The 119,595-nt window shown below is 34.5% G+C and overlaps 5 protein-coding genes across 5 annotated transcripts; 1 reads left to right on the forward strand and 4 right to left on the reverse strand.

Moving 5' to 3' along the window:
* Positions 1-4,464: 4,464 nt before the first annotated feature.
* Positions 4,465-18,442, reverse strand: LOC128998245 (SIFamide-related peptide). Its single transcript, XM_054424296.1, has 4 exons — positions 18,438-18,442; positions 8,440-8,593; positions 5,032-5,173; positions 4,465-4,568 (listed from the first exon to the last, which is right to left on the reverse strand). The coding sequence occupies exons 2-3, from the start codon at positions 8,558-8,560 to the stop codon at positions 5,064-5,066; spliced, it is 231 nt and encodes a 76-aa protein (XP_054280271.1). The 5' UTR covers positions 8,561-8,593; positions 18,438-18,442; the 3' UTR covers positions 4,465-4,568; positions 5,032-5,063.
* Positions 18,443-24,519: 6,077 nt separating this feature from the next.
* On the reverse strand, positions 24,520-36,564 carry LOC128998459 (probable small nuclear ribonucleoprotein Sm D2). Its single transcript, XM_054424590.1, has 4 exons — positions 36,416-36,564; positions 35,283-35,403; positions 32,555-32,689; positions 24,520-24,672 (listed from the first exon to the last, which is right to left on the reverse strand). Coding segments are annotated over exons 1-4 (363 nt in total). The 5' UTR covers positions 36,418-36,564; the 3' UTR covers positions 24,520-24,567.
* Positions 36,565-38,747: 2,183 nt separating this feature from the next.
* Positions 38,748-64,786, reverse strand: LOC128998335 (tryptase-like). The gene is made up of 9 exons (XM_054424438.1): positions 64,696-64,786; positions 55,056-55,636; positions 53,270-53,452; positions 45,432-45,508; positions 43,869-43,969; positions 43,232-43,331; positions 42,244-42,412; positions 40,763-40,920; positions 38,748-40,046 (listed from the first exon to the last, which is right to left on the reverse strand). Exons 2-9 carry the CDS (start codon positions 55,579-55,581, stop codon positions 39,891-39,893), a joined length of 1,470 nt encoding a protein of 489 aa, XP_054280413.1. The 5' UTR covers positions 55,582-55,636; positions 64,696-64,786; the 3' UTR covers positions 38,748-39,890.
* A 15,270-nt stretch (positions 64,787-80,056) lies between these two features.
* On the reverse strand, positions 80,057-96,096 carry LOC128998462 (oxysterol-binding protein-related protein 11-like). The gene is made up of 6 exons (XM_054424593.1): positions 95,924-96,096; positions 95,458-95,646; positions 91,189-91,324; positions 89,871-90,080; positions 85,870-86,023; positions 80,057-80,692 (listed from the first exon to the last, which is right to left on the reverse strand). Exons 2-6 carry the CDS (start codon positions 95,565-95,567, stop codon positions 80,490-80,492), a joined length of 813 nt encoding a protein of 270 aa, XP_054280568.1. The 5' UTR covers positions 95,568-95,646; positions 95,924-96,096; the 3' UTR covers positions 80,057-80,489.
* Positions 96,097-98,269: 2,173 nt separating this feature from the next.
* On the forward strand, positions 98,270-110,466 carry LOC128998432 (ras-related protein Rab-31-like). Its single transcript, XM_054424556.1, has 5 exons — positions 98,270-98,455; positions 99,448-99,575; positions 100,520-100,652; positions 103,449-103,604; positions 104,860-110,466. The coding sequence occupies exons 1-5, from the start codon at positions 98,413-98,415 to the stop codon at positions 105,054-105,056; spliced, it is 657 nt and encodes a 218-aa protein (XP_054280531.1). The 5' UTR covers positions 98,270-98,412; the 3' UTR covers positions 105,057-110,466.
* The last annotated feature ends 9,129 nt before the right edge of the window (positions 110,467-119,595 follow it).

The following is a 119,595-nucleotide window of genomic DNA, read 5'->3' on the forward strand; positions in this document are numbered from 1 at the left end:
GTCCTAGGACGCTAGGGACGAGCCCAGGATTGTTTTTCACATTAGGCTAGATCTAGGGGTTGTGGCATTATCACTTAGATAAAATCCATTGGTGATTTGGCTGGATTTGAACCTGGATAATGCAAACTGTCATTACTACAGGTCTAGACCCGCCGCCGTGTAGTAATGCCTGTTTGCATTGACATGCATTTTATCGTTATTTATTTATTTTTGTGACTACGCGCTTTTTAAGACTTCTGACGACCTCCTTCGAGTGATAGGTTCTATGTCTAGCTTGACAATGATACCATAGGCATCAAAACCGGTCGCCTTACAGACAACTTTAGGATTACTCTGCCGGAAATAAGGTAATCTAACCTCTTGTAATATTATTTTTCCGTGTTAAAAATATGACGCTCTCCATATGAAGAAAGAACACGTGCTTTACCGCCTCATGATGGCTCCATGTAGGACCTGAAACTAGTTGCGTTTGCAATTTTGAATGGATTGCCTCGTCATTGTACAGTATGTTTTATATTGGGAGGTGTAAAATGTAGTTACACACACTCGGTCCTTGAGGGTAGTAGTGTGGGATTTACCACACACAGCCATCCAATCCAACTAGACATACCCTCTAAAAGCACCTCCCCCTCCACTCGGCGGAAATCCACACTGTATCTGCTGAAATGTAACAACATGGCTGCTAGTATGACTCTGCAAGCCACATCGTGCGGTTGGAATGATGACTGATTGGCGAATTGAAGGCCTACTGAGCAATGAGCATGCTATGAGGGCAGGTGATTGTTCCTACTGAGCAATGAGCATGCTATGAGGGCAGGTGATTGTTCCTACTGAGCAATGAGCATGCTATGAGGGCAGGTGATTGTTCCTACTGAGCAATGAGCATGCTATGAGGGCAGGTGATTGTTCCTACTGAGCAATGAGCATGCTATGAGGGCAGGTGATTGTTCCTACTGAGCAATGAGCATGCTATGAGGGCAGGTGATTGTTCCTACTGACTGAGCTTCTTCACCTAGTTGAGGTCCAAGTCAATCAATGGTCTGACCAGACTATAGTGGATCGTCCAGGACTTGGCTCCAGTCCCGGGTACTGTACTGTTACTGTACAGAATGCCCATTGGCACTACATGTAAAGTATCAAATACCCTGTTGTATAAAATGTCATCTTTTTAGACATTAGTTTCCTTGTTCAGCTTTAATTAATCTAATCCAAAAACTATCATAACCTAGACATACAAAATGTTTCAATATATTCTGAATGACATTTTTATACTACTTTTGATTTCTTTTTTTAATGATCTAATATAGTTTCAAATAAAATAAACTTAACTAAAACCTAACATAACCATTCACAAATTATTTCAAAATGTAAAGTATAGTTTGTTTTGCACAAATATCTTTATTGTAGCCTGACACACCAGTGGGCAATTGTCTATATGCTTTATACATAATGCCTACTCAAAGTGTATGCAAACCTATTAGTAATACTAAAATTCTTACTTTCCCTAAAAGCTTCATAGGCAAAGCATACAAATCTCTGTATTATATAGTTTTCCGGCAACTCAAGAGTTTTCGATCTCGCCTTCAAATGGCAGAGGCTTGTGTTCAGTGTGGGATTTTAGGACCTGGGAAAGTCGTGGAGTCCAACAGCCCTAAAGATTTATATCGGTATTTGGAGTCTAAAATGCATTCAAATAATAATTAGATTTCAACCTATTTTATATTTAACTTTGTTGATTATTTACTAATGCCGGTAAAGTCAACCCCCTCCAGAATTTAAAATATAGGATTTCCCCAGTATATCGATTCTCTGATGAAATATCCACTCCAAAACAATCATAAACTTGTTTATGGACTAGAATTTTGTTAGAAATGAGGACTAGATTCGTGCAATCAATGTTTTATGATCACGGATGTCGACGTCGATATCGATGCAAATCTCTAAATCTAAATTGGTTGTTTTATGACGTGTCAGAGATAGGGAACGCCGCCATTTATATATGCCACACTTAAAACTACTTATGTGCTTAATGCAACTTACAACTATTATTAAGCGTCTTCTTGATTAGTGTCGTTCGTGTTATTAAATCCCCTGAAAGTACAATAGTAGTTTACAATGATTGCGTAAAGATAGTGTTAACGACACGAGTAGAAAATTTAAGGTACGAGCCTTGGCGAGTGCTTTAAAAACTTCTACGAGTGTCGTTAACACTATCGATCACTATTTACGCGAGTTGCGTACCTACACTACTTCACCTACGACGGTGTTTTAATTACTAAAAATCAATACTCATAACTTCTAAGAGAGGTTATGTTTTTGTTTATAACCTCTCATTGCCACTGACAGTGAAGCAAGGAATATCGAACACTAATTCACTAATTGCACCAACCAACAATTAAATTGGCCTGAACAGCTGATTAGTTGAATTTCGAATCATTACAATGTTGCTTCTCCTCTCTCAATCTTTGAACCTCATTGGTCCGTTACCCGTGTTGTTATGAGTAAAACTATGCTGTTATGAAAGTAAAACAATGCTGTTATAAAATACTTATCAATTCTAAGAACTGTAACTGTACTGAAACGGCTACTTTAAAAACGGTCGTAGGTAAAAATACAAAACCATTTGAATACAAAAAATAACACTTGTAAATATGATTAAGGTATTATTTAAGTATAAAACGGATTACATAATATTATTATTAAACATATGTTAGTTTTTTACAAGCGTGGAACCAGTAGTGTGCCTTTTAATTAGTTATTTGCTTGCAAATAGATAAATCAATCTTTGTTCATTTCATTCATTCATTACACCGTAACTATACAGGCTGTCCAGTAAGTAAGCACAAAAACGTCAGTATACATTATAATACGTTTTAAATTGTTCAAAAATGAAACATTTTGTATTTTATGATTGGTAATGTATATATTTTAAACGGTTATAGATATCTTATTATCTCTTCAACATAGGTATATGCAATCTAGGTAAGGTAGCAATAAGTTTATTGAAAAAAATAATTATTAAACCATTTTTATTCCAAAATGGTGGCAGTTCAAATTTCATAACTAAAATTTTAAAAAGTTGGCTGATTTTCTGAAATAAAGTCAGCGAATAATTTCATCAGCATTTAACATTTAAATCAATTTATATAACATTCAGAAATATCATAAATGAATAGCTGAACAATCGGGAGTTGTACGGGACTTGTAATTACCTAATTACAAACCCTAAAGTGGTTTAAGTGCTCGTTCAGGTCCATCGAATAGTGGCGGAGATGTCCGAAGGTGGGTTGGACACCTCCGGCCAGTACACGACCGGACACTTTTCATATTTTTGCAAGGATTTATCCATTTACTAATTTATGTGTCAAAATAAGTTAAAGAAATCGACACATGTCCTGAATTGTATACCTTTACTTTCAGGAGATTCTGATGTTTGTTTTTGTAAAGTTGCTATATAACACAAACAAATAACAATAAGCAATGTTGTTGTTCGGTTGAGTTACACAATTTGTTCTGACATTTTAGCGAATTTCCAAGGTAAATGTCGTCTCATGGCACAGGATTATCATGACATCTCCTCAATGTGCATGGCCTGAGCAACCGCCATATTTTATTGATTTTCCCACAAATAGTCCATTGCTATTCGAAAGCCTGTACCAAGTTTCGTTAAGAGTCGGTTTTATAGTTATATGGTAAGTTTTAAATACAAAAGCACAAAATAGTAGATATCTTGGTAACAAAGTGGTTTTGAAAAATGTAGTCTCAATCATCTTTTTATTTTGAACTGCAAAACTTGTTTCTTAAGTTTTTTGTTTCGGTTTACGGGAGACCATGTCTATAACACGACTTTGGGGTCTTCGGCTCTACAATCGACCTAAACTGATCAACGTTCCACTATCATCAAATAAGTGGAAAGGCAATTTTTGTGATAAACACTTCTAAAAGTAATTTATACTTTGAATTTATTTTATAAAAATAAATTCATTATTATAAATATAATATTGTTAAATTAAATACATCAATGTTTTGGTAATGAACATTTAGTTTATTCTTAGAGTGTTCGTTTTACTGTAAAAATTATTTACCATTCTTCAGCACAAAACTATGAAGAAATCATCAACAAAAGAGCTACCCTTTATATACAATATCTACTCGTAGGACGTAGAAGTCCTCAATTTAAACACTTAAACGCACGTTATCCAATGGAATGCATGTTTGGTTTAGATGTTAAAGTGTCGCACACTTAAGGTTTCATTAGAGTTTGATATTTCAGTTCCATTTTTATTGGTCTTTAATTAGTCATTCGTATTCTGGAATCAAATAATTCTACAGTTTTGGTATACAGAATAATATTCAGTTTAGCCATGGAAAATGAAGACCATGCGTATAAATAATTCCTATTTATTTAAAAATATTGTTATAGAGTGGAGAGCTTGGGTGGAAATCAATTGAATCGTTTAAAAATTGTGTATCTGCAGTTTATTATGAAGAGTACCGGTACATTACATTGTAAACAGCTGATTCATCTAGCCTAAATACTAAACACTTTCAGCTCCAGGTCTTAAAATCTGAAACAGAAATATCGATTTATTAGATTGATCAAGAGCTGAACTTTGGAGGCAACGGTTAATTGGTACCTCAACATGGTGCTATTTTGAAAACAAGTCCAGAGATCATAAAATTACAATATTACGGTGTGCAACATTCAATGTTTATACAAGTCAACTATACTCCTTACTTTTAGAAATCAAATTCTTTCCATGTCATTTTGGACCCACAAATTATGTTCGTTTATATTTGAGAAAGTTGTTGTCTCTAATTGCATGAGTAGGCTAACAATGTTGTTGTTGATGAGTTTTCAAAATGTTGATAGTGAAAAGTTCACCGATTTAGTTAATGAACAGTCAACAGTAGAAGATACGTTGACGATTTTAATTGATAAGGGTATGTCAAGATAAAGAGAATCGGTTAAATTTTGCAGGTTTAACAGTTTTTGTTAACATTTTTTCTGACTATGTCACTGCAACTTACCTACAGTTCTAGATAAATGTAGTTGAAGAAGACTAAACGCTACTTTCAGAGTTGGGGAACCAAGCGGAGCAAGACTCAGCGACGACTTCGCAAAGAGAGGACAGAGCCTTCCGGGCACCAGCGGCTTCTTCGAACTCTGAAACTGATAAGAACAGATTACACGTCAAGACGGCCAAAGTCCACAGATACACATTTAGGTCCCCGCACCTTGGGGCCTCCTGCTTTAAAAGCAAAAGCCAACTCAGAAAGTAACCGATCTATGTTCAAACTCAAAACTAAAATGTAGCCTTATTACTTTCATCAAAATATACGTAAATAGTACAAAATATATCACAAAAATAACCATTAATGCATAGGCCTACACGTGTAATTTCTCCATTCTTACAATTCCCTATTTTTAGATGATAATATACTTCAAGACTGCTGATTTTAACCAAGCTGTAGACACACTAACATTAATTTCCTGAAAACGTAATGTCTTCAAAAAAGTTGGAATACATTGTACTAAACAGTACTAAATGCGCTTTTAGTGTAAACGTTGTACAACTAAACTTAGGCCTACATAGGTACCGTATGTAATTATTAATTATAGACCCTTTAAAGTTATTTTATTTAAGACACTTCAAGTCATAGTTGGAATATTGTAATAAAAAGTAGGCCTGCCCTTGCATAGTACAACACGATAAAACACATAGTACAAAACCTATGTTTCGAGTCCATATCTGGGTGAAAGACATTTTCTCTTGTTCTTGAAGAAGAATGAGAAGCTAAAAACACACCAAGTAGAAATATAATGTAAACTATACTATATAAGAGTTATAAGAGTTACATTTCGTAAACAGAGCCCAGGTAGCATCCATACATTTCTTGTTTATCGTGGAAGCAATGAGGATGATTGAAATTGATTTTTTGTTTAATATTGAAGATAATTTTCTTATTAAAGTATTGAAAATTAATATTTGTATTTTTTATGTGATGCTCTCATCGTCATTATGCTATCAAAATTAAACACCATTTAAAGATTACTTTTCGACACTGGTCCTACAAAGTGATGCTAGTTTGCACACTACTCGTGTTTTTAGAAGGAGAGCCATTCCCACTATTTTCAGGATTAGTAAGTTATAGAATAAAATAACTATAATTATATAAACTTGTTACACTTTACCTTTTAGTAAAATAATAAGAATAAACAATTGTTTTTGAAAAACAATATTATTTAGCAGATTTAAGTTTTTAATTTATAAATTCGACTTTGAATACTACACGAGGTAAAGTTTTTTTTAAGATTCAGTACAATAAATTCCAAAGTAATATTAATGATTCAAATTAAAAAAATTCATTTGGACATTGCTCGAAGTCAACTCTTGCTTTGACGAAGTTTTCTGGAGTAGCACAAAACACAGAATAGTCTGCAATGTTTCCGTTAAACTATGTTAACCTTTTCCCACTCAAGTATAAGGTTTTACTCAAAAATGTTAAATGACTGCAGTGATGGCATAGTTCACACATGTTTTCGACACAAACGGTTTACCAGGATAAGTTGTACTTTGTATTTTCTTTTGGCTTTCTTTAACAAAAAAGAAAATTTGTCCACCCTGTGGTCAATAGTCGTAAGATTGTATTTTTTATTTATTTGTTTTCGACGATTTTGTTTTGTAAGTGTATTTAGACACACTATGGTAGTAAATGCGTTTTGCCAAATTATGTGTTTTGAAAGTTGTGCTGCTCTAAAGAATCCCTTATGCGTTTCAAGTTACAGATTAGTAACAAAGTTAAAAAAATATTATCCTCAAATAAAGTTTCCATTTTTACTTTAAATATAATTAGGCCTATGTCTGCAACCCATAATAAGTGGTATTTGTTTGTAGAGTAGTCGTTTAACTCTAGCTACTGTGATATTTGTTTAAAGGTGTACTTTTGTGTACTTGATTCTAAGAAGTAAAATTACAAAATATTTCGTGTTCTACTGATTTTTGGAAAATGTGTTAAACAATTTTAACATTATTGGTTGTAACATAATTCAGATTAAATGTAAAACGAACTAGGTTTTTTAACCAATTAAATGTTCTTATTATGTTTTGTATATTTTCATTCCTTGTAACAGCCAAGTAATATACCAAATAAATTATTTGGAAATAACCAGAACACCTAGTTTGCTTGGCTGAAAACTTAGTAGTTCAGTTAAGTTCCCGATATAACCTAAGTGACTACACTAGTACAGGAAGGAAGGGATGCGAATGCCTCGCAAGGCCAGAATCTGATTATCTTATATTTGACCCACAAGCCTATCTTAGACGAGCTGCCTACACCCCTCTATACACCTATAACTCTGATAATACAATTATAAGCAGAAAATTTATAGTTTTTTTGTTTTAATAATAACCGGTTAAAAATCAATCAAATATCGGATTTTTCCCGATCGAAATGGTGACAGTTAAGTATAATATAGAGGTTTGGTATGAGAATATGCCACAAGGTACTCAAAACATAAAAATTACTCTTACAGCACAAATATTTATTTTATATTACAGTGGCTGTGAAAAGGTTCGTTTGGATTATTATTTTCCATTAATATTTACGTGGTAAAAACTGAACAATTCCTAGGTGAATAACAACGAAATTAAGTGTTACAATTAACTTTGGTTACAACTTGTAACTGATTTGTTGCAATAAATGCATCCGTACAACAGAACTGTTATATTTATTTATTAAGAGTCGAATGAGGCTGATGAGCAACGATTGCTTATTTGAGAAAAGCTATCAGCTCCAATTAAAATCGCATATCTATTTAAGCTAATCAAGTCCAGTTTAGTTTGTAATTAACAAATGTTCAGGTCGTTTAATATTTTTGTTATCAACATTTTGCGTAATGTGATGAACAAATAAAGTGTTATAGCTAGGCTAATGATTGTAGTATTTATATCACAAAACTATGTTTTATTTCAACATTTATCTTTGTTTCAGTCTTATGTTGAACCATCTATAATCTCTTGTTGAAAACACTATACTTGTCCGTCAGAAGAATTAGAATTCGCCACATTTCTGTGTTCGTGTGTTTTAAGTAGGACTGCTTGGGGGAAATAAAACTCTCCTTTTTTAAACGTGAATAGTTTTCTCAATGTGTAAAATAATAAGCTTTTTGAGAGAGGGAAGTGTAATAAAATTCAAAAGTTACGATCAAATGAGTAAGTTATTTGGGAAATATCGTACACCGAAGTAACACTACCTAGACTCGATGTGTGCTGAGTTAAGTTGGAGGGTGGTTAAACACAGTTAGCCTACTGTTGAAATAAATTGACTATCAAATAACCATAACGGCGTAGTTAATGGCTTGACAGCTATGATAAATTATCCTGGCTTGGCGTATGGCGTATGGTGTAACTAGAGTATGGTGTATGGTGTATTTACCGGCTTGGTTGGCTCGTTTCCCGAAGATGCTGCCGTTGAAGGGAGGTTTGCGGTAGGTGGCCTCGGCAAGGGCGAGGACCAGGAGAGCGACCATGACGAACACGAGGCTTCGGGAGACCATCTTGTCAGAGATAAGAGTGTGCAGATCTGAAAATTATCGAGACAAACAATGAGGAGGCAGTCGACCCAGTAAACAGCCAAACTCCGGGATAAGATTTAATGGGTAAAAATAAAGAGGAAATCAAGATTTTTTCAAAAAACATTTCGTTAACTAGATACTGTATCTACCCTTTGTATGTTTTACATTACGATTTTTATCTTTTAAGTCTTCCAACGGATATATAAAACCAGATATGGGGTTTTAGGTGGACTTGTGTTAAGAAAATACTAACTCGGTCCAATTCATAATTTAAAATTAGCGACCAATTAGTTTCATACTAACTTACACAAAAATGGCTCATTTAATGAAAAATATTAAAAACACATTTGTTTAGCATTTAATTGCCATATAAAAGGTCAAAACGACCGAATAACAAAAGAGGTGAAGTATCACGATTTGTAGTTGTAAAATAGGACAAAATGAGGCGCACCCTGCCTATCTTAACCTTTAAACCCTTATAAGAGATAGCCTTTGATATGTCTTACTATCATATACAATCTGTAAAGAGGTAGGTTTTCTTACATTAATTGACCAAAGCCTCGTTTGTAACCCTGTAGAATAAACCAATTTGACATTTACAAAATAATGAAAATGCACAAAACATTGTTCTATAGCATCTTGCAAGAACAATACTTTATTGTTCTTATTAATTATTTCTTGAAATTAGTTTCTTATTTGTCTAAAACACAGTGTTTTAGCCGGTTAACAGTTTTCCAACAATCGCCGAAGTTAATAATATCGAGGTTAGCTCAAGGCATTGACTTTATAACACTATAGTCAATGCTCAAGGTCACCTGAGTGTTAAAAGAAGGGTCGCCGGAATGGTCGCCCCCGGAAACATCACCCCCCAGGCTAAACGTGACGTCACGAAACCAGACAACCAGCTGGTATAAAATCTATGTCCGCGACCGGAATCGCACCCCCCCAAGGGCTTGACAAGTAATTTATCAAAGTCTAGTTGATACGAACTAATTATGTTATTAATTTTAATTCAAACAAGTAGAAACGGGAAGGTCTCTCCCGGCAAGGCATCCCCTGTGTACACCCCGGAATCGTCCCCCCCTGAAACGCTACCCCTAGTAGGGCTGGGCTGCTCGGCAGCCTACCTGCTGCCCGTCCTCCCCAGTCCATTGTTCTGAGGGTTGGCCGCTCGTTCATTATTATTGTCGCTTGGACAACAGCTTTTCCACAGAAGAAAGTTGCAGACGCTGTGGTGGAATATCAATCAGTAGATTTAGATATGTATGAACTTCTAAGACAACTAAATAATACGAGCAAAGATTGACTTTAAAAATGATTCTTTTATACTTAATTCATAACCAACGATAATGCGTAGAGTATACATTTTTTCTGTTGCATTAAATAGTAGTTATAATTATCAACATCAGTAAACTTACCTTACACCCTATGGTAATTGTTAAGCAACACATTTGTTAAAAATAGAATAATTTCTAAATGTATTAAAAATGAATCGCATTGCTTTAGGTTTGGCCCCGATTTAATTCATAATTTGAAAATTATAAACAGATTATTAAATAAGAATAAACATAAAAATATCTTTTAGGGGATTAATCCCTTAAATTTAACTAAATAATTAATTGTTAGTAATTACAAATATGTAAATGATACTATTCTAAAGGTTATGCCAAAAAGTACCTTAATTCAGAAACAGCCTAGGCTTGATTCATATCACTGGAATAGAGTCAAAATATAATTAAAGTATAATCAAAATATCAGAATAACTTAAAATCGAGAAGAGGACTTGCAATCAGTGTTGATATACCAATAAATTAGTTTTGTTATAAGATGTATATGTTTAGAAAACCTTTTTGCCACTGAAGTTTGCAAAATTATGTTTCATAATTACTAAGGGGAAAATATACGTGAGTTCAAATTTTTAATATGTAATCAAAATTTGAAATGTTGAGCTGTAAACTTGTATTACATCGCTTAAACGATAGTAACATTCGTATATACTCCAATTAATGTATCACAAAGTGCCAATTTTAATCAAAAATACCCCCGCCACAGCAAACCTGCAGACTAAGCGAATTTCCATTTGCCTGATTGGATTTACGCTAAAATGTCTCTGTAAAAATATCACATTTATTCCCTATTTAAATAACATTATTTCAATACATATCAATATCAATTGATATGGGGACGCCACCTAGGTGCGTATTTTGACCCAAATATGAGTGTAGAATGGTGTGAGATGATCTGTGTAGCTTTGTTACTGACTAAGATCAGCTGTTTCATTAGCCAGGATCATTTATTTAAAGCCCAATGATCAGGAACAGCTGGGTCCAGTTTTGAACCATCAAAGTTTAACGAGTACTTAGGTTTGCTACAACAGGGAGGGGTAAAAAGGTGTTTTTTTTTTTTGTAAAATGATAATAGTTTAGTATGAAATGAATGCATTTTCCAAATTTGATTAAAATATGTATATAAACAAGCCAACTACAACAGTTTACCTACTTATTCTAAGTATAACATGGAAATTTTAAATTTACAGATTTTTGGAATTTTCTCCGTAACCATTAGGCGCATAATTAATGCTTCAATATACTAAATTATTTGTTTTTTTTAAGCTCTACAAAATGGTTTATAAAGAAATTGCTAAATTTTAAGTTTTTACTGTCAAAAATGGGAAAAACCAATTTTTACCCCATAAACCCCGTTCCCTTGGTTCGATCATGATGGTTCGCGAACTCGTTCGAATAAACGTAGGTTTACACGCTTGTACTTACCAAATTTCGTCAAATTTATAAATTTGAACGGATGGTGTTTTTGGCATCTAGGGACTTCAAAACGAAAAAGTAAATCGGTCCCGGATCCAGGTCTTACCATGAGTACTACGGTAATAGCTTATTCCCTATAGGGGAAATTCGCTAAAACAAATTTAGGATTTTGTAACAATGTTTAGAAGACAGGTTCTTAAATTGAGAAATAAATACACACAATGAGTACTAAATCGTCTTTTAGGCCTATACATATAAGAAAATACAAAAATATAACTGAATAAAAATTTAATATTCTACAAAGTGTCAAGGAATTTATACAGTACAAACTTCATTTACAATATAATTTAAAACAATAAAATATATTTAAAAATCAAAAACAAGAGCACAAAAAGAAGAAAAATGCATAAAGATAAATAGCGAAGGTTTTTTTTGTTACGCACTTTAAATTTGTGTGTTTCGTATTCTTATTTTTATTTCTTTTTATAAATACACATTTTGCTACTGTAGTACCTTTACCTATTTGGTAGTGTTTGGACGCCTTCTTATATGGGAAAAGGTTGAAAAATATGCTGATAATATTTCAAATTATCAAATCAAATAATTCATTTTAACTACGTAAAAAATAATGTAAGTAAATAATTAAATATATTTTCTTAAATTGTTTTTGGTAACAAATAAATCATTAAAAACCTGGTAAACATTAAAGACCAAGAGCACAACAAATAAAGAAAGCAAAAAGAAAAATCATTTGTGCCCTAAATGAAAAATGAAATACAAAAAATAACGTTTTACTAAGTTGTAGAATATGCCTACGGTTATCTGTAAATATCAACTTATGCTCTTATTTAAGATTTCCTACTGACTCCTTGCGGGATGTCCCCATTATATGACAGAAAACTGACAGTCTTTAAAACGTTGTTTTTAGGTGTGGTGTTTATGTACCAAATCTTATTGATTTATCTATTGCCGTTTTGAAAATATTAAGCCCATGCGGGACTTTATAAGTAGGTACTCTGTATATGTGACCGTGAGCGCGGTAACTCGGGCAACAACGCTGCGAGTTTGATGAGATTTGTTACAAATGTGTAAGCCTAAGTTTATTAGAACGAGTTCGTGAACCAGCATAATCTGACTATGGGAACGGGTGTGTCTGAATTGCGAACACCTCCAAAATGCTGGAGACTGAACATAAGTCGCCAAGATTGCGCACAAATATTCGGAATCGGGGGAAATGAATGAGTCACTGTTTCTTGTAATTTATGGAAGATTTAATACAATTGTTTTAAATGTAATGTTTTAAGACTTGAATTGGCATGTACAAAAACGCAAAGAGTGGAAAAGTAAACGGATAAGCAAGAATTCACATGAGTGGGTTTCATCGATTTCCACTAGAGCGTGCAATTGATTGTGATATATTATATTTTTAAACGTGACAGAGTTTTTTTTAATTTCAAAATTATGAATCAACCACTTTCGCGATTTTCGTGATTTTTGTGTTGAAATAAAATATAATTTTCAAAGGAAGGGAATGTCAATGCCATGATTTCATTTTTTTAAGTTTAATTTTTTTAGTCTAGCAGCCGTCGCTAATAATTTAAAATCGTTTCAGTGCTGTTTTAACTAACAGCTGGTTTCAAACTGTCATTGACGTTTTTATGTTACAAGTAGTTACTTAAATATTGATCGTCGGTGTTTGCCCCCATACTGTTTTCAGTTTTAAATGTAGTTTTTTCCTACCGTAACGGATCTTCGTATTCAGGAAATCTGTAGATTTGAACTATACATCTCTAATACTTCTACCATTGGGTAAAATCAAGATTTGTCTGAAATCAAATCTGTGTAAGTAGGCCTATAAGTTTATGCCATGAAAGTTATGTCATGTTTGTAGAATGTGTGTAGTCTATATCGATATACCAAAATTTTGAGGGTTATAAAAATGTGAAACGTTGTAGCAGGTTTCTGGAAAACACTGGGGAAAATCCCCTACCGTATTTTGAGCTGATTATATTGTTAGTGCAACTACACAGTATACTTTATACAAATTACATTAACATTTTCAAAATCTGTTTAAAACTCTATGAGGCGTTCTGTTCACAAATCAACCCCTTCCAAATTAATTAAGTACATAGGCTAGATAAGACTGATAATTATGAATTATGGTAATGTAAGAATTATGGTAAAAAGTTGAAACTGACTTTAGAAAATAACTAACTAAACTTTTCCTTAACTATGTTAAACAAACGTATTTGGCTCAGGTATTTTTGGGAGGGACACCTGAAGTGGGGAAGTCTAGCTATTTTACAAAAAAATACTTCCCGCTATAAATACAGTTGTACTCTACGAATTAATAGTCTGCAAATTACAGACGAATTCCATAAATCAATACTTTGAGAATAGTGGATACTATACTTAGGATTATGTTCTCTTGCAAACTTTTAAGTTGTACGTATTAATATTCTGCGAACTACAGGTAGATATAAATGTGTAATTTTCAAAACAATGGGCGACCGTTCATGGAATAACTGTACTACTTCAATGTCAATTTACTTATTTAATATCAGCAGTGTGAAATCATGAAATAAAGTGAATGTGACACGGTTGCTTACTTCTCTATCAACGCAAACTTAAACATTGTGAGCTTTTTCCTGTTTATTGCCGAAGAAACTAACCAATATTTACTTTCTAAATTCTTTTTACGGGAAAGAGTCCTTCACCAATATCAAGTCAGGAATGTTCTCAATGCATTTATTTTAGTATAAAATCCAGACAATTATTTAAATGTATATCATATACATCATTTATTGCTCAATGTTTACAATTTAAGAATTAGGAAATGTGAAAATATGTTTGTCAAGTGTGTACTGTATTATGATGTTGAGTGGTTGAAGCATGCTCATATTAATACGAGTTGATTCCTTACTTAATTTTTACTATTACTATAAACATTTTATTTCATTTCCACGTGTTTCAAATACATTTCATACGTTGACGGAAAAAAAACTATATGTAGTTTATACATAATTTGATGTATAAAATTAAGGGGAAATGTCTAGAGAAATCACAATATCAAAGTGTTAATTTGTATTTATCTTAATATCCACAACATTTGCGTAATAATGCCAAATCCTTCCCATTCTTGCGAGTTCAGTCGAGCGGTGGTAATATGGGACAGTCTCTACCCTTGTGAACAATAGCTGGCTCGAGCCACGAGCCCAAGGGTGTCCTACTATTTGCCACCAGTGTCGTTTGCCACCAGTGTCGTTTGCCACCAGTGTCGTTTGCCACCAGTGTCATTTGCCACCAGTAGGGTCAGTTCCTGGAATTCCCGCCGTGGCCGTTCCTATGAGTCATAACCATGTAGATGTACTTATATATTTTTTTGACATTAAATAAATGTTTATAACTCCAGTTACAACTGTGAATAATACAAAAATAACATTTGGCACAGTATACAGCACATCAATGATATTAAATCCCATTAAAATACTTGAAAAGACGCAGTTTCGGTGTTTAGTATTCTGCGAATATACAGGGTGAAGAACTTAAATGTACCACACCTTTGCAATCTCAGAAACTATTCGATTTAGAGAAAACATTATATGGGAAATTTCAACTACTATTTTATGACATTTAAAAACATGAATTCTCTTCCTTTAAAGCCTGATATTTTCAATATTTAACTTAAAAATTTCTTATCGGACACCTTGTATTTTATGACGATTTTAGACTAATTTTAAAAAATCTGTTGAATTTTTTCTATAAAGCTACGTAAAGGAGTTACAGCGTGTAAAATTTAGATTAAAGTAGCTTTTGATTACATTCAGCATGATATAGCTCCTAAACGAGTAAGTTTGGAGAAAAAGTGCAAAGAATAAATTATAAATGTTTTAAAATTACATCTACATTCCAAAAAGATCATAAAATATATTGACATTATTCCTTTGAGACGTTAGGTTCATGTAACAGTTATGGGATAAACAACATATCTAAAAACTGCGTTTTGTTATCATAAGTTATCTTGAAGTTTTTTGGAAAGAATCTTTCATATGTCGGTATTATGTTGTGTAAAATTCTGCCTGATAACTTCTTAAAAATAAGCAACTAAAACCATGTATGTTGACCAAGTCCGTCTATCGTCTAAATGTATTTGTTGATTGAAGTGATTGAATGTGGTTTTATTGAGTACGTAGTTATATAGTTTACATTATTATTTAGCCGCTTTAGATATATAGTTTGTCTTCAAGATTCATTTAACTGTGGTGTCATTCTTGTGCAATATGCATCTACTTATATATAATTCAACTTTAAAAATCTTTGTACAACTAAATCTAGAGTTCTACTGGACCGATTAATTAATTAGTGGGTCATTGGAAACCTTAATTTATATTAATTTATATAGTTTTAATTTATATTAATTTATATAGATTTGCAAATAATTATGAACGTTTTTAGCGAATTAATAAATAAATAAATTAGACTAACACTTTGTAAAACTTGATGAGAACAGCACTAACTATGTCGTAACACTACAAAACCACAGATAGGAATGAGCGTTTCCGTCGTTTATTTCCCTACTCCTAGAGAGAGTGTTGGAATTTTTACCATACAAATGTTGCAAGAGAGGGTGATAGTGTGAATTATAGGTATTCCTTGGTCCATCGGCCGGTGCCTAGAGGGGTGATGACCCACGGACTAGGGTTGGGGCTGATGACTCACCGAGCCAGGTATAAAGTGGTGGCAAATGACACAAATCCTAGAGTGGTGGCAAATGACACTGGTGGCAAATAACACATATTCGAGCCCAAGCCCTACAGCAGGTATACCGGGGGTGATCATGGCAGGGGGGGACCTTTCCGGGGTGTGCATTTTGAAAACGATCGGGGTTAAAGTATCCGGTTAACATAAATTGTGATTAGAAAATCTGGTAATTGTATATGATAAGTGAATATAATTATCTAATTAATACTCAAACTCAAAAATAACTCGGCATATCGACGAGTGCATGCTGCAACTGAAATTGAGTGTCCGCGGCCGGAAACATCACCCCCCAGTCTCTGACGTCATTATGACGTAGGGGGGTGATGTTTCCGGGGGCGACCTTTCCGCGTCCCCTAAAAGAACTTTTAAAACAGATTTTAGCTCACTTATTACCACACTAACATGTGATAACATACTAAAAAATATAATAATGACAATACATTTATCATTATTATTATATTAGGTACCGTATATAAAATATTGTTATATCAAATTATTATAATATTGTATTATGTGATATAGTAGGCTGAGGATTTAATTTGGACTGAATGTTTGATACAATTCATGAAACAATATAATCAGTTTGATAATATAGAAAATACCTGCAGACAGTTAAACAAATAATAAGTTTTTAACCGAAAAAAATACTGACAATCTTTCAAAACAAGAATCGCACGTAAGATCACTTCCGAAACAAGAATGGCACGTTAAATCACTTTCAAAACTAGAAAACATTAGATCACTTTCAAAACAAGGAAACTTTATATCCCTTTCAGAACAAGAATTGCACGTTAGTTCACTTTCAGAACAAGAATGACACTTTAGTTCACTCTCAGGACAAGAATAATCATCTAAACTGTGACTTTAGAGCTTGAATCCACCAATAAAAATTTAATGTTACATGCAAACGCCTCTTCAATTAAGCTATGCGTAGTTTGGTCGTCTAAATCGCGAGTGAATACACATAGCCCGTAGCTCTTACTGGACATTATATCGCTCGAGACTAGGCCTATTGGATATAGTCAGTATTATAAATCATACAGATATTTTACTAACATTATTTACTTATCTCCTGTCAAACTGTATAGTTTTAGTATAAGCCGAGGAATTTTGACTTTTAATTACTAATATATAAAAACATTCTTTTAATAATTAAATTTTCATTTCCATAAGATGAGAGGAATACAGTGTCATTCAACATAAAAAAAACCCACAGTTGTTTTTGTATAAACAATTATTGATTCAGATAAACTAGTTTAATAAATAATTTAATCAACGTATTTAAAAGTTAATTTAAATCCTGAAAATGGCAGCCATTAATTATTGAATTAGAAAAATGCCCTAGGCTCTTTGAACCTAGTAGGCCTACTTGGAAAAACACGCCTTAATTTGTATGTACAATCTATTATGATATTTTATTATAATGTTTATCTCGGCTTACAAATTTAAAATGTGCACAAAAAATTCAAACGAAAACATAACAATTGGAATTCGACATGCGAATTAATTGTAATATGAGAGCATGGATTATCAGTTGAACTGGTCGATTGTAATTTTAAACTTGGTCGAAATTAGATTCTGTTAATTGGACATTGTGGGTTGTGTTGTGTCTAGTGGAATATAAACGAGACCGAACATTTTATTCTAACGATTTAATAACTTCTTTGTCCGATTGAAAAAGTAATGTAGGACTATAACAGCTAGTTGGAGACGATTACGACCATTTCTTTACCATACGCACAGCAAAAATCTTCAATGTATTCCCTATATTTTTAATAAGCGGAAAAATTGAGTTGGGACTACGTATACTATCTGATACCTCCGCAAACTAACATGCATGGTTTGGAGTTAATACACCAATATATTATCAAAATCCGGATGAAGTAAATTCGTTTTAAGTTGAGCTAGAGATATTTTAACATTTACAATTTTGTAGCTAATGTTAACTAGATCAACCAAATTGTTTGACACTAAAATGTATATAATCACTATAATGCTGCTAAATAAGATAACACTTTCACATTTTCACGACTAATCTTAGCTTAGTTTTCAAATAGTCATATTTTACTGTTTATATTATTATTACTCGGAATATTAAGGTTATTATCGAATGAATTACTACTTCAACATGATAAACTATAGAAACAAGATATATTTAGAAAATACAATTTACGTCAGATATAGATGAAAAAATGAAAGTGAATCAACATAAAATATATGTTAAAAGTGTATTCGAACAGTTGGAGTATTGTTCGGAACTTATTGTAAACTAGAGATAGCAAGTGTGGTGTGTGGCGTGTGTGCTAGATGGTATATAGTGTACACAGCCTACTCACCTGGACTAGGGGTGCACCTGTTATGTTCTACTGGTGGCGCGTACCCCTTATATACCACGGTGCCCCACCCGCCACCACCCCTTCGCAACTCCCTTGAGGACTGACTTCATTTACCCACCTGTTGATATGATCTACTGCCTCCTTCGGTTCTATCTTCAGTTAATTTCATCACAGCCTGTAAACAGTGTTCCTTGGCAGGGGAGAATAAAGTGTATTACAGTAATTTAATTTTTGATACCCAATAATTTATTTGACAAATGAATTAGAAAGTATACTAAATGCCGATGGGTATGTTAGTTTACTGGTAGAAAACTACGGGTTCTAAATTACCAGATTTTTTGTCTCGTGCTGTATTTACGTGGTTCCTTAATATGTTTTTTAGAATATGTCAAATTAAAATTAGTTATTTCGGAAAAAAGCATGTTTATACGGATATTTAGATATGTACATTTATCAGGAAATGATTTTAGATTTCCGAGAAAAAACGTAATACTCACTTTAGTTGTGCAAAATGTGAAAATAATTAAACAACAATTGTTATTATAACAAGATTTAGCTGATTTGGGACTATCTTAAAGAGATGACTCACAAATATAACTGATTCAATTTAAACGTTTTGTCTGCTTCTACAAAAGGTCGACTATAAAGATCTCGCAATAAAACCGATTTATTACACAATTCTGCCTAAGTAAGTCTTTAGACAAATTTATTTTCTATTTATTTTTTTTTTCGAAAGTTAAATGATGTTATTGTAGGAATTAAAATAGAATCCCTATTATTGGTTTTGGGTTGTTAAATTCAACCATAGTTTGAAACTAGGATATTATGAACAAGAAGCAAATACAACGCCCACTATTTCATCAGAAGAAGACGTGCACACACATTACCTAATTGAACAAGCTTATTTTAATAGTAACAATGAAGAACGGTGGATCCTATCACTAAATATTATCAGTATTATTTTTATAAGTATAGTTCACCTTTGTACTGTACCGGCTCACCCCATACTATGCTGGATATGTTTCACACACGGGGACTTATAATAGTCTATGTGGACGGGTAAATACAAGAATAAAGGAAGAGGTCATCAACCTCTTAAAAAACGACTACCCATTACTATACAACTATAGCTATGTAACTCCATGAAACTTAAGCTCGAAAACTCAACTACTACGATTAGATAACTCCACAACTTCAGACACAAACCTTCACCACTAAAGCTATGCACAGCCATGTAAATAGTCCTATAGCTCAACAACTGCACCTGGACCTCAACAACTACAGCTCAATAACTCCACAACTACACTCGATACCTCCACAACTGCGCTCGATACCTCCACAACTACGAATCGATACATCCACAACTGCAGCTCGATACCTCCACAATTACAGCTCGATACATCCACAACTACAGCTCGATAACACCACAACTACAGCTTGATACATCCACAACTACAGCTCGATAACACCACAACTGCAGCTTGATACATCCACAACTGCAGCTCGATTCCTCCACAACTGTAGCTCAATACCTCCACAACTGCAGCTCGATGTATCTACAACTACAGTTTGATACCTCTACAACTGCAGCTCGATGCATCCACAACTACAGATCGATATCTCCACAACTACAACTAGATCAATTACACAACTCCATAACTGTAGCTCGGTACCTGAACAATTACAGCTAGATACCTCTACAAGTACAATTTGATACCTCCAAAACTGCAGATCAATACCTAGATAACAACAGCTCGAAACCTCCATAACTACAGCTATGTACCTCCACAACTGCAGATTGATACCTCCACACCTACAGCTCGATACATCCATTACAGTACTACATTTAAATAATATAGTTTTGAAGGTTTGTAGCTAGTTTTGGACCTAAACTGGATGTAGTTGTGGTCCAGCTGGACCTCCACAACTACAGCTTTGTACCTCCACAACCATAGTTCGATACTTCCACAATTACAGCTCAAAACCTAGACAACTACGGCTCAAAACCTATACAACTACAGCTCGAAACATTTACATCTGCAGCATCTATACCTCGACAACTACAGCTTGATCCCTCCTCAACTACACCTTGAATCATCCGAAGCTTCAGCTGGACTTATACAACTACAGCTGGAAACCTCCACAACTGCAGCCTGATATCTCCACAATTACAGCTTCAAAAATCTACAACTATACCTCAATGTACCTCCAAAACTATATCGCCGTACCTTCAAAACTACAGCTCGGTACCTACCTCCACACCACAACTAAAATTCGATACATCCTCAATCATAGCTTGTTAAGTCCATAACTACAGCTCGGCGCCTCAGCCCTCAACAAATACAATTTCATTCCTCCATAACTACAATTACCTTTACAGTTACAGTTTGTTTACACAACAACTACTACTTGATACCTCCACAAATACAATTCAATAACTCTAATATAACAGCTTCAAAAATAAAAAAATAAACAGTTTGATACCTCCACAGATGAAGCTCAAAAACTCCACAACTATATAGCTCTGTACCTCCACAGCTACAATTTGATACATCTGCAACTACAGTTCGATAACTCTACAACTTCAACTCGATTCATGCACAATTACAGCGTCAAAAATCTACAACTATACCTACAAGTACAGTTCAGTACTTCAACAACTACATATTGATACCTTTAAAACTACAGATCTATAACTAAAAAACTACAGCTTAGCTTGATACTTCCTAAACTACAGCTTGGTGCATCCACAACTACAATTTGATACCTTCACAGCTAGAGCTTGACACCTTTACAACTACAGCTTGGTATCTCCTCATCCACAATTCGATACCTCCACCACTATGGTACAGTTTGTTAACTCCACAACTACAATTTGATTCCTCCACAACTACAATTTTATTCCTCCACAACTACTGTTTGATACCATCCAAAACTGCACATTTCTATAACTCCACAACAACAGCTCGGTACCTCTACTATCTCTGTGGTCGTCATCGTCACATCACTTCGTATGTCCAGTTGGCTTATGTCAGTCTCTAGCATATGTTCATTGTAAATTCAAATCTATGCCAGTAGTGGTAGAGGAGGCTTAGACCATTTGTGTCGGTTTACAAGTTGAGTAATTACATGTTACCCTTGAGTTCCTACTGTGCAAGTAGACGTCTCATCCTATTTGTTAATGTTCGGTTACATTTGAGAACGCAACACGTTTTAGTTTTATTATATTTTGAAATGTACAATGTGAGCATGTATTTGGTATCATATTTGGTTATAATACCAAATCAATAGTTTGTAGGTAAATACTTTTATTTTGTTAAAATAATTTTTAATTAGGTGATAGACAACACCGAAACGAACTTTGCATATAATGGTTGGGAAAAGATCTCGTAATTGTCTTTTCCTGTACTTGAAGGATGAAAAATTTAAGTCTCGAGTAGTTGCTGTAACAGCACAAGTTACAATTGTTATCACAATCTGTTAGTGACTGGCTGGGTAGCTGAGTGGTTATAATGCTCGCCTAACAATCAAAATGTTCCTGGTTCGATCCTGAGAAAAGTCAGTAGCTTTTCAAAACTGGGCCCAGCTGTCCCTGATCATTAGACTTTAAATTAATCCTGGCTAATTAAACAGCTGATCTTAGTCAGTAACAAAGCTACACAGATCATCTCACACCATTCTACACTCATCCTTCACTCATATTTGGGTTAAAATTTAAAATACCCACCTAGGTGGCGTCCCCATCTCAATTAGTTGATGATTGATTGACAATTGAGTTAGCTTGCTGACTGTATACCGCTTCATCACAAGACTCAGTACAGCTTAGCTATAGTTACCATACCTTTATGGATGTTTATTGCATGTTATTACTCTTAGCTACCCATAGTAAATTATTAAACACCCAAACCTTAGGAAGTTTACAAAGTTTTGCTTAAACAAATTTACAATGTTTATAGAAGACAACAATATTTTTGGGGTTGAGCCCAAGGGCAGCATAGTGCTGAAATAGGTCTACATATCAACCTTTGCTTACCTTCAAGATTTTTAAATTACTATAGGCCAACCAATATAAGTGACATCCACTCACCATGGATACAAAAAAGTAGCCAACTATTACCAGTAATGATATGCCAGATTTAGTTGTGATATCTTTTTTCGTTTTGAAGTTATAAAGTCGTCCCAAGACTTGTCACCCTGTATATTAATAAAGTGATCTCCCATCCAGATATCTCTGCGAAAATTGTTTTCAGAACATCTTAAGAGTTGTGTATTTGTTTTATGACGTTTATTTGACAATATTAAAAGGATAAAACTTAAAACATGTGTCAGAAATAGTTGTCCCGACAAAGAATATGTTCAAACAAAATTAGATAGTAGTAGTAGATAGTTGAGTTAGTTAAAATTGTGTTGTCTTACCTAAGTTTTCCAATAGAGGTCATTGAATGCATTTTCGCTGTCTCCAAGAGTGACATTGGGTTGTATTTCTTAGCAATTCCAGCAGATGTATTGTCCTGCGATTGTTGGAGGTTTGGGGTCCAAAATAACCCAGTGATTAGCAATATAATTGCAACCACTTCAGTGCGGGGCTCAAAATCACTACACCGGTTGAAAGGGTTGACCATGTACTTTGTGAATTAATAATGAAGCAATTTGCTTCAAAACAACTATGGTAATATGTTGCCAATTACCCTAGAGCCACTTGGCAATGGACAATGTAGCTTAACCTATTTACTGAAAAAATACTACGGTTTTCTATTACTTTCCTGGGAGAAATTAGATCCATTTTATTATAATAAGAGATTGTGACATGACTAATGCAGTAAATGAACTAAAAAATTACATAGGCGCTATTTTTTGTACCAACAACTATATACCAGGAAAAATTACTAAAAGATACACAATAGAAGAAAAAAGAAAATGAAAGTTATTGTGTAACTTAATACACCCAAAGTTCTACTATTATACAAAAAATACCTTGTTCTTTATTTAGTTTTCATTCCAACAAATTTTTTTTGATGGATCATAAGTACACAGAAACAGTACCTAGAACCTCACGAATTCGACAGACAACAGCTGACAGGGGCAAGTAAAAAAACAAATTTTCAGAACACTTAGTTTTAATTGTTGAATATTGTTTACTAAATATGTAAAAATACTCACTTAAGTAACAAACTAATATGTAAAAATTAGTCTGTGATGTATTCGTTTATTAAAACCCGTTAAAAAATTTCAATGTTCTGGAAAACTCAACAAACTTAAGATCCATATAATATTGTCGAGTTAGTGAGGTTTTGCTGTAAACCTTCATATAATTGCTTAAAAAACAATGGGAAAAATGTTTAGATGTAGAAGTCTTATTGTTAGTTAGTTTGGTTACCATTTCATTAATACTAACATGTTTGTTTGAGTTAATCTCCTTTGATTATTTTACATTGGAACTAGTTATGCACTGAATATGCAGTTCTGTACTGCACAAGGCAAGAAAAGGTTTTCTCAAAATAATAAAAGTGAAACAGTTAATAATATTATGTAATATATTTTAATGTTAACAGATGGACCATCTGAACTAAAATGACTGAATAAAATAATCTATGGCAAGGCAATGGATATACCAGAAACCCTTGGTAAATGTGCTACATGCAAAAATTAATTTACTCTATGGTACAAAGTACATTTGATAAAACTAAATTTTTTCTTGTTTGTCACATTTAATGCCAATGCAAAACTCATATAAATTTAGCTCTGCATACCTACCAAAGATAACCTCTACAACTACTACTACTGGTGAATTTACTATTCTGGTGATTTCCTATATAGGGAAGTGCCTTTTTTAGTGTTCTGTGCACAACAAGTTCGAGGTTTGTAATTAGTTTGGGTGAAATTTTAAAAATGAACACTTTTACAGTGCACTTGAAAAGGTTCACCCGAATGTGTCAGGGGAACAGTCTGGATTAAATAATTAGATTTTCGGATAAATTCTTGGTTGAGAGTGACGGTGCAAAATCCAACCAGCTACAAAGGTTTTCTATGAATTAGTTGACCACTCTGATACAATCACTTAAAAAGAAAAGGACAATAAAACTAGAATTGCAAAAATAGTTTATATTTTCAAGAATTCACAGGTTTGAGATTATTTGCCAGCTGCAGTGGCGAGAGGATTCCTAAGCACTAAAATGACTGAATCGCCTCGGAGAAACATCTTGGAGATAAATCTGTCCTTGTTGACTGGCTTGGACTGGAAAAATTAGAATAATTAGGTTAAAAATCCACTTATTAATAGGCAAGCATGTTTCCTTAAAACATTTTTTCTCAGCTTGTGTGCATCGCAGGGGCATACTGTTGGAAATATATTTCCATAGATGTGTAGAATCCCTTCATAAATTAAATAGACTAAAAAATAAGCACAAAAAAAGAATTATAAATAAAAAAAATTACATGGACCTTGTGGGTTGCCATGCTGGAGACGAAATAACAACGCAATATAAACAGATAATCAAAACAAATGGAAGAAATAACAATCACATGTTTTATTTACAGCGTAGGGTGAAAATAGAGAAGTTTGAAGATACTTTTGGTCGAGTTTTCAACCACTGGAAGACCTCTTCTAGTAATAATAAATGTACAGAAAACCCAGTCTATATTGAAACATTACTATGGCTTACACTATATTTTAGAGATTGTATTATTGGTTGAGATGAGGCAGATTATATTCCGTATAAAAGGAGACCCCTGATTACCAATGAAGGTATGGACAAAGAAGCCACAGACATGAGAATGTAGATGAGCTGATGAAGAATATGGGCCAGATCAGAGGGAGTGGGGGAAGTAAGTTGGTGTGGTCAAATTAATTCTCAAGAATAAATGGTCATGGGAGTAAGTAATTGATAAATAAAAGTAACTAAATTAAACACAAGACTGAATACATCAATAGGCTACCTTAATATTGCTGTATATAAGTCATAAATAATAAACTCATATAATAAACCTAGACATATTTTGTAGGAATGGAAACAGCCTGGCACAAGTGCCTGTGCGACTTTTGTGCTCGTCAACTGCGCGATAAAACATGTGTCCAGTTTGGAATGGAAACAGTCGGCACACGCCCACTGCGCAGGTCTGTCGAACAACTACTATTACCACATACATTAAAATTTTAACAGCCAAAGGACTAAGGCATTTTAGAAATATCACTCAAACCTACAAAAACGCACATCTAATATAAGACCTTTAATTTTATACTGTACCAAATATGTCTAGAAAAATATTTAGGAGTTGATAATTATGGTCAATAAAATATCAAGAAAATTATTTCATCTATAGTAGGTATATATATATATAGATGGATAGATCATAGATTTATTCAAGGTTGTATAGATATTAGGGATGGTCAAGTCTCGAAATCTCGGGAAATTTTAATTCTCGTTACACGAGACGAGATTTTTTTGGCCGAGATTTTTATCGAGACGAGAATTAAAAAAAAAAAATTAAAAACGCCTGCAGAAAGTCCATGCAATACCCGCAATACAGGAGCGTGTTGCAGTTGCGTTTCCTTTGCGAAGGCGTTTTTATTTAAAAAATTCTTTTAATGTAAATATTACTTTAATTATTTTAATAATATTACTTTAATAACATTTGAGAAGTTTTGTTAAGTGTAAGCAGTGTGAGGAATGTTTTATTACTATAAAAAGTCAAAACAAGTAACTATTTTATAAAAATTAATATTGCTTTTATTTTATGATTTATTTAATTTTAGGATAAGTTTAACTCTATCCTTACTGATATCACTATGTTTCCTAATCGTAGGCATTTTTAATAAGTTAGGCGTGATTAATAAAAAAATGTTATGCTGATGTTTTTTAATAATATATTGTAAATATTCTTGCCTATTATCATTATTTTTGTATTTGAACAGTCATCTAACAATGTTACAAAATCAGGTAAAAATTTTGAACGTGCATTTCCCGTTGTGTATGAGAAGGGAAATCCCGTCTCAATCTCGTCTTGAAATTTTATGAGAAATAAAAAATCTCGTCTCGAACTAAAAATCCAATCTCGTCCATCCCTAATAGATATTTGTCGGGTCGATTCTTATCTGAATGTAGCTCTTACAACAATGGCTGTGCATGCACACTACAGGTATGAATCTTGATCTCGTTGATTTTCATCTCATGTGATTGTGAAGATACATCAATGAACTGTAGCTATTGCCCGTAGCTAAAAATTTTAGTGGTAGCTTCTCAGGAGGAATAGGTTTTCGACAATCACTGTTTTTCTCAATTGCCTGTAGGCCTACATTCAGTTCTTATAAACATTCAAAATCATGGAAAGTCATAAGAAGAAAATTTTCGTAGCCACTTTATTATAGCCATAAAAACTACTTATCATATTGAACATCCGGGCAGTTTTTGTATTTTTCTTCTAAATTCATTATAACATGCACCAGCCATAATTAAAGAAGCAGTGGCTGATATGTCATCCATAGTGATTTGTAGAACACAATATAATCTTAATTAAATACCAAAACTCATCACAATAAGAGAATTGACATCCTATGTCAGTCGTAGTCGCGGAACTTATGGCCCATGTGCGCGACATATACCTGCGACTTAGAGTAATGGAAACTTGGCTCTAGGGACTCACAAGGACTGTATTCCTCTTAATTCAAAAAGATGAGCACTGTCTAAAAATATTTATCTAACTGTATTTATAAAATGTTGCCTAAAAGCAAAAACCATGTCGTTTAAAAATAAACACCTTTAGCTGAAACAACCTCAACATTTGAGGTATTCCAGCTGAATCATGCACGTGGTTATTATTTCAAAGTTTGGAATATATCAAACAATTTTTTAGATTAACTCCTGTAAGTGAATCACTCGTAAAGGAGATGTAGGAATTGGCTAACTCAGGAACTCGCAAACCCGGTCGTGTGTCGGAACTGGCTAACTCTGGAAATTGGCTAACCGTCTCAATCAGGAATTGGCTAACTCCGGAACCCGCTAACTCGATTTTGTCTCGCGGCGGAATTCGCTAACTCTGGAAGTCACTATCCCGGTCACGCCCACTGCACGGAGGTTGCCAACCTTGTATGACGAAATAATCGTACACTGCCTTATTTCAAAATGTCATTGTCAATGAACATACAGTAAATTTTATTGTTTTTTGTTATCAATTCCACTTTTAACAGATAACTAGCCCAAAGTAATTCAAAGACATTTAAAAAATCATGAAAATGCGTTTTTTTATTTAACTGTACAAAGGCCAATTAAATTTTTATGATTTCGATCTTAAAAATAAATGCCATCAGTAGGCCTATAAAAGAAAATAATAGAATATGAAAATATTGAAAATTCCATTTAATTGGTACCGTACTAGATAATTAAACCTTTACAAAATGAAGCTAAAATACACGCAAGTTCTCAAACACGGAAAACAAATTTAATTGTAATATCGTAATAAACCAAAACCATTAATTAATACAGTCATCAACCATCGTAACTTTCATAATAGTACAGGTAAAACTCACCTAAGAAAACATAAAAATTAGTCCATTCATGAAACTTGCAGGAAACGTAGTAATTACCATTAGGTATTGGAATCTAAAGAGTCCCTAGTGATTGTGGGGGTGGAAGTACCATTTTATGGGGTTTTAAGTTTATGGGGGTAGTGATTTTGAGAAAATTTTTATTTATGGGATCCAAGCAAGTGGGGTGTCGTTTTCTATGTTTCTTAGGATGCAGAATCGAAAAAGAACGTAATAAAAGCAATAAAACCGACAGTTTATCAGAAAAAGACTAATTTATTAATGAAAAACTAAATATGACAAATTAATTAAGGTAAAATAATCCAGTTAATTAATATCAATCACCTATTACAAAATTGATCATGAGTCTGTGTCACATGTTAAAGTTGTGAGGAAAATTAACCAAGAAACTGGTAGTTGCGACTCTTTAACCACCACGTGTCATATTGTTCATCAGCTACTGATGCATCATCACCTTCCATGGAATCGTCAGGGTCTCTAACTCGTTCTTCTCCATCATCGTTTTGACTTAACACTGACAGCTTAGTAGTGGGGATGGGTAGCAGAAACATATTTCAGTTCTGGCGATGATCCTGCAACTTAGGGTGAAGATAATATATAAGACCAAGTATGTAAAACCGCCCAGACCCGAATTTTTAAGGACCTTGGTCGCCCGTAATGACGTCATCAATATGGCGCTCGTAAGAGGATGCTGGGTCGCTATGAATTGGTTACTATACCAAAATGCCTAAACCGATTTTAATTAAATTTGGCATACAAGTGCTTGAATACTATATCTAATCCCAGTTTGTCAATGGTCGAGTTTGGTTAGGTAATTTCAAAATGGCGGCCGTTAATAATTAAAATAATTACAAATTGTTTAATGTTTTGTTTTTACAACTCTCTCCAGAAATCTGCAGCGATCTTTCATTATCCTTGCAATCACAGGTTGTGATGCCATCCCTGCATTTCATGGAATAGGCAAAATACCCCTACCGCAGCAAACCTGCAGATTAAGTGAGTTTCCAATTGCCTGATTTGATTTTCAATTAAATCTATTTCAATAACATTAAGTTTAATTAGTACCTAGGTTTGCTGCTACGGAGAGGATAATAAAGTGTGTGTTTTTGTTTTTTTTATTAAAACATTATAGCTTAGGTCAAAATAAATAAATTTGCCAAGTTTTATCAAAATATATCCATAAATGAGTAAACTACAACAGTTTACTTATTCTCCATAAGAATAAAATGTGAATGATAAATTTAAAATTTTTGAATTTTCTCGGTAGGTAACCAATATCCGTACAAAAACACTTCAATAAACAACATTATTTGGTTTTTAAGGTATTCAAATTCATCATGGTATCCAAAATGGTTTAGAGAGAAATTGTAAAATGTTATAGAGGGTTATAAACATGACAAAACCCAATTTTGACCCCATAAATTCCCCCCAAAAACCCCGTTCCCATGGTCTGATCATGCTGGATTGCGAACTCGTTAGAATCAATCCAAAGATTTGTTGTACTTTTCTATATGATATGACATCAAACTTTAACAGCGTTAATGGCTGTAGACGTGTACTTTTGAAAGGACGTTAGTTGCCAGAGATGGCATCACAACCTGTGATTGCAAGGAAAATGAAATATCGCTGCAGATTTCTGGAGAGAGTTGAAAAAACAAAACATTAAACAATTTTTAATTATTTCAATTATTAACGGCCGCCATTTTGAAATTACCTAACCAAACTCGACCATTGACAAACTGGGATTAGATATATTATTCAAGCACTTGTATGCCAAATTTAATTAAAATCTGTTCAGGCATTTTGGTATAATAACCAATTCATGGCGACCCAGCATCGTCTTACGAGCGCCATATTGATGTCGTCATTACGGGCGACCAAGGTCCTTAAAAATTCGGGTCTGGGCGGTTTTACATACTTGGTCTTATATATTATCTTCACCCTAAGTTGCAGGATCATCGCCAGAACTGAAATATGTTTCTGCTACCCATCCCCACTACTAAGCTGTCAGTGTTAAGTCAAAACGATGATGGAGAAGAACGAGTTAGAGACCCTGACGATTCCATGGAAGGTGATGATGCATCAGTAGCTGATGAACAATATGACACGTGGTGGTTAAAGAGTCGTAACTTCCAGTTTCTGGTTAATTTTCCTCACAACTTTAACATGTGACACAGACTCATGATCAATTTTGTAATAGGTGATTGATATTAATTAACTGGATTATTTTACCTTAATTAATTTGTCATATTTAGTTTTTCATTAATAAATTAGTCTTTTTCTGATAAACTGTCGGTTTTATTGCTTTTATCATGTTCTTTTTCGGTTCTGCATCCTAAGAAACATAGAAAACGACACCCCACTTGCTTGGATCCCATAAATAAAAATTTTCTCAAAATCACTACCCCCATAAACTTAAAACCCCATAAAATGGTACTTCCACCCCCACAATCACTAGGGACTCTTTAGATTCCAATACCTAATGGTAATTACTACGTTTCCTGAAAGTTTCATGAATGGACTAATTTTTATGTTTTCTACTGGTTTTTTAGTATAATTTTACCTGTACTATAACTAATTCATAGATTTAAAATTAAAGGTTCGTCGTTGAATCATCAAACTTCATTTTCATCCAACTAATATCAATTCATAGAATAGCTCTGTAGGCCTAAATCTAGGCATAATGGTTTAAAGCAAAGTGTTGTAGGCCTACTAGTAAATAGTTGCCTAATTCTAAAATGTGTTGAATTTTTTAGTAATAATGTTACATGTTTTAAAACAGTTTTTAGATTGTAGACCTAAGCACTACCTACTAGTAAATAATAGGAGAAGATATTATATTCATATAATAAAATTTGTGCGTGTGTTGGCATCGGTTTACTGAGGGAAATGCTTACCTTCGACATTTGTCCTATTCCATCCTGAAAGAACTCCTACTCTATCCTGAACTCCTGCATCAATCTTTGCATGTTTCCAAACTTTCTATTTATTGCATTGTTATTTATTTTTGTTAATATAGCCTATCCTGTTGTTACTGTTGTTATCTTGTTCTTCATGATGGTGTGGCCTCTGGATCGTCAACTACTGTTACTTAATTCTACTGTTTAAACTGAATTCATTAATAGTTCATAAATATGGTAACAAAAAAGAACGCCTGGGTCCATTTAGAACCATAAAAACTCCAGACTTTTAAAAAGTAGGCCAACTGAAAGACGTAAAATTAATATTAATTGAACAAAATTAAGAGGATGACCCGGGTTTTACACTAATAGCCTACGATAACAGAAATTTACAAGTTTTATTTATGCATAGACCAATTTTTAATGCAATCCATGAATACATTAGGCCTACCACTTTATAATGTATTGATAAATATTTATTTAAATTCAATAGCTCTATTTAAAAATACATTACCACTACAATGTATTTCTGTAATGACGTTTAATGTGCAAATTGTATCTTAATTTATGATTCAAGATGACAAGCCCAGTAGGCTATATAAAATATGAACTTAATCATTTTATTTGCAGATGTTCACAAAATGGTATTTATTCGAATAAAAGAAACGATTGGGGGACTACGAAAATAGACATTTCATAACATGTAAAAGATCCAAATTAAATGTACAGTATTATCTTTTTGTATCCCAATAAACTACTATTTAAGTAAGAAAACCACATATAAAACACACTCCCTTATATTAGTACATTTCTCATCCTTATGGATCAGCTGAAGACAGTTGTATTGTTAGTTCTGACTGGTGCACTGTCTTTAGAGGTTGTGTTTTGTTTACAATAATTGTTTTTTGTTTTCAGTCATTTAAAACCTCTTTTAACCAAATAAAAATTTTCTAATCACAACTAATAACACGTCCCCTAGTTATATAACCAAACAGTAAAGAACAAATCATGAAGTTAACTATAAAATAATAGAAACAAAATTTCGTCGACACTAGCGATCGATCAGTGTCACCGGACATGAACTAGACACAAAAAACGAGCTACAAAGTTTACATTGAGATGTAAAGTTTACTTGTGTTCTGTGTTGGTTAGTCTATGGTAAGACTATAATGCATTTTCCACCCTAATAATCATAAGAATAATAATAAACATACTTCTAAATATATTTATTTTATCGACTACGTTGCTCTTACTCCTAATTATTTGTAGAATACGACATTATAGTGCGGAAACGATATAGGTACTAAACTTTCGGCAACACTGGCCAAAAATTTTCGTGCTTGGCTCCCATTGGACGGCCCGCGAGGCTTCTGATTGGGAGTTAGCGAGTTCCGCCGATGGACCAAGTTAGCGACTTCCGTACGAGGACGGGATTCGCTATCCCGGTTCTAGAGCGGGTTCCGGAGTTAGCCAATTCCGAAACCGAACAAGTTAGTGAGTTCCTCTCATCGACCAAATTTGAAGAGAGGGTGTTTAAAATGGGGTTAGCGAGTTCCAGAGTTAGCCAACTCCGCGGACCCCTCGTAAAGCACATTTCAATGAGCTTTGGAATCCTTACTAGGTTTAATAAAGTGCAGACATGTTGGAACAAGAAGTTCAAGCCAATCTATATTCACCTTCTTTTTTCCTTTTCCTGTCGCAGGTTGTTCAGTCCACATTTCCTTGACATTCTCCAGAACCATGTTGCAATGCCGATCAAATGCCTTTACGCGAGCCAGCAGCTTCTTGTTATTTCTACAGTTGATTAAAACCTGAAAAAATATACACATTTTATAAAACAAAGATAGGTAGTTTGTAATTTACTGTAGGTGTTTTATGTATGCCTAAAAAACTTTTCACATCATAGACGCCACTAACATAGCACTTAATGCTATTTAAATGAGCATGTTCATACCACTGAATTAACCCTTAGGAGACCAACTTACGATTTTTTGGAAGTTAGTATTTTTTTGCTAAAAAGACAAAATTCCGATGTATCAACAGTTTAAATAAACAATAAGTTTTAATATAAAAAAAAATCAACAGCATGCAAGAAATGTTAATGAGGGCTGCTATTCAAAAGTTAGCCTATAGCATTTTGTCTAACATTGCAGAAACTGTTAAAAGTACCTTGGTCCTAGCAGCGTGTCATATAGAGTCGGTCTCTAAAGGGTTAATACGCAGACAATGTTGCTGCCATTATGCCAACTAGCTATGTGCGAATAGGCGAATGCACATTAGCAAACTAGGCTTTTACCCTCCCTCACCATTCATTAGGTCATGCGTTATATGGTGAAATCGGCCGAATTGGTTTCTTCTTCGAATAATTGGTTGGATCCATTTAGTTCTTTGGGATGCTGAACATAATAGCAACAGTTTGTCGTCACTATCCAGAAACTATTACCGCTAACACTATCTATCCATGGCAGAGTGAATGCAGGACCGCACAGGAAACCATTCCAGGATCTATTGTGGGTGTGAGATAATTGACTATTGATATAGGCTAATATACAGGTATGATCTTGAACTGTGAGCAGTTGGGGTGTGGCACTGGTGGGGTGGCAGAGGGGGTGACTTATTATTACACTGTAAGTCGTCTGGCGATGCGGGTGTGATTGTCATAGAGTTTTAATTAATTAATAAACTGGTGAGCAAAGAAAACTAATGTGAATATTCTTCAGTTTTGATACCGCAAGTTATTAACAGTAATTTTAAATTTGTATTCTAAACATGAGAATTTTGTGGTTTACTTGTTTGTCTAACAAATTCTGTGTCAGAAAGCCTGTAAAACTAGACATGTTTCAGAATTTTTATATGGCTCTTTTATAGCATATATACATTTGAACATGATGTTCACATATAGGCCTAACCAAAATAATGCAAAAAGAAAAATGTAAAATCTGTGTTCACCTCTATGCGAAATGTAAAGAGAAGACAAACAGATGTTGTGTGGGGATCGCCCCGTCAACTTCATCCCAAGCCAGACTTTGTTTATTGTGATAGCCCACCCAACGGCTAAGCCACATTAGTAAGATTAATATTCAATGCACAGGTATTAGAATCACCTTCTAATTTAACCTTTTAACCCTAGAGCTGGCAGTAGTGTAACGCTGTACTGGCATAGGGATTTTATTAACTATGTAATATCATTTTTAAACCATCATAAAAATTAGAAATAGCAACATAACTATGGATTATTATATATCATTTTGTTCAGAATAAAACAAAGAACAATAATATAGGTGGTTTACATGGTTACCACAAAAAAATTTTTTTTTAGTTTTTCCGAATTTTAGGCATTATTAATTTTTTTATAAAATGTTTTATATTCCGTCGTGTAGCTAAGTGCAGGTTAGACTTATCATCATAAGCTAAATTGTAAAGTTGTAGTAAATTTTGTGCTGATTCCAAAAATATATAGTTTATATAGCTTACTTTGTGTATTTTGTTTGATAGCCCTATTATTATGTTGATCGTACCCCCGCGCTAGTACCAAATAATCATCCAACCCAGGTCATGTACAAAACCGTACAACTTACATAATATATAATTCCAGGGTACTCTGGTTTGAATTATTTAACTTATTTATTACAAAAGTTGCCCTAAAAAGCAAAAAAAACTATTAAAAAAAAAAAAGTTATATAGGCCTACCGTAACACCTGCATTGGCGCCGTATATCCGGCGTTGCCATTTCGGCCGCGGCCGTTCGCGCCGTATATCCGGCGTTTGCCAGCGCTAGGGTTAATTTCTTAGGTGAGTCGGTGGCTCAGTTGGTAGCGTCATGGACTTCGGGCCCAAGGCAGTGATGTCGAAGTTTTGGATCCTGGTCACTGCCACAAACATTTTATCAGTACAGTACAGTTCACCTTTTGTACTGTACCGGCTCACCACTTACTTTGCTGGATACGTTCCACACACAGACCTGTAGGCTAGTCTATGTGGACGGGCAAATGCAAGTTTTAAGAGGCCGCCAACCTCTTTTTGTTTTAAAAAAAGAATCAAAATCTTGAATGCAGAAAGACCTCAGAGCTCAAATCGTCAGGGTAACATGTAAGTCAACTCAGTTACCATGTCCCCATTGGCCAGCCGTGGCGATTGGACAAGACTGTGCCACAAAATGCAATAACGAAGCTACACTTGTAACACTGTCTTGAAGAGTTTATGACCTTTTTTCCATACTTTTGGTTAAAGCAAAGCTTAAAAACAGCTGATCTTACTCGGTAACAAAGCCCCCAAGGTAACCTTACGTGAGACCAGTCTTAAATGAATTAACTGAACATAACTTAGGTCTTAGCTCTTTAGCCTTAGTTAACTCTTTTAATGAATCAGATTGAGTCTATATTCACTCCAGCTTAACATACATACCTGTGTATTGTTTTTCACAGACTGTGTTAAAACTGACAACGGTCCCGTGTTGAATTCCTCTTCTTCCCTCCTAGCTAATTCTTCCTGGCTCATTTCTGACTTGGGTTTTGTAGCTGCAGACCTATTCAAATAAAATAAAATTGTTTATTTGCACATTAGATTTTTATACAATAACATGCAACAAATATCATGCATTGTCAAGACAACAATACCTATTGCCTATTACAACAAAATACAATCAACTTTAATAGAGATCAAAATTGGGCTAGAGAGCCTAATCAAAGACCCTAAAAATTAGACTAGCCTAATCAAAATTCCATTTTAATATCTTTGGAGTTTAAGTTAGGTGCCAGGCCTAGGCCTAACTTACTCTAATAAGAATCGCTTTGAGAGCGAGCTGGTCTAGTGGTAAAGTGCGGGACTTCAGTCCCTTGAGGTCCCGGGTTAAAATCCCGCCAAATCACCAATGAATTTTATCTAGGCTATGTTAAGTGATAAGTTAATGCCGCAACCCCTAGGTTTAGCCTGAACTAATGTAAAAAAATCCCAGACTCGTGCCTAGCGCCCTAGGAAAAAAATAGCTTATTGCTAGGTTATACTTATAATATAAATAAATATAAGGTACTTATTATTTAATAACCTAGCCTAAGTAAAATTATTCTAAAATTGGAAGAAGGTAGGTAACACTTTGATATCTGGGGAATGAGATAGGCTCTAATAGAATGTTGAGGGTCATGTACTAACTTAAAAGCTTCCAAAAATCAATTAATTTTAATAAATTTCAGCGGCAGCACGTCTGCTCTAGCATGTCAAACATTTATCCCATCACGGCACCAATTATCAAATGGGCCTAAGACCAATCTTCTAGCTAATATCTAAGTTAATTAGCTAAGGCAGAAAGCAAACGATTAAGTTATAGTAAAATATATCAATGTTTTTGCAACGATCTTGTTGGTAGCCTAAATAGTAAATAGATGGTTTGATGGTACCAATGTTAGGCCTACCACTACAACTAGGATACCAATACAGTAGCGAGATAGGACCTAGGCCTAGTTGGAGTTGGTTAAATATTTTGCTGCTAGCCTACATCATTGTTTCAATGAAATGATAAGCCATAAGCCTAAGTTACTTACATTTTTAAGGGATTCTTTATTCAATCCACTTAAATTATTCCTAGCGTCGTGTATTGAACGATTTTTTGTGCTATGAAACTTAAAAGCTTAACCTCTTCCCTCTTCTGTCTTAACCTCACCAACCAGCTCCTCCAATCGCTCCAATCCAATCCAAACTCGTTCCGTTCGTTTCGTAGTCGTCTTGTCGTCACTCACTTCACTTCACTCACTTCGCTAGTCAAGTCAGTTCAGTCGCCATCGCCACAATGTGCGCTTTCGCTTTGACGTTCGCAACAGTTCGTCTAAACTGCCGCTAGGTGTCTCCCGAGTTGAATTTCCAATTTTAACCCACTGTCGTTTAATATATTTATCTATATTATTAATTCTATTAGGTGCAATAAAAAACTGAACCTTTCCGAAACAAAGAAACCTAACATAGATTTAAAAAAATCACGTTTTTTCTATTTAAACCAGTGTTAGTATGCTGAAAACGCGGTTTTTACTTGCAGACTCTCGCAGTGACTTTGTAGTAGCTGGTATATGACCTCCCCAATTTTCTTTCCTAATTACATGCATATCCTGGATTCTTCAAATAATCATATTTCTAATATTTAAAAAGCCGAGAGTCGAGTCTCTTACTTGAGACCGATGATTGGCTTATAACCCTCAATTCAATCCTCTATTAGTGATGCCGCCTCCAGCAGACTAAGCGAATTTCAATTTCTCTTATTACATTATTTATACTATTAAATAATTAATTTATACCATTAAAATAAACCGGTTGAGTTGCATATCACAGGTTTGCCATGATATTATGTAATGTATGTTTTTCCCAAATTTTTAAGTTTTTTTCATGTTCCTAATTAAATTTCTGCTGTTATGCTAACTTTTAATTTTACCCTAAAATAACCCTGAATCTACCATTACCCTCATATATGCGACTCACCGGTTTAAATCGATTGCTATGATTTTCATAATCATTGATCTTATCGTTATCAATACTGTAGGCTATTTGTGAATTATCTGTTTTAGATTGTATTGTATTTGATTCCATAACACGTTATTATAAAATATGAATATTATTTATTACTTTTTGCTATTTAATTATGTGATTGAGTTGAATTACACTATAGGATTATTTTACCGATTGTGTCTAAAAATTACTCAAGATTCAAGAGATTTATTATATTATTCAGTAATAAAATACAATAGAATGTCAAAACTATGCTAAACATAAAACAAACCAATTCATATAAATAAAAGAAACGTTCATCATTACAAACCATGCTGAAATTAGTTAATCTCACACAGCAAACAAATCAGCAAACCATGCAGTTATGGCAAAAAAAAACTAAAGAAAATGAAATTGTGACACATACCTATGAGTATATAAATAAAATTACCTTTAAAACAATGTCCAGCCTTCAGAGCATCATAAAATTTAACAGATTCATAAACACCCCCGCTGCAGCAAACCTGCCGACGAAGCAAATTTCCATTCGCCTAAATTGTATTTAATTAACATTAGGTTTAATGAGTACAAACAACAGCTTCATCAATTGGTACTCTGTGTAGACGTAAAGAAGGTCTCGGTTATACATGGAAAACCTATCTGTTAATCAACTTAAACGAACAATAAATAAAGCAATTATTGTTAATTTTCACTCCGTGGAAAGAAAAGGTAGGTAAAGCCTTACATATATAATTATCATCAGTATATTGTTTTTATTGTATTAATAATCGTTATCTGTGATTGATGACTGTGAGAACTATTTGAATCTTGGGATCAAATAAAACTTTAATAATAATAAAGATAAATAAAACTTGAAGCTCATTAACACATTCATTGGTCCGATACATGAAGCTGTGTCATATAGAATTTATGTTCTTCTGTTCTGTCCAAGTTGTTAATCAGGACAGCAAAATCAAAGATGGTTCCCCAAAATTAAAATCACTAATTAGTTATAAGAAAGTTTAATGAAAAATGTTAGCTAATTTAGTAGCTTTTTCAGCTTTATAGTTGAACGCCCTTTGGATTAATGTGTTTAATTAATGTGTTTGTTACTAGGGCTAAAAGTATCTAGTTTCAAGTTTAACAGCTGAGGTTAGAAAAATAATCAGGGTTGGAAAGACACTTACATTTTTACCAGCAGTTAAACAATTTTTGGTGATAAAGTAGAGTCCCGCAAACTTGGCATAATGTGGACTGGAAGGTGCCGAGTTTATGAAATGCCAGGTTATCGGGAACTAGGGTTAAAAATAAGAACAATACAATTTTTAAGCCTTTTAACCGCCTTTTTTATTTATATTTATATTACAAGCCAGTTTTAAGTAATCAGATATAGTACAACAAATCCTTGGTACGAGTTGCGAATGATTTGACTTGAGCTGGCTTGAGTCCATGTTTAACTCGGACTCAAAAATCACTAATTTTCTGAGGCAGGTGATGGCCGAGTTATCCAGACTGCCGGGTTAACGAGTGCCGAGTTTGCGGGACTCTGCTGTATTGCAACATTCTTAAAGCTACATTTCATAAAACGTAAATTTTGTGCATTGTTTACCTTTATCAATATAAGTACTCAAAATGGACATCTTGTTTTGTAATTATATGCGATCAGCTGTTACCATTATTTCGAAGCAATATGTACAATGTTGGATACCGGTAGTTCAAGGTATAAATAAACACTGAGACTATCGAGTATTTTATTTTTAAACACTAAGTATGACAGTATAAATGTATAATACAGTTTAATTCTTTTGTAGATTTTTATTTGCCACAATAAATAAAAGTTGTGACACAGTAAAATGATCATTATTTACAGTTGACAGCTTAAGTGTATAAACAGCATGAGACATTTGTTTGATAGTCAGTTTTTTAAAAGTATACTACACAACTACAAGTTAAATGGTCATTTCAATGGTTTTACTTTGTATGGTCGCCATTTGATTGAAAAGTATTAAGTATTAAAAAAAAGTTTTTATTTTTCAATTAAAATTCATTTTAACATCTTTAATGGTTTTTACAAATGTTGTAAATCGATCTCTAGATCATCAATTGGTAGATTGTTAACGTATAAGACTTGACATATACAGAAATCAGTCGCCTAGAGTGTTCAGTGCTGTGCTTTCATTGACACATACCTGATTTTGACATTGAATCAATGTCAATCAACCAAATAGAATCAAAGATATCTCATGTTCACTTATACTTATATGCTTAATGATTTCTTATTAAAATAAAAATCCACCATGACTTCAAGTCACAGAGTTGAGATCTGGAAAACTGTATCACAAGGTCCTATTGTTAAAATAAATAACGTAATTTATAAATTAATTTTTAGACTTCACGCTTAAAATTTAATTTTTCAATCGAATAAAGAGGCTACACGATTAGTTCGATATAAATACGAGCAATACATAATGTATGTACTTTGAGTTCCTTCCGTGGAAAAAACATTAATAAATAACTCAAAGAGAGCTTATGTACAGGATACGTTCAAACCATCGCTTTATCTATCCAAGGAACAAATTTCTGTATGTTTGTATAGACGCCTGGGAGATGTTCTCTTCCGCAGCCGATGCCCCAGGACACCAGACCAATCAGAACCTTGCGTCCGTCGATGGTTGTGGTCAGCGGACCTCCCGAGTCCCCCTGAGACAAACATTGAGAATTTTGAAATTTATAAAACATTATTGCATTGTGTACCTGGAGGGACCCTAACCCACCCTTTTTTCAAGAGTAATTATTATTTCTTTCACTAGACAATCCAGCTTAAAATAGGTTCGTAGTTCATAGTTGAAATAAAAAATACATGATGTACTCAGGGCCATCCGAAGGAGGGGGGGCAACCAGGGCTATTTGTATTAACATAGTATTAAAATATGCGAATGCGACTGACTATTACTGGGGGGAGAGGGGGCGCCACCACCACGTTTGCTCCGGGCACCGCCAACCCTAGGGACGGCCCTGGATGTACTGTAATTTCTGTATGATAATTTATGATATTTTTATTAGTTTTAAAATAAATATAGCTGCTTAAAAAAAGCTTGCTCAATCTGTAGCCATAGTGACTGACCAACAAAACTTCCATCCGCAAGGTGGTACCGATGCAGTTATGCCGAGAAGAATCTTTTCGGATTTTTTCCAGAAGTTTCCTAAACAGTCATAAGGACTCCAGTTCCAGCACAGCTAATTAAGCAGCCAATAAAAAACTATAACCGTATAAAAACAAATTATAAACATGGTCTTTCCATTGTTGGCATTGACAGCTGTTTCAATAAAGGAAACCAGAAAATCGCTGTTTAATTTTGCACCATTATTTTTATATCATCCTGTACTTAAGCAAACATTTCAAGGTAGGTTCTCACCTGGCAGCTATCTCTTCCCCCCTCTTTGAAGCCTGCGCAGAGGAACACGTCATGGATCGTCTCACGTCTTCCCGCAGCTCTGAACCAACGTTGACATCGATCATTCGGAATCACTTCAACATCGACCTCCTGCAGTACTGTTGGAACTGTAGACACTCCTACCAACACAACAGAGAAAAAGGGATGGGTGTTTGGTGAATTGTGGAGCTTAGTACTCTAAGTAGTTTATTTTTTGTGAGGCCGTGAGGATTACCTTAAATTACCTTATTAATTACCTTCTCAGCCAAAATATTTTTACCAGACGTTACAACAAACAAAACAAAATATTCACTTTTAACATCATTTTATTTTATTTAAGTCATAAAAAATTAACCAATATTACACAAGAATAAATTTTCTACCGGTTAAAAAAAAAATTTTATATTTGTAGTAAGCAATTTTTATACTTAATTTTGTAGAATAATTTTTTTCTAAAATAAAACTTATAGTGAAAAATCAAAGCTAAACACTAATTGAGTAAAATGAAAAATGTTACTGAGGAATATTCTGCGATTTCTGTAGCCGTTGTGGCAGAAAAAAGCTACAGTTGTTTTATGAACAAAACAAATAATTACTAAAAATTTATATTTAACTAGAAAATATTTTATCTTGTGAATTTTACAAGGCCGCAAAGTATTAATGGATTTATTTATCTATTTAATACAATAATGTAAACAAAATGCATACCTAACTTCTGTTTTTGATTTAGAGATCAATAACCACCAAGAATGCAAAAATTGGTTTTAGTATTCCTAACTCTCACAGAGCATTGCAGCTCACCTGACTGTGACTGTGTATGGGACCACAATTCAATGACTCTGTCACACTCCACCACCTTCAGAATGTCTTGCTTCCTACTTATTTCTTTCCAAGTGGTATAGCTTGAGTTAAAAGCTGTGGTTTGATAATTGTATTTATTAAATAATCTTACGTCGCTCCTCAGTTAAGTATTGAGAGCGAAATCACCTTTTTCTCAAAGATACTTGACATTTCAATTACTATCTCTTACAACAGTCAACTACATTAATGAACCTCAAATATAAGTCCGTTTCTTTGATAGTCTTGGAAGTGCATTACTGTGCATTTATATTATATAGTTAGCCAGTTGTCTTACCGATTAAAATGGGATACGAATAGCATTGACTTTTAGAATTGAAGCATCTATATGGACTAGGTGTTTCCAGTTTATATTTAAAAAGAACAACTGACATAAAGTGTAGAGTCAAAAATTCAATTTTCTGCTTTAATTTGTGTCACTGAAATGGTTTGCATGACATAAAAGATGCGAGAGCTTACAATAAGTTTCACTTGGTTGAAAATTTAAGGTATTTGACAGAAATCAATACTTTATATCAACACACTGTTGATGGATCAGTTAAACATGGCGACAACTTTACCATGCCTAGTTCTAGGGATTTAGCGTTTGAGTGTGTGTGACTGACCGTGTCTTGTCCTGCCCCAGCCAGCCACAGTCGCAGTCTTGCCTACAAGTTTGGCCGTAGTATCAGGCAGGCACACGGGAATGATATGCTGTTTGAACAACACCGGGCGATCCAACTTGACAAGGGCAACGTCGTTCCTGAAGTCTGTCGGACTGTACTGGGGATGCACCTAAAAATACAGCAAACTTACAGACTTTTGATAAAATATCTTTAATTCAATTAAATTACTAAGCTGATTTATCCAAAATATTTCATTTATTCTTAAGATTAAACGGAAATATGCATGAAGTCCTGTAATCATACAACATGTAGTCGATGTAACCTGTTCAACACATCCAGCGCCTTCATAGCCTAAGCTGACGATGCTGAATTGAAAAATATATATATATATGTTTTTTTAAGAATATACTTCAGTCTTTACATCAGTGGCGGATCTAGAACAGTCACAAGGGGGGGGGGGGGCGAGCCAGGGGGTCTGGGGCGGTTCAGGGGTGCCCCTCCGAAAAATGTGTGTAAACTAAGTCTCCAAAATGGCAATTCCATACCATTTCTTTGTCCAAAATTAGTGTGACAAATTATTTTACGCAATTTGTATGCAGTTCTGGATTACATGAAGTAAAAAATATATGTATATGTATGCCCGAGGGGGGGGGCCGACAACCCCTCCCTCTATGGATCCGTCACTGTCTTACAAAGAACAGGAATGATTATATAAATATTTCCGATGCATCATTTGTTGCTGCCGAAATGAATATTTCAGTTTTGTTGATCAAAATAAAAAAAAAAGTTCAATGCCTTAAAAGTGAAATTCAATCTTGTGATAAATAGATAACAATATATCATCCCTTACACTTTGAAAACAATCACTAGTCAATCATTAAAAATGAGATGATAGGTTTCAATGTACTCTATGATTAACTTGCAACAATCATGAAACATTTACCAAAACTCAAATAAAACATTTTTGAAAACTAATATATTTATGTACCTCTTTCCTCTCGACATTGAATTCCTCGTGATGGAGCTTCTCTGATTGGTCACGAACATCCCACTCTCCCAGCCGAACCTTCAGGTTTGAGTTTGTAGTTCTACAAACAATTTTAACATTAAGTCCCAAATATTAATTTTGTATATCAAGATATTTGATCAAGTCTGAGACCTAATCACAATTTGTTTTTAATGACCATCAAAACAGAATATCATGCCTAGCTTGTCTCAGTGCTTCAATATAAGCCAAATTCCATTGCTATGTGACAAAATGTACCTTTTTTTTTTAATGGTTTGTCAATCTAAAATCCTCCCTTAGGAAAAGTCTTCCAACATTATTATATATTGTAATTGAAAGATACTGTTGTGTCCACAAATATTTAATATACACACTTGAAACTAATGTCTACATTTTAAGACTCCTTCAACACATTTGCTAAACTGTTGTGTCCGCTTATAAACTTAACCTAGGTGTCATCATGGATAAGGAACACTTGCAATCTTTAACTGTATGGGAATTGCAAACTTGTAGCATAAATGAGTGGGAAAAAACAACAAGTCATCAAGTGTTATAGTGTTACATAGCCTAAATTGAACACAAATAAACACGTTAAGATTTAAAATTCTGCAGTACTTACGTAGCAACACAGTGAGCTGCTGTCACGACCCAGCGATTGTTGAGAAGAGCTCCTCCACACGATAACTTCTTGGTCAGGAAACCTGTCTTGATAATGGCCGCCTAAAACATTCATATTGTTGAACACACTCTAGATCGTCACACACTAGAACACAGTTATCTTTCATAACTGTAAATCCAAATACCCCCGCCGCAGCAAACCTGCAGACTAAGCGAATTTCCATTAACCTGATTGGATTTACACTAAAATGCCTCCATAAAAGTAGCACATTTATTTCCTATTTAAATATAATTAGTTAAACGAGTACTTAGGTTTGCTGCAACAGGGAGGGTAAAAAAGATTTTTTTTAATAAAATGATAATAGTTTAGTAAGAAATAAAAGTATTTTCCAAAATCGATCAAAATATGTTCATAAACAAGCAAACTACAACAGTTGACTTATTCTCCATAAGAATAACATGGGAATTTCAAAATTACAATTTTTTAAAATTTTCTCCGTAACAATTAGGCGCATAATAACGCTTCAATATACTAAATTATTTGTTTTTTTAAGCTCTACATAATGGTTTAAAAAGAAATTGTGAAATTTCGTGTTTTTAGGGTCAAAAATGGGAAAAACCTATTTTTACCCCATAAAGACCCCCATAAACCCCCGTTCCCATAGTCCGATCATGCTGGTTCGCGAACTCATTCAAGTTTATCCCGCCTTACACCTTCAAACCAAATTTTATCAAAATCGGACAAAAATTACTCAAGTTATCGTGCGGATGGACACACATATATATATATATATACTGTATATATATATCTATATATAGATATATAAAAATTTGAATGAATGGTGTTTTTGGCCTCTGGGGACATCAAAATGAAAAAGTAAATCGGTCCCGGGCTTAGGTCTTACCATGAGACCTACAGTAATAGCTACTTCCCTATAGGGAAATTCGCTAAAACCATGTATTTAAAATAAGAGTTTATTGAAATTAAGACACTGAACTTTTAAATAGATAGAAGTACACTGCCATCAACACAGTGATTATAGAATACATGAACAGCTGTTAATTCATTTTCTGCTATTATGAGCTTCTGAACCTCCGTTTCGAGATTACAGTTTTAAAAACCGAAATTTGTCATCCAGTATATATACTGAACACTTGAGATTCCCGGTTGATTTCCAAATCTATTTTATTCATCATTGCCTCAACAATTGATTTTATTCAGTATAATTAGGTTTATATACCTCATGATGTCAATCCTAATTTTGGTTTCCGACAACTAGTTCCAAAAACACAGTTTAATTATATATACAATATTCTAATGATTTTACGAAGCAAGTGGCTTGTAAATTGTTGTCCCTAAACTAGTCACGCCTGAGAGTAAATTAGGATTGAAGACGTAATGTATGTAAACTTATTTATATTATTAAATCCAAACATTGAATATAATCTAATGCTTTATTGATCTTCTTTAAATCAGTTCTGGAAACAAAAAAGAAATAAAAAAAATGCTCACACAAAAAATAAAAAGAGTAAAATCTATTGTGATGGAGGAAAGGTACAGCACCTGCCAAGGGTGAGTGCCAAAGTTTGAGTTGTGACCTCCAACAATCCTGTGACTTCTGGTGTAAAGTTCCCCACAACCTGGAGACAAAGAAAATGTTGCTAGTCAGCTGGCTTGTTAGCTAAACATCATCAGCTGATAGATAAACAACAGCTGTTAGCCAAACAACTTGCTTTCTAAGTGGATTTTTTATAACGAAGCAGCATAGTATATTTTACTCCAAGGGTTGAAAATAATTTTTGTAGGCTTGAGATTGTGTTTAAGGCTTAACATAAACTTGGAAATGTTTGAACTGCTTTTGCCCGAGGTGCAAACATAATTTTTCATTGCAGCATATAAGCAATACTGTGTGTAGTAAAATTTAAACAAAATTAGCTTTTAAGAACAAAAAGATCCTGGTTTGTCAAACACAAATATAAAAAACATCAACTGTACAGTCATTTGAATTTAATGGTTGGTAAGCAACAGCAATGTGATAGTGAAGGAAAAAGTTGAATTTCTATAACTTAATGGCTGATCCATAGGAAGAAGGTAGTAATTTTGAACCTATACTACAGTAGAACCTAGATAACAAGACTCTCATGGGGATTTTAACATTAGTCTGGTTGACTTCTTATTGAGGTTTGCAATAACATGTGTTTAGAGGTAAAATAAATTCAAGGGGATTTGAAAAATACACTTGTTATCAAGAGTGACTTGTTATTGAGGGGCTTCTTATCAAGGTTCCACTACTTTCTTCTTCTTAACGAGTTCTCCACTACGTTTGAGTGAAAAACACCAAAGGAGTGGACAACATTGTTTAACACACCAAGGGAGTCGACAACATGTTTAACACACCAAGGGAGTCGACAACATGTTTAACACACCAAGGGAGTCGACAACATGTTTAACACACCAAGGGAGTCGACAACATGTTTAACACACCAAGGGAGTCGACAACATGTTTAACACACCAAGGGAGTCGACAACATGTTTAACACACCAGGGGAGTGGACAGACAGGCTAGAAAAGTTTTTTCTTCTCAGATTGTAAAATTAAAAAACACTTATCTCCAAAATATTGATTTACAATTCACTTACCTAATTGTTTATAATTTTTAACATGTGGAAGAATATTGTGAATGTGGAATAAATGGGTCATCGTCTGTTTGAAAAGTTAGCTACTTCCCTTAAAGGGTTGTATGTTAAATATGCATGTTTATAAATTTAATCAATAAGTGTAAATACCAGTAAACCCATTTATGACCAGTTAGATCAGTTTATTGTAGAGGCATTTTAGAACTATTTAAGAGCAGAGTTAGTTTTTTTATTAATTAATTTTATTAATTGGGTAATATGGGTTAAGAGGGGGGCTCAGCCATAACCATACAAGTACAGTAGAGTCCCGCAAACTCGGCAGTCTGGATAACTCGGCCATCTGGCTCAGAAAATTAGTGATATGGACTCAAGCCAGCTCAAGTAAAATCATTCACAACTCGTACCAAGGATTTTTTGTACTATATCTTATGATTTAATACTGACTTGTAATATAAAAAATGAGATTAAAAAAGCTTAAAAATTGTATTGTCCTTATTTTTAACCCTAGTTCCCGATAACCTGGCATTTCACAAACTCGGCACCCTTCCAGTCCACATTATGCCGAGTTTGCAGGACTGTACTGTATTTGACTTTAAACATTTTAAACATTTTTAAAAGCTCAGTAATCTAAAACCACAAAAAATAGAAATTAAAATTTCAGTTCTATTTAATAAACCTTCAGAAACATCACACAAGTATTATTACATTTTAATAAGAGAAACATAGAACAAATAGTTCTGACTGAACCCTCTTCATAACGTAATATAAAAACTCCATTACATTGATATATAAGACGGTGTAAGTGATGAAATCGTGATGGCGGTGAGGTGCAGACAACCAAGAACAGTGCTGAGGCTTACCCAGGAAAGGGGTCGGGGAAATACCAAAATTTTAAAACTAGCAAAATTCAATTAATTTAAAAATAATATTATAATTTATTCATTGAGTTAACTGAGTTTCAAAAGAGAAACCATCCTCCATTCCCCTACCCCTGGAGAGTGCAGCCATGTGCTAGGTGATCGGGGCGGCAAAGAGAGCAGTTGAGACTTTCAAACTTCAAATTTACTTGTCAGTTTTCACCTTAAAAGTTATAATTGTTATAGAAAAAACAAATAAAAATTTATTTGTTTTTATCCAGAATGTGCTTTTTTATAACAAACATTTTGTCAATAAGTAAGAGATATAACCTACGGGGGTACATATGCCACCAGATATCCCACTTAACTACAAACAGAGACAAGATTTACTTTGTTTTGGTCTCTTCTTGACTGTTTAGTGTCAAAACTCATCACCACTGTCAAACTAACATATTGTACCTAGATTTAACTTTAAAAACAAAGGAGAAGTAAGTTAGGTCTATAATCATTTACTAAAAAATTACCCTTTTTTCTTCAGTTCTTAGTGCATGTATAAATATAATGTATGCATAAATGTATTTTAATGAAAAAAAACTTCTACTAGTACAATGATATATTTTTAGGAACATGTATTAACTTTTAGTCTAGATTTTTTTCTTGGGGAGGTGGTGTCCTCAGTAAAATCAAACAAATTGGGTTATGTTAATTTGTGAGCCAGCAATTTTTCAAAGTTTTATTCCCTTTATTTAAACAGTTAGGGGCAGACTTTTTATTTGCTTTATTCATAATTTAGACTAAAGTGGTTTTTATAGTTGTAAAAAATGTACTTTAAAAAAGAAACACAAAAAATATGTATTTTAACCACTAAAACAATTCCACAACCCATTACAGTTAAGTATGAGGTGTGGCTGGTGAGGAATCCCAGTTTGTGGTTATTTCTTTGTAAAATAAAGCATTGTTTTAATTTAATTTTCATTTCACTCATGGTCATAAATTGATTATATTATCTCATATAATTGAATTCCATTATTACAATAATTCATTATGAGAATAACTATTATTGACTGATCTAAAATTCAATACAGTATTAAGTAATTTTATATTTTTACTTTCAAACTCGTTTATGGTAGTGTTTAGTTAATTATCTAAATAGAGTACTGATAATTTTATTTAGCTTATTAAGGTATGTTTATGATGTTTTTGGTTGTGAAATTTCCTCAACCTCAAATCTAAGGAGTAGTTTTCATTTCCTTATGTTATAGGTTAGAATGTATTATTTTAAAGCAATCTGAAATCCCCTGAAGACGAGGACATCATATCCCCGGGTGAAAAAATCTTACCCGAATGAAAAATACTCATCACCTATAGAATCTGCCGCCCCTGCAAGTGCTGTTAATATTGAATTAGTGGATTAGTTACCCCGAAATCCAGGATCATGTATTTGGGTGGGCCGAGAGGGAGCCACCCAGAAGGAGGGAGCTGGGGGTCTAAAGGGAGGAATTGGTGGAGAGTAGTAAGTGAACGGAGGACGGGTGGGAATATTGGGAATACTGTTGAGGTAATATTGGAGGTTCTGGGATTCAGCACCCTGACTCTGATGAACACCTCCAAGTTCTTGCTGATGCTGCATCAGGAAATTGAGAGCTGTGAAGCAACGGTTAGGTCAATAAAGTATACTTACAATCCTTGCTCTCGTTAACTCATGTGCCGCAACTTATCTCTCAAGGGTGAGTGGATTTTGTGAATGCTTCTTGTCTTTCTTGGAGTATGTAACCACATTTACAATTATAAATATGGGAAATCCCTGTTAGTTTTGTTAATGATATGAAACACTGAAATTAACCATCAGCCATCAGACAGCTAGCTTGTCAATAAAGAGTCTGTGTAAGCCATAAAAAGTCTAGGACTCGATCAGTTTTTTCCCCTATAACCTTCTGCAAAAGAGGAATCAGTGGGTAAAAATTCTAATATAGAACATTGGTGATGGGTTTTCTTGTGTGACATATTACCCATCATCTATGCGTCTGAGGGGGAGGGGGGCGAGCTGGTTTAGTGGTAAAGAACGAGACTTCGGTGCCCGTAGTAAGTTTAAATTCCGCCAATCACCAATGGATTTTATCTAAGTGAAAATGCCACAACCTCTAGGCCTAGCCTGAAGTAATGTGAAAAACAATCCTGGGCTAGAGCCCATAGTAAGAAAAAATATGCATCTATGTATAAAAAGGCATGTTTTGTTTTTAGTTTTTTGGGCAAGTAGTTAACAGGTTTTTATCATTTCACTTAGGCCCAATTCACACAGAACGGACGTCGGGCGGAGATGTGGCACAGACGAGGCAAAGACATATGTATCTTTCTCGCCTCTCCATGTAAACAAATTGGTCAACGCAGTGATGTGGCGCGGGTGGCCGCCCTCCCGCCACTGCCACGTCGCTTCTGCGTCCCTCGTGGCATATCAAAAGTGGCAAGTCCGTAGCGCGCCCATTGTTCGGACTGCAAATATTGTACTTACCAACCTTGTTTGTTGTTTTGTGTTTAGAGTAATTGTGAGTTGTCTCTTGTTCTTTTCACTATGCGAGAAGACATTGAATTCAATCACAGATTTTGTGAGGAAGTTGAAAATTTACTTGTTGTTTGTAGGATCACAGTCGTACAAACTAACTATAATCGACTCAGTCGACAGAAATAACTAATTCGGTTGACATAAATAACTAACAGAAATAGTCAAAAACTAAAGCGTCTAGTCTACATACAAGTTTTCTCGCCACTGTACCGTCCCTTCTGTGTGCATTGTACACGCCACGTCTCTGCCTCACGTCCGTTCTGTGTGAATTGGGCCTTACATGGCTAGAGTCTATGATCTATGATGGGTAGGCTACACTGGTTTTTAAACTGTTCACTAGTGTAAGTATATAGTTGAAGTACAAGTTTGAAACTTGCGAGAAACAAGGCTGCGGCACGAAAAGAATTAAGAGGTTTGAAATTATTCATAGCTTACATAATTCAGTGTTTCATAATATATAGTAATTAGTTAGTCTTTCTTAAACATGTTATTATTGTAACTAAGTTTGTTTTGCTTCTCTAAACTACGTGATCGATCATATAGATTTTTGAATATAAAATAGTTGAATCATTTAACATTTTTACGACAGAGGTGCGTATATTCTATTAGTGGTTTATCAGTTGAAGCTATTTTTACCAACACTTTAATTTAAATTTATATTTTAAACAACACAACAACATCTCATACATAGTTTGTCTTTAACTTTATTAAATATTGATGGGAAAATTAAAAGACACACAGTGTATTTTGAAGTGAAATTTCCTTTAGTAATTGCAACTGTTGTACAGTATTATTAAATAAACACTATTTGAAAGAGTGGATGAAAAAAAATTACTAATTTTTGTTTGATCACTTCCAAAAGGTCAACAATAAATTGTTAAATACTTGTTAATGTTAATACAAAAAAAAACACATTTGAACTTATTATATTTACACCACCACCTTATGTTATCAAACAAAATGATAGGGATCAATACTATGTAGTAGAATGAAAGTATGTTTAGTTATAAGCGTGTTATTATTGTAACTAGGTTTGTTTTGCTTCTCTAAAGTACGTGATCGATCATATAGATTTTTGAATATAAAATAGTTGAATCATTTAACATTTTAAACTACTACTACTACATGTGTTTAAAAATTCAATTTCTAAGGAGAATTTACATAAATAGAAAATTATGATAACACTGAGGATAGCTTTCTACTGGTGATTTTTGGAAATACTTGAGAAACATCTCCAAATCTCTTATATTTGGGTAATGAGCACTTTTCTTATGAATGCACAATGAAAGAAGAAATGGATCCACACTAACTTAACCCGTTAAAATAGTTTCAGTTTTGTGTGTGTTTTCATCGCCTGGAACTCATTTCAAAATAAGTTAGTTGTGAAAACATTTCTTCTTTGTTGATGTATTCTATTAGAATAAACTGTTTACCAAAATTAATATTAAGCTCCTATTATAGTAAAAGGCGGTTCTTTCTGTATTTGTTTAGGAAGAGGTGGGAACCTTTTACAGATGGATTGTGGAACTCATACTCACCGAAGCCCTACCCTATACAAACCACAAATCTTAGATTGATGTTACTTCTCATATGTACTGTAGTTAATGTGACAATTAAATTAAATTAATCTTACATCTGTACTGGATAACAGTTTAGTTAGCTGTAAAATGTTTCCCTTCACTGCTGGTTCAGGCATGTTATAACTATTTTTGTATCTGTTTATAAATAAATAACAAAACTATAACTTATTTGGGCTAAAAACGTTGCAAAGTTCAATAAATCAACAACCACAGTACATACTTATATAACTAGACAAAATTTATGATCCTTAGAGTATCATTCCCTTAGAACTTATATTCCCATAAAACTACCTATCTAAAAGAGATCTCTGAAGATACCTACACAGGACCAGTGTTTAATTTCATAGCTCTATCCTTTGATGAAGGATTGCACCACTTAATGAAATTAAATAAGGGACTTTGGTTTATATACTGATGAGACATACATTCATTTTGACATTGTCTACATAAATATAAAATATACTCTGTGGAGGAGTTTTTTCTTCAAGATCTAATATTGTTACTTTCTTTTGGTAATTGTATGGCCGGAAGGAACTGAGCTAAATATATAGATGGCATGTACAGTATGACAATGAGTATTGCGCCAACAGCTGTTCTGTGTTTCCAGTCTGTGGTTGCCAGAGAAAGTGTAAAGTGCCGTGTCGTTCAATGGAACAACTTATCACGCATCTGCCATTGTGAAACTAGCTGTTACTTAGATGTCATCTGCCAAAAATGGCAAAAGTACCTTATCTTGATGTGGAAAATGTCTCAAATCGTATATTATTTGAGGGATATAAATATATATGCTAACAAATCACATGAAAAAAATACAAATTTAACAATGAATAGCAAATTTAAAACACAGTTCTTCTCTGGTTTGATGACTTCCTGGATAACACATTCAGTGCTTAGATGTATTGGGGGAAATACATCGGCTTTATAAAAAAAACATAAAAAAGTCGATTAACATTTTGAGGCTTTTGCAGGATGACTTTTACTTGATGTGACAGTATGTTCAATAAACTGTATATTGGGACTGAGTTGCTAGAAAAGTCCTAAAATCTCTCGCTTTTTGATACTGTAGTTAGAAACCTCGTCAAGCTATCTAATCAAAGATTATGGCTAAGAGTAAGCTGGTTCTAGTCTGTATCAAGGTCATCTCAAGGTGTACAAGTCATCTCATCCACATCCTTTCATCTGAGTTTAAATTTAGCCAATTAATAACCCTTGAGGATAGAATAAGCCCTTTAATTCATAACTCTTATATTCCAAAACTACACATTTACTTATCACATACATTAAATATAAACTGAATATACATTTTTTACTATGGTTGAGAGTATTTTCAAAATGTTTACTTTCTGGATAAAATACACTCAAAATGTTAACTTTCTGGATAAAATACACTGATGAACTGATGAAAAAACTTACTATCACACTTGAAACCCAGGAGGACTAGAACGTCTAGTGCCTTCATCAGTTTTATAGAGATTTGAAGTATCACATGATGTTTCGTTTATATGTGTCAACCAGGGATGTGATACTTTAATAATGGTAACACAAACTGTTACGTACAGTACGACTGTTTAGAATCATATTCACAATCCCCACATATTAGGATTAGCACATTGAAACTATGGTGACAAATTATGCTTGTATTTCAAGTGTGTTTTTAATCTGTTCATCGCTATACTGTATTTTATCGACTATTTATAGGCTTACAATAGACTAGAGCTATATTTACCCCTAAGACTTGCTTTTTGTTTAGTACGTGTGTTATACTTACTAGCATTTTCGATGACTCCCATGTTGGGGTCGTTGTGAACCTGTAACTTATCTCTGGATACGCAGCAACTCCAGATCATCCCCCCACTGCAGAGGTCCAACGGCTTACCTCCCTCCAGAACACAGGAGATGCTCAGTCCGCAGTCAAACTTGTTCTGGTTGTACCAACAGGTCTGCGGGATCACTGCGGAACATAACCTCTCATCAACAAATCACTAAAGAAAAATTTCAACACACAGATGTTGAGGACAAATAAAGGTCCTGAAGAAAAACTTATAAAATGAATGGTAAAAAACGATTGTGTGTAATGTGCAAATGTAGAACTCGCTGAGACAAGAGAAAGTAAATTAGAGCAAGGGAGAATTAGATGATTAGCTCTAAATTAGAGCTTGGGAAATAATAATTATCACTATCCCAGTAGGCCTGGTCAACTAAATTTGCGTGGCTACTGTCGCATCACGTGACCATCGGTAACAGCTGGCTTATGTGACCCAGTCAATGTACTAACATCTGAGTTAGTACTATGACATATGAGAATTAACTGTTGGGGTACCTCTCTATCATGTAGCTTCTATATGTTATATGAAGTACTATATATGAAGCATCTATAACTTCTGAAGCTTCTATTGAGTAGGTAATCAGCCATTATACTCAATAGAAGATTATATGTCAAGAACACTGACCCCACTGGACCTTAATTAATGTTATGTTATGACTAATTTGACGTGCCAATGTATTTTTATTGAATATTAACTGGCAAATAAAATCTCATTCTCATTCTCGTTCACACTTCACTCGCACAACCAAACACAAGGTAGATAATTGTATTATTAATTATTATTGATGCAAATTTGTATTAACATTGTAAATTAAAAAAAAGTATTTCTGATTCAGATTCTACTTTACATCAATGCTACCCACACACTGATTAATAAATACCTAGACTTTTAAAATAAAATACAACAGCGCTAAACTAAAATACACTGAAAAAGATTATTTGAAAATGACTGTTTACATTAGTTATAATCAAATGGCTTAGGTACGTATATATACTGATTAGCTTGCACGAAGTTTATATTTTTATGGAGTATTAGAAAAGGTTGAAGGTATAATAAGTAAATTGCAAATGTTGGGGAAGGGGGGAGTTTATGGTAACAAAATTTTTAGTTTACAGCTTCTAATTAGGTAATTATCTGTATAAAATACCTCATTATTATAACAGAAAAAGGTGTTCCCAGATATTATAAGTACACTTCTTCTGTCAAAAAAAATTATTAGTTGTTTTGTTAGTTGAAGATCAAGCAGAGAACTCTAAAATATATTCTCTACCTTAAGTAAACAAGTTAGTATCATTGTTGAATTCTCTGTACAAATTTAAGAGTTTTTTTTATATTGAAACCAAAAATTGATTGAAATGTGATAAAAGAAGGAAGAGAACAACTACTTGTGATAAGCTTGTACGAAATTAAACTAACACAGGTATTTTGATAAACTTTATTATAAAAACATATTTAAAACTTAGAAGGTATATGTGCACAATTTGAAGGTATATAGGTAACTTTTTTTGAAAGTTTTAATAGTTTAGGCAACTGATTAGACAAATTGATAGGAACAATCTGTTATGGTGCAAACCTGAACGTGAAATATGAAAATGTGTGCTTTGTTATTTCATATAAATTTGGAATGAACATAATGATTGTTAAATTCATAACCATATCTGACATTAGCCGAACTTACAGGTTTATCAACAGTGATCTTCTTGAAGAGTATTGAAGGTGTCTACTCACTTTTGCCGAGCATCTCCATCAGGTTGTTATGGAATCCCCTGTGATCGTCCATGGTCTTGTTGGCTCTAACTTTCTCCTGCAGAACTTCCATCAGCATCATCTCTTGCTGCAGACTGTTGCTCAGCATGTTCACAGGATATCGCTCGTTCCAAGGAGATGTTCCGTAGTCCGAGTAGTACCTCGCTTCGGGCTCCTGGCTGTCCAGATCGGTATTTATCTCTTGAGATTCTTTGGTTTCATCGTCAGTCTTTCCCAGTTCTTTATGGTTTGAAAAGTTATTTAACATCTTAGAAGTATTCTTTTGATTACGAGTTTTCTCTTTCTTCGCTTCCGAGGATTCTATCGTTTTTACTCTCTCGAAACGTATGTGGTTTCTGTGGTCTTGGGAGAGGTCATCGTCGTACCTCGGGTATTTTACTGACGGCTTGGTGTCGTAAATCCTCGAACCCTCAGCATCTCCGGTGAACCGCACAGCTAACGTCAGGCTCGCGCAGCACACTAGAGGTACGAGGGTGATCAGCCGCATGCTTCTAAGAGAGGTCACCGCGTTGTCATCTTATCCTCCAAAGGAATATCTTGGACTGAAAAATAAACAAAATCTTTAATATTTAGGCATTTATTTGTTTTTCTCCGCGCTAAAAAAGGTGACAAAATGGTAGGTAAATACGCAACCAACTGATTTAGCTGGTGTCTGCGTGTTAGATTGTGCAATATAGCTCCACCTAACGCCAGAAGCAAAACGTCAGACTTAAGTGAACACAGATCATATCCACTTCTTAGCTTACTTATTATTATTCTCCTCAATTATAGAGTCATTTAAAGTCCTCAAAACTATTGTCACATCATGAACAACCTCCTGTCTTGAGAAGACTGATGATTGGTCTTCACCCCTGGAGTATGTTTAATGTGTTTGATGAATTGAATTGAATTGTCAGGGTCAACACAACTTCTATAAAACCGACCTGTCATTTTATTTGGTGGAAATGACCTTTCACCCAAACAGTGGGCACAAGTAGGTAGATGCAAAAAAAAATTATTGAGCCAGGGGTTTTTAAGCTACTAAAATATAAATTAAGGAAATACAAGTAAAACATGAAGTGCATAATCATGCAGTAGGCCCTATGCTTCTGGTTGCACTGTGGAGTTAAATAATACAAGGGTTGCCCATAAATGTTGGCCTCCATCGGCCGTTGCAGCCAAGCGAGCTGGTTCAAATTTGAGACCAACTGATTATATGACCAGCTGATTCCACCACTATGAGATGATTAGTCTTGTCATAGTATTCAAAAACATTGTGAAAGAAAATTGAAAATCCTGCCAAGAATGAAACGTGTTATGTGATTGGATTTACACAGGATGGAGGTAAATCTAGCTAACTGACATCCTTGATGGTCTTAAAGAGACTATCCCTGTTAGCTCAACAATCTCTCTTGCTCAGTCACTCTTGATCTGCATACTAAATTTCCCCAACTTTGGCCAATGCTTCAAACAAGACTTATGAATAATAGAAGTCTGCCTATCCTATGAATAACATCATACAGATGTTTAAGACCTCCTCAAAACTCCCTCTAGTCTTTGTGCACGTTTTCTTACACTTTACTCTATTCATTCTCGCCGACTGCAGTTGTGTATTGCGGCAGAAACACTTGGAAACGGTGTTCCCCTTCTGTTTTTTCTAAAGAACCTATATACTTTATTGGAAAGCGACCTGTAGTTTTCCGCAACCTAGGGAAGCGTTCCGACACTAGAAAATCTATGACTACACCACTGGTCAACTGGTGATAGACTTTGTGGCGGTCTATTTTCTAGATTGAGGTAGGTAGATTTTGAGTTGACCTGTGATCCTGTCCGATTGTTACATTCTTAAAACTGAAACGTGCTACTGTATAATAACTATCTACATTTTGGATGTCAGTTATGGATAAGTGGCTCCCACAAACTGAGTGGACCCAGCTCTCATCTTGAAAATAATGTTTAGTCTCAAGAAATAGGACATTTGCAGACATATGCCACTGGAATAAAGCTTGTTACTCAAATCCATCCCAGTTTTAACCCAAAGTCAAGCTTTGTTTTTTATGAAAATATGTAAAAAATGACTGATTTCTGGGGACTTTGTTATCAAATTTATAAACATTTTTGGAGAAACCCCAATATGAAATTGTTTTATTGTTAGTTGTTATATTAAAGATAATTTCTTTATTGGACTAATCCCCATAAGTGTGAGTCACTGAACTTGTAAACAATAACTGGCTCAGGGCAGGAGCCTCCACTTAGCTGTTCAAGTTCAAGGTCTACTATGACCTTCTGGGGAAGGACTAAAATAAATCATGCTCAAGTATTGTATGAGAATTGCTTGATCAGAACTTCCCCTTATGTAGGAACTTTCTGAATATAAATTGTATTTTAATTTTGATATTGACTGTAAACTTACAAGAGATATATTTTCAATATTATAATCTGTGCACAATCTCTAAAATTTGTCCTAGTCCCTCATAACTGCAGGGTATACTTGTCGTATCTCATTTTCGTATGTGAATTAGTGAACTATTTCCTTGGTAATTTATGAGTAACTATTCGTTTTCAATACATAATTTTTATTTATGCCAACCAAGCCAAACATTCTCGTTGCTTATGTCATTGACTGTGCAGGGTCATACCGTATACCTCTTGCCACAGTTGCCTACAATCCTGTAACTTTGATCATTCAAATACTACTGGAGGTCGAGAGGCGCGCCGACGAAAGCCTGCTCTGCTCTGAGGATAGAAAAGGAAAGTGTGTAAAGAAGAGTTTAGGAGTGTGATTATACAGAGCCCTGGAGCGGAACCTGACTGAGTGCTTCACAAGGCTTACACTGTTGACAGTTAACTGTTCTGATTTGAATATTACAACCCTATAGTTTTATATGAAATCGCTGTTATATCAACACTATAAAAAAAGTAATAGGTTATAAAAATATGTTTAAATACAATCATCCAGGAATAAACACTAGCCGTTCGTTGGAAACAAACGCAAAACATCCAACCAACAAACAACACGTCTATGGCAATGTGTTGGTTGTTGAGGTTATAGCTAGGCAACGGCAACAATGCAAATGATGTAGTCACAGCTTATTAAGCTTATTTGTGTGGAAACCTGTGGAGTATAATTTTAATAAACGTCAGGTCCGAAAGGAAGTGATTTACGGCCCAGCTTATAAACACGATTTTCGTCGATTTAACTTAACGAAAACAGGTAACCTAACCTATCCACGTGTGGTAAAAAGCATTTCGAAAATTTTTAAAATTTTATTAGTCTCCAACAAGTTTGTTGGCTACAACTGCTTTCTCTTGAAACCCCTTCTCTTGATCAGGAATGTTCATGATCAAATATATGTTGATTTATAGGCTAAGTTTAAGAGTAATTTTCTCAACAGATACCACTGATGATTAGTAATTTTACTTTTGGAGACACCCAAACGTTGCCTACGATTATTACAAATAACGCTGGCTACATATAGCTACGTATATAAGTTACAAGCTAAACACTGTTAAACAAATTGAGATATAATTTTTTTCGAATAGGAGTTATTTTAAGATAGATAAAACTGTCTTAATTGTGCGGGAGTCAATTCTATACAAACAAACTTCTATGTAAGCACACCTTGCTCATAATGCAGTAAAAACAATTCAATAGAGTGTTGGGGTTTATTAGTAGTTTAAGTGGCTACTAGGCCTATACTGTACTGCTCTACTACGTTTAGAATTTCATTAGGTCATATTAATTTCCCTCCCCACGATAACAAACTATGGATGTGAAAGTCTTCTTTGTTGTGGTTCTGGTCTGGTCTTGGGCACTCGGCCGTCACAACTATATGGTACACCGGATGTATGTGATGTCGTGTGTGTGTGTGTGTGTGTGTCAGCAAAACCAAACTCAGGCCTACACGGAGAATGCAGGGCCGAGTTCCGTCCGCCTAAACACTTTGACGAGGATTATTTTACACCTTGGCTTGGCGGTGCGAGTGCCGGCCAGCTACAATTGTATCAGTGACCGGTTCCACGGTGCAGCGGGTATGGGGTTGTAAATATCGATCAGGGAGGGGTGAGCAAAATTTGTTTTGGGGATGAAATGAAACGGTTATAACCTAACCTAAGCAAACTGGCTGATAGTGAAAAAATTGAATGAAGGTGTACTAATCGAATCGATATTAATTTTCAGTCGATTAGAGTAGCCCAGTTAAGAAACTGTACCCGGTCTCCGTTACATCCTGCCCACTACACCCCCTTCCACTAATACCCCTCCTCCGAATCACTCTTAAACGCCTCTGTGGAGTCAAACGGCAGACGGTTTTGACAGTTTATAATCCCCTCAGCAAAGAATAGAGCGGCACTCACCCCCCACCATGGATGAATCTAATTGGCCAAAGACACGGATTTAGATTTGATAAATAAAACTACGAAAATTTTGTTGTACTTTATCATAAATTATAATTAGAGAATAAAGTGCAATCAAATTTCCGAAGATGACAAACTCAAAACCGATTAAGCTATCACGACAATATCTTGATGCGTCGTCGTTATTTTGAAATAGGGGTTTTATGTAAAATAACAATTTAAATATTTTTAGAAACCCATAATAAATTTACCTTACTTAAAAAGGACATTCGATCGCAGATCTACGTCACCTTTATACTGTTGAAGGTGCAGTCACAGCTGTAGGGATTTTGATACTGTAATGATTACAAACCAAACTGTATAGAGTAAAGCGACGGTTGCTAAAGAATAAGAACGGTGTTATAGCACTTTCTTTGGACAGTATATAAAATATCTTCACAGTACATGGAATTCTAATTGAATATCCTTATATGTAGCAAATCGAAGCTCGATTTATTATAACCCTTCCACTTACAGTCTAAAATCAGGATGGAATATTTTGTACTAATAATACTCACAAGTATAACATAATGTATGGATAGTGCACAAGCAGTGGCGTGGTTAATTTATTTTGTAGTGGTGAATAGTACCTATAACAAAATATATCTATTAAATCTAAAAAATTTAAAACTTACGAAAAACTCATCTGTTCTTTGGCTGAGTGATTTCAAGGTAGGATAAAACAGTTTTTATCAGTAGTATGCAGTTTGTGATATGAAATATGCGATTGAATATAATTTTAGATAAATAATTCTGGAGATTTTGCACTGTTTTCACTTTTCAGTGTTTATTTTTTCGTGGGGTAGTAATATGCCTTTAGATACCCGGATAATAAAATTATTAATTTAGATAACCTGTTATTATGTAGTAGTCCTAAGGCTCTATTTCAGACCCGGGAACCCATAACCCGTTTGGCCTTAGGAAAACTTGAGATTTGATCCTCCCAACGCATTTATACATAAGAATAATACTATTGCAGCTTAACACGTTCCCTACCGACCGTACATTCCTCTGTAACTGAGGGATGAGTATAGTTGGTAGCTAATGTGTTAATAAATAGCCATTAGATAACCATTTTGTGAAGAAAACTCATCAATACTAAGCTTACTTCTCTCGACGCTTTGACGGGATTTGATCATTTTTGTCTCCTCCAAACCACTCAACAATAGATATGTAAATGTACAGTTCTGACGAAGGTTATCTATAGGTTTGAGATGTGAACTATCCTTTTTCAAAACTTATTTCTAGCTTGCGTAAAATAACATTAGACACTTCATTGGGAAATCAAAATTCCGTTCTCATTTCTAAGTCACTTAAAAAAAACCTCATAGTTGAAGGTCCCAGTTTTTTTTATCTAGCCACGATCTAGATTAAAATCTAGATATACATCTAGAAAAAAAATCGATCTAGATTTGAATGAGTTGCATAAAAATACCAATGAAAAGGTAAAGCATACCTGTTGTACTGTCAAATTATCCGTTGACGAAAAACGTTTGTTATGCACCTACCCTGTAATCTTGGAAAACAGAAAATGCAACTAAATGTGAACTATAGCTGAATATTGGATGATTCCATCCACCATTATTGTATAAAAAAGTAATAGATATAAAATATATTAGTTTCGTAGTAGTCTAAGAAAGCCCATTCATTTTTTATCCTGAATGAAAACAGGCGACAGCTGGTCTGAATATAGTGGGAAACTTGTTCAATATCAAAATCATACTATGATACTAACCCGGCAACACATAGCGGCAATGAATTAACGGAAAAGGCCCAACGATTGCAACTATTGAATTAACACACACACTATCAGTCCTATCCGACCGCGACCATTATAGCAAGGATAGAGGACATGGCAAATATGGAAATTGCCATGTAAAACTGCATCTTGGATCCAAAACGAACTAAATGTTAACACAAGAAAAAATATTGGCGTGTTTGTAAATTAGGCTGCTGCGATGTATTCTTGTGACGTTTTTGCACTCCGTACGTCAGTATAAATCCAACACTTTCCTGATCCGTCTGTTGTTGAGCTACTTAGCAAACGATGAAGATGATGATCAACGATGACGACGCTGGAATAACGCGTAACCTTAATACTAATAGTATTCATCCTTCAAAGATATTTAACCACCTAAATGGCCAAATTTAAGTAGAACGAAAACATGATAGGTACGTAAAAATATCTGCAGTTTCAAACTGTTGAATTGTTGTTATATTTGTTGGCAAGTATGCCATTATCAAGAAACTTTCGTCAGGAACGTAACCATCCGCTGTAGCTTCGTCGATGACACACGAAAACAAATTACACACACGATAACGAATCCCCTACATCGGATGCTTACGTTCCAGAGGAAAGGTGTTTGATAATGGCATTCTAGCCAACAAATATAACAACAATTAAACAGTTTGAACTGCACACATGAAAAGTATTTAGGCAAGGGCTGTTTTACACGCAACCGAAGTTACAAAGATGCAACTGAACAAAGATAATAAACAAAGATGACAAATGCACAAAGATTCACTGTTAGAGACAAAACAAGTAACAAGCACGTTTTAATTAAATCCCTGCTCGCTTTACTTAACTGCCGATCAGCTGTTTTTCATTTTAGTATTGTTGTCAACACGGTTTAGTGGTATTTAATTTATTGTGAATGAGATTCAGCTAGTTTTTGTTCTAAAACGCAACCCTTATATTGATAGTTCATATACATAAAAATATATGTAAAAATAAGTACTGTATTATTGATCTTTACAGTTTATACAACATGTAGTTAATTTGTTAGGTACTGGAGTGGAGTCTCAACTAAAACTTAGCAGCATAAAGACTCTTGGTAAAAAGGAATACTTTGCTTCTGCTCTTTGACCTTGTGAAACACACATTGAGTCTTGTCCACAATCAATTCCAAATAACACTAATCAATAAAGACAACAATGCTAAAATGCATATCAGCTGATCGGCAACGAAATAAAGGTAGGATTGTAATTATATATGAACTCGTTTGGTCCCTGAAAAATCTCTGTACTTTTAATGTGGGTCGAGTTTTAAAAAAATACCATGTATTTACCTGTATAGTATCAAAAACTTTGGGGACTATAAATATGGAATTACAAATATGATGATGTTTTATGGTGGGATGCCAAATTGAAATATAAAATGTTAATTGTTTTCAGAAGAAACATTACATTATTCTTAACCATTTTCGTGCTTTAAATAGTTTAGACAGATGGACGTATATTTTACATTTTAAACATATTATAGCTGAAGTTCTAGTAACTTAATAAAATCAAAATCATATTTGGTTACTATGAAAACAATATTTAGCTAATCTATGTAAATCCAATTTAGGTGAGACGTTTTACGATTTGTGATACTACACACTCATTTTAGCCAGCTTGCTAACTCGAGAATAATAAAATACCCCTGCCGCCGCAGCAAACCTGCAGACTAAGCGAATTTCCATTTACCAGTATTGGGTTTAAAATTAAATCTAAATAAATAAAATTAGATTTAACAAGTATACCTAGGTTTGCAGCAACAGGGAGGGTAATATAAAGGTTTTTTTTAGTAAAATATTAACAGCTTAGTATAAAATAAATAAACTTGCTAAGTTTTGATCAAAACATATCCATAAGCAAGTGAACTAAAAAAGTTTACGTATTCTCTCCATAATAATAACATAGGAATTTTAAATTTACAATTTATTCAATTTTCTCCGTAACAAATAACCGCACAAAAACACTCCAACGTACTTATTTGTTTTTTAGCTCTTTGAAATGGTGTGAAGGGAAATTGGGAAATGTTGTGTTTTGAGGGTCGAAAATGATTAAAACCAATTTTTACCCAATAAAACCCCGTCCCATAGCCCGAACATTCTGGTTCGCGAACTCATTTAAGTTTATAGGTACCGCCCTACACCTGCAAGCCAAATTTCATAAAAATCGGACAAAAATTAGTCAAGTTATCGCGATCACGGACGTGCATAGCCTATATACATATATAAATTTGAACGAATAGTGTTTTTGGCCTCTAGGGTCATCAAAATGACAAAGTATATTGGTCCCGGGCCTAGGTCTTACCGTGCCACCTACGGTAATAGCTACTTCCCTATAGGGAAATTCGCTAAAACACAACAATTATTACATCAATTTTAAAGTCTTATAGTATTTTGATCAATGTTATAAAACATTAACTAGCTTGTGAGAATGACGTACTATTTTTTAATACATTTTATTTATTAATAATTATTTTGAATCTTAATTGATGTTACCTTCCGATAGTACAACAACACAACTAATAGCCCTACTGTATATGGTTTTGAGTAATGATTGTGAACATATCCAATATTCTTGTATATTTATCTTCACTCAAATCGATTGTGAGATATCCGGAAACCCTCAATTTTAATGAACATTAGTTAAATTACGTTTATATTAAAGAAATGCTAGATAATTCGATTAAATACTTAGGAAGTATCTTTCAATTGACACCTTAGGTTCCTAAATAAAAAAATCTCCTAGGGATCTGCAGCATTGGTACAAATGCATCACTTAGCGAAAAATATAGTAGGCTAATTGAATATCAATAATATTTAGTTTGTACTTTATTAGAAAAATTTAAATTTTTACCTAAAAAACTGTTCTAACAATCAGTATTCTCTGAAACAAAGTTTGGCCCTTTTTGCGTTTTTGTATGGTTTATTATATTAGCTTTAAAACAGCATATTTTAACTGAAACCATTCTAAGTGGGGGTTCCTCCGGTAAGGGCTATTTCTAAATAAAAAAAACTTCTAGGCCTAGCTATGTTTTGGCTAATATTTCCTGTATTTGTCAAACATCGGGCGGCTGGGAGGTTAAAAATCTACCTCTATCAAATATTAGAGACATCGGGACATCGATATATTCGACGAAGCATTTTAAACCAGTACAAAAGCACTAATAGATATCGCCCGGCGATCTAACCCAGTCTACCCACAGTGAAGTCTAGCCGATTTCGGAAGAAAGTGAAAGAGAAAACGCTCTCCAACTGATAGAAAATGGTAACCGTTCAATCTAGAAATTGACTCTTAAGCCGTCTTTGATAAATGTACATTCAAAATAATTATACGGTAATTAGTTTCAGTAGGTATCTGTTTATCTTATATTTAGACATTTTCACAAACTTTATGAAGTTGTCGACGAAAGTTTTTTAGTGATGAATTAGATTGTAATCAACTGTAGACTTACGGTGGAGGCGATGGGGGTGATGGGGGCGGTGGAGGCGGCGGAGGCGGTGGAGGCGGCGGTGCAGTTCAGGGGTAAGGACAGTCACACACCGTCACAACAGAACACACGCTACTGACGAAGGCCAAGACACAAACCTTCATCAACTTTCTCTGCCCTGGGAGGGGGCTCCTCTCATCCTATCACTTCCAAAATTGAGGTCAATGTGTCTTTACTCTCTCCGTTCGTTTTCACTGCCACGCATCTCTCAGATAACCGGCGTAACCGTAGCCGTCCTTCACGAACTCTAGCAATACTGTAGTTTCTCAAGTCAATTTTTGTTTACAGAGCTTCCATCACGGATGAAATAACGTAAATTCACTACTTGTGTATTAGTCCATCTATGCTTCCACTGTAGTTTTTCGGATATAAGTGTATTTAGCAATCCCATAGTTCTTTGAATGTATGTGTATTTTGTATACTCCTACAGTAGCTTCCGGAGGGTGCTCCTTAAGTAGCTCTTATATGGTTTGTATTGTAGGTGCCCTGGAGTAGTTATTGGGATGTATGTGTATGTTGGGTGCTCATAAAGTAGCTCTTATATGGGTTGTATTGTAGGTGCCCTGGAGTAGTTATTGGGATGTGTGTGTATGCTGGGTGCTCCTAAAGTAGCTCTTATATGGTTTGTATTGTAGGTGCCCTGGAGTAGTTATTGGGATGTATGTGTATGTTGGGTGCTCCTAAAGTAGCTCTTATATGGTTTGTATTGTAGGTGCCCTGGAGTAGTTATTGGGATGTATGTGTATGTTGGGTGCTCATAAAGTAGCTCTTATATGGGTTGTATTGTAGGTGCCCTGGAGTAGTTATTGGGATGTGTGTGTATGCTGGGTGCTCCTAAAGTAGCTCTTATATGGTTTGTATTGTAGGTGCCCTGGAGTAGTTATTGGGATGTATGTGTATGTTGGGTGCTCCTAAAGTAGCTCTTATATGGTTTGTATTGTAGGTGCCCTGGAGTAGTTATTGGGATGTGTGTGTATGTTGGGTGCTCCTAAAGTAGCTCTTATTTGGTTTGTATTGTAGGTGCCCTGGAGTAGTTATTGGGATGTATGTGTATGCTGGGTGCTCCTAAAGTAGCTCTTATATGGTTTGTATTGTAGGTGCCCTGGAGTAGTTATTGGGATGTGTGTGTATGTTGGGTGCTCCTAAAGTAGCTCTTATTTGGTTTGTATTGTAGGTGCCCTGGAGTAGTTATTGGGATGTATGTGTATGCTGGGTGCTCCTAAAGTAGCTCTTATATGGTTTGTATTGTAGGTGCCCTGGAGTAGTTATTGGGATGTATGTGTATGTTGGGTGCTCATAAAGTAGCTCTTATATGGTTTGTATTGTAGGTGCCCTGGAGTAGTTATTGGGATGTGTGTGTATTTTACCACTCAGAGAATAGTTATTTGAAACTCCCATATTCCTTTATACCTAACTCGATACTCCCCCATTAGTTAACAAGATCCAAGATGTGTGACTATTTGTGAGGCTCGCACAGTATATCTTTGGATGTGTGTGTATTTTAGAATATTCCGGTAGTAATTAGTTTTATGTGTGTTAATTTTGAACCCTAAAACAATATTTCCGTAAATTAACACGTATTTTGCTGACTACTGAATATTTTCTGAATTGAAAGTGTTTTTCGGCACCTTTTACCATAAATACTTGCATAAGTTTGTGTTAGTTTGATTTAAAAGTAAAATAATGAGTTGTGATCCAGCTACGGGGTAAATTTATATTTTGAAACCTCCAACAAAATACATCCAATACATACAAAATCCAATTCAGATACATGTTTTAATTAATTATGTCATGTAAGAGTTTAGTTTTACAGTTAACGTCAGTCAATCAAGATTTCAATAGGAAAGGAAAATTGTGAATGGTTCTAATTAACTGACCAAATTCACTGATACACTGAGATGGGGTTTAAGAGTTTATCTTTGGTTTTATCCATGTATATTGGAACAGAAGGCGGTATAGTTCATACACATAAACAAAAGACGTCACTGGACCGAATCTATATTAACATCTGGTTTGGACGTTTGTTGCCAGTTCCATTCAAATATTAATGAAATAGTTATTTTCAGGTAACAGGTTTAATAAAACATGTTTTCAGTTTCTGCTATTTCCGGTCTAACATTTTATTCACACAAGGCCAGTCCTAGACATATATTTTTTTTGGGGGGGGGGGTCACCGGGGGGTCTGGGGGTATGGAATTTTACTTTTCATAACGTACAAAAAATAGTCAGACGTGAACGATCCCGAGGTTTGGGTTAGAGTTTGTTAGTCCATTCGTTCGCCACAAGTGTAAAGACTACAATGAATTCAATTTGGTAGAACGATTTGCAATAAAAATTATTAAAGTTCCCCTGGTATAATAGTTTATCTATATATAAAATATTTGGGGAGGGGGGTCATAACCCCCCCTGGGACCGCCCTTGTATTCACAATCACTTTCACCCTGTTCATTATTTTTAAACATGTTAGGCCCACTTATAATTCATCTTTCAAATACTACACTTCAGGTTATGTTCAAACCAAGCGTTGAACGAAAATATAAACTATAAACACGAAATTACAGGTTAAATCGTAGTTATAATAGTCAATCAGCTGCTCATAGTATTATTATCTTTAAGTATTGTCAACGCCAACCTATTTCCTAGCGTACACGGATTACGTGCATAATAAAACCACGCTTTTTTGTTTGGTTGGAATCCTGATGTACGCCAAAGTATAAACCGTACGACAAAGTATAAACCGTGCGACAAAGTAAGTAAATACAGCAATTAGCAGATTTCTGTATTATAAACAGTGCAAGGAATCCAACTATTTTAGGCCAGTGACGTTATTTGTTTATGTTTATGAGACATGCAGCTTTGCCGATGCATTTTTGAATGAGGTAGGCCTACGCTAGTTGCCAGGAGGTCCAGTTAAATACAGGGCACTGACGGGTGGCGAGGGACCACGAACCAAGTCATTGGAGAAAGGTGAGGATTTTGGTATTTAAAAGTCATGAGGAGGCTCGGCAGTGGAACATTTCGTTCACCGTCTCCTCTCTGGTTCACGCTCCAAACCGTTGCCTTGACAACTGGACCGTTGTACAAGAAATGTTGCTTCTGAAATACAACAAAACAGACTGTGGCAGAGACCACTTCAGTAATGTCTGTATATCAGTTGAAAATGTCACATTTGGATTAAATGCCTTTATTAGGGAAGATATGATGAACAGTCGGCCATAAAATGATTCATTTCAGTTTTATTTCAACCCAGGCTTTACCCTCAAGGGGATCCACCGGTAGTCTGGTCTGTAGCTAGACGGGATGCGAGACAAGGGACAAGGCGGTAGTCCCACTGGCTAACCACACGTTTTCCTTTTCTCCAATGGTACCATGAAGTGGTAAATAATAAAGGAGATATTCCACCAGTTTTGACAAAATGTTACTGATGCGATGCTTTGTGAAGTCACAGCAAACTTGCTTCCAAACTGATACACATTTGTATATTTGATCCTTAAACATACAATTTTAAGATACTCTGTTTTGTAGCATTACCAAAAACACGGTTTCATATACAATTCTTTTTTCGTAAATACGTAGTTGGAAGATGCTTACTAATTTCGTAACTTAATTCTTTTTGGAGCCATATAACTTTCAAAATTCCCAATATCGAGGGGGAAATAGACTTGATGATTTTGCAACTGCTTGAAAATAGTCGTTACACAACATGTCAAAACCCAACTTCGCAATAGAAAGCCAAAATCCGATAGAAAGTGAAGTGCCTTTCACTCGCGATCGTGTCCCGTCGGCTTCGATGACATTAGCCAAACTGTCCGACAAAGCATGTTCAAATTGTGAGCGCGATTTACAAATAAAATATTCCTGTTAACAAAACGTACATTTTCAAAAGTAAACTTAAGAAAATATTTGTTGCAATTGATCTAAAAAATAATAAGAAATGCGTGATCAAATATCAGAGGAAAATCTGTTTCAACACTCAATATTCTTGGTAATATAAAAACGAGTTATAATATATTTTACAATATTTGTTTACCTTTTTTTGCCGTTTAAGAGATAACTCGATTTTCGTGGCAGTAGGATTTTGAATAAAATTTGGATCTGAACATAATTACAATTAAATCTAATCAATTTAAATCAATTAAATTATAATCTGAGCAATTACAAACCCGAGTTAGGTTAGAATTACTGTTTGAGTCAGCTAAGAATAAAAAAAAAGTGAAGGTTAGTTTCTGTGGCGGCACCACACGCCAACAGCTGATCTTGTCACCTTTCTCTCTTCACCTCCACCTCACCTTGACCCTGTGTTACGTATCAATTAGCAAGGTCACGGGGGGCAAAGGTCACCTTTGTGAACTCAGAACTTCTCTCTCCACCATGACCTTACTATACAGGGTGATTAAAAAGTATGGGTACGGCTTAATATTTAAAAAAAATAATGTAGATAGAGCTACAATACTTGGTACAAAGTTACAGGGCATAAAACTCTATTTTAACACATATTCAGTAATTCAATAACTCTTCAGGGGGACGTCCCACAAGGAGTCAGAAGAAAATCTTAAAAGGAAGCATAGGTCGATATGCACATCAAATTAAAGGTCTTTTTTAGTAGAATACAATGCCGCAAACCGTACTTCAAAAGGTTGATCCTGCGAAAAATGGCAGATGTTCAAAGATTTCTTGAATCCGCCATTTTGAATCTTTGAACGGCTGCCATTTTTTACTCAGGCATTCTTTTGAGCTTGAATTTACGGCATCGTAATCTAAAAGTGAGACCTTTAATTTGATGTGCATATCGACCTATTCTTACGTTAACAATTTTCTTCCGATTCCTAGGGCTGTGCCCCCTGAGGAGAAAGCGTATAATAGCAATGTAAATTAAATGAATCTTTGAACAACTGTCATTTTGCGCAGGATCAACCTTTTGAAGTGCGATTTGCGGCATTGTATTCTACTAAAAAAGACCTTTAATTCGATGTGCATATTGACCTATGCTTCCATTTAAGATTTTCTTCTGACTCCTGGTGGGCTATCCCCCTGAGGAGGTAGCGGATCACTGGATATGTGTTAAGATAGATTTATATGCCTTATAACTTGATTCCAAGTTTTGTAGGTCTACGTTTATTATTTTTCAAAATATTAAGCCGTACCCAGACTTTTCAATCACCCTGTATAAAGGGCGATTCAAAATAAAAGGTAATATTTTACATGTTTATTACTTGGGACTAAGTATGATGTATGTAAGATAGGACAGAGAAAATTATAAAGATTCTCTGCCGTACTACAGTATCTGACTCTGTTATTACTTCTTAACACATCATTTTGAATATTTTTATTACTGTCTTGTAATTAAAAAAAAAAACGAATCCTAAAGAAAAATCATCTTGTGTTTAGGAGTTTGAGAGATGTGAATCGATAGTTAAAGTACAATGGAAGTTTTGACAAATATCTAAATAGCAACCACCTTAGAAGTAAGCCTAGACTAATTTATGCATGATACAGGTCGCTAGTGTAAACTGTTTGCGTGCAAAAACGTATCAGAGATCTTTAGACATCTATTAACAGACTGAAAAGACTATTTTTAAAATAAAAGGTGATGTGTTAGAATAACAGATCAACACCCGACACGAGAATTTACTTCATTTTCTCCTCTATGTAATGCCATAAATAAATAGATTGTCGGTTAATATGTTTAAAGTAATAAACATTTATCGAATCTGCTCTTTTATGAGCGTGGCCCGTTGTGAGTTTCTACGCCTCAATCAGTTTCGTTAATATTTGCCTTCATTGATGTTTCGTATATACAAAACGTACTTCGTATATATATTCGATACTTGTAACACCAAGTTTTGTAAAGTACTGTTCTATTCATTAGTTTGATCGCAAACGCAAAACACTCGCTTGTATCACGAACCTACCTACTAAACTAGCTCAATTCTTCGCAGTGTAAATTTGAAATTGATTTGTTCATTTTATGTTTTTGGAAGCTTCAATTGTTTTATGAAGAACAGATGTTTTTATTTCAAGTCTTAGATTTAACCCTTGACAATATGACATGTCATTTATATGGTGTACTTACAAGCAATTAAATAAATAAAATTGATGGTTTATTGTAGTAGTCGGGGCAAAAAAATCTTTTCTATTGATAACTGCAAACGTCACTGGTGGAACTTAATCATATAGTCTACAGTTGTAGTAAAATTGAAACGCTTTGCTTGTGAAGACGGGAATTTTAATAAATATAGAGAAAGATCTCACCACCTAAAATCAAACTATGACTATTATTTTATAGACAGATGGATTGAGATCCACCGGGGCTGGGTGTTACCACAGAGCTAGTCAGGTTAGTTGTACAAGAGGGATGAAAGTTATTAACACTTGACATTGTCTGTTACTTTCCCTTTCCATTATATTGGGAAACCACTTTCAGTACTCAATGGTGTTCATTCTCTGGGGATTGAAGAACATCGACAATGGACAAGGGGAGAATGTCTCGGCACACATCGTTATACTGAGGGAATATTCCCAAAACATTAGGTATAGGACTTTTGGGCATAGAACCCCCTCTCAGTCCTTACACGTAACGTCTATCTTCAAGAGATCAAAATATTATCTGATTACTATCTTATACATTGATATTTACAGATATAGTCTTTATTCAAAGGGTAAACTTCTCTTTCAAGAAAACGTTTAATCCAATTAATTTATTTCAATATTGCATGTACATACACATTTAACAACCCCATACACACACTCCAATCATTTTAAGTCATCATGGTTAAAATGTTACCTCAGGTTTGCATATGGTTTGTTTCTACGTTTCTGATTTGATACTAAAATGCGGTTTTTGGAATTCTACGTTAAAAGTCTCTAATTAATTGAGTGGTATGATTAAAACGTTAGTTGTATTGGTCTGAAAACATCGACTTAAAAATACGTGATGGCCACGTTATTACAATACTCTTTTGGGCGTTTTTTTACTGAATTTACTACTTAAATAAACTTCTAAAACTAAATTGCAAGATTGTAAGAAAACTATTGTTTTCGCTTGGTTAATCGCTAGAAAAATGTTGGAATGTTTTCCATATTTGAGAGAAACGTAGTTCATCTCTGATACAAAAACCGCGATTAAAAACACATTTAAACATTGTAAAACATGCGGTACAGCGATAAAACGTCGCTGAGATCAGTTTAACACTGAAAATGTTGACAATTCACGTATATTTTAGTTCCCGTAAATACGTTGACTTGCTCTTAGCAGCCAGGTGCGTCCAATGTGTTTATTACTTTACATCTATTAATCGACCATGTATTATTTATATGGCATTAGATAGAGCAAAGAATGAAGTGCAACTCCCGTATCAGATGGACCAAATATTTCGTTGGTGTTGTGGAGCAATTTTACCACGGATTTTGTTTATAAAAATAGCACAATTGAAACAAATTCCCACCATTAAAAGTGCAGTGGGGCATGACGTTCCGAAATTCGCAATATCTGGGATATACAGGTTGTAAAAAAAAACTGAACAACTTTTTGCAGTGTAAATATTTTAAAAACATGGTTATCAAAATTGTATTTGCTGAAGGCTGTACAGTATTGATTATGAATCTCAATTCTCCAACATTGGAGACTTTCGACTTATAAACTTGGTCATTCACAAAACCCCAGACGGAAAAATCACATCGTGTTAGATTTTGTTTCAACATTCAAGACACTGAGCTTTCTCTTGCACGTTCATGTTTGACTTATTGCAGGTTATGTTTTGAAGTTTCAAGCAAGCGACAACAATGTATCAGCTGATAAATTGCAAATCATGTTGAAAAAACTTGAGTTCCTCTATTATATGGTAATTTATATTATTATATGGGTTTATTTACAATTGTCTGGTAATATTTTTCTAAGATAAACTGTTGACTCCGATTTTAGATTTTCAATGTTTACATTACGATAAAGTTATTAGTTTTAGTATTGCCACCTAACTGATTGCAACTACATAAACCAAAGATATCTTCATCAAAATAAGCAACAAATACTGTACGATTGAGTTTGGCCTATATGATCCATGATGACTTCTTAAAAGTAAATTTATATGACAATGCATGTACATTGTATAGTAACGCCTTGCCCTCGAAAACGTGATTGTTCCTACTGTCAGCCCCACGAGGGTTAGAATGTTTCGCCATTATGCCGATGCGGGCAATTATCGTATTACCTAAATATCAGTCGCCCTGCTTTTCTGAAACTATTTAACACTTTCACGTCCTACAGGTACATTCTCGACGCTCGCTGTTCCAAACTACTTAAAATGTAGTTCCAATTTTAGTATTTACTGCCGAAGCTGCTCCTCTTGCAGTCAACAATCCTGACACACCTTTACTTACGGTCGACTCTTTTATGTAATCAATGTTTCTGAGGAGAATAAGTATCGGGTTTAATATTTTCAGATTTCAGTGAGTAAATTATGTTGTCATGAGGACAGAGGAGGTTGTTCACAAGATTATCTCCCGTCCTGGAAAGCGGCAGGACTTTCTTCAACTTGAGCTTGAGAAGAGTCAGACAACACTTCTACATTTAAACTGAGTTGTACAAGATATCCTTTCTTGTCTAATGGGTTATACCAAGGCCCCACTAGAAAAACTTTTTCTAGTGGGGCCTTGGTTATACACGACTACGGACAACAAACTGTTAGTATAGTACGTTTTACGTTATTGTTACAGTAATTTGTAATACTATCACAGTATGGTCCATTCTATGGAATTTTCTTGAGCGATTTCTTGTAAAATAAAGCTCCGTAATGAAAAAGAAACGCTTGGTAAACAATGTTTTACTTAGAAGACCGACCTTATGTCTAATAAAACTTAACATTTGCAACGCAAAATAATTTTGCTATAATTTCTTTTCCATGTCTCAGCGTCAATCTGAAGGGAAATTTGTAGCATTCATAAATCTACAACATAAAAACACATAGGCTACATATTTAATTCTTACATTGGTTTAGAAAATCACAAAAATACCAAATTAAACCATCTTGTTTAAGTAGTCATCTGCATCAGCAAAAACACCAAAACCCAATACGAAGCAAATACAAAAACCCATATATTTTCCATCGTACAGATGCAGATTAATAACATAGATTTGAAAACTTCATACAGTTCCTACGCATCACACTGTTTGCACAAACTCGAACGTTTCTCATGTGAAACTGCAAGTGTAAAAAATAGAACCGGACGTCGAGGTGAGGGTGACCAAGTGAGCGAAGCGTCAGGACATCGTTAGTTCCACCACACTGCCAGAGCCACCGTTATCACATCATCTGTCCAGCCCCGGCCACGGTGACCTTGAGATACCAACAATGCTGTGTAGGTTGAGGTGGATATCATACATTTAGGACGTTCACCACAGCCACCATTATCACATAATCTCTCCAGCCACAGCCACAGTGACCTTGAGATACCAACAATGCTGCGTAGGTTGAGGTGGATATCAGACATTTAGGACGTTCACCACAGCCACCGTTATCACATCATCTGTCCAGCCCCGGCCACGGTGACCTTGAGATACCAACAATGCTGTGTAGGTTGAGGTGGATATCAGACATTTAGGACGTTCACCACAGCCACCGTTATCACATCATCTGTCCAGCCCCGGCCACGGTGACCTTGAGATACCAACAATGCTGTGTAGGTTGAGGTGGATATCAGACATTTAGGACGTTCACCACAGCCACCGTTATCACATCATCTGTCCAGCCCCGGCCACGGTGACCTTGAGATACCACAATGCTGTGTAGGTTGAGGTGGATATCAGACATTTAGGACGTTCACCACAGCCACCGTTATCACATCATCTGTCCAGCCCCGGCCACGGTGACCTTGAGATACCAACAATGCTGTGTAGGTTGAGGTGGATATCAGACATTTAGGACGTTCACCACAGCCACCGTTATCACATCATCTCTCCAGCCACAGCCACAGTGACCTTGAGATACCAACAATGCTGTGTAGGTTGAGGTGGATATCAGACATTTAGGATGTTCACCACAGCCACCGTTATCACATAATCTCTCCAGCCACAGCCACGGTGACCTTGAGATACCAACAATGCTGTGTAGGTTGAGGTGGATATCAGACATTTAGGACGTTCACCACAGCCACCATTATCACATAATCTCTCCAGCCACAGCCACAGTGACCTTGAGATACCACAATGCTGCGTAGGTTGAGGTGGATATCAGACATTTAGGACGTTCACCACAGCCACCGTTATCACATCATCTCTCCAGCCACAGCCACAGTGACCTTGAGATACCACAATGCTGTGTAGGTTGAGGTGGATATCAGACATTTAGGACGTTCACCACAGCCACCATTATCACATAATCTCTCCAGCCACAGCCACAGTGACCTTGAGATACCAACAATGCTGCGTAGGTTGAGGTGGATATCAGACATTTAGGACGTTCACCACAGCCACCGTTATCACATAATCTCTCCAGCCACAGCCACGGTGACCTTGAGATACCAACAATGCTGTGTAGGTTGAGGTGGATATCAGACATTTAGGACGTTCACCACAGCCACCATTATCATATAATCTCTCCAGCCACAGCCACAGTGACCTTGAGATACCAACAATGTTGTGAATGGTGGATCTCAAAGATATAAGAATATCTACAATATATTTTCTCTTTGGTCCTTTCACCTTTTTTCTGTTTAATTGGAAGGGTGGATAAGAGATCTCTTTTCAATGGATAATGAAAATATAAATCATGCAAGTAGGTATTAATATGATGTCCTATTTCCAATTACGTTTATAAACAAGCCTGTGATAATTTTCATAATAAACAGTTTCCATTCTGTGATTAGGAGAAACTTGTGTCTGAAATGTATTGTAATCCTTTTAAAGGATATATCAGTTTAGGGTTGTAATAATAATTTCAAAAGAGGCTCCTGATAAAGTATTGTTAGTTATCAAGAAGAGGACTTAATATTCAATTGTTCCTAAATGTTCCACGTGTGTAATCACGGAAGGATATATCATTTTCCTAATATACTCTTCTTTTTCGCGAATTTCCCCTATAGGGAATAAGCTATTACCGTAGTACTCATGGTAAGACCTGGACCCAGGACCGATTTACTTTTTCGTTTTGAGGTCCCTAGAGACCAAAAACACCATCTGTTCAAATTCATATATATATTTATATATGTGTCCGTTAGCGCGATAACTCGAGCAAAAATCATCGGATTTTGATAAAATTTGGTACAAACGTGTAAATAACTAACGTTTATTCGAACGAGTTCGCGAACCAGCATGATCGGACTATTGGAACAGGGGTTTATGGGGGTTTTATGGGGTAAAAGTTTGTTTTTCCCATTTTTTTACCCTAAAAACTTAAAATTTAGCAATTTCTTTCCAAACCATTTTGTAGAGCTTAAAAAAACAAATAATTTAGTATATTGAAGCGTTAATATGCGCCTAATGGTTATGGAGAAAATTCCAAAAATCTGTAAATTTAAAATCCCCATGTTATTCTTATGGAGAATAAGTAAACTAAACTGTTGTAGTTTGTTTGAGAACATATTTTGATAAAATTTGGAAAATGCATTAATTTCATACTAAACTATTAAATTTTACCAAAAAACCACCTTTTTACCCTCCCTGTTGCAGCAAACCTAAATACTTGTTAAACTAATGTTATTTAAATAGGGAATAAATGTGATATTTTTAAGGAGACATTTTAGTGTAAATCCAATTAGGCAAATGGAAATTCGCTTAGTCTGCAGGTCTGCTGCGGCAGGGGTATTTCAATAATAATGTTGGCATTAAGAATGATGGTGTAGATAATCTTTTGATTAAAACTTATTTCTCTTTTATTTTCAAACTTCGAGGAACAATACATATGAATGACTTTCAACAATATTATGTCTATTGAGTATGATATAAAATATTGACTCGAAGATTAATAACCATGAATTATGACTCTAGTAACTAAATAATTTATTGATTTAAGGTGTAAGTCATTAAATATTTAAATATTATGGAAATGCAATGTTTAAATTATCGTAAAATCAACATTAACATTTTGCAATAAAAAATAGGATATTGTAAATTTATTGGGAACTTATCTACTATTGCTACTATTATCTATTATTCTAGGTTCACAAGTTTAATTATCTGAAGAACAATTAATTCTTTTTGTAGTTTTGGGTTCTTAAGAATATATATGGTATTAAAGTTCATTTAAACAAAGAACTATAGATGCCAAGTATCTATATTTTTGTAAACATCCCATATAGGACTGAATCGATGGTAAGCTACCGTTTGTAACTATTGTATTTAACAAAAGCTTAGTTCTGGCCTAAACCTAACTTTGTATTCCTAGAAAAGAAACTGCAATTATTGCATGTTAAGCTACATCAGTTATGTGGCAAATTAATTATCAAATCTAAACACAGTCCTACAATAGATGATTAAGAGGGCTCCTAACACTAATGACACTAACAAACTAATGTGTACTTCAACTTCATCAAGTCCTTTTAAAATTTTTAACCAAGCCATCAACACTTTACAAAATATTGTGATGTTTTAAGGATGGTTTTCTGTGTTTTTTACATGAGGACAAAATCAGATTCAAGATCCCGAAACATAATAATAAATTTTACTTATTGTGATGGAAAAAGCTCACAATAATTCTTTAAATAACATACTTATACTGGCTGAACTTACTTTGCTAAGCTAATTCAATATTTAGACCATCTGTATGAATGCCAATCATTCCAAACCTATACTTTGTTGTGACAATAGACCTTGTTACTAATTTTAAGTAGGCTAATGGTAATTGAAAAAAAGTCTCATGAAAACTAAACATTCAGGAATGTTTAGGAAAATTAAATAAAGAAATATGTGTTACAATTGTACAAGATATTTAATGTAAGATATTACAATTACAATACAGAACCATTAAAAATGTTCAGAAATTTTTAAGATTTTCAATTAAAGCATCTCAGAATATATATTTAAATACTAACAATAAATTATATAATTTAAAACAACCAAATAATAGATTAAATGTAATAAAATATTTCACAAATACACAACTAACAACTAAGGAAACATAATTCACCCACATCAAATAGCATTTGATACTTCAGCAATATTTTCTAATTGGTAAAAATCTATTTCTCGACATTAAATTTATTCTGGTAGATATACCAGGATCATTAAAATACTTAAAGTCTTAAGAAAAAACTACTTACAGATTTTCACCGTAAACAAAATCACTGGAATTACACTATACAAATGACAAAGACAATTTCAATTTCCCCTTATACTATTAAATAGTAGACTTAAGAATGATTCCTAGATCTAAATTTTAAGAACCATGCAAGTTGTATTTTATACTCTTAGAACCCTTTTACAAGCAAATTTTACTATCAGTAAGGAGAGAACAAGCTTTTATAGCTATACTTATTTCCGAAGCTTGTGGACTAGCTAGCTAGTTTGTAACTGGAACATTTACAAGTTTTAAAACAACTGGAATTCAATAATTATTAATTTTATAACGTATTCTTACGAGTATCTAAATTAATAAGTTATGGGGTTTGATGCGATGCATCTGGAGTTCAACTTGGAGTACTAGTAGGGCTACGCTTCTATAATAAATTGCAAGATATTATTTAAATCTAGAATGTATTTTAATTTAATATATCGATTCATAATAAGTTTGGAATACAAAAACAAATAAGTATAATTTAAATATCTTTTTGTTTACCCCGGTTTCAAGAACTAGAATATAGACTATAGTGTATGTGATAAGAAGATGAATTCAAGAAGACCCCTGAAGATGCCACACAAGTTGGAGAAACGCATAGGGCGACACAAACATCTTACATAGAAGAACTCAGGCAACAATAACAAGTATAATTTAGTCTTAGGGCATAAAAAATATAAATGGTGAAGTATAATGATTGTTTCATAAGTAGTGTCAACTATACATAACAAAGTAAATTGGTAATATGAATGATCAATACAAACATTTCTTTATCATACGGATTATTGATCAAATAACATTGTTTTACAATTTCTTCTACCACATATGGATATACATAACTTACAAAAAGATTTCATTAGATGAAATAAATACAACTTGCATTTACTAATGATTTAATCAGTTTATACGATCACAACTAATATTTAGCTATCCCTAAGGGTAATGCTCACTAAACTAACAAACTAGCCTATAAGACACTGGAACGAGCACTGCATTTTATAAAGTTAGTTTGACAGCTACAATCTTTGGATTTTCAAACTTATGCCTCTTTCCCACAGCAGTACTTTTCGTGGTTTAAAACTATTTGAACTAAGCAAAATTTAAGAATGAGAAGTGCTTAAACAGTCTTAAAAGTTACATGTACTAGAATATAAAAAATATCTAGCCAATTGGGGAATTTGAAATGTACAGTTTTTAAAGATTTTCTCTGTAACCATTAGGCATACAATAACGCTTATACAGAAGTCTCCCTCTTATCCAGATTCCTAAAAACTCCTTGAGACTTAGGCCAGCCTGGATAACGAGGTTTCTGGTTTAACCAACGTCCCCTAAAACTTGTCCTCTAAAATTGGAATCTCTCATAAACTAAACCAAATATTTTACTTAAATTTGGGAGAGCATTGTATTTAGACACGTGATCACTGGTCTCAAATCTTTCCCACGAGAAAGTCGTTTCAGTACTGCCCACTTCCTGCAAACCAGTCCAGTTAAAGAGATGTCACTTCTGCCACAGAAAACATAACTATAACCCAGAATGCCAACCGCGTGGTAAAAAGCATTAAGTGTTTTGAGAGAGCTTTGCCTGTCAATCGTAGGCAGCGCCACCAGCGTTGCCATGCACTCAGCATAGCAACGCTGGTGGCGCTGCCTACGATTGACAGGCAAAGCTCTCTCAAAACACTTAATGTTTTTTACCATGCGGTTGGCATTCTGGGTTATAGTAGTATGTTTTCTGTGCTTCTGCTGAGTGTAGTCCAGTTAAACTGATGTTTGGTTAAAAGGTGTCGGCGTAAGAGGGAGATTCCTGTTTGTATTAATTTTTGTCGAAGCTCTACAAACAGGTATTCAACAAAATTACAAAACATGATGTTTTGAGGGCGAAAAAAAGGAAAACCTAATTTTATCCCATATACCCCAAGTTCATTCCAACAAACATAGGTTTACACATTTGTACAAAATGTTATAAAACTTGGGGTAATTTCTATAAGTTATCTTGCTTGTGTTGTGTCTCACAGACACAAACACACATGTATGAATTTGAACGAATAGTGTTTTTGGCCTCTGGGGTAATGAAACTAAAAAATTATCATTCCACCAACAGTGATAGTTTCCTCCCTATTGGGGAAGTTTGATAAAAAAATTAACAACATATTTTACCAATAAACAAGAAAAAAAAATGTGTTGCAAGGCGTGTTTTTGTATAGAAAACTTGGCAAAGCAAAGACATTTACAAATGGTAGATGTGAATTAAATTATTGAGAGGTTAACTCTGAGAGCTCGGTCCAGTGTTCACTATAGATCGTTGTACTAGACACATTCATTGGAGTGATTTTCAAAACTACAGAACATGAATTAGAGATGCAATTGATTTAACAACAATAACTATACAAAGAGTACAAAAATATAAACATATTTATAACATTGTTAAGTAACAAAATAAAACGCCCAATCTGGGAAACTGGAAAGTGAGATGCGTACAGTGAAAGTCTAAGGTTAGAGGACGAATTTCTTCTTGGAATGGGAGGAGGAGCAGTTGGCGTGGTCAGAGTTACCCTTTGAGTTTTTAAAGTTGCTGATCCCTTCACTGGTGGACTGTTGGTGTTGAAGTATATAAAGACATTGGCTGAGACTGAGCAGCATGGCATGGGAGGCTGCCTTCAGCAACAACAGGTCTTGGTCCACATGGCGTACATCACCTGAAATTATAACATTCATAGCATTCACTGAGACTGAGCAGCAGTGTTTTGGAGGCTGCCTTCAGCAACAACAGGTCTTAATATAACAGATTTTTCCGGTTTTTATTATTACTTTATCATTTATAGTCTTTATAGTTTCAAACAAGATAACATTAGTTGCATGTGCCCAGGAAACAGTGGCGGATTTACCATAAGGCACACTAGGCACGTGCCTAGGGGCGCCAGCCGTTGAGCCAGGGCGCCCGCCGTTGAAGGGCGACTGGCGGTGGCAGGCAGCGGGTAACGTGACGGGCGGTGTGACTACGGGCGGCGGGCGCCAGGTGATTATCGATCGGTGAAGATGTGTCACGTTCATGTCCCGACGTGCAGATGCAGACATAATATAGACTCAGGACTGCGAGTAGCAGTAGCGAGCACAATACAAGTCAAGCGGGTGAAGCCCATGGGTAACTGCTATTTATTTTAACTCTGCAAAGCAGATTGGGTCCTCTAGTTAATTTAAATGCATAAAGTATAATAGTAGGCCCATAACAAATAACTGAATGGATTCGTGGAATCTAATCAGTTAAAATCGTGAAAAGGTCAGTTAAAATTATTTTTGTTTTGGCAGAACAATATATAATCTAAATAATTTAATCGAATTAATGTAATATAGTTTAATCTAAAATGTAAAATTTATTAATAAAAGGCCCTACCGGTATTTATTCAATTTAAAAGAAAAAACTAATTTTGTGTGTAACCGCTTTTGATTTTTTTACTTTTTTAGTAATTTAAATTTCGTAAATATGCATGAAGAAAATAACAATAATGAGTGTAAAACGAAAAAAGTTAAGTGGAGCAGCATTCCGCAAACAGTCAAAGGAAAAGCGTGAGAGAGACTTCCCTTTTAAAATCTGTGGAAAAAGTGGACAGTTATTTTTGTAAAAAAGAACAAGTAAATGAAAATAGTCAACAAGAAAATTAAAGCAAACATGACGAGTTCTCTGTTAACCCAAGTACGAGTGCGATAACTAATACGACAGACAATGATAGTGTTAAAGTTCAAACTGTCAATACAGTTGAAATCTCTGATACCGACAAATACAAAGATTCGTATTGATTGTTAAAAGATTGTTTGATCGTATTGGTTGTTGTTGTTGTGTAAGATTGTTGAATGGTTCGAATGTTGCTATTGAAATTAAAAGTAATGATAATTGTGAAACAGACGTGCAAGTGGTAGATTTAAAAGCTTCAGATTACAATTTGTGTCTTCTGTTGTGCCGTAAACGTCATACTAGCGAAGCGACTGGCGTATGGGTCATAATATTGGCCTACCACCGTGCACCTGTTTTGCGCATGTCAAGGTCAAAATTTCCTCCCTTGCTACAGGAGAAACAAAACTTAGCTATTTTAGTTTCAATATTACGTATAAAACGTTTAGTTGCCTTGAATATTACCCAAGCAATTATCATTTAAAATCCCGGCATTCTTTTAAAAAGACCCTGTATATAATATATATAACTAACTAGAATATATATATCTACTAGAAATATAATTTTTAGGGTTCTCTGTTGTACTTTTACTACTGTAATTTAATATAATCAGCAGCCCTATTACGTGAACACCTAAATTCAAATATATATATGTATTAATAATTTCATAGAAATTATAAGAAAAACCAAAACAAAACCAATTTAAGCCGAATACATTTTAATTGAATTTAGTCAAGAACGGCAATGCGTTCGGCGATTAATTTAGGCTATTCATATTCATATTTATTCTTGTCTCAACAACAAAATATATGTTTTTCTTAAAACCTGTTAATACAACTTTAATATAAAGTAGGCCCTACTGATATAGTGACTATGTTTTTCCTGGAAAATGTATTAATAAGCATGCCAACAACGGGAAGTTTAATATTGCTTTTACGCTGAAACCTTTCCTCAATCGCGGAACACAAAGGGGCGGCCGGCCGAACGGGCCTAGGGGCGGCGCCGTAGGTAAATCCACCACTGCCAGGAAAAAAAGAAAAGAAAAATCAAATCAAATCAAAAATGCCTTTATTTAGCAAGCGTTCCTCAGTACATACTGCTTTACAGGATAACTTTTGTCAATTTACTGATACTAAATAAAACTAATAACAGAAAGTATAATCTAATCAGGAAGTATACATACAAGCACAAAATTCTATTTTAATCTATTTACAAAATTTGAGGTTTTTCATTCACAGTTATATACATTTCTTTTATTTTATTTCTGAAAGCTGGAACACCCAGCAACTTATGATCACAGGGGAGGAAAGAAAAATAAAGTCTAATGAAGTACTAAAAGTGGTCACTTGTTCTCCCGACAAAGAGAAATGCATGATGGGAGCATGCAAAGAATGTAAAGCCAAAGAGGTTATTTTTTAATATTGAGGAGGACTTCAAAATTTAGTATTACAAGCGGAAAAATGTCCAAGAAGAGAAAGTGATGAGAAAGATAAATGTAAAGAAAACAATTAAAAGAACATTGAAAGTAAAAGAAGTTATAAAGATTTCTTAAATTAAAGTTGAATAAAAAAGAGAATTAGAAGATTGCAAAATATATGTTTACTACGCCGAACACCAAACCACGGAAATTGAAAAAAATAAGTAGCTTGATTCCAGATGAGGTAGTTTATAGAATCAATTTTACGCAAAATTATGTGGCAAAACTTTCTCAGGAAGTACAGTCGTACCATTTTGGTACCTCAAAGCGACATCTGTCCCTACAAACAGGAGTTAGGTATAACAACCTTGATGGGGAAATCAAGGTTGGCTAGCTTCGCAAGATCACCAATCGCACGCTAGTTTGGCTCATATGATCCCGATCATTGAAAGATCATCCCTTCAATAAGCTAACACTAAGGCAGTACATTTTGTGCCGGACGGCCCCAGTAGTCAATACAGGAATATGATGAACCTTCACTTATTTAAAACAATAGTTCCCAAACACTTTAAAAAGGTTGAGTATTTGACATGGAAACTATACTGAGGCCGGCCATAGCAAATGTGCCAGGGACGAGGTAGGGGGACACTTAAAAGACTGGCTGATCGCAAAGTGGCATTTGGAAATGATATAGCTTCAGCTAAGGACTTTGTTGATGCACTTAAAGACTGTAAAATATACTTGTATTAGGTGTCCTCTACCGTTTTATAAAAAGAAAACCGAGGTGTCTCTTTTAACTGTTTAGCGCATAATGAAAGTTAACGCAACAACAGCAACATAATGATAGTTAAAGTTAATGGAAGTTAGTAATGAGGTTGTACACTCAGATGGCACTATGACTGCTAATAAGCTTCCATATTTTCAATGTCCTCCGAAGCGTTGTGAACATTATATACTAAAGGACGTAGTTTTTTAAGAAACAAAAAGAGATGAAGCTCCTCCACGTAAGAAGAGAAAACCAAAAAGTCAGATGGTTGAGAAAAAGCAGAAAAGGGTTCTGAATGTTGAATATGTATTTACTTTGTCGGAGGAAGACGTCCCAAACACATTCTTTGAGGAGATCCCGGGATCATCTGAGAAACAGCCAATTCATAATTGTCTGGTGAAAAAGGCAAGATGTTTTTCTAGAAACATTGCAATCCGCAAAGTATGTTGTAGTTGAGTTTGAAAATGAAAAGAAAAAATGTCAGCAGTTCAATGGCATATATCAGAGCGAAGTTGTAAACAATGAAATAGAGGTTATATTTATGAAACCCCTTGCTAAAAATGCAAAGTTGTATGCTGCTTATGAAAGTGATGTTTCTTCAGTACATGTGGACCAGATAAAATTAGTGTTGGATACACCAGAAGTTATTTGAAAGGAAATAGATGGTGAGGTCTCACATTAGTTTTGCTTTATAATTGAACAAAAAACAACAAACTCATTTTCTTATGCTTATCGTGTATCCTATAACTTATAGAATAATGGTGATTTGAACATTGATGAGCATTAATTCATTTTGTCAACATTAATATTCTGTCCTTTACAAGGTCATTTAATTAATAACACATTTTTTCACTTTGACTATGTGTTTTTGACGTTATGTTTTTGTAAAGAAATAAGTAAATGTCTTACTTTATGTAAAAGTTACTTTCAGTTTTCATGGAGGTTTCCGTTTGGTGTTTATTTATATATATTGGCCTAATGATGTATGGCGGAATAATACTGTACTTGAGATTTAGATTCAAGGATAGGTTTTTTCTGAGTGTCAAAGATTACCATAATTTTTTCCTCATATTTCATAATAAAAGCAAAATAATTATTCATCATTATGTATTCCCTGTTTTACATAACCTAGCAATGCACATTTTGGATTTTGTTTATAAATAAGACCTATGATGAAAAATAACGTTACAACAGTTTTTTTAAATCGGCCATGCCGTTGTCTAGTCACGTAAGGGACCAAGTTGGTCACGCATATGAAAAGTGTAATAACTATAATTATTTTGTATTCAAATATATTATACGCTATGTGTTATCAACTACTGCACTCATTTGCCATTGTCAAAATCAGGTTAGAATTTATTCACTTTCCTTTTTTTTATTGCCAGTTTTATAGTTTTAGAAGTTAGTTAGTCTTTAAAACAAAGGGAAAATGTCAATATTTTTTTAATATTAGCAAATGGGTAGCAAAATGAGAATGAATTTCATATTTTTAAGTAGTTAAAATAACTGTTCAACATATCCTACACATTTTAGGTGTATTTTTACAAAATAATATTTTTTTACAATTGGAATAGTAGACTTGAACTAGAACTTGACTATAACTAGACTTGAACTCTCGAGATGTACTTTATAGACTTTTCTTTTATTTTTAATAGTTAACATTGAAAATTAAGCTTGGTGCTTTTTATTTAATTTCCTAAATACATATAAATGAAGGAAGTAAAAATAAAAGTCTTTTAGATTAATTTTTTTTCAGCTGTGAAATTGTAGCATTTTGTGAGAATGATCCTTATTGACTGTTGTAAATTGAAGTTACGTATGTATTTAAAATGATTTCTTGGTTAATATTGGGTGCAGAAAACTGAATAGTTTGCTCAATTTTGGGGATAATCATGTGATTCAGAGTATCCTGCGCCATTGTCCTGGTCGTAAAGAGAAAGGATTTATTCTTCATACATGTTTAATCAAAACATTTAAAAAATACTAATCTAATATCAAACTTGTAACATAAAAAATCTCTTACCACAGTTGGGAAGGTCATCAATGGCACGTGCTAACAAGAAGTTGCTCTGTTCCGCCCGAAATAGATGGTCTTTGACTGCCGAGAATGCGTCCCAGACGGAACTGCCGCCGTTGCCAGGAGTCACATGCTCTCGAGGCTGGATCGGCGGATTATTCTGTAGTCAATAAATAACACATTATTGGTCAAACTGTGTAACTTGTCAAACTACAAAGGACACTTGCAGTCAAATTAGTAAAGCTTCAGATTAAAAACATTAACAAATCGGCTTCCTCAAAATAATAAATGCAATCATGTTGAGTCTACAATATTTTGAAAACTTAAATTGTAAATACCATTGAGATTCTTGCCATTAGCCTATCGGTTCTGATGATGATCAGAATGGCCATTCGTAATCAATCACTACTTACCATCTTTTATATATCGTCTTGCGAGTTAACAGTATAAGTGTAAATATATGTTTAAAGTATTACAGTAGAGTCCCGCAAACTCGGCACTCGATAACCCGGCAGTCTGGATAACTTGGCCATCACCTGGCTCAGAAAATTAGTGATTTTTTGAGTCCGAGTTAAGCTGGATTCTAGTCAGCTTTAGTCAAATTATTCGCAACTGGTACTAAGGATTTGTTGTACTATATCTGATGACTTAATACTGACTTGTAATATAAATATAAATAAAAAAGGTGGTTAAAAAGCTAAATTGTTCTGATTTTTAACCCTAGTTCCCGATAACCCGGCATTTCACAAACTCGGCACCCTTCCAGTCCACATTACGCCGAGTTTGCGGGACTCTACTGTATTAGAAGTATTTTTATTTACTTTCTGTAAATTTAGTAACACGTACAATGCAGATCATTAGATAAAAAAAACTACACAGAAACCAGCCAATAAGCCCATGGCTTTGTTGTGTAGGCTACTATTAGGCTAGTCAAAATTTGGTCCAACATCAAACTTAAGGTAGTAGAAATTCAAAATATATGGAAGGGGGGTGCCGCGGCTTAGAAATCGGGTTCACAAGTACGAGGTTATCCGCGCTCGGGCGTAGACAGTTAAACTTCACCCAATTATGACAAACAAATATAAACATGTTGGGTTCATGAGTCATGGACTAGCGCAAATAGAATAATCTCGGGCGAAAATAACAATGGTTTTGGACTTAAACTTAAACATGCTGGGGGGCAGGTTTAAGTTGACATCATGTCGGGATTATCTCATTTGCTCGTTTATTTTTATTTTTTTGTTAGCAAAAAGAATGTTATATTTGAATTCGCCATTAAATTCCGAACAATTTCATTACCCTCAACATAGTATTTTTTTTTTATTTTTTACTACTGATTGTCGAAAACATGCAAAACATCGTAAAAAATTGCTGTTGACACATTTTAATTAATTACAAACAAAAAATATAATTAATAGCTTAACATATTTATATAAATTTAAATTGACATTCAATTTTATTAAGTAACTATATTATATTTATTTTAGCACTTTTGTCCCCTTTTATTTCAGGCGAATAATTGCAAAATAAAAATGGTTCGAACAAACACTGTTGTTAGGTTTGTCTATGAATTTTTATTGTATAATTAATATAGGTCAATTTATTTAAGTATCCACATTTGATTTTGTCAGTTTTAAATTATATGTTTATATTATTATGTTTATATTATACTATTATATGTTTATGATTTAACAGTTGTTAAAGACCTTTTCATCTGATAATTTCTTAATATTTGTCATATTGGACTTTACAATAAATTGCTTCAATTTCCTGAGGTAAAAGATAAATTCTATAGTTAAATATCCAAAACGTTGTATTACAACAAAATATTTGTTTTTATTATAACCTGTTTTCTTCCACCTAAGATCTCTCATGCTTAACAGTCTGACTAAACCCAGTCAAATAAGGTGTCTACATGCTGAGGTATTGAAATGAGTGTGAACTATTAACACTAACTAGGGTGTCTACATAATGCCATCTGATTTTGAAATTCCACTCCTCTACACAGTAAGTACAGTAATGAAATATTCTAATATCAATTAGCCTATTACTAATGTTCAATATTTATTTGTTTCTCAATAAAAAATAATCTACGGCACCTATATTACAATCACTTTCAAACAAAAACATTTACGTTTTATATCATTATTTTTTACATATGAGGGCATCTCCTATAATAGCCAGTTGTTCCTCCAACTTTTGTTTTTTTATATTACTGATACATAAAAGATAATCATAAATATTTGAAAAGAACAGTCATTTTATGAAATAATTTGAATGTTTGGATAAAACTGCAAACCTGATAAAGTATGGCTTATATTTGAAAACAATTGGTGATATAATTTTAGTTTGCAATCATTACCAAGATTTATTTAAACAAATTTTATTAAAGTACTGGCATAATTGTATTTTCCCGATTCAATGAAATGTATTCAGTAGAAGTGTATTATTCATAATTCAAGGATAAATCCAGTAACTTTAAACTTTAGTTTATAATGAATTTAAGTGCAAGTCCACAACCTTTTATACAATATCAGTAAACACCCTGTATAATTACAATAATTTATGAACCAATCATAATAATTTATGACGCAACGTCATCCTATTGTTTTGGGGCTCGTAGACCGTGAGCAGCGGCCCGGCAGGTAGCCCATGTGGCTGTTGCCAACTTTCCAATGAAAATCCCCCGTAAATCCCTGCTGTTGAGCGACGGCCAGCATTGGTCTCGGCTAATCTTGATCTCGGCTAACGCTCTATGTCGTGAACCCATTTTAGGCCGTCGATCAACAATAACCCCGGGCCACGAATCCCCGTACTCTAAAAGTACTTAATATAGTATTTATATAGTAAATACTATACAAAGTTATACAAGTAGTATAACTTTACTAATTCTACTACCTGTGCTGGGACCGTTCGCGTCGTGTGATAGGCCTATCTAAATGTTCGTTTTGTGCTATTTATTTATTAAGCTGTGTGCATGTGACAGTAATTTCTTTTATGTTATTTGTACCCTGATGATGCCGTATTAACGGTGAAACATGTAGGTTTTTAACGTCACATCAGCAACATTTGGATTATTTGATGAGGTAATTATACCATAATATTATAGTCATAGCATTGCAAATTCAATGAATCTTTGGACAGCTGTAATTTTTGAGTTGGTTGTTCATTTAAGGTCCGGTCTGCGGCATTTTTTTTATTTTTTAGCTCAACAAGACCTTTAATTTGATGTACATATGAACCTATGCTTACCTTTAAGAATTTTAACTTACTCCCTATGGGCCCATAGGTGGCATACAATCACCATGTTCACAAAAATGTAGCTTACTATTACCAGTAATGATATGCCAAATTTGATATCTCTTTTCGTTTTCAAGTTATAAAGTCGTCCTAAGACTTAATTGTCAATATTGTCTGTGCATATTAATCTAAGCATTAAGTTAAACATAAACTTATGAAAACACATCTAATTTCTTACTAAAATATCGAGTGATCAAGTAAGTATGTATATACATTTTAGATAGACACTGACACTTGTTTGAGAAAGAAACTAAAAAAAAATTTACATAATTTAATTACATTAAGATTAAAAGTATCAGTGGGCCTCGGCATAATTCAAACTACAGTATTACTTTTTGCAACAAAACTGTAAACCCTGATATTAAAATAAAAAGTGAGTACCCGTAAACTTAACTGTCAGTTACCAAACCAAACAGCCTACTCAAGATGGTGTGGCATTTGTAGGTGTGATAATATAGTAAAAATGTTTGATTTATTCATTATCAAAGTAATCAAATAACTTAGTAACACTTATTTTGTTTAATGGGATCTACACATATGACATAATACATATTGAAATTTATAAAGATCATATTTGTTAATAGGTACTTAAAAACACACATGATTTCACTAAAAAAGAGAACTGATCCAAGAACAATTATTTCCAGTTCACCAATCAATAACCAGTGCATTACTGTGTTTACAGCTACGTGTAGTTGTCTACGTACATGAGCTACAGCTGCAGCATGAAGTTGTGCTACTGCACGTAGACGATTGACCCACTCCTGTCTCGCGCGAGCGTCCTGCGCACGCAGCTTGAACTGCTCCCCTGTAGACGAGTTGACAGTGAAAGTGTTGGAGTCTTCATCACTAGGAGAGATCACGGCAGATTCCAGATGAATCCATCCTCTTGGGGCTTGCCGGCTCTCTCCCTCACTCTGACAAATCAAAACAAATAATTTCTATAAAGATTTGATTAGGAAAACACAATCATTACAATGTGTTTTTATCAAGGCAAAGACGAGTGCTCTATAAATGATGAATTATATGAGAGCCTTGTTACCGATTAAGTCTAGCCTGTTCTCTAGCCAGAATCACGATATTTGCAGACCTGTCTGGTATTGGTATCGGAACTGACTTTTGACGACCGATTCTCAATACCGATAGGGCGTTTTCACATTACACAGCACGCCAACAGCACGTCGCCAGCACTGCAACAGCAACAGCACGGCAACCGGCAGAGGTCCTTACACACTTGACAGCAACGACACGTTAAGAGCACAACATTTTTACTGCAGTCAGTGCAGCTAGCTTTTAGATTTGGTGGAAGCAACATGGCTGACTTAAATCGAAGATTATATTTGTTGTACTTAAGACGTAAGCGTCGGTCAGAAAGAAAGTGGTGGGTTTACCCTGTTTTGAAAGTACGGTATGTTGATGGTGCTTATTAGTACAAGTAAACCAACCTTTGATTATTTACTGACAAACATGACTTAAAACTTGAACTTGTACTCAGGCCAGGGTTGTGCTGTACTGACACTGACTGAGACTACTGACAGACGGTAATTGCACGGCAACAGCGACGTCGGGGGGCCAGCAGCTCGCCAGCATGTCCCGTCACGTCGCCAGCACGTCACCGTCACAGCACCAGTGTGTAAACTCTCATATGATAACATTACCGACGTCGACGGGCCAGCGATGTGCTGGCGACGTGCTGTTGACATGCTGTGTAGTGTGAAAACGCCCATACCTATGTCCAAGTATCGCTGATCGCTGGTATTGAGAATCGACACATCCCACTTATCATAATTGTAAAACGATAAAACATGTCTTGTTTTGTGTATTTTAAGTGTTTTTATTGATGAAATTCCAGTAATCCAGCATTTTCACTAATCCGGCAGTACCACGGTCCCATATCTGCCAGATTACTGAGAGTCTACTGTATTTCCATTTTGAATCCTTCTAACACTAAACATTAATACAACCATACAAATACTGCAGCCTATCTAGGATTTATAGTCAACAGTATTTGATCAAGTTACTTACCAGGTAATAGTTTAGGATGCCAGTTTTAGGGTCTAAGATAAACCATCTGAATTGCCACCCCTTCATAACGTTAGTGTACTTGTACAACTGGCCCTCATATAGCTGACACATCATTTCAGCTGACATGCTATCAGACCTAAAACATAAAGCAAAAGCATAATACAATGACAATACATTTACTTTTAGAATATACCTAATCGTTTATTAATGTTTTAAAAGATTATTTTTTACTTTTGCCAGATAAGAAATTCAAATACATTTTTTGTACACTGATGCTTGGACGTAACATATCCTGGATTATTTAATTAAGCAAATTTGTTGGTTATGTGGTGCAAGGTTGTATCAAGCACAACGTTTGTATGAATAGGTAGTAAATATAACTTTGTCTAACTACAATGCTCTTCAGTGTTACTAAATTGCAGATTTTTAGTTACTTTTGGTTTAGCAAATTTGGTAAATTACATCAAGCTGATGCCTCCAAAAGTAAAGATCTAGCCATCAAGCATTTCATCATGTTATTGTGTAGCTAGTAGCCTTCCCAACACAGGTTTTGTGCATTCATATAAATTCAGTGGAGGACCTGACAACTTAAAAACATTTGAACCCAAAAAACACACACAAACAAACCTCAATAGACCTACGAAGACCTCTACACGACAAACAATATCTGACCTTATTATAACAGAGTCAAACGTAAATAGTTTAATAAAAGCGTTGGTGTCTCAAGCTAATGTTTATCTCGGTACCATTGTTGAGACAAATTTGTTTACGTAAGTTACTTAACCTAGTAAAGAAAAAATGTTACAGCATTTTAAAGCAGGGTGGCTTAAATTTAGTTAGGTACCGGTACAGTTGTCTTTAGGAAGTAGCGTAGGTAATTTAGGTATTAGTCATTTCTATAAAACTTGAGAGTGAAATATTATGTGCTGATATGACCACAATTTCTTGAACCAAAATATTTGAAGAAAATGTTTAATACCTACATACAAGAAATGTATGGTTCAGTTTTTTAAGATTAATTTTATCTAGGTTTGATGGTTACCCCAAAGCAGAACCACGGGCAACAGTGCGACCTTGTCGTAGAAAGACGCGAGTGCAGCAGAAAGCTCAGCCCCCAAAAAAAATTTGAAATGAAAAAATTAGGCTAGGCCTACTTATTTTCACAGGCAATGTTAGGGCTGCATGGTACATTCTTAGACTTAACCTCTACCGTATCAGTTTCTGCAGAAAATTCTTCATAACAAGTTTGTAAAATTGTTTTTGTTTGTTTTTTTTCTAGGAAATATTTCTGAAGAATGTCTACAACTACAACTTTATTTTCTGCAGAAAAATTATACGTGACAAAAAGTCATGCATTACATAAACGAATGCTGCGATGTCAATTTCGTTGCATAGATCGTGAGTAAGAACGCATAGAATAACCGAATGACTAGAGTGATTCAATGTACAGTAGACTAATAACAGTACCTTTGAAAACTGATTTATTTCCAAATATTCATTAAAGCTACCTATCACACACATGGTTCATTTCTTATACACAACTTGGACTGTGGAAGCACAAAGAAAATTTTTTGATTTTTCTAAGTACGTTGCAGAAAGATTAAAAACATTCTGCTTTGGGGATGGTTAAGTAAAGCTAACATATAGGCGTATATGTTACATGAAGGGTTTGCCAAAATCAGCCAACATTATCTTCCAAGTAGGCCTAACTTATTATTTATTTATATAGGCTACCTATTCTAAATCTTGAATAGGTAGAGTGTTTCTGATTCTGAAAGGCTAATAAGATGTTTCTATGACTCATTTTGAGAAAGAGGACATCACATGTGTTGATATGAATAACAAATAATTAAAGCCTATTTCATAACTCAACTGGTGGCTACAAATAGCCTTAACCATCATTGATTATTAATCAACATTCATGTTTCTGGCCCCTGAACTAACTTAGCCTATATTGTTACAACAATAATAGGTTTTTTACATACCTCCGTCAAATAGTTCAACGATTAATTGCTCATCAGCTTACATGTTTTGTTGCGAAGACAACATTTTCAAAGCTTGCAACTCGTCAAAAACACCATATCAGTATCATGATAGCGCTACTGTATCTAAATGTTTATTGTGTATTTCTTTCCATTTTAATGTTTTTATAGTGGTCGTGTCGTCTGTGTTATAAATGTGTTTTTGACGAGTTGCAAGCTTTGAAAATGTTGTCTTGAAACATGTAAGGTGATGAGCAATTAATTTTGGACTATTTGATGGAGGTATGTAAAAAACCTATTATTGTCATCATTATTAAGGTTGCTTGTGATACCATCGAGCAAAGTTGTTTAGAACAGTATGGTTCGGTTCATAGAGGACATGGTGCAAATTTATACCACAGCCCCTGTCAATAGCTTAGCTTAGTGAATTTTAGGAAAATAACACTTTTGATACCAATGATTTCGTCGCTACTTAGGGGGGGATAAATGTAATTAGTGTCCCCTGTGGCTATCTTACTCCGGTTTCAGCAATTTATCAAATATTTAAATAACTTCTTGATCAGCATTGTACATGTTATTAAATTTACGGAAAGTAAGTAAAAGAAACGTCTTATAACACTTAAAACATAGGCTATATTTACGCTTATACAGTTACTCACAAGACAGTAAATATATAAAAAAGATGGTAAGTGGTTATCGATTTCGATTGGACACTCCAATCATTATCAGACCCAATAGGCGAATGACAAGAATCTTGAATGGCGTCCCTACTTATACCCTATTGGCTACCGGAAGAAATCTTCTTAATTAACTTGAGGGATCTTCTTAGGTGTCCAGTTCTTTTCCTATTGGCTTGGCTAAGCCAAGCTATGTTGTCAGATATAGTGGTATCTTATAGGCTCGGTATAGCATGGATCTAAAGGCTGCGATCTTGTGGATTGTCGGATGGATAGACTTGCTGTTGATTGTAGTGTCCGTTTGCGTAGGTTTTCTGTAGATTTCGAACTCGATCTTGCTGTCTTTTCTCCCTAATGTGAGGTCCAGGAAGTTTGTTTTCTTCAAATTCGTTGGTAAAGGTGAGGTTCGAATGGTGGCTGTTTAGTGTCTGCATCATCGTTTCGTGCTCTTGCCCCTGGGCTTGTCTGAAGATAACAAGAATGTTGTCTACATATCTAACATAGCCTACAGTTTTACATCATGATTCTTTCTTAAAATCTTAAACATTTCTTTTTCCTGATGCTGTAAAAATATTTCTGACAAAATTGCCGAAAGTGGACTTCCCATAGCTAAACCATCTGTTTGTTCGTAAAATCTATTGTTAAATCTAAAATAATTTTGTTTCAAAACAGTCACAAGCAATTTTACAATCTGATTGACATATTCAAATTGTCTAAGCTATTCTGTAAAAGCCTACATTTAACAAGATCTACAGTGTCAGATACAGGTATGTTGGTGTACAGATTTGCGATAGACTATCAAATGAGACAAGCCTACTATCCAAATCTATATCTATGTTCATTACACGTTCAACAAATGCATGACTATTCTTTACATTGTTGGCTATATGTATTCTAATTCTAAATCATTGCTTAGCTTACTTGCTAATAATTTTGAAACATTGTAGGTAGGAGCACATTTAAAGTTAACTACCTAAGGGTCTGATGAGTACATTCTTCTTGTGTATTTTCGGGATCCCTTTCATCACGGGCGCTTTGGAATTTAGGATGTTCATCTTCTTCGTTAACCGCTTCAAAAACCACATGTCTGCGTGGAGAACAACAAACCGGAAAGATCAAATGTCGCACAACATCCGTTACAAAATGGCCACTCACTAGGAAAAATGGAGGATAGTCTAGATATTTTAAAGAATTGTAACAAAGATTATGTAATGAATGCTTGGGAAGAATTGTATATTTATAAGGAAAAATTTAAAAATAGAGATAAGTTGATTAATGAACAAGTAAATTTCGATTCCAGTTGTACTTATAAAAAATTATTGGCCAGTGTTTCCGGTAGCCAATAGGGTATAAGTAGGGACGCCATTCAAGATTCTTGTCATTCGCCTATTGGGTCTGATGATGATTGGAGTGTCCAATCAAAATCGATCACCACTTAACCATCTTTTTAATATATTAACCGTCATGTGAGTAACAGTATAAGCGTAAATATATGTTTAAAGTGTTATAAACGTTTCTTTTATTTACTTTCCATCAAATATTTTAAAGGGATTATAAGACATAAGTGTGTCCATAGTGTAAACCTACTGTTGATGTGATGAAAAACTTACATATTTAAAGATGATGACCTGGATTGAGAAACTTGACTAAGGTTACAGGTTTCCAAACCACATTGCTTCTTCTTTGCCTTCTTTTTTCTCCGACGTATCATATTCTTCATACTTTTTACTCCCTTTAGGACTCAACATCATCTAGAGTTTATTGGTTCTTGGTTGATCCACAAATGTATCAGGCCATGCCTATTTCCAAAACATATTGATTGATATTAGCATAGCCCAGAACTGTACAGAAACTGTACTCGAAGAAACTTCCAAACCACACTCTTATAATGTAAAATATCTAATAAACATGACTGCAATAGCTTTAGCTTAGAAGTCAAAATATAGTATTTATACCCAAATAAAATTGCTAATCTGTAAGTAAACCTCAGCCAGAGCTGATAACCTAGATTTAAATATTATAGACAATTACAGTATTACACTGCTTATTGCAAATCACTTTATAAGCAGATTGTACCTCTTTTACTACATTGCAGCTCCATTTAACTGGCGTTAAAAAAACTCAAACTATAAATTAATTTCAAAATTTACAATAGTAATATTAACTTGGATCTGTAACTTCAATGACATAGCAAAACGAATATTAGGTTATCATCATCAAATACCACCCATACCATACCAACCAAACGCCACCCCAATCATCACGTAAAAAAAGGTTAGTTAAATCCATAAATCAAATCACGCAACATAGCCAACTGATTGTCTGTAAAACAAAAACTAACTCGCTGAAGTTGGCCCCATCATAATGAGCACAAATGATAAAAAATATTTTTAGTAAAAAAATATTTTAGTTTACTGTATGATGTATTGTTTACAAAATCCTGATGGTGGCACAGTTAAATAAAACACCCTGAATACTGTATAAATTTAATCTAAAAGCGACTATTTTCAACCGATTTTCTCAATGTGGTGGGGCGGATGACGTCATCACCGGGGGCAGTTTTTCCGCATTTACTCAGGTGGTTTTACATCACAAATTATAAAGACTATATATTGTTGTAGCACAAAATGAGCACTAAATCGTGACACCATTTTCAACCGATTTGCTCAATGTGGCGGGGCAGATAACGTCGATCACCAGCGGCAGTTTTTCCTCATTTACTCGTTTGTTTTTAGAGCACAAAATATAAAAACTATATATTGTTGTAGCACAAAATGAGCACAAAATTTTTATGTATAATACATTGTTAAACCCTTTGGTGGCGGGCTGAACGTGAAGTTAGCCCCGCCAACAGTTTTTAAAATATTTTGGTGTGTTATTGTTGAGCACAAATTTTTTTATATATACTTTTGAGAAGCACAAATTCAACACTAAATTATGGATATGTTTTTATAATTTGTGCTCATTATGGTGGGGCCAACTTCACGCGAGTCAAAAACTATAATGATGATTGTCTTAAATCGTGGGGCCTGTCTCATAATAAACTTAACATCCTTATCCCACAGTAACTAACGAATTTTGTGTCATAAAGCATACCTGTTAGGTATACCCTAAGGGACGATTTTGCAAAATGATAGGCAATATTATATGACACCTTCACGTAAATGGAATGTCTACTTGCAGTATCCAAAGTCACTTGTATATTTTGATAAATTAAACGGAATGGATATTTGGAGAGGCCTATCTGAAGTCAATGGTGCATTAGCCTAAATCCCTCGACCTATCTGTTATTACTTATTCATTTTGTAGATTATCGTCAACGATCGGTAGTAATCCGATTGTTCTTCCCTTTTGTTCTGTACTGTATTTTGCTAGTTTAGACGATTCGTTGACTTACTTATGTTGAATCTTTCGTTTACGATTAATTGTTATCTAAACTTGCAAATATAATGTCATGGCACAACCAATAAACTACAAGGCTCATGTTAAATTTCCAAATTTAAATTCAAGTGGAGAAGTGCCCTATCTTCCGATTTGTACCATTTCAGATTTATACCTTCCCGTAGTTGGTTACTATGAGTGTGCTGAACTTTATGCGGATCGCTTCAACATTTCAGGAGGATTATTTGTAAAACAAAACTAGGAGTGTAGTATAAGAGCTTAGCTCGCTTCGCTCACTCCGTCCATTAAAATAATGAATTTAAATAACCTGAAAATTATCTCTTTCCTTCCTAGAAAGACACTTTCAACTATTAGGTAGGGGAATAAACGTTTAATAATTAAGTCATGTTAAGATGGAGGTGGAGGAAGTGGGTACTGTCACGGCCGCCTTTAAATCCAGGCCGTGGCCTTCGAAGTGGCAACATCGCAAGTGGCGTTGTAACAGCTGTTTTGTTTGGAAGCAGCTAATGGTATTTCAGTATTTACGAAAGATTGGTTACTGGGCTATGACAATATTGATTGTACAGATATAGATTTTTAATTCATATTGTTTCGGTTTTCAATTCTGTATGTTCTATTTTCAATATTTTGATAAATTTATGTTCATAAATTTAAATCAATTAAGTGCGAATTAATGAGCTGATGTCACCTGTCTGCCATGTTATCTTATGGGACGTCTGTCACTAAACAACACCACTTGTGACGTTGTCAATTCTACCAGGCCGCGGCCTGTAGTTAAAGGTGGCCGTGGTACTATTGTACTCGTTGCGATGGTTCTACAATAAACCATTGGTAGCTGCGATGGTTACATCAAGTGTTTCATGGTAAAAATTTAAGACAACCTACTACAGTAGAAAGTAAGTACAACAGCTGTCAGCTGTGATGTTATTGCATCAAAAATCTACCCAAATTGTAATTGTTTTGTTTTATTTGTTTGTTGTCCCTACTTTATCTATCTATGTCTTGTTGGTTGGTTGAGTATCTGTCAACAACGCTTAGGTTAAGTTTGTTATGTAAATTCATTTCAATATAAATACAATTATTGTTTGCAATATAACAAATTTCAAACCAGTGATGTATGGATTTTAATTTAAATCTTTATTGAAGTAATTGAGGAAGAAGCAATGAAGACAATAGAAGGAAAAGTCGTGGTTTTGGGATCTCAAGGTACTTAATTGTTTAGGGTTATGTAACTTAAAACAATGGAGTTATGCTAACAATTTGAGAGTTATTTTACAGATTATACGACTCTTAATTTATGTAAAAATGTTTGCTTGTATTACATGCTATTTCGCTGAATAGTTCATTATAAGACTACAATTTTAGATGATAAGTAGGAATCATACTTGATGTTTAAACCTCGGTTTTATTTATGTTATAAACTCTTCAAATTTTTAAGCTGTAAAAACAACAAACAATAATTCAGGCCTTGAATATGCCTTTGATTAGTGAAAGCCCACTGGTTCTACATGTTTACCAAAAGCAACATTTCTGTTTAGGGGCCTACAGCATAAGTTTAATTGAAAATAGCCTAACCTAGGCTAATTAAAATGTTCAAACTAAATGTTAAAAACCAAATCAAAGTTCACGAGTCATTGCAGGGTTGCCACCTTAGGTAAGGGAAAGATTGGGACCAAGGCAGCGATGTCGTGGGTTCGGGTCCTGGTTGCTGCTGCTACTTTTAATAAGTACAGTTCCCCTTTGCACTGTACCGGCTCGCCCCTTGCTTTGCTGAGTTACGTTACACACATTGGTCCATAGCCTATGTGGACGAGCAAATGCTAGGTTTAAAGAGGCCGCTAACCTCTTTGTTTTATATGAAATTGATGGTTAATCATTGCTGGCTAGGGTGTAGGTGCTGTATTCCGAGTAGTAATTAGTTGTCCCTGTCCCATACAGTATTTTTTGTAAAAATGTTTGTGTTAGTTTTTTGTCTGTAGGCTAGGCCTATATATTTTAAAGACTTTATGAAAACCTCCTAGGAGCAACAATTTCTTGTCTTTGGGCTTGACAAATAGGCCTACACCTCAAGAGTGTCGAAAACGGATGTCAATAAGGTGACTTACTTAGTTACTTGACTTATTTCCAAGGCTTATTACTTAAAAATTACATATTTCCTATAGCTTATATTTCCAACCAATTCATTTACATTTTTTTAGGTGTTGGCAAAACTAGCATGGTTGTTCGGTACATTGGGAAGATGTTCAGCCATCATATAAGTCCTACTATTGGGGCATCGTTCTTCACTTGTAAGATAAATATTGAAGACACAAGGATAAAATTACAGGTAAACAATCAATTAACCAAAAAATATTCCCCAAATTTATGGTCATAAGAAAATTAGTGTACAAATAAGCTAGTAGTGTACACTTGGATCTACTTAAACTAATATTGTGATAGATTTACATTTGGATAATAGTGGAGCTTAGTGTAATGTTTGGGACATTTAAACTTAAAAATATTTTATTCTGAATAAGTTAACATAAGAATAAGAATATTTTACTTCCATTGATCTGTTTAGTAATACTGTGCAAGTAAAATAATTTAACAATTTTCCAAGATTCAAGATTTATCGAGCTGTTCAGTGTTGTTTACAATAGTTAGTCACTAATACTAACAAAAAAGAGTTGCCATTCCTCTTGACTCACAAGCTTAAGTCCATCATAAAGCACACCATGCAAAATAAATAGGCCTAGATAAATAAAAAAACTGTAAAACATGCGGAGGAAAAATGTAAAAATTTACAAAACAGGAAAAAAGCACAAAACTCAAAAACCACACTCATACCTGTAGGCAGGGATATATTTTATTAATCTCTTCTTTAAATTAATTTTTTTACTTTATTGAGTTATGATTTGTTATGAAAAACTCCTGCAAGGAATAAAATGGGTTTGCAACCAGCCTGGGTCTTAATACTAGGCTTAAACTACATAATGAAATGAAATACCAGGCTGATATGTACCAGGACAGGATATAGTATTGTCCTGTATATAAATTGACTACAGCAAAAATTAATTAAGGGCTCTTTCTTAAACAGTGGCACAATCTAGCCTGGTCAAATGCAGGATTAGTAGTTAATGTTTAGGCCTACTGTGTTGTAAAACTTATTGTACCTACTTTTAATTATTGTAGGCTACCTACTTCTAATTATTATACCTACTTTGTCACTGAAGCGTACAGGCTGTTATTGACAGTGTCAATGATTTGTCATGTTGATTTTTGTTTTTACAGGTTTGGGACACAGCCGGGCAAGAAAGGTTCCGATCCATGGCTCCAATGTATTATCGTAATGCCAATGCAGCCATTTTAGTTTTTGACATTACACATTACTACACGTTTACATCAATCAAATCCTGGGTCAAAGGTAAGCAGATTATAAAATGTGTGATGTAGGCTTAATTCTGTAATATGAAGTAGTCTAGGCCTAATAATTTTTTATTGTAAGTTTCACCTAATAAACAAATTAAAAATAGCCTAGTTTGAACGTTAATCCATTTTTGAGCAAATGTATTCACAACGTGAGTAAGTAGGTAGTTATTTTTAACATCTTGAAGCATCGACCAACTGTTAAACAATGCCAATCTACAAAATAATCGGCCCAACAAATATAAATTATTACAGACAAATTTCTCTACCATCGGCAATATAATAATTTAAAGAACATTTTTTGCAATCAATTAACTTCCTTCTTAGAAGTAAAAATACTATTCTAGAGGAGGACAAGGAAAGTCTGCTATTAATGCTGTTCTAAGATTTTTACCCGCATTTAAAGGGTGAGTATTTTGTAAGTGTTACTGGATTTAACAAAAGCATTTGACAGCGTAAATCATGAATTTCTACTTTTAGAACCACATAAAATTGGAATCAGGAACTATGATCTTAAATGCTTTAAAAACAGTTTATTAGGCATTTAAATTGCATACACAATTTGTTTCACCTCCTATATGGAGCAATCATCAGGCAGCACATGGAAGATTTGTCTAACCTACTCACAGTCAATTTTTAGGGAACACACACACACACACACACACATACAGACATGAAATATTTATGATAACAGATGACTCTAACCAAACGGAGTTAGTTAAGTGCAGACTCAGTTTCAATTCGCACTGAACTTATAAAAAACAATTAGTATTGCCTACACAAATAATACCACAAAAGAGATGTCAATTAAAACTGAGTCCAAAGACGAACATAATTAGATTAGGAGGTTTTAGGAATATGCTTTAGGATCTTTGCTTTTTTGTTGCACGGTATTCATAACATTTTTGTATCCTCTAAGTTTTACCCCATTAGCACAACCAAATTAATTACCTTTCATTTTGATATTTATAACATTTACAATTTGTGTACTAATGAATAAAACTTCTTGACTATCTTAAAACAACAGTAGTGGCTACACTTAAAAAAATTTAAATCCAAAAGGACTGTCATAGTCTCCGGCTGGAGGGCGATACACAGAGATAATTGAAATATTGAAATCAATGAGTGTAACTCCGCAAAGTTCAATGTTCATTTCTGAGCAATAGACATTTAAATTAAGCAGTTCAAAATTTAATTCATTATGCAAGTAAAGAGATACACCACTATTCTTGTGTTGAGTTCTGAAAAAACCATTATCATACACTAAATTACCAATGGTTTTATAATAGTCTATTTCAACAGAATCTAGCCAATGTTCACTTATTCCTAGTACAGCAGGCATATGCTCACTTTCAAAGTTGGAGATCAAGTTGAACTTTGTTCTCATGCATTGGACATTCATGAGAACTATCCCAAGCTTAGGCCTATCTTCAGAATAACTATGGCAACTAACGTGTGGACTAGAGTACTGCTTATTACCTTCCGTTATTGCAGTGGTCTGTGATTGTTGGTTGGTCTCTTGAACAAAAAACGTTTCAGTGTAACGTACTTAGGCCACATCGAACCATCCTGAAGTTTGTCTCGATGTTCAAAACCAACTCCAAGTTTAAAGCTACAGTTTAGTAGTCCCTTGGTTTCTAGCTTTTCAACAATGCAATCTACATTAGGAAAAGAATCATGAATATATTTACTTACGTCTTCAGCCGTTGTACCAGCCTTAACCTTACTTAAGTGAAACCAGGCCTTTTTCTCGCCACTCAAGATTGCACTTTCCTTAGACTCACTAGTGCCAATGATGGGCCTAGATTGTCTAGCAGGATTAGATTTTCTTCCCTTAATCACAGCTTCCCTGTATGATTTGTTTTGTTCCTTGCCTGACTTCAGATGGGCATTCTTTGACCTCAGGCTAGGGCTAGGGACGTTGTGGTTATTTTCAATGCCAGAGGTATTTCCACGTCCTCGTTTATGGGCAGACACTTTCTGCCACTTATTAGTGTTCTCTTCGTGATTGTCGCCTTTGTTGCAATTTAGGTTAACAGCAGCTTCAAGATGTTGAGTTTCACTAACACTAACCAATGTGCACGAGATCTCTTTTCCACTAGTACTAGGTTGAGGTAGCTCGCCATTTTGATTTCCAGAGCCTTCTTCCTCTTCCTCTCCCTCATCACTGTTTTTGTTTCGATTTTCAGATTCAATAGTCGATTTCCCACTGACATCAGATTCGGTGTGTCCATTCGGTGTGTCTTCAGGACTCAAGACTTCTTCTTCCCCATTTTTTTCCAATCTTGTCAAAACTTCTGGCTGTCTGCATGTCACATTTTGCCTTAACCTAACTTCAGCTTCCTCAATAGCATTTAACCTAATATTAAGGGATTCATTATCCTTCGCCAATTCTTCCATAGTAATAATGAGTTTATTCATTAAAATATTTATGTTAATCAGTTCCTCTGTACTCAAGTCAAGTGTTCTTATCTTAGCTAACCTGGTTGTGCATCCATCACACATCCACATCACTGAATCTTCTAACTCACTTATCATACGATATTTCTTGTCTTCTAGGTTGATACATTTTGCGTGAAACCACTTTTTACAGAATCCCTCACACAACAACGCTTTAACCCGCTTTTTAACAAATTTATCACAGCTAGCACAGTTCTCGTCAACTTCATCCACCGCCATTTCAACCGGAAGTCTCTCTTAGTCTAGCAACACTAGCAACACTCTCTTAGCCTATGCTGTTAACTGTAGGCCTATGAGATATTAAGTTATCAAATATATGTTTTACATTTTTCAGAACTCCAAAGGAATGTGGACGAGCCATTGGTTCTGTGTATTGTAGGCAACAAAACAGACTTGGAACATCAACGTAAAGTAACAAAGGAAGAAGCCATGCAGTATTCTCAGTCTATTGGAGGAACGTACTTTGAGGTGTCAGCACTTAATGATCTAGGTATTGTGAAGTTCTTTTAAGTTGTAGATAAATAAGTTGGCCTACCAGAAATTGCTTAGTAGTAACGTCTTACTAAGGGTACATGGCAGGGAGCGAGCTGGTCTGGTGAGAGAGCGCAGGGCTTCAGAGTCTGAGGTCCTGGGTTCAAATCCCGCCAATCACCTATGGCTATCACCTTTATCTAAGTTATATAACGCCCTCTAGGACTAACCTAAAGTAATGTGTAAAACGGTTCTGGGCTATAGGGTCCTAGGATGTGAAGGTCGGACATAAAAAAAAGGGTGCAATGTGTACTTGAATGTTTTTAAGAATGTAAAGAAGTTCTAATTAGCTGACAAAGAGTGATGAAACCCAACAAGGTCGCTGATCAATGCATAACATGATTCTGAAGGAATAATGTTACTGTTTGTCTCAAATCAGCAGAACCTAAATATAGTAGACTTACAGTAACTTATTAACCATGTTCAACCTTTACTTTTATTTCTGACAATTTATGTAATCAACCATACAGGATAAGTGCCTAAGAACCAGAGAAAGCAATGGTTTATATATCTTCTACATTGTCAGAATCTGATGATGTTTCTTCCCTCTCTTTGCAATGTACACATAATCTCCTCATACTGTTAACTGCAATGACCACTTGTACTCAAGCTGGTACTACTAGTCTATCTAGGCCTTAGGTCTCCTTCCCCTCGTATCTCTCCTTAGTACCTTCTTCAACAAGCTCTCTTCATTTCTCCTCAAGATATGGCCAACCTACCTTAGCCTTCTACTTTTGGCCTCTCCTACAATATCAGGGTCTCGGAATGATTTTTTTAACTCTTGGTTGTGGCGGATTCTACATACTCCACCTTCACACACTGGACCATATATAGCTCTTAGAACTTTAATCTCAAAGGCTATATTCTTCTTTTCCGTGTTTTTGCTCAGGATCCAATTTTCCCCTCCATATAAAAGTACTGGTCTAATTATTGTTTTGTAGATTCTAATTTTTGTTTTCCTCGATAACAGCTTTGAATTAATTAGTTTTCCACGTGCATACCAACTTTTATTTGCTACATTTACCCTTTTCTGAATTTATATGTCTTCTGTATTTATACCAAATAGTACAACACCTAGATATCTGAAATTATTAACTCTTTGGAATTTGTGGCTGTTAATTTTTAGAAGATTGTCATTATTTCCATCTTCTGCCCTTGCTACTCTCATAAATTTTGTTTTCCTCATATTAATATTGATTTTGATGTTCTTTTAGGAATAGAAGATGTGTTTCTTAACACTGCTATGGGTTTGATCAACCTCAGTAAAGACTCCTTAGTGACTAGCCTAAGGGTGTACGACTCCAATGATCGGCCTGAGCCTAACAGTGGTAGAGGTTACGGTACAACCACTATCTCAGCCCAAGACCACGTAGCTCATGCCGAGACAGCAAAGTCACCATTGTGTTGCTGAACCAAGCGAATCTCCTCTTCTTATCATTTGACATGCTGATTCGTTGGTCCGCTTATTCTAAGGTATTTCGTGAATTTTGACCAGACTTTCGGATAGAGAAATCTGTATTTATATACTATTCGGAGAAGTTGTTTGGTTGTTTGGTAGGAGAAACAAAAATGTCTGACTCTAATTGCCCCAATCTCTTCCATATTGAGTTTGACCAATTACAAAACTCAGTTTTGTGGTTTGAAAAGAAAATGGTCATAAAATAGAAGGCTAGAATTATCTACAATAATGTGATAAGTGCAATTATAATGTATAGTTTGGTTAGTTTTATTACTCATTAATTGTTCTCTTTCATACCTTGTGGATCAATTATTCAGATGGTGAAAATGAACGAAATCTTATTGTTACTGTGTAATCTCTGTGAGTCTGCAAGATCTTTGTTGAGTCGAGATCAAACCGATTTGTTCACACTTAGTCTACTAGCCATTCAATTAACCTTACAATTCAATATCTACATTGTTACTTTATTTATACTTTATCTGTGATTTTGTACATGGCGTTAGCTACACTGTTAGATTTGCTGTAGTGTTGAGAATTTTATATCATCTATTTTTATTTTTTTATGAATGATCTGACAATTTTACCCTCGGTAAGAAAGACTTAATTATCTTGAAATTGTGTTTGTCAAAGGATATATTACTAGGCCTATGTAGTTTATTGATTTTTTAAAGAGATTTATTTTTTTATGAGGTGAAATGTTTGGAGGTTTAACATTCTCGAAGAACCCAGCGTACCGGTACTTATAAGAATAAGCGCCTACTCTGTCAAAGCATTCTACTTAATTCTAGTTTTTTTTTTGGTTTGCTTTAAAATAAATTGATTGCTTTATTCTGTTTGTTTAAAGCATCACATGTGATGAAATATACATTGTTAATTGAACAAAACTATTTTATCAGGTTAACAAAAAACACTTTTACTTAAAGTCATTCCTATCGCAGTACTTATAAGAATGTTTTATACTGTAAAGTCATGTGCCTTAGTTTAGTAATTTTGTAAAGTTTTATGGATGAAATCTTGATATTGAATCTTATATATTACAGTTAAAGATATTATTAACATTTTATGACAAGTAAAATAAGTGAATTTTGTTTGTAAATAAATAGCAATAGTATATTTTGTATTTCATACTTAGCTGTAGATAATTTATTTACAGATTTAAATAGACAACATTTTAGATTTTTTTTAAGCATGGCTTCGACTGTGACACTTAATATCACTATTGTTGAGCTGGTCTTAGGCACGTGTGGAACACATTTTTGTCGTACTTCATAAGCTGTGGCTGAGCATTATGTATATTCATTTGTCAATTTAAAAATTGCAAGCGTAGATACACTTGCAATGACCTCAATCGAATACATGATATTGAATCAAAATTTTGTGAAGTCAATAATGGGTGTCCAGCCGACCTATAATCGGGAAAATAGGAAATTGTTTGTGAATTCTTATGAACTGCTAGAAAAAGTCTGTGTTTATACATACATTTTGTATTGGACTAGGAAAATTTAGATTTGGAATAATTTGCTATTGACGTCAGTCAATAATGTTGACGTTTTGGAAAAAAAAACGCAAGTTGCCAGGATTATAAGAAATTATATAATTTTGGCTGTGATTGCTAACGATTATCTCGGTTGTTGCCTCGATCATGAGATATCTTAAAAATAGTTACCATAATCAATGGAGATAATCACAAATGTTGCCGAAATTGCGGGAATTTATCATGGGTGTTGATTGCACAAGATGCTCTTAACGTTGCTTCTATTATGGCATTAAGACTTTTGAAAGTCAATTTTAAATTTAGAACTGGTTCAAAACAAAGTAAATAACATTGATTTTATTATCATCATCGAATAAGATAGGGACACCACCTAGGTGTGTATTTTTCATTAACCAGGACCATTTATTAACACGTACGGCTATCGCAAGCCTCACGCGGCCGGGTCAGTACTGACCCAAAACCCACACTGCAGTGCATCAATCTGTTGCTCAGTGTGAGCCTAGCTTCGGTCGAAGCTATACCACGTTAGAGTGTAGTGCGTGACTGTTAGTTGTGGTGTAGGTTGGTAGTAAATTTTCCCGCAAAATCCCTGTTTGGCAAGAAATTGACTGTTGGCTTAGAAATATACTAGTTGTGTTGTCTTTCTCCCTCCAATCGGCAATACAATGGGACCGGCTATGTTCCAAGCAGTGCTGCTATCTGTGGCTGTTTTAGCGAACTACGTTGACTTGTCGTAACGCAGTACATCACCACACATAATTTGCTATTCATCAGACCGAAATTTGTAAGCCAATCGCCCGGCAATCGAGCTTGCTCGACGCTGTGCCACACCAGGGATATGCCCGCCATTGATGGGCCGCAGCGAACGCGTTAAAAGCTTAGTGATCAAGGGCAGCTGGGCCCAGTTTCAAACCATCTAGGATAAATTGTAGGTACACTTAAGCTAAGATATGAGTGGTATTGACTATTATTGAAATGTGTTATTTCTGAACCGCCAAGCTTTAAATATTTTATAAACAAAGTGCCAAAAGACTCAAGTTAGCCAACAAATCAAATCAGGGCCATTTGTTGATAAAGTTGAATATTGTTACATTATCAGATCACAGTTTAAGTCTTTTTCTAAATAACATTGGAATCATAAAATATACGAAGGCTGTCCATAAATTAAGGTATCCACCACGTTCCCTTCAAATCTAAGCAATCTAGTTGAAATGAGGTCAAAGTCGTGTTTCTTGAAGTCCATTGACAGTTAACAGAGGAGTTTGGATGAGGTCTTAGACATTTGCACAACGTTTGAATCAGTGGTTGAAATTAAGGGAATTTTGTGTGTTGTGAAAGAATGAGAAAGATTGTCAAACCAATAACACAGTATAAGACCATAAAAGGACTATGTCAGCCCTGGGAGTCTGGAACACACCGGTCAGCAAGTAAAGTTTCCTCAAATTTAATCACTGTATCGATGGAAACCGACAGTTGCTGTCAACTCCCTAATCCACTTTGCATTTTTTGTTTTGTTAAAACACTTTTCTGCATGTGCATATGTAAACGGGCAACCCGGCGACCGTAATCAACGAGGATTGGCCTTTCCTACGGACACCAAATGACAGTGATTGGTACTTGGTGGGCATGTAAATTTTCTTTGAATATGTTTTTAAATACTATAACAAAACACAATCATCCCATAGATAGAAATTGGTTAGAATAGAAGTAGACGAAGCAAGGAACATGATGATGGTCACAGGTTTCGACTAGCTTGCCTGGCTTGTCGATCTTGACCTTATTTTATAGACAACCGTCGTATATATTTATATATATTATATTTACAGCGGAATCTATATGTATCTGCTGTTATTGAATGAAAATGTAAAAAAACTTTTGTCAGGAATTAGAAATACCTAGATATACTTTTCTTTAGAATCCTATTTTAAATTGATGTATTTTTGTAACTTTACTTGTTTCCCTCCAAATGATATTTACAATATTCATGACAATGGGTTTTTGATATTCCATTACTTGATTGTTTTGTGCCAATCTCGCAAACCTAGCGGACCAAATTGTTGTATTTATAAGTTTGATTTTACTCTTTTAGAGCAATGTATTTTTAAATATGACCTCACCTCTTTATAGATCTTGTTTTGTAAATATATAAGTCACCAAAATATTTCAAATAGTGTTTTATATTGCAAAATGAATTAATTTAATTTGTGCCTTGAATGCTGCCTTGAAAAGTATTTTTTAGCTTTTGTAAGCATATTTCTTAGTAATCCTAAACCTACTTAAAATAAACTTTATATAGCCTATGTGATGTGGAAACTGAAAACGTACCTCTTGTCAGCTAAGTAAAATTTTCAGTACGACCAATATAGGGGATGAAGATAAAAAATATTGAAGCTCGAGTTTTTATCAACTTCTATAAGTTACCTCATTTATCATTGAACTTGCTAGTATTGGTTAAAATATTGAATTGAAGTTGTAAAAGGATGTAATAAATAATTTTGTTAACCTCTGCACGGTCTGAGAAAAGGTACCTCTTGTTGCTCAATGTTATCTCGCCATAACGACAAGAGGTCTCTAATATTCACTTTATAAACAGACTTTAGTCCAAAAAATAACTTCCCTTCATTCTAGGGGAAATTTAGATAACCAAAATAAAGTTCAGTTTAAGGAGAGCAAAATATCTCACAAATGTTGCGGTCCCGTCCAGAGGTAGGTACCTTTTTTTACGTTATGGAGAAAAAGTATAGGGCTGATAAAAGGGTATCTTTTCTGAAAGTAAATTTTTCAACATGCTTTGATAAAACAATTATTTTCATGAAAACTACGGTGAGTTGAAACAAAAATTTGTATTGCCTTAAAAGTGGACATATGACCCTTTTTCCTAACAAAATTTCAAAGTCCTATAACTTAAACAACAACAAAATCATAAATTCATGGGACTTGCACCAAGTGATTTGGAAGTTAATAAGGAATTAAAAATATACAAACTGAAAATACAAAATTACCTTTTCCCTTTCCACATAGTTTATTTTTAATATTGGCAGTTTACTTATTTCTTGTATTAGTTTATTCTTGTCCATACTTTAAGCTGCGTTGTTTGTGTCACACAAATGATTGTGTGCACTAAAACAGAACTGTTGTATATTTGTGAATAGTTTTCTGAAATATTTCAATAAAAGTGTGACCAACCTAAAAATAGTAAGATACGGTAATACATATACTGCAATAAAAACATATTTACCCTATGACATATTATGTGTATGTTTGTTTTAGCTGTAGTGCAATACAATTTTACATAGATTCCAAATATTAGTTAAAATAGTATTATTTTAATTACGGTACTAATAATAACTAACCCTGAGGAATATTTTTTGGATAGATATTTTGTTCAGTTGCAAAAGTGTAGGCTACATTGTTATATACTTGGAAAACATGTCTTCCTCATTTGTTAAATAGCAATAGTTAACCAAAAAGTGTTATTAACACTCTAATTTCAAACTTATTGTCTAACTGTGATACAAAAATAGTTCAAATGGTACAGTAAAGCTTGTAGTGTTTTTAAGCGATAATATTCGTCAAAACAAACAAACGTAATACGTTTAAGTAGTTTGGATACTGTAATTAAACTTGTAGTTTCACAGGAATAGTCCACCCTATATCAATAGCCTACTGTAGTAAGAATGACATTGAGTACCAATTCAACCACTCAATATAGGTTTCTTGAATCTTTAAATACTAAAAAGCTTGTTTTTGTACAGTAGGCCTACACACCAGTCATTTCTATCGTTACTCTTTATTTTTGTTGTTAAAGAATACAATTTTAGCAGTGACTATCAGTATTAAACTGAATAAAATTAAAACCCCCTTGAATTGAGTCTTATTTGCCCTTTAAATTATCAAACCACTCTTTACAAATTCATTCTAAGTAGTTTTTAATTGTATTTTATACTTATCAAGGCCTATGGAATTTGAACATTTTGGACCATTCCAAACCCAGATTTTGATGAGAACAGTACAGTAGACTCCCTCTTATCCGGACTCCTCGGGACGGAGGACAGTCCGTATAACGGGTTTTCCGGTTAAATAGACGTCCCCAAAAACTTGTTAAAACGGCCCATTTTAAATGCATACTGTTTAAGCAAATACAGTATTTGACTTAAATTTAGGAGAGCATTTATTTATTTATTCATATCAACGGTCAAACCAATACATTGTACATAGACACGCATGCATTGTATTTAGACACGTGATCACTGGTCTCAAATCTTTCCCACGAGAACAGTCGTTTCGAGTAAAGCCCACTTCCTGCCGATCTAGTCGTTTAAACCGATGTGCTGATAAAAATTGTCCAGATAAAGCGATGTCATTTCCGCCAAGTGTAGTCCAGTTAAAAGGGAGTCTACTGTTGTTGCAGCAAATATGTGCAGACTAAGTGAATTCTCATTTACCTGATTGAATTTGTTCTCAGATATTTTCTAATAATATGTCTGATTTATTCACAATTAAAAATAACATTGCGTTCAACGAGTATTTGGGTTTGCTGCTGAAGAGAAGGAAGTGTTTTTTATTTAATGTAAATATTTTAAAATTTATGAAATATACAGGGTGCCCCTGAACTCTCTACTGACCTTTTTAGGTATTATTTCTGAATCAAAGACAAATTATTGTACGTCACGTACAAAATGTCCAAAACTCGAAAGGTGTGTACAGATGTCTTTTTTCCACAAATTTATTTTTTTATAAATGCATTTTGTAGTGAAATGAAATGTAGTGCATATATGAATACCTAACGCAAAGACCGATTTTGAGGAAACATTGTTTTATCATCAAGTGTTGTTTCAAAATGGCGGCCATAATCTATTTCTGTAACATAAAAACTACTTGGGGAAACAAAAATACTGTAGCAATGTTTTATTAGACAGTTTTATTACAATTCTAACGATATCAAGTTTAAGAAAATCGGTTCATAGATATAAGAGAGATTACCTACTAATTTTTTTAAGATTCTGTGTACAAAACAATTTCTGTGGTCTATGGGTAAAGTCACTGTTTTTAGCTAAACAATCAGCAGTTTTAATTGTAGCCAATGAGCGCAAATATCAATGCATACAGTATCTTAAATGAAGTTTTCTCCCTTATTTACGAACCGATTTTCTTAAATTTGTAACTGTACCATTAATCGTCAGAAAAGTGTACAGTATAAATAAAACTGCCACAGTAGCATTGTTTACGTCGTCGTTTTTATGTTATTTTTGTTTTAAGATTTTTAATATAGGCTACACAAGTTTGCAAATAGGCCTAGGCCTACACATGGAATGAAAATAATAATTTTTCTTTAAATTTGTCTTTGTGTTATTCATCTATGAACCAAATTTCAATTCACTACCGGTACATTCAAAAATCTGTTTTGAATTTATAAAAATAGTTTTGTGGAAGATTAAAATGGTGGCTGTACAGGTAGTTTTTTTGAGTTTTTGCAAATTGTTATAATTTTAGTTTAAACTGCTATTTTTAATGGGTGCTATTTTTTACTCGGTTGTCCATTTGATTCCGGTTTGCAGCATTGTTTATAGTTTCAACAAGACCTTTAATTTTGTGTACCGTAGCCTACATAATACATAACCTCCTATGATTACCTTCAAGATTTTCAACTTGCTCTCCTATTAATAGGCCGTCCCCCATTGGTAACATCCGATCACCATGTACACAGGGGTGCCCATCCCCCCCTAGACTTATGACGCAACCCCCCCCCGCAATTGAGCAACAGCCCCCCCCCATAAATGATGTACACAACAAATTAGAAACATTATTCCCCCGCCCAGCACTATTTGTAAAACTATAAAAGAAGTTTTATAATTTTTTTAGATATTTAAAATTCAAACCCAGTTAATCTATATCAATAAAGTTATAGTTTTGTCTGAAAATTGCTCAGAATTGTACATAATTTGGGATATTTATGTTTTATACATTGAAGAAGTTGAAACATGTCTTATCTCAATTTATGTCCGTCTGTCGTCACGGCCCAGAATGCATTTTATGCAGCCTACTCATGGCCTACTCTAAAGAAAACTAGAGTACCGATTATGATTCTAATGGTTTAATTGTATCCACAAGATTGGCGAGAGAGTCCTTATAGCCATTAAAATATGGCCTCACTATTTTGGAAATAAAATAACGGACGATCAAAAACACAATTTTGTGTGATTTTTCAAGTTTATTTTCTCCATGTTTACTACATACGTCATTAATTTATGAAATACTAATAATCTGTTATGAGAACACGTCATGTATGAAATTATGAGCAGCTGTTTTGATAAAGATTCCTTTTCCTAGCTGTCACTGATATGTTTACATAAATGTTCTTTAAGAATACTGTGTAGGCCCTAACCATTTCCGATCACGTTTGTAAGCAAATCCAAAACCAAGTGAGATTAATAACCGTGTGGCTTTGGCTTACATAACGGGTTTGATTTATCACGAGTACTAATATGTAACTGTAAATTAAATGAAATAACTAGCCATCATCCAGGTCGGGAACCGGAGATTCTGTTTGTATCAAGTTGTACTTGAATTTTGATTACAGGGAAAAGACCGTGAATCAGTGTTGTACAGGACTGGAAAACTTATCTTTCTATATAAATAAAATTAGAGTTTCATAAATCACCTCAATTTAAGGAATTTTTTATTGCCAGAATATCCATACAGCGTTCGTAACCTGCTTAACGAATTGTCAGCGTCTTTCTCGATATTACGATCCCCTCTCCCTCCCTTTAGAAACATCACAGCTCCTTTGATGAAAATGAAATGGAAACAACGCTTGCGCCAACAATCGTCTGCTCCGTACACTTCTGTCTGCTGTGCGCTATGTTACAACAGATTTCAGATACAACAGCTCTAGGGAATGATGACGATATAATGCTTAGTACACTGTGATTGAGTGATAACCATGGTAACTTTAGTAAGGCTGTGATTGGCCAATGAGTAGACCTAAATATGGCGACTTGTTGAATTCGTGTATGAATTGAAGAGAAACCTATTAAAGAACAGAAGAACAAAGAAAGAGAATAACAAGATTGTTCTCGTTACATTCTTTTTTAAGAGTGTTTTAATTATCTCTCAATATAATTTTACAATTTTTTATTACTTATCTATCAATTCCTATGCTGTGTTACAGCACCTATCGGTAGCCTATCCGTCTATCATGAGCAGTACCTTATAACACTTTCTAAAGGTTCCTTTAATAATTTACGTTATTTATAGCAATACAATGTTTGGCTAGTGATTAGTTGAGTTTGAGTTAGCTACAATTTTAAACGTTTCCGTTTGTACAACTGAACCAAGATAAATGATTTGAAATTTACAATAATAATGATTGTGCAATATTGAATTTCGTTTATAAAAATGTAAATCGTGACGTTTATGGCTGTTTACAGCGTTTTAATGAGTTTGTCATCTGTTTTTATACTATATTGGATTAACCGTATTTTTCATTCCCCCCCTCTCCCTATTAACTCAGGTAATCGAGTATCTACACAATAGTGTAAAGTATTGTAGCCTATGCTACTTGCTACTTGATTGTATTTTAACGAGCTTTATGTCAACAAAGCGTTCTGCTGTGCTAAGTCGCGGTGTAGCTGGACGTGTCTGTACCACGCGTTATCTTTTAACTATCACAGCAGTTGAGCCATCCCGTGCGAACGTCTTGCTAATCTTAAATAAAAACTTTCTACACGAATCCTAAACTATCCTAAAATCCTATTTTAACTAATTTAATTCAATAATATAACTATTGTCATTAATTAATCCACTTTCTATCTGGCGACTTCGTAATGTATTTTGGATTGTCGTCACGTTGAACATTGTTGCTATTAACTTTAGCCCCCCCCCATTTGAATTTTTTGAGCCCCCCCAAGAATTTCAATGACGCAGTCTGCGTCACGGCCCCCCCTTGTGGGCACCCCTGATGTACACAAAAAGTAGCTTACTCTATTACCAGTATAGGCCCTAATGACATACCAAATTTGGTTGTGATACATCTGTTCTTTTTAAAGTTATTAAGTCGACCTAAGGCTTAATTGTCATCCTATTTCATTGAGTAAAGATCAAATTTAAGCCTAGTAAAAAAATTGTAGTTTACGCAACGATTGCATAAAGAGAGTGTCTTACCTTTACCTTTGTCTTACTCTTAACACTATTTAGCGAGTTGTGTAGCCTACTACTTTACCTACGGCCGGTTTTTAATTACTAATAACCTAATAATCACTACCTACTCAAAACTTCTAAGAGAGGTTATGTTTTTGTTTATAACCTCTCATTGCCACTGACAGTGATGCAGCGACTCCGGACTCAATGTACCAATCACTAATTGCACCAATCGTTAAAAATTAAATTGGTTAACAGCTGATTAGTTCATTACAATAATTAATACTACTTCTTCTACCTCAATCCTTGAACCTCATTGGTCCGTTACCCGTGTAAAACCATGGTGTCAGGTCCAGGTGTCAACATGGACGTTCGTATTCGTAACAGTTCGTCTAACTACCGCTAGGTGTCTCTAGTTTTTACTTGCAGACTCTCGCTCTGATTTTGAAGAAGCTGGTACATGACCTCCCAAGAGCAAATTGAGGAGGATATTCCCAGAAGTTGAGGAAGAATATTCCTCTTCATCTTCTCGATAGGAACTAGAGGAATGTTCCTCTTTTTTTGGTAGAAGGTGCGGAGGAATAGTCCTCCTCATCTTCTGGGTATATACAATATTTTAAAAGTCGAGAGATGTAGGGCTAATACTCTGTCTCTGACCATAGATAAAAGGAGTAGACATATACTCCTTTTATCTATGCCCTGACGATCATTGGCTTATACACTCTCAATCATTCTCAAGCTCATGTGTAGCCCTCACTTATAAGTAGTATGTTTTCTGTGCTTAGGCTCAGGATGCGTTATTTTAGTTGACTTTCTTTTTCTGCAACAGCAACATATCCTTTAATTAATGTAAATTTGTGGCTCTTAGCTCTTACTCCATAACCGATCAACGCCATTTCCTGGATGATTATTTAAAAGCAGAGAGTCGTAACTTAGTAAGGAGGTGTACGATTATCGGCTTATAATACTAAAATTTATACTTAAATGCGGTATTTTTTACGAGGTCTTCGCTGGAGGAAGAACCCCCCATGTACAATTGGGCTATATTCGGAAACTTTGTATTTTATTTATTTTTTTAAGCTCTATTAGGAAGTTATTTCCTCATTTGAAATAGGTCTAACATTAATTTGTTACATGTTACTTTTGTTGTCCCAGTTTCCAATATGAAGGGGATTGTATATAGATCTATGAATGTATTAGACCTATAAGTATATATGTTGAATTATTTATAGAAGAAATAAGTTTTATGGTCTTCAGTAATTAAACATTATTTATGAATTGATTACTATTTAACAAATGTTAATATGGCTCTATAGGCCTACCCATTTAGAATGGCATAAAATTGAACTCTTTTCTTCCTATATTTTTATTATTTAATACTGAATGGGAATAACAAGTAACATAGTTACGATACTAATTCAATTAATATTTATTATGCGTTTATTTATTTTGTCCATAAATTTAGATAATACTACGGAATCGTGTAACTTAGTAAGGAGGTGTACGATTATTGACTTATAATCAAATTAAGGCTTAAGTGGGTTTTTACGAGACCTCTGGAGGATGAACCCCCCACCACCGCACCGGACCGGAAGCTTCCGCATTGTACGTGGCAAATAATTGTACAGTGGGACCTCGATAAGAAGACCCTCGATAACAAGGCACCCTTGATAGCAAGTGTCATTTTCATATCACCTTCAATTTATTTTACCCTTAATCACATGTTAAGCAAACCCCAAAAAGGAGTCAACCTTATGATAACAAGTCTTATTTAATAATCTCCATGCGAGTCTTCTTATCAATGTTCTACTGTAATCTGCCATTGTATATAGATCTATGTAAATATTATACCTCTTACTATATAAGTTGAATTATTTATACAATAAACTAGTAGAATATCCGCCCTTCGTACGGGGTTGGCATATAAGTAAAAAATGCTTTTTGCAGTTACAGGTACTCAAGCTTTGCGTTTGCAAGGGGGAGGGCACAGTTTGATAAAATTTGCTTCTTTAAATTTACGGTATACTATAGTATTTACACATCTATCATAGCTATAATGTTCTACCACTTCACCTAAACAATAGATAAAAATAAATTATTAAAAGTTCGCAAAATATCACAAATTATTCATGAAATTAAAAACATAAACCTAACTGTATACAATCCTACCACGACAGTTCTCATTACGTATCACAGTTTTTTGTCACTGCTTAGTTCAAATGAGCTATTGTCATAAATGCAAAAAGATAATGGTGCTGCACTCTGTTGGTAAATATTATAATTTAATTCTTTTAATTTCTTTAGTCTATGGTAAAACTATGCTGTTATGTGAAACTTTTCAATTCCAAGAACTGGACTGAAACTGTAACGGTTACTTAAAAACGGTCGTATATAATATTAGTTTACGCAACGATAGCGTAAAGATAGTATTAACGACACGAGTACAAAATTTAAGGTCTACGATGAGTTTCGTTAACACTATTTTTACGCGAGTTGCGTAAACTACTTTACCTACGACAGTGTTTTAATTACTAAAACTTACTACTCATAAATTTCATAACTTCTTAGAGACTAGAGAGGTTATGTTTTCGTATATAACGTCTCCCTCTCATTACACTGACAGAGACAGATATGTAACGAAACATTGTACCAAACACTAATTAATTGCACTACTCACAATTAAATTGGCCTGAACAGCTGATTAGTTGAAGTTCGAATCATTACAATTTTACTTCTTCTCTCTCAATCGTCAATCCTTGAAACTCATTGGTCCGTTACCCGTGTTTTATGAGTTAAACTATCGAGGGCCTAAGTCTAATACCACGTATGAGGAAAATGCCTACTTTACAGGAGAGCAAAAAAACGTTGTAATTATTATGGTTTTACGAAAAACAGCTCATTACTTTAGAGGAATGTAGTTATTAAATTTGATAAAACAAACCACTTCTTGTGTTTATTTATTATTTACAAGAGTTATTGTAAAAAAAAGTAAGATACGAGGTATTATAGTAAACTTTTTTTAAATGTGCCAGTAGTTGGAGGGTTAACTTACGTGGTATTGAAATTGGGTATACGAGTTATTAGAATTTACCAATTTGTAAGATACGAGGTATTGCTAAATAAACACTAAGCATTTTTATTATAACAACTTTATTGTTATAATTACTATTTTATTGTATTACAGAAAAAATGGAGTATAAAATTATTCCTTAGCAAAAAAGTTAATACAATAATTTTTATAACAAGTTATAACGTATTTTTACAGTAAGAATATTCCTCCTTCTAAGACCTCGTATCTTAACACTGATTTATGACAACGTATTACATAAATTGTAATAAAGCCACAAATAAACTAATTGCATAAATACAAAACTGAATTAATTCTATCTTATATTTACTACATTTTGAACACTGAAATTCACTTTTTCACTATGAAACTGCATAACAATAACAGACCGGCACAGCTGACCACCTTTTGCACACTGTAAACAATACAAGATACGTGTTGCTAGAAGGAAGGTTTACCAATACTGCAAGATACGAGGTCTACATTTCCCATTTTTTAAAATTATTTCCCATTTTTATAGACTTATGAGGTTTTAGAATTAGGTGAGAGACAATGAAATCAATTTTTTTTACTATAAATCTCAAAACCCTATATTTGGAAGATACGTGGTATTAGATTTAGGCCCTCGCTATGCTGATATGAAAGTAAACAATGCTGTTATGTGAAACTTTTCAATTCTACGAACTGAACTGACACGGCTACCTACTTTAAAAAACGGTCGTAGGTAAAAGTTGTAAAGAGGAGAGTGTTGTATATATAATATTTCATTAAGTAAAGATCAAATTAAGCCTAATAAAAAAAAATTCAAAGAGGGAAGCATTGTACATGTAATATTTAATTATGTTTCGCATAATCAAACAAAACTGTTCTAAAGAGGGAAGTGTTGTATGTATACAATTACATTAAGTTTTATTAATTATGTTTTGCCCAGATGGCTACAAGAACACAATTATCACTTTTTTAATCGAAAATGTCTTAACAACTTAGGAATCGCTAGACACGTTTACATAGAACACTTTTTGAAGGTATTTAAATGATTAGTAATCAGTCGTAGAACCCGTGAAATTACAAATGACCGGGCGCCATGTGAGCTACACTGTAGATCAATGATCGTTATATTAATCAACCGGTATCCTACGTTTCACTAAAAAACTCCTTCAACTCTACAACTCTTACAACACAGGCGAAGTGCATTACTGTATTGCCAAAACCCTTTGTAAATGAAGGCGCTGACAGTTGGCGTTTACTCCCTATAAAGATAGAATAATTAACGATTGAACACATTGAAATTAAAATGTGTTCAATTCGTCTTTTTACAAATAATATAACTATGTATAATAATTCATCGGAATAAGAAAAAAAAAAAAAAAACTAACACATGGGCAGAAATAGCTGACTATTTAAATACCTTTTATTGGAAATGTATAACCTTCCGTTTTACGTTTCCACATGTTTGTGAAATAGAATGTTTGTAGAATACGTACTTTAAACCAAACTCGGTCGCCGCGCACCGAGGCTCCGCCAGGCACCTTCTATCGATAATTGGAGTATAGACAGATGCCAAGTAAAGTTCCGCACACTAAAGTTAAGTCACGTTGACATATGCCTAGTCAGGTTGCGCCCACTATGCACCTAACCACTGCAAGTGACGTAGACAGATGCCAAGTCATGTTGCGCACACTATATGCACCTAACCACCGCAAGTGACGTAGACAGATGCCAAGTCAGGTTGCGCACACTATATGCACCTAACCACCGCAAGTGACGTAGACAGATGCCAAGTCAGGTTG

The sequence above is a fragment of the Macrosteles quadrilineatus genome, unplaced genomic scaffold, assembly GCF_028750875.1.
Source record: "Macrosteles quadrilineatus isolate MER2022 unplaced genomic scaffold, UCM_ALF_1.0 Scaffold_7__1_contigs__length_78375512, whole genome shotgun sequence".
NCBI classification, from domain to species: Eukaryota; Metazoa; Arthropoda; class Insecta; order Hemiptera; family Cicadellidae; genus Macrosteles; species Macrosteles quadrilineatus.

What these genes read in the sequence shown, in the direction of transcription:
- LOC128998245 (XM_054424296.1), bottom strand. Translation starts at nt 8,560, where the DNA reads ATGGTCTCCCGAAGCCTCGTGTTCGTCATGGTCGCTCTCCTGGTCCTC. An exon ending in GAAACGAGCCAACCAAGCCG is followed by an intron (nt 5,174 to 8,439) that starts GTAAATACACCA and finishes TGTTCTTATCAG; the next exon opens with TTTCAGAGTTCGAAGAAGCC.
- LOC128998459 (XM_054424590.1), bottom strand. An exon ending in CTGTGAAAAACAATACACAG is followed by an intron (nt 32,690 to 35,282) that starts GTATGTATGTTA and finishes ATATTTTTTCAG; the next exon opens with GTTTTAATCAACTGTAGAAA. An exon ending in CAGGAAAAGGAAAAAAGAAG is followed by an intron (nt 24,673 to 32,554) that starts GTGAATATAGAT and finishes TAATTTTTCCAG; the next exon opens with TCCAAGCCAGTCAACAAGGA.
- LOC128998335 (XM_054424438.1), bottom strand. Translation starts at nt 55,581, where the DNA reads ATGCGGCTGATCACCCTCGTACCTCTAGTGTGCTGCGCGAGCCTGACG. An exon ending in GCAGCTCACTGTGTTGCTAC is followed by an intron (nt 43,332 to 43,868) that starts GTAAGTACTGCA and finishes AATTGTTTGTAG; the next exon opens with AACTACAAACTCAAACCTGA. An exon ending in GGGGAAGAGATAGCTGCCAG is followed by an intron (nt 40,047 to 40,762) that starts GTGAGAACCTAC and finishes TGTTTGTCTCAG; the next exon opens with GGGGACTCGGGAGGTCCGCT.
- LOC128998462 (XM_054424593.1), bottom strand. Translation starts at nt 95,567, where the DNA reads ATGAAGAATATGATACGTCGGAGAAAAAAGAAGGCAAAGAAGAAGCAA. An exon ending in GCATCCTAAACTATTACCTG is followed by an intron (nt 90,081 to 91,188) that starts GTAAGTAACTTG and finishes TTGATTTGTCAG; the next exon opens with AGTGAGGGAGAGAGCCGGCA. An exon ending in ATGCTGCAGCTGTAGCTCAT is followed by an intron (nt 86,024 to 89,870) that starts GTACGTAGACAA and finishes TATTGACTACAG; the next exon opens with AATAATCCGCCGATCCAGCC.
- LOC128998432 (XM_054424556.1), top strand. Translation starts at nt 98,413, where the DNA reads ATGAAGACAATAGAAGGAAAAGTCGTGGTTTTGGGATCTCAAG. An exon ending in CGTGGTTTTGGGATCTCAAG is followed by an intron (nt 98,456 to 99,447) that starts GTACTTAATTGT and finishes ACATTTTTTTAG; the next exon opens with GTGTTGGCAAAACTAGCATG. An exon ending in GTCAGCACTTAATGATCTAG is followed by an intron (nt 103,605 to 104,859) that starts GTATTGTGAAGT and finishes ATGTTCTTTTAG; the next exon opens with GAATAGAAGATGTGTTTCTT.